This window comes from Schistocerca gregaria, chromosome 2, assembly GCF_023897955.1.
Source record: "Schistocerca gregaria isolate iqSchGreg1 chromosome 2, iqSchGreg1.2, whole genome shotgun sequence".
NCBI classification, from domain to species: domain Eukaryota; kingdom Metazoa; phylum Arthropoda; class Insecta; order Orthoptera; family Acrididae; genus Schistocerca; species Schistocerca gregaria.
In genome coordinates, this window is record NC_064921.1 from 509,745,683 (window position 1) to 509,889,861 (window position 144,179).

A 144,179-nucleotide genomic window follows, 5' to 3' on the forward strand; every position below is an offset into this window, starting at 1 on the left:
TTAGTATAGAATTATACTACTAAATATTTTAATGCAAAACATTTTTATCAGTTTATTATAAATGTTGATTGAACATTAGAGTTTTGTAAAGAGTTGTTTGTTTTGTTTAAACATTAGCCTGTCTTTCTCTCACCACAGCAATTACACTTATTACCAAATGTTGAACAACCTTCATGTGGCCATTTGGAACTAGAAAGACACTGAATCCAATAGTGATTTTTGTATCATTTTTCACCACATGCAGCGCATCACCCTGATCCTATTCATCAAATTATTTTCTTAATATTCAGCAATGTCTGCATATAATGAACATGGTGAGCTATTTGCAGTATTTTTCTTTTTTAGGTTCTTCAGTGTGTTTTTCTCTTGACTAGTACATGATGATCTTTGTGCCTTTTTTCTGTTTCCTTTCTTTTCCTAGCTCTCTTTTTCTTTACAGTTTCAATATTTTTAGCAGAGTTTAGCCCTTTGGATACAGTTGCTAATTTCCTCTTAAAATCAATGGGTTTTCTCAATACAAGCGTCAGATGATACTTCTTCCAAAAGTTTTGATTGTGTTGGCTTAAGAGTAATCAGTTTTGAGGTGGTAACTTCGAAGTTTTAGGTTTAGTAGGAGAGTAGTCTGTAGTTGTGTCAGTGAAGAAATTTGACTTTTGCGAATAACTGTGCTCTTTTGATGTCCTTGCGATCAGTAGGCGTTTTGATGAGTCTTGAAGTGGTTAGTTGAACTGCGTATAAGATTCTGCTCTTCCACCTGTTCACACAGACATATCTTCTGACAAATAAGCGTAGTCTGAGAGTGTGGCCATGTTTAATGAGATTATAGTAGATGCCTTAAGCTAAATTTAACTATGCTTTGTAACACGCCGAGTGGTGGTACCCAAGATCGAACTTATAACGACAATGGATCGTACTGTACCAACGTCACTACGCCGTTAATGTATGGCTTCCTGCTGCGCAAAATACTTGGGCGAACCAATCGACCACTACAGCTTTAATTAGGTACAGTTTTTAATTTCGCAGTCGATGTTATGACTGCGGGTCGCTATCTGATTTTAGAAGATTCTAGTCGTAGTGGAGTGCCTGGCGAGTGCTCGACTTCTAGCTCGTACCGTAATCACACTCTCAAGGAACAAATTGAAGACAGATTACTACTGCCGCAACCTCAACCACTGACTACGCAGCCAGCTCGAATATCGTATAATGAAAGACAGCACCCTAACTTTACACAACGTCGAGATCGAACAATGACACGATTACACTACGAATAGACACAGCCAAACATTCTAATGACAGTGATCACAAATATCAAGCAGTAATTACGAGATAGGCCCATTTAGATAACAACTCCCATTATCTAAATTACTGGTCAAACCACAGCAACAAATCTTTTTAAATACAGTACCTATTTATATTATGTCGAGATAAATGTCACATCTAGTTTGCAATTGTTCTCCCACACAACGAAATTCTCACAACACAGTACATTATCTCTGGAAAAGACTCGTAACTTTTTAATTACTTACAAAATTCCTATTCCATATACCGCCGTGTTATGACAAGTTTGTATTAAGACGCTTCCACCAATATCTATATGGATTGCAATAGGTTATGCTACCACCAAATCTCTTTCCGCTTAGCCCAGCGTAGCTATGTAAATAACACGACGTCATGTACTCCACCGATTTACCAATCCTTGTTATAGGTATAATCTTTGACTGCTCCGTAATAAATTAAGACAACTTCAGTTCTTCTTGCCTTTACTGAGACACTCTTTCCGTCAATGAAATCGTTTTAACTTTTTAGAATATCTACCCTCTGTAGGTTTATCGTGGTTCCACTCAATCAATTCACTTTTGATCAGGCAAACTGACAAATACCAGCGTATACTTGTGTCCTGCAATGTGGTATTAAGATCTCTGGAATTCACTCTTTTCTTTTCTCGTAATATATATATACACACACCAGATACTAATTAAATACACGTAAGGCTTATGTTAGCTCAAGAAAACTTGAATTTATTTTCTCTAGGTATTTCAATACAATTTCATTCGCGTAAGTGAGCGATTACCATCAAAGACTATACCCCACAACATGGAAATTCAGTAATAAAAAAGTTAAACAAAATCCCTAAATCCCACCGCTACTTTAAATCTAAGCTAAAGTGACAAAGTGACAATTTAAAACAATTCTAAACCTCTTCAGGCGTTGACAATACGCGATCCGCTAAGTTCCCTACTTGAATTCGGCCACTCGTCACTTTTTCTAATCAAGTTTTAGTTTAGCTGCGTGCTGCTTGTAAAATGATTCCTTTATTTTCTCGTCGCTCTCCACTCAACTACTGGTGCTCTATATCGCAATATAGTGAAACAGTTCGTATTTATTCGAGCCAATTCTCGGTCCGCTGTAAGATAGTGGTGTTTAAACAACAACTACGAACATGTGTTTGAGGCTTTCCTTCTCGACACACACACACCAACCACTGCTAACAACCCAATTACCTCTGGGCGTCCACGACCACTAATCGTGCAACACGAACAGGATATCGGTTCCACCGATTCCCAAAAATTCAGCACCTACAAATCTACTTTTCTCTCAGGCCCACGCTGGATTTACCACAGCAAACTTTACGACCGAAACTGTCCAAAAGACGACAATCAATTAATCGCTGGAGCACCAAAATTCGCCAAAACCGGTGTATCACCAGCGACTATTCAGAAAATTCCACAGAATCTCTGTATATTCCGTTGCTCACCTTTGGGAGGCAACAACCGTCACAGCCACGTATTTGAGCAGGGGCCTTATAGAGTAAATAGCCACGCTGCCTCAGCGAAGTGTCCCCAAATTAAAGTACTAGTACTACCAATCCAAACTCCTTTCCCTTTCCCAGACCTTAACCGCCAGCTGCGATGCCTCACTACACCACGCAGAGGGTCACTACTATCGGATCTAGACGCACACCGGTACATCCACTTAGTCGGTGAGAGGTCTACATGGAAACTAACTAAGGCTTTATGTCATACCATAGGAACCACTTGAAACGAACAAACACTCAGCGCCACGCCAACTTTTGACAATTAATTAATTATTCGTTGCCGCCGTCGGTTCTCTACGACAGTGACCGGCTACTGCGTGTCGCTCAGGCAGCAACTCTGGACCCAGCGAAGGCGAGTTGCATCGCTGAAGTCGCGCGCGCTCACCACCTGTTTTTTCGTCGACGTTCGCGGCTCATCTACAACATATTTCTTTTTTTTAAATACATCGTGCACGTATATTTATATTTACAGTAACCAGATGTTATTATTAGGTTATCGTGTAGGATTCTCAGCACTAGTAAGGGCGAACGTAACCCTCGCGTTCTATGCACAGGAATTGCATGGCGACGACTTTGAACGTCGTGTACAGTTCTGCCACTGGGCACAAGAGAAATTACGGGACGATGACAGATTTTTTGTACGCGTTCTATTTAGCGACGAAGCGTCATTCACTAACAGCGGTAACGTAAACCGTCATAATATGCACTATTGGGCAAAGGAATATCCGCGATGGCTGCGACAAGTGGAACATCAGCGACCTTGGCTGGTTAGTGTATGGTGAGGCACTATGGGAGGAAGGATAATTAGCCCACATTTTATCGATGACAATCTAAATGGTGCAATGTATGCTGATTTCCTACGTAATATTTTACCGATGTTACTACAAGATGTTTCACTGCATGGCAGAATGGCGATGTACTTCCAACATGATGGATGTCCAGCGCATAGCTCGCGTGCGGTTGAAGCGGTATTGAACAGCATATTTCATGACAGGTGGATTGGTCGTCGAAGCAGCATACCATGGCCCGCACGTTCACAGGATCTGATGTCCCCAGATTTCTTTCTGTGGGGAAAGTTGAAGGATATTTGCTATCAGGATCCATCGACAACGCCAGGCAACATGCGTCAGCACATTGTCAATGCATGTGCGAACATTACGGAAGGCGAACTACTCGCTGTTGAGAGGAAAGTCATTACACGTATTGCCAAATGCACTGAGGTTGACGGACATCATTTTGAGCATTTATTGCATTAATGTGGTATTTACAGGTAATCACGCTGTAACAGCATGCGTTCTCAGAAATAAGTTCACAAAGGTACATGTATCACATTGGAACAACCGAAATAAAATGTTCAACGTTCCTACGTTCTGTATTTTAATTTAAAATACTACTTCTTACCAACTGTTGGTCTAAAATTATGAGCCATATGTTTGTGACTATTACAGCGCCATCTATCACAAAGCGAAAAAAGTGGTCCAACTAAAACATTCATATTTCTTTACGTACTACACGAATATGTAATAAAAATGGGGGTTCCTATTAAAAAAAAAAACTCACTTGATATCGGTTTGACATATGGCATCGCCCTCTAGCGGGCCAACCATAGCGCCATCTGGTTTCCTCCTTCAAGCTAGACAAATTTCGCTCTTTGTAGTTTTTTCGTTTGACGCTTATTTCGTGAGATATCTGGCCCGGTCACGATCAATGGACCACCCTGTATATTTATTGTGAAGACAAGACCAGGGAAAAATATGCAGATTGGGCAAGTATTGACATAGAGCGTTAACTCCTATTCATTAATATGAACTTGCGATCGGTAAAACATCTATGACTTGAAATGAAATCGCTCCCTTGTTTATTTGATGGTAACATTAAGTGACTGATACTGATTTCCATCGAAGTTAAGAAAGCCTCCACCCTGACTGGCACTGATAGTAAAGAGCTCTGCGATGAAATCACTGAAACTTAGCATATTTACTATTAAAAATTGCCTGTCTGCCGAGCCGTGGTGCGAATATCAGCTAATTCCGTGCTGGGAAGGGCAATTCTGCAGTGCCGGTCTGCGCAGTGCTGCCGGCCGTTGTCCAGACGAAGTGAGTTCCGCAGCTGTAAATTCTGACCACACAGAGGACGTCAAAGGCGTCTGAAACTCCTAGGGTTGAAAGTACTTCAATGCAAAGCCGAACGCGAGTGATGAGTTCTGCATGCTCGTAAGCTAGGAGCAGAGACTTCACTCAAGTGCACGTTTGTAAGAAAGCACTTTGTAATGCCTTAGTCTCTCTAGATATATATATACTTTATACTTCCTCAAAACTTATGAAAAATTGTGTATACACAGTGTATCAATCTCATTACTCCTGCAATTGCACAACCTTTTACACCTACATGTTTACTGGTTATTAAGTGTTCAACATAATTTAACATACATGTAAATTTTGTGAAATTCCATTACCTTACCGTCTTGATATAATCGAAAAACTTTTCTTTTTTTTCACTACCTAACTTTTCACAAACTAATGACAGAATAGGAAGAAAAAAAGTTGACGTCGCCACTGAAGTGCCCCAGACAGCTCTTTGGACCCCTTACTTGTCTTCTGCTAATTTTGAAAACTAAGTTTTTTTTCAGGAAATGGTCTACAAAATCATCAGGCCCACAGACTAACCACATTCGAATTCTTTCTCGTAGCCTTCTCTTGAGTACATCTATTTGAGTTAATTCATCAAAACGTTGGTCTAAGTGTGCAAGTTTCATGACCTGGTCTTTGCAAAACTCTTTGATACTCCTTCACTGCTCCCTGCACATTGGATCATTTAAAAACTCACTCTTTATCCTTGCCTGTTCAGTGTCAGACCAAAGCTTTTGCAAGAAACACTTTTCAAATTCATCTAATTTATATAATGCCCTCTGTATTCTCAATCCTTTTCGCCTCCCTAGACAACATTTACGGCCAAACATCACGATACATAAACGTAATCGCTTACCTTAGGTGGAAATATCTTGGCGTATCGTAAGATTTTGGCGAATCTGGTTTGTAATGTGTGACATGGCGGTGAGTAACGTAACCATGTTGCTGCGTGAGAAACAGTGTGCTGCAATCGCGTTTAGAATTTGAAGAGTTCGTCCATAGATGGAGCACCCTTTCCTTCAGTATAACAAGGCCAGACCACACAGCAGCGCTGCAGCATCTGCGACAGTCCAACGCCTTAGGTTCACTGTCATTAATCATCCTCCATACAGCCATTTGTTTCATTGCTTTTCGAACTTTAAGATACCTTTGAGGACATCATTTTGATACTGATGAGGAGGCGCAAGCAGAAGTGGGGTTGCGATTCTGTCAACAAAGTCAAATATTCTAATATGGTCTCCTGCTGGCAGAAATATGTTCGTCGTCAGGGTGACTATGTTGAGAAATAAATATGTAGGTATGAAGAATAAAGACGTAATATGTTAATAACGTTTGTTTCATTTAAGAATCTTCAAAATGTTTCACATTAAAAAGTTGAAGGCATTACTTTCCAACACACGCTCATGTAATGTTTGTTTTATCTGCGTTATGTATGCTGTGTAATTCCATCACGTACAAATCAGATATACCACCATTTGAAATAGTAAGTCTGTTTCTTGCCAGTGTTCTTCTTCATTTGACGAGATGTTCCAAAGTAAGGAAATTCAACTGTCTGAATACTTTTAAAGTGCTCATTATCCATTTTCTATACTTGTTTACGTCCTCAGTCAGTGCTCAAGACTATAAAATTGGGATACTCGGACATAATCGTTTGCATCAATTGGGAATAATTTCATCATCTTGAAAAGTGATGAATATTTACAAATGGTTCAAATGGCTCTGCGCACTATGGGACTTAACTTCTGAGGTCATCAGTCCCTATAACTTAGAACTACTTAAACCTAACTAACCTAAGGACATCACACACATCCATGTCCGACGGAGGATACGAACCTGCGACCGAAGTGGTCGCGAGGTTCCAGACTGTAACGCCTGGAACCGCTCGGCTACCCCGGCTGGCGAATATTTACAGTTTTTGTTTAACTGGCGAAATGAATCCTGTCCATTCACGTCATTGTACAGAATATATGTTGTAAAACATCAAGTCTGTTTGTGGACAGCGCATTTCAATATGTTCAAAGACGCTGCAGACTCGAGAACTTGAAGCATTTATGCACTTGTTTCGACCCATAGTATGTATTTTCAATACTGCTTCGCATCCCTAGATGAATTTAGCTTTCAAAAATCAGGATATGTAACTATGTACTTCAGGTGGCAACAATTTTAGTGTATCGTAAGTTCTTGCTGGCGAAATGTATGCTACATAATTACATGATGTGCATAATAAATATTGTAGCTTCTGAAGCACCAAATTTGTTCGTTTGCCAGCAAACTATTTCATCTGAACAGAAGTCAGAAAATGTTAGAATACTTTTTATACCCACTGTATCTATTTTCTATCTTCGGTTTTGATCTGGGCTTACGACCGGAACTAGGGAAGTTCAATAAATTTTTTAACAATTTATTGATGTGGGTGAGTTAATTTCGGCTATCAGTTTCAGTTCCCAAAGATTAATAATGATTCTTTGTATGATAAGTATAGAAATCGGGTTCTATACACAACGTTAGGTTGAAAGTTTTACATTGCTATCTGATTTCTTGGCCCACTTTCTGTTTCGCACACACTATACGTCTTCTTTTCTGGGAAGAGTAGACGCATTTCGTCCACAACTGGAAAATACATTTGAAATGAACTCAGTAACGACAATAGCTTCTAGTTCATAAACTTTGGGACAAATTTCCAACGGACGGATATACGTAAAAAACTGCGGTATCGCCAGATGCTAAAACAGTTAATCACATATATCACATTGCAACTGACATCAAATCAAAGAACTGGGTGAGGGATATAAGGACAGCACGGGGTCCAAAATGCGCGAGAGACCACTTCCCAGTAAAAAGATGCCTATAAGTATAAACCACAGCCAGAATAAAAACAACCTTAAAGAAGTAGTCCGCTACCATGTCGATGCGCTCGAAGATACTAGAAAGAAAGACGAATTTCAGCTCTGACTCAGCAAACACATTGCAGCTCTGCACGAACAGGATAAAAAAATGAGAAACAGAAGAACTGTGGAAAGAAGTTAAGAATGCAGTAACTGAGGTGGCAAATGCAGTCATCAAGTAGCGGACCGGGAGCAAGAATATTTGGTTTGGGGACGAATGAATTAAAGCATTTACTAGATTTATCAAGGAAGAGAAATGAAGGGCTGCTGGCTAGGAGGACAGATTTTGCGGAAGGCAAAGTACAGTTCGAAAAAATTCAGATAATTACCCAAGCCCCCTGAGGTGAGGATAGATAATGTACGTCAAAGGAATGATAAACGAAGCTCAACTATGTTTCTTGGGAAAAGATATATCGCAAAGTTAACTTTCAGATGGGATACCAAACAGCCAAAAATTTGGCAATGACATTAATGGGACCATATTCTCCAATGATTTCAACATTGCTGAGAGTTAGCAACAGTACGCCAGGGAGTTCCTCAACTGTGATGAACCTAAGGATCTGTTTGAATTTCAACCTCCCGACGTCGTAGATTTAAATCATCCGCCAGCTACACTGGACATCGTCATTTGCTAAGTGGCGCTACCGCACCACTTTGTAAGCATTGCGCCCAAATTTTAACTGTCCGCCACTTCCTGCTGGAATGCCCTTTCTTTAAGAATTTACGTTCCAGATTGTGTTTGCCGTCTGATTTATCAGCCATTTTAGCGAATGAGGCGCGGGATGTCGACCGCGTTTTACTCTTTATCCGCCGAAGCCATATTGCGAAGGCCATTTAATTTTTAGTTTTGGATCTCCATTTCTGCATGGTGTTTTTTTAGCCCTTTTTCCATGTGCCTGTTTTTAGCTGTCTCCTATTCTGTACATTGGGACTGATGTATAGTCGTTTAACTCTGTATTCGTGTTCTATAGTTTTGACTTGGGCGCGATTGACCCCAGTGGTTTTTTCCTCCCTAAAGCAAAACAAAACAAAACAAGACCTACACTGGAGGACATGGAAATTCAAACAATGAAGCTAAAGAAACCAAAAGTGCATGTGAGGATGAAATCCAGGCAGAAGTCATTCAAGCTGGAGGAAAGAAATTCCACAAGAAAATTCACCAACTACTGAAGAGGATCTGAATTTTGGAGGACATTCCAGAGTATTGTAAGACTGCGGTAATCTGCTGCAAACACAAGACAGTGACAAAATGGAGTGCACTAACTGCTGAGGAATCGCGCTCTTAAACATCTGCTATGTTGTGACAGCTCACTGAAAAGATATGGGTATATGGCGAACGCCTGCATGTTTTCTTCGCAGATTTTAAGAACACATACACCACTGGCCATTAAAATTGCTATACGAAGAAGAAATGCAGATGATAAACAGGTTTTCATTCGACAAGTATATTATACTAGAACTGACATGTGATTACATTTTCACACAATTTGGGTGCATAGATCCTGAGAAATCAGTACCCAGAACAACCACCTCTGGCCGTAATAACGACCTTGATATGCCTGGGTATTGAGTCAAACAGAGTATGGATGGCGCGTACAGGTACAGCTGCCCATGCAACTTGAACACGATACCACAGTTCATCAAGAGTAGTGACTGGCGTATTGTGACGAGCCAGCTGCTCGGCCACCATTGATCAGACGTTTTCAATTGGTGAGAGATCTGGAGAATGTGCTGGTCAGGGCAGCAGTCGAACATTTTCTGTTTTCAGAAATGCTCGTACAGGACCTGCATCATGCAGTCGTGCATTATTCTGCTGAAATGTAGGGTTACGCAGGGATCGAATGAAGGGTTGAGCCACGGGTCGCACATCTGAAATTTAATGTCCACTTCAAAGTGCTGTCAATTCAAACAAGAGGTGACCGAGACGTGTAACCAGTGGTACCCCATACCATCACGCCGGGTTATACGCCAGTATGGCGATGAGGAATACATGCTTCCAATGTGCGTTCACCGCAATGTCGGCAAACACGGATGCGATCATCATGATGCTGTAAACAGAACCCGAATTCATCCGAAAAATGATATTTTGCCATTCGTGCACCCAGGTTCGTCGTTGAGTACACCATCGCAGACGCTCCTGTCTGTGATGCAGCGTCGAGGATAACCGCAGGCATGATCTCCGAGCTGATAGTGCTGCTGCAAACGTCGTGGAACTGTTCGTGCAGATGGTTGATGTCTTGCAAACGTCCCCATCTGCTGACTCAGGGAACGAGACGTGGCTGCACGACCCGTTACAGTGATGAGGATAAGATGCCTGTCATATCGACTACTAGTGATACGAGGCCGTTGGGATCCAGCACGGCGTTTCGTATTACCCTGCCGAACGCACCGATTCCATATTCTGCTAACAGTCATTGAATCTCGACCAACGCGAGCAGCAATGTCGCGATACGATAAACCGCAATCGCGATAGGCTACAATCCGACCTTTAGCAAAGTCGGAAACCTGATGGTACGCATTTCTCCTCCTTTCACGAGGAATCACAACAACGTTTCACTAGGCAACCCCGGTCAACTGCTGTTTGTGTATGAGAAATTGGTTGGAAACTTTTCTCATGTCAGCACGTTGTAGGTGTAGCCACCGGCGCCAACCTTGTGTGAATGCTCTGAAAAACTAATCATTTGCATATCACAGCATCTTCTTCCTGTCGGCTAAATTTCGGGTCTGTAGCACGTCATCTTTGTGGTGTAGCAATTTTAATGGCCAGTAGTGTACAAATGCAATCCACCTGAGACCCGTATGAATTGTCTAACTCACTCTGGAATACCCAGGAAACTCGTGGACCTAGTTGAAACTTGTCTTACTGATCCAAAATGTCACAGAGAGCTTTTATGTACACACAGGGATGTGTGAGAGAGGTGGTGTGTCGTTGATATTGTTCATCCTGGCACACGAAAAGATTGTGAGGAACGTTTTCGTCATGAACTTCGAGGGGCTCGAGGCAGAGGCTGAGAAAGTCACACATCTCGCATTTGCCGACGGTGTGGCCCTGTTGTCCACATCTAAGGAGGAACTGATGCGGATGGCGGAGTGGAGGCGGCAGCGAGTAGAATCGGCCCCCTTGTGAATCAATCGAAAACTGAGTATCTGGTGACGAGCAGGAGTCATACCCATCCAAAAGACCCAGTCAAACTGCATAGTTTTAAAAGTCTGGTGGTAATCCTTACAGTGGACGCATCGTGTTAGGCAGAAATAAAAGCGACAATCCAAGAAGCAAACCGATCGTACTTATGCCTGAGTCAGCTTTTTAAATCATGTAGTCTCTCAAGGAATTTCAAATTTCAGCTGTACGAAACACTGATCCAACCCACAGGGCTATATGGTTGCGACACTTGGAGCGTTGGGTAAAAACGACTTCAATAATCTTCAATAATCTTCTTGTTTGCGAGCGAAAGGTCTTAAGAAATATCTGTGGTCCGGTACAAGGCAAGATCATTGAAGAACGGAGGGAGGAGGAGATTAGTGTCTAACGTCCCGTCGACAACGAGGTCATTAGAGACGGAGCACAAGCTCGGATTAGGGAAGGATGGGAAAGGAAATCAGCCGTGCCCCTTCGAAGGAACCATCCCGGCATTTGCCTGAAGTGATCTAGGGAAATCACGGAAAACCTAAATCAGGATGGCCGTACGCGGGATTGAACCGTCGTCCTTCCGAATGCGAGTCCAGTGTGCTAACCATTGCGGAGAACGGAGGGTCAAGCATAATTGTGTGCTGGACGAAATCTGAAATGGACTAAACGTTGTAGGTCTGGTGAGAAGCAAACAGCTAGTATGGGCTGGAAATGTCGCTCGGATGGATAAACACCGATGCCCTTTGAAATCCATGGATTCTCCTCCTCGCAGAAGACCACTAGGGAGACCAAAGACAAGGCGAAGAGATGGAATCCGTGAGGACTTTTCGCAGATTGGCATAGAGGGTAATTGACGATAGAAGGCAGAAAACAGAATCCTGTAGAGGAGGAGCTTTGTAGCTAAGCGCGGTCCTGTGGACGTGATCCCGTAAAGTAAGCACACCATGCATCTGCACATTAGCGTGCTTATTTTTTTTTTTTTTTTAATGCTCACTCACAGCATCATTCAAACAATGCCTCCCTCTCCAAATCGGAGACGGTTATCGCCATCGGAGCGCCTTCCTCTGCCAGTTTTTCACAGTTCTGTTGCATATTTTTCCACGATTTCCCCAACGAGAGATAAGTGAAAGTCTGCAAGTCCCATTTTTCTTCCTGGATCCACGCGGGATTAGCCGAGCGATCTCAGGCTCTGCAATCATGGACTGTGCGGCTGGTCCCGGCGGAGGTTCGAGTCCTCCCTCGAGCATGGGTGTGTGTATTTGTCCTTAGGATAATTTAGGTTATGTACTATGTAAGTTTAGGGACTGATGACCGTAGCACTAAGTCCCATAAGATTTCATACTCATTTGAACATTTTTTCTTCCTGTAACCGAACTGTGGAGAGCACGAGCATTCAGAATGCCCAAATTCAGAATGCGAAAAAAAGTATTCCTTGCCCATTTTACAGTCTCACACACCACTCCCATTGGGATCACAAGCATTTCACAATGATCAGCTGCACTCATACTCGACTTGTAGTGTGCAATACACTGGGGTTTCTTGATTTTCCCCATTATTTCTGTCATTCTTCTCTGTTTCAACCATTTGTATTTTGTTGCATGTGGTCACATCAGTCCCCTAGACTTAGAACTACCTAAACCTAACTAACCTAAGGACATTACACACATCCGTGTCTGAGGGAGGATACGAACCTGCGACCGCAGCAGAAGCACAGTTCCGGGCTGAAGCGCCTAGAACCGCTCTGGCACAGAGGCCGGCGCTTCTGTAGCAGCAATTGATAGCAGGCATCTGCTTAGCTGCCTTAAGATCAGCTTCTTCCCGTTTCAATTTCTTCTGCAGTTTTGGAAAGTTGCTCCTGTTCTAACGTGCAGTTGTTCCCTGGTTTTGAAACAGAGAAATAGGTCTGAGCTGGAATACCACTTGTCGACATATGTAGTATGTCCCTCTTCCAGATATGGTTTCGTAAGTGTTGCCACTGCACCGCCACTTTTATCTAGACTGTGGAACCCAGTTCTGTGGTTGCAGCTTTATATTCCTACAACGAAATCCAAAATGTACCCAGTCTGAAAGTCAAACAGTACAAGCGTCTCCATTCTGAATCTGTTTCGCATCGATGAAATAAAGTGTTTAAAAGATAATCGACCTTTTGACAACAGGACACTTTCGTCAATGCAAAGCTTCTGATATGGACTAAATGCAGTGTAAAGAATCTTACGAACTTCATCACAAAAATTCCTCATTTTAAACATACTGTTAGCTCCAGTATTCACAGAGGTGTCACTAAAGTGCACTATTCTCACAAGAAAAGCAAAACGGTTTCGGGACATAACTTCGCTGAAAACTAGAGTGTTTACAAGTATGTCTCTGGACCAACATCACTTATTTTCAAAATTATAACCTGAGCCATTAGAAGGCAAATAGCAGCAAAACAATAAAGTCCCCCAGATTCAATATCTTTCCATTTTTACAGTAGCGAATACACAGATTCTGGAGGACTCGCTTTGGTTATACCAAAAATCGATTAGTTTCGTCTACCATAAAATGAAACAGGTTTCTAAATCTACATCTACATCCACATGGATACTCTGAAAATCACATTTAAGTGCCTGGAAGAAGGTTCATCGAACCATCTTCACAATAATTCCCTATTATTCCATTCTCGAACAGCACGCGGAAAAGACGAACACCTTATCTTCCCGTGCAAGCTCTTATTTCCCTTATTTTATTACGACGATCGTTTATCTCTGTGTAGTTCGGAGTAAAAAAATATTTTCTTATTCAGAGGAGAAAGATGACTGAAATTTGGTGGGAAATTCACGCCGCAGTTAGAAACGCCTTTGTTTTAATTATGTCAGCCCCAAATCCTGTATCTTATCCGTGACACTCTCTCCCCTATTTCTCGATAACTGAAAACGTGCTGCCCCTGCCACACCGGGCAGCAGTACTCCAAAAGAGGACGGAGAAGCGTTGTGTAGGCAGACTCTTTAGTAGATCTGTTGCATTTTCTACGTGTTTTGGTTTGTGTTCCCCACAATTTTTCTGTGTTCTTTCCAGTTTAAGTTTTTCGTAATTGTAATTCCCAGGCATTTAGTTGAAGTTATATCCTTTAGATTTGATAGATTTGTCATGTAGGGGAAGCCTAGCGGATTCCTTTTAGCACTGATGAGGATGACCTCACACTTTTTCATTATTTATAGTTAACTGTCAATTTTCGCACCATACAGATATCTCTTCCAAAATTTTTGTGATTTGTTTTGACCTTCTGATGACTTTACTACACCATAAACGACATCATCATCTGCAAATAAGCTAAGACGGCTGCTCGGATTGTCTCCCAAATCGTTTACATAGATAAAGAACAGCAGAGGGCCTGTAACACTACCTTGGGGAAAGCCAGAAATCACTTGTTTTACTCGATGACCTTCTGTCAATTACTATGAAATGTGGCCTTTCGGACAGGAAATCACGATATCCCATGAGCACGCAATTTAAATTACCAGTACGGTGTCAAAAGCCTTCCGGAAATATAGAAATACGGAATCCATTTGAAATCCCTTGTCAGTAACACTCAACACTTCGTATGAGTAAAGAGCTAGTTGTGTTTCACAAGGACGACGTTTTCTAAATACGTGTTGATTACGTGTAAATAGACCGTGTAAGCTTGCTCCTTTCTATTGTAAGCAAGACTTTAATAAAAATGGCAAGGTAAATGTTAATCAGAACACAGAGAGGAATTGTGATCCATATAACAACAGTTTTATTCATTCTTAACATCACAAGACAAAAAAATTGGTTAAAGAAACGTCACACAAACATTTTCATTAGATAAACGCTTTCACTAATATGGGGTCTATGGTGGAAAAAGTGATCAGCTGCGGATCGGCACACGACACCAACCAGAACACTAATCGCTCTATCTGACTTCATACATGTGAATCCGGGATATGGCACAAAAACTACCCCACAATCAAGCATCTATATTCTACCATTCCAAAAAGAAAAATATGGTTCGAAAGAACAGAGTGCTGAGAAACATATATTGGAGCCCTACGCCGTCGCAGCGAATACTTTACCCTCCTGCTGGTCAGGGCGGCACACCAAGATACGTTCGGCGACTGAAGTCATGGACGGCAGCCATCTGTTATTAACGGCGCGCGCCCGAAAAATGCAAGTACGCGGTCTCGCGTTCGGGTAATTCGTAACGCAGGTACTTCCCTATGAGCTTCTGAAACTCCGGTGGATTCCAGTTTGCACGTGGACCCGTTTGCTGGTCTACTACATCAATTTGACTCCGTCCCACGACTATGCGTGACGGAACATGTCAAATGTTAAGACGGCCGGCTCAAGACATTTTAAGTAAAACCACGCATCGCTCGTTGTGTGCATGATGCTAAAAGCAGCCCCTCTGACGGTTCAAAAGGTGACTGGCATAGGCTGTAAGTGACACACTATCAAAGAACACAAATCTAACTGTTCTGGTAGAGAGCTGCGGTTTTTTACTAGCGAAGCACCACCACAAGAGTGACCACCTCTCTTTGTTTCCACTTTCCTCCCCAGCTCGGCAGCCAAGCACATTTACATCTTATACTTCTCCCACATTAGCACAAGCCAATCACGAGCTAGAGTGCGGCATTAGAAGCTGAGAGAGCGCCCCTTGCTCTGCATACACCGATTTGACCAATCAGAGACTTTAAAGTTAATTGGGAGAAAAGGAAAAGAAGATTCAGCTTCGTGGCCTCTTTCTCATGCATTTATGCCGTGTCTTTTGCTAACAATATGACCAGGATGGAACTACAGCCCTCCATAAAAAGATCGTTATCTGCCCTGTTGTGTCCATTTCGAAGTTACCAATGAACGGCCATAAACTTCCTGAAAGTTTCGTGCCTTCACAAATATGTTTTGTAACAGAGTCTGGACGTCTGGGCGCCAGTGACCTGTGCCACGGAAATTCGCAGAACGCTCACAGTCGTCTCGTCGACTTCCTGCCTAACAAGGGCCCATCCTTTGCCTTATTGCCGGTCTACAATGCGCTGGCCACTGCAGCGGAGCGACTTGTTGGCGCAAGTCAATCTACCTGAACATGGCTGTCAACCAACGTGTCTGCGCAATGAGACGGCAGAACTCGGCAGTCCGGAAATGTTTCCATCCAGGTCCCACAGAAAAAACTCGCTCCCCTCGGCCCTCAGACGCCGTATGCTTTTACTGCATTCGTTTAAATTGGCACCCTAATCCTTTGAACGCAGGTAAAGCTTTACCACTATTCCTCCACTAGAGCACACAAGCAAGAGCGTTAACTACTGCCCACCATTTCACCAAGATGTATGAAGTCAAATCGTAATAAAGATCATCTCTCTTAAGAACATTAAGTGGCATGACGCCGAATAAGAAGTGAGAGTGCCCTGCAATCTCTCAGTCGTGCTCTTTGAGGTAATTCATAATGTTTAATCACATGTTCCAAATTCCTGCTGCATATCAACGTTAATGTTATGGGACTGTAATTTAGTGGATTACTGCTATTTCTGTTCTTGAATATTGGTGTGACCTGTGCAACTTTCCAGTCTTTGAGTACAGGTTTTCCGTCAAGCGAGCAGTTGTATAGGTTGTTAAGTATGGAACTATTGCATCAGTGTACTCTGAAAGGAACCTAATTGGTATACATTCTGGAATGGAAGACTTGCTTTTATTAATTATTTGAGTTGCTTCACCTCTCTGAGGACATCTGTTTCTAAGTTACTCATGTTGGCAGCTATTCTTTATTCGAATTCTGGAATATTTACTTCGTTTTTTTGTGAATAAATATTCGATGGCTGTGTTTAGTAACTCTGCTTTCGCAGCACTGTCATCGAAAGTAATACCACTGCTAATGCGCAGAGAAGGCTCTGACTGTGTCTTGCCGCTAGCAAACTTTAGGTACATACGACCAGATTCTCTTTGGATTTTCTGCCAGGTTTAGAGATAAAATTTCGTCTTGGAAACTATTATAAGCATCTCGCACTGAAGCCCATGTTAAATTTTGAACTTCAGTAGAAGTTCGCCAATCTTGGGAATTTTGTGTTCTTTTAAATTTGGCATGCTTTTATCATTGTTTCTGCAAAAGTGTTCTGACCTGTTTTGTGTACCAAGGGGGATCAGCTCCGTTGTTTGTTAATTTATATGGATATCTCTCGACTGCTGTCGATGCTACTCGTATTTCTCTGAATTAAAGTCATATCTGATCTACACTTACACTGTTAATTTGGAAGCACTGGAGGTTGTTTCTCAGGAAGGCGCCAAGCGAATTTTTATATGTTTCTTTTTTTTAATAGGTATAGTTTTCGTTTATTTTTGGTGAGTTTGGGAGTTACAGTATTTAGTTTTGCCATGTCAACCCGTTCATTAATCCCTATATCTGTTTTGATGCTCGTTATTAGTTTCAGAGTAATTGTTGCTAGGAGGCCAAGTATGTTTTCACAACTACTTACTATTTGAGTGGACTCATGAACTAACAGCTCGAAATAATTTTCGCGTTTAACACAATTTCTGATGATATTTTATGCTACCTCCGGATTGAAACATGCATATTTCAGAACTGAGATGATATCGCCAGAATTATGTTACTTTAATCAGTGTAATAGTACCCATTGTCTCTGAGTGGAACTTTACACTGTAATGAAACATTTCAGTATACCTACAAACCATAGTGGCATGCAGAAAGGAGCAACCTATGCTCAAGCATCAGTTAATGGGTATAGATCATGGTTGTAAAACAAACTTGGCTGTTAAATCACTACAGTGCAGTCGAAGTCATAGTAATCAACTATTACTTTTCATTAACCGAGCCACTTACAAACTCTCTATCTGGTAGTCCAGTTTTAGGGTTTTTGTGGTTTCTCTAGAGCAATTAAGCAAATAACGGGATGTTTGTTTTGAGTAGATCATCACCAGTCTCCTTCTACATCCTTCCAAATCCAAGCTAGGCTCCATCTTTAAGCGTCTCGTTCTTGATGGGACGTTAGACCCTAATCTTCCTTCCTTCTCTCGTCTGGCATCCTGAAGTTAATCCACTGTACAGAATGTTTAATAAATTTAATAGGTTTGTTCGAATTTACTGCTCTAGGAAGTAAGGCAAATGGGCACACTATCTTACTCAATCTGGAGAGAGGAATACAATGATAGGAAAAAATCGCAACTCCAATAGATACTTAATGGAAAGTAATGAAATTTCGGGAATTCAGTTGTCTAGGTAACTTATTTAACTGACTTACATTGCAAGATCACAAGTTAATATAAGTGCGAGATAAGCCACTGCAAATGTGAAATGCTGGTACATTAATAACCGGTGTGACTGCCAGAATATTGAATGCAAGCTTGCAAACGAACATGCATTGTGTTGTGCAGGTGCCAGATGTCAGTTTATGGGATGGAGTTCCACGCCGATTGCACTTGGTCGGTTCATAAAGGGACAGTTAAAACTGTGTATGACGTTGGAGTTGTCGACCCATGATATCCTATGTGTGCTCGATTGGAGATATATTTGATGATCGAGCACGCCAGGGATACATGTCAAAACACTCAAGGTATGTTGGGATACAACAGCGGTATGTGGACGAGCGTTATCCTGTTCGACAAGATCCGCTGGAATGCTGTTGATGAATGGCAGCACAACCGGTAGAGTCACCAGATTCATGGACAAATTTGCATTCAGGAAACATGAATAAGCACGAGAGTGCTCCTGCTGTCATACGAAATCGCATCGGAGGCCATAACTCAAGGTGTAGGTCCAGTGCGGCTAGCAAGCAGACAGGTTGGTTGCAGCCCCTCAACTGTCCTCCATCTAACCTACACACATCCATCACTGGCACCGAGACAGAACCAGCTTTCATCAGAAAACACAACGGACCTCCACCCTGCCCAATGAGCTCTCGCTTGACACCATAGGTAACAAAAGGTGGTGGTTTGGGGTCAGTGGAATGCACGCTACAAGGCATGTGGCTCAGAACCGTCAATGAAGCAACCAATTTGTAACAGTTCGTTGTGTCACTGTGGTGCCAGCTGCTGGTCAAATTGCTGCTGGAGACGCAATGTCATGCGCTAGAGCCATATACCGAACACGATTGTCGTCCTTCTCAGTAGTGTCACGTGGCCGTCCGGAACCAGTCTTCTTACGACCTTCCATTCTCCAGACCACCTTTACCGGCAACCATGTACAATGGGTACATTCCCGCCAAGTCTTTCTGCAATATCGCAGAAGGGACATCCAGCTTCTCGTAACCCTATTACAGGGCCTCGTTCAAACTTAGTGATATGTCGATAATGGCGTCTTCGTCGTCTTGGCTAACATCAACTCACCACGCCCAATCTGAAAACTAATTAACTTTTACGATAGTTACAGCTTGCATTTAAAACAAAACTGATTTTCATACACACTTAGCGCCATTCTTATGCGTCTGGCGCGAAAATTGAATAGACATCATCTTTCAGAAACACAGTTGGCAACTTTCATTTATGTCACACAAGTCCTTATTGGTGTTACGATTTTTTTCCGTCGGCGAATAACTATGCCTGTCCCACAAGTTTTCATCACCAGACCAGTCACTAATAAAAATATTATCGGGCTTTGTAAGACTCTTGCTGACAGAGACTGGTTTGGCCAATGTTATGCTGAAACACAATACACTTTAAGTAATGATTTGGCAGCAAAGATTATAGTGATCAGTTTTTAAAGCATTTTGGATGCAATTTGATAACAACGTCCTTATAAAGAAATGCAAAGTAATTGACATCTGCTTCAAAACCAAGGTTCTCATGCAGAATATACAGGGTGCACCAAAAAAATGTATACACACTTTGAAGCGTTATAGAAAATTTATTTCCCTTTCTACAATGTTAAATTTCTGGAAATGGAAAGCTTAAAGTCCAATTGGAAAAATAAATGTAGCTTGCAAATGTGATTAATGTTCAAACTGGTGACCTTCAGCATCAATACATTTCTGAGTACGAGTCACCACTGATTCCGTACATTGTACCAAAGTGTCCAATGAGATTTCTGCGCACACTGCCTGAATCTCATTCTAAAGTGTGTCCTGGTTACGTGGTTTACGTTTGTACACCTCCTCTTTTACTGTGCCCCATAAGAAGAAATCCAGCGGCGTGAGATCTAGAGAGCGTGCAGGAAACTCGATTGGTCCCATGCATCCTATCCACTGGCCTGGCACATTGTGATCCAGGTATGCTCGTACGTCCCTATGATAGTGCGGCAGGGCGCCATCTTGTTGGAAATAAAACTCATCATTACCGTATAATGCACAAATTGCAGGGAATATGGAGTCAGCAAGCGGTGTTAGATATGTTTCTCCTATAACAGTACCTTCAAAGCGGAAAGGCCCAATGAGTCCCCCTGCAGACAAACCACACCACACATTTGCACCAGGCAAATTCACAGCCTCCTGAACCCATTCACAAAATTCTGTCCTTCGATCTGGATCGTTGTCACTTAGCTGTTGCACCACCCTTGGAATGAACGCACGAAACTTGCCTTTATTGAGAATGCGTAGCACACTACTAGCACTTACATTACTCTCACGTGCCGCTTGCCTTGAAGATTTTTGAGGCGAACGCTGAAATAGTTCCAAGACTGCAGTTGTGGAATCATCACTTGTAGCTGTACGAGGTCGCTCTGATCGACCTTTATGCACATCACACACTGTTCCATGAATTTCGAATTTGTCTCATAGGCGTGTAATTGTTAACCTTGAGGGTGTTTCTGTACCATACTCAATTCTCCACTGTCTTCAAACAGCAGCTACATTCTCAAACTTCCAGTACCACTTAATTATCTGCTTCCGCACTTCAAAGCTGAAACGCACGTCCGCCATATTGCAGTTACTCCTTGCCACTGCTGCCACCTGTTGAAGAAGCATAACATTACTTTCTCACAGATATTGAACCTTGTATAATGGGAAATAAATTGTCTATGACAGTTCAAAGTCTGTATACATTTTTTTGATGCACCCTGTATTTAATAGTCTGAAGACTGCCCATGCCAAATTAACCTGTGTTCCATGTAAACTAAAAAAGCATGCAGTTGCAACAGTATTGAGAATTCCACCAATAAGTGTAAAGCTGCATAGAAACTAATAAATAACGTTTCCAAAAATGCAAGAGAAAGAAAATTAGTATCAGCTCGCAAAAATGCAATGCTTGTTTTTATTAAATCAGCTAAATAAGTATGAAAAACCTGATATCAGTTCATCAGAATTAGTTTCAAAAAATTGTTGAACATCAACAAGGATGTCTACCCTCTCCAAGGGCTACATCTACACCTTTATATACTCCGCAAACCACTGTGAGATGCCTGGCTGAAGGTACTTCACATGTACCAGTTATTAGCGTTTCTTCTCATTCCATTCACATATGGAGGTCATGAAGAATGATTGTTTGAATTCCTATGTGCATGCAGTAATTATTCTAATCTTATCCCTATGTGACTGAAACATAAGCAGATGTAGCATACTCATAGTGTCATCACTTAAAACTCATTCTTGAAACTTTGTTAATAGATCTAGCCTAGTTTAGTTCTAAGAATAGTAAAACAGTAGAAATAATTAGACAGTGTAGACATATATTACATAGCTTACAACATTCTAAAGAAAGTAATCGATTGAATTGTGTACCCCTTAACATACTGTATAAACAAGTGTATATCTGAGGAATATTTTCCTTATGAACTTCAAGTATCTATGGTAGTTCCAGCACACAAAAAGGGAAATACAGTCTCATCTTCAAGTTACAGGCTATTTTCCATAGACCCAACTATCTCTAAGGAATTTGTATGTATTATTTACCAGCAGTTATATGATTACTTTGAAAATCTAGGAAAAATAGTGTATCACAATAAGGCTCTAGGAAAAATTTATCAATGGTGGATACTGTAGACTTCGTAGTCAAATATTTACTTCGATTATTTGAGAACAAAAGCTTTGATTAAGTCGCTTCTTCGGGTCTAAGCAAAGCTTTTGACTATGGAGGGCATATAAAACTTGTAAAAAAATGGACTAATGTGGCTTCAGAAAGGCAGTCTTAAACCATTAAAATCTTATCGACAGAACTATAAGAAAGTTGACTATGTTAGCAAAGAAATATTCAGTATACAACAAGTTAAAGTAGATGCTCCACAGGGATCTGTACTGGGCCCATAACTGTTCCTAACCGTGATTGATGAATTGCTATCATGAATTAAATACAGTAAAGTGCTGTATGTAGATAATAGTAGTTTCCTTCACAGCAGTAATAATTCTAGTCTCTTAAAACTTTGTAGGAAAAACACAATTGATTAAGCAGTCTCTTGGTTTAAAGCAAATGGATTCTTGTGGAATGAAAACAAAACACAGCAGATGATTATTAGTCTAAAAGACAAGCTTCCTTCAGATGATCCAACTTATGTTAAGTTTTGGGGTGTATGTTAGATGATGAATTATTTTCGTGTCAACATATATGTGCTAAGTTGTCAAAAGTAATTTATTTGTTAAGGCGACTTGTAGGTTGTGCAGCAACCTGAAATATATCTCAAAACATCATAGTTTTCATTTTTCCAAAGCATAATATCATGTGGTATTATTTTATGGAGTAACTCTAGTTGTATGCATGGCATCTTAATACCAAAGAATAGAGTGATAGAATGATTCAGTTAATTACTGGTTCCTCATATAAGTCTCACTGTAAACCTATGTTTAGTGAATAAAAAATGTTGACAGTAATATAGATATATATAAGGTGTAGGGTTTGGAGGGAGCCATGGAATGGTTACTTCGAAACGATCTTGAACCCTGTTCTGAAGGTCAAAACAAGGTTAAGTTCATTTTTGCAAATGGTAACCCCTATTTTTTATTCCATATTCGTATTCTACGTGAAATAATACGCATTTTTTGTAGGACACATTTTTTTCGAAAAAGTAATGGTTTTTCGCCAGGGGGAAACTTCATTCTAACTTTCCAAGGTTATTAGTATCTCGAGAACAAAGCGAGATTGCAAAAATTTTCAGTGACAATCTTGTAAGGTTTCCGAACTCTGCCCACTGACGAAATTTTCGTGAAATTTAGACGGCCTCAGTAGGTATTAACCTGAAAGTAAATACCGTTGGCATCAGTGGAATGCGGTGTGCGTCACTTGGAGGGTACCGTACCAGATACCAGCATTGTGGTTGTGCTGGCACAATCAGAGAAGAATGGAGCTTTTAGACTAACTAATATGCGTCATTGTCGTGGAATTTGAAATCATGACTGGTGGTTCAGAGAAATTTTACCTTTGGAGACTCAGAAAAATTTTCAGCTGTGATCACTTAGAATGATTCTTGACTGGCGTCACTCTAAAAAAATTTTCTCTTATGGACTTAGAAAAAATGTGTGTTAAGGGATATAGGAAAATGCTATTTTGTCGAACTCTGATGAAATTCGCCTCTTGGAACTGAGAACAGTCTCGTCTCGTGACACTCTAATGAGTTCCTGAGAAGTGAAATTTTTCCAAATCCGTATGAGCAAAATTATTCTCAACACGAATGTTTGGAGCCCATAAGAGAAAAATTTGTCTGAATCACCTTGTCTCACAATCGACTTTCTAAGGCCTGTCTTTCGTTTCTGCCTTCTCTCCATATTTGAAAAGGACAGATTACCATGGGATATTTCATTATTTTACTATTTACGTCAATATCGAGATTTGTAAAGGTGCCATCTTGAAATACACACATCCGTTGGACACCTAAGTAATTTTGTGAAAGAGAGCGTTTGAATATTGTATGTTTTGCCTTCACGTTGTGGCGTAAACAACTGCGAGCATGTGTACACAAATAGGTCGCGTTCACTGTAATAAGTCAGTTGTCCCACAACACGCTTCCAGATGTTTCGTTGAAGGAAACACCAAAGGAAACCACTAACAGTAAACGTGATCAGTTCCATTTATTTTTCGACTCTAATCTGTCCGAAATGGCTAATTACACGCCGTTAGAAATAGTGAGAATGATAAAAATTGTTGGCAAGTGTCGCGATAATTATGCAGCTGCGCAAAGATTGTATGCCGAAGGGTATCCCGATGCCCATCATCCCACGAACGTTACAATTAGATCTCTGGTAAGACGTGCTGAAAGAGGGGCCTTGAAAAGGCATTGACAAAAGACTGGCCCCAGAGAAGCGATTGGGGTGGGAGTTCGTATCGTCACTGAAAGTCCACATCTTCCGACTCATCATATTCAGTGAATGCGTGGCGTGTCTCGATCAAGGGTATCTCGTATTTTAAGATACTTTAAATTCCACCCATATCACTTACATATCACCCCAACAATTGAGCCTGGGGATCCTGAGAGAGGCCTGGTATTTTGTCGATGGGCTGATACGCAAATACGTCATGATCCCTTTTACTTCGAACGCACTCTCTGTACAGACGAGCCAGACTTCGACAACGTGGAAGGAGTCAGCCTCCATAGCGCACACTACTGGGCGGAACCAAATCCTGGATGACAACTAGATCACTGAACACAGGGACGGCGGTCAATCAATATCTGTGCGGTCATAGTTGGAGATTACGTGATAGGTCCTGTTTTTTTATGGCGAAACATTGAACGGCCTGCGCTATCTTCGTATTGTCCAGAATCTGGTGCTTCCTTTAATAGAAAATTTCCCCCTAGACAAACGAGCACATATGTGGTTTCAACATGATGGGTCTCCTGCACATCTCGCCTTACCTGTCAGAAGGTAGCTTAGCCGAATCAATGGATTGATATTAGTAATGCAATTCGTGAATACCCGTCAAGATGGCCAGTCTTAACATCATTGGACTTCTTCTTATGGAGGGGTGGGAGTGTGAAGCAGAAGGTGTACTCCACTCCCCCAAGACGCCAGAAGATATAAGAGAAAGGATTGTGGCGGCTTTCCAGGGAATCACCCATCAGACATTGAATGATGCCGAGACCTGTTTCCGGCAGAGAGTGCAGATGTGCATTAGACAAAATGGGCAGATGATCAAGCATCTGAGATCCTAAATTTCCAGTGAGAACGACGTTAATCAGCTACTTTCAGGGCTAATGATGTGTGAAGTCCGCTGGGCATCTTCCACGTGGTGCACATTGGGTTCCGCTAATGACAATGGTATTTGCTTTCAGGTTAATCCCTGCTCAAGAAATTCAGGACCATTTCCAGTTCACCAGAGGACAGATTTCAGAAACCAGAAAATCTTTCCCGATCCGCTTCGTCCGTGAGATACTGATAACCTGGGAAATTGACAATGAAGTGACCCCTGGCGACAAACCATTGGTTTTCCGAAAATATGTTCCCTACAAACATTGCATATTTTTCCACGTAGAATACGAATAACGAATATAAAATAAGGATTACCATTTTCAAAAATGATCTTTACCTTGGTTGGACCTTGAAAACAGGGTTCAAGGTCATTTCGAGGTAACCACTCCATGACCCCTTCAAACCTTTTTTGCAGAATTGTGCCACTCCTGAAATATCGGCCGGTATAGCTTACAAGGGGACACCCTGTCTCTCTCTCTCTCTCTCTCTCTCTCTCTCTCTCTCTCTCTCTCTCTCTCTCTCTCTCTGTGTGTGTGTGTGTGTGTGTGTGTGTGTGTGTGTGTGTACATAAATAGGATGTTTTAATTTATACAAAGAGGAACTCACTGGAAGCATTGTTGCAACACAAGAAGCAATAGATGCATATATACTCCATAAAAAATCACTTAACAGCTATGAACTCATGAGGTGCAAATTGTTTAATACGTTTCCACAAAATGTATAAGATTTACCAGAGCAAGTATTCAAACAAACACTGTATGACTGGTTAGTAGCCCACCCTTTCTGCAATATAAAAGAATTTACTAACCTTTTTAACATAAAAATGTAATGTTAGTAACTACCCTCTTGTTTCTTTTATCAACTTTATTACATTATGTGTGTGAGATTGTCTATTGCTGTTATGACCTAATGACAATGAAATTATTATTATTATTATTATTATTATTATTATTATTATTATTAATAGAGAGACCGTGATTGCAGGAAACGATACTGAATGCAGATGCAGGTTTTTTCTTGCTCTACCAAACGTTTGGGTGTGGTAGCTGATCCTTCCTTTATTTGCAACAATATACACACACAAAACTACATAAGTAATATGTTATTTAACGTTGGGCATTCAGTGCTACTTATTAATTCTCAATAATATACACTCGATTGAAGCACAATTACATCGCATGTTGTTTAAATAACGTACAGGCAATAACTGTCTTTAGCCACTGACAACACACAATACTCGCTGCAGTTGATGTAACTATGTCTCTCGATGCGGTGATACGAAGCAATTGTGTAGCAAGAGTCAGTAAAGTGGAAACCAGCATTGGAAGAGGAAATGTATTTCAAGAAGAACACAACTTCAGATATGGTACCGTTACCACACAATAGCAAGACAGTTTGATGTAAGTGGGTCTATCACACGAAGCAGAACTGTGACGGAAAAACTGGTCAATTTAAAGCTAGATAGGCTGTGGTAACTTATGTTCCCTTGCAGTAGATGAGGGAATAGAGGCACCAACCCATTAATTTATTGAATAAAATTTTATTCGCAAATATTGAATACACAAGAACACAGTATACGAAACAGCCAGCTCACGGAAAGTGTTGTTTAAAACAAAGAGTCTTTTCCTTTCACAGAGATCATCCTGCCCACTCTCCCGGGTTGTGCGGAGCATGGAGGAGGAATTGGACAGGGCATATTAGACACAATCAAGTCCTATACGCATGTATGAGGGTGAAGGTGACGCTTTGCGTGAGAGCGAGGTGTTTCATCGACTGAGATGTGGCCCACGGATGGCAGGCATAGAGGGATGATAATGGAGAGTACACCGTCGCTTGAGATTATGGCCATTATGTGGTCCTCGTCTGTGTCTGCTGGGAGCTGTAAGGCTAGTTTGTGGATGCATCCAGTATCGCTGTCGAAGAAACGAGGAAGATGAAGGCTGTGCCATCTCGTACCCCAAAAGAGAGTTCTGCCACAGACGGCCCCTACCAGGCAGACCACACTAAAGACATCCCTGTGTACCATATAACATACACAAGCACTTGCAGGCGCCACCAAGAGGAAAACAATTCTTCAAAACAACAGAACTTGCTAGAGACTAATGCGAACCTTTTTCTGTAGAGGTCGACTAACAGATACAGGGAAAGTTGGAGTACTCCGCCTTCCTCCGCCGGCTTTATAAGGCCAGCACAGCAGCAGTACAGCCAGTTCCTTACCAAGCTAGGACCAGCTCCGACGGATCTCACCGACGCTCTACAAGTTATTTGTTTTTGTGTGTATATAGTGATTGTTTGAGAAGTGTAGTTCAGTTTCAATAAACGACATTATACAGAGTGTTCTACAATACTGAGTATTCATCAAGGCCCATGACATCGACTGTAAATACTGTTCATGGTGGGGTGGTGAAAGGAAAGAGAGAGAAGTTTCACCTAGGTGCACAAGGTCGTTGCAAACTTCACACACTGTATCTTCAAAGAGGCATCACTTAGACGAGTGGTCGCCAAACCGTTTTGCTTAAAAGTCGACCCTGTAGGGCAAAACCTCAAGGTGCATAAAAGGGCGGGGTGTGGAAGTGGCGACAGAAAGATAAGTTCAATTTTCGCAAAACAATACTTATAGAAGCTTACCTCTTACATATTTTAACCTACATATGCACCACAACTAATATTTTTAGGTGAAAAAGAGAGAAATATATTGGAAGTACAAGAATTTTTCTGAAGACTTACATAGTGACCAATTATCTGCACCAAAACGGATACTGTGGCCAGTACCATATTAACAGGATTCCATGTTTGTTTTTCCTATTTCCGGACACGTTTTCTAAGCCATTCTATCTGAAAGAATACCATGCGGCTGCTGCAGATCACTGTTGCTCCACAAATAAGTACAGTCGTGGATTTGGAGAATTATTGTAAATTTCGCGCAGCTTTGGCTGGAAGGCAGTAGTCAAGGGACTGATTGGCAAGAGCGTGTTGATATTTTATAAACGATTCTGCGAGGCAGGTTTACAATACCATTCGCAGACTAGAAGGCATGGTCCGGTGGGCACTGTATACAAATGTGAAGTAAACAGGGCAGTACAGGGTACCAACGTGCTGTGAAGAACCCATATGCTGCAGTTACAACAGTGCACATGCTGTGGAGAATCCATATGTTGCAGTTACGTCAGCGCCTAGTGACCTGCGTGAAGGGGCCAAAGCGGGCTGAGGAAAGCTGACATTGTAATTGTCAAACAGTACTCCACTTCTCCCCTCCAGAGCAACTACGTCAGAGATCTAAGGAAAAGACATTTAATTACGCGAGCCCAGAGGCTCACATTGGGCAGCTGTAACCCCATTTTGTCAATGTTTAGAACCAGAGAGAATGACGATTGTTTAAGTTGCAGGCCAACCATGATGACCTTTTTGGTGATAGATATCGGAGGTCAATCGACCCGCTGCACGGTCACATGATTGCTGTGGCAGGGTGCGTCGCACCTTAGAGCTGCACTGTTGCGAGAAGCGAGAGGGCAGCTAGCTTCCGCTCTCTGGGTAACATCTCCCGGCGGAATGCAAGCTGCCATCTGCAGGGGCGGGACCGGGGTGCGAACTCGTGGCCTCCTGGGTGTAGAGCTGTCTGCCCTAGGCAAGGGCCGGAGCTGCTAAGGCTCACTACAACGACGGCAGTCAGCTGCTTCCCTTCGGCGCCGTGCGTGGAGTCCACGAGACACGCTTGAAAGAGTAGTTAGCGGTGTTCCGGGCTATCGGGCACAGCTAACGTACGCGGCGGCCACTTAGCCGTGGCAGTAGTGGCTCGCTTCGCCTGCAAGGCTGGGCAACTGGAGGCCGACGCTGCAGATTCTGGCAGTCGAGTTGGCGCTGAACCACGAACTCTGGGCGACGCCATCGTCGAATTCTGCGCAAAGCCCGCTGTGTACCTTCAATGTAATAAAGTCAATGACATATTTGGCTGTGTTTCTCTGCGTGCTTCGGCGCGAGTCATTCCACTCACCCAAACCATACTTCTCAGTCCCTGTGACGTATTACAACCCCTTGGCTTGGAGGGGTTGTTACACCATTATAAATCAGACTTCTGTACTAGGTCAATTATAGAGACGGTTTTAAATAATATAACTTAACTGATTCAATATAGTATCAAAGCGATAGAATGGCAGACGATAGCTTTATATATAAAAGGATTTAGAAATTACTTTTATCCGTTGCATTACGCCTGTTTTTGGGACATAACTAGCTCTTATTCAGGTGAACATCTTGGCTCACATTTGCGGATTGCGTGGCCACTTCCCGGTTGGACGTCATGTCGACATTAGTGATCCACAGAAGAAATTATCAAACTGATATAAATACACTACTGGCCATTTAAATTGCTACATCAAGAAGAAATGCAGGTGATAAACGGGCATTCATTGGACAAATATATTATACTGACACGTGATTACATTTTCACGCAATTTGGGTGCATAGATCCTGAGAGATCAGTACCCAGAACAACCACTTCTGGCCGTAATAACGACCTTGATATGCCTGGGTATTGAGTCAAACAGAGCTTGGATGGCGTGTACATGTACAGCTGCCCCTGCAGCTTCAACACGATACTACAGTTCATCAAGAGTAGTGACTGGCGTATTGTGACGAAACAGTTACTCGGCCACCATTGACCAGACGTTTTCAATTGGTGAGAGATCTAGAGAATGTACTGGCCAGGGCAGCAGTCGAACTTTTTCTGTATCCAGAAAGGCCTGTACAGGACCTGCAACATGCGGTCGTGCATTATCCTGCTGAAATGTAGGGTTTCGCAGGGATCGAATGAATGGTAGAGTCACGGATCGTAACGCATCTGAAATGTAACGTCCACTGTTCAAAGTGCTGTCAGTGCGAACAAGAGGTGACCGAGACGTGTAACCAGCGGCACCCCATACGGTCACTCCGGGTGATACGCCAGTATGGCGATGACGAATACACGCTACCAATGTGCGTTCACCGCGATGTCGCCAAACACGGATGTGACCATCATGTTGCTGTAAAAAATGACTTTTGCAATTCGTGCACCCAAGTTTGTCGTTGAGTACACCATCGCAGGCGCTCCTGTCTGTGATGCAGCGTCAAGGCTAACCGCAGCCATGGTCTCTAAGCTGATAGCTCATGCTGCTGCAAACGTCGGCGAACTGTTCGTGCAGATGGTTGTTATCTTGCAAACGTCCCCAACTGTTGACTCAGGGGTCGAGGCGTGGCTACACGATCCGTTACGGCCATGTGGATCAGATGTCTATTATATCGACTGCTAGAGATAGGAGGCCGTTGGGATCCAACACGGCGTTCCGTATTACCCTGTCGAACCCACCGATTCCATATTCTGCTAACAGTCATTGGATTTCGATCAACGCGAGCAGCAATGTTGCGATACGATAAACCGCAATCGCAATAGGCTACAACCCGACCTTTATCAAAGTCGGAAACGTGATGGTACGCATTTCTCCTCCTTACACGAGGTATCACAACAACGTTTCACCAGGCAACATCGGTCAACTGCTGTTTGTGTATGAGAAATCGGGTGGAAACTTTCCTCGTGTCAGCACGTTGTAGGTGTCGCCACCGGCGCCAACCTTGTGTGAATGCTCTAAAAAGCTAATCATTTGCATATCACAGCATCTTCTTCCTTTCGGTTAAATTTCGCGTCTGTAGCACGTCATCTTCGTGGTGTAGCAATTTTAATGGCCAGTAGTGTATTAACGATGTACACTCCTGGAAATGGAAAAAAGAACACATTGACACCAGTGTGTCAGACCCACCATACTTGCTCCGGACACTGCGAGAGGGCTGTACAAGCAATGATCACACGCACGGCACAGCGGACACACCAGGAACCGCGGTGTTGGCCGTCGAATGGCGCTAGCTGCGCAGCATTTGTGCACCGCCGCCTTCAGTGTCAGCCAGTTTGCTGTGGCATACGGAGCTCCATCACAGTCTTTAACACTGGTAGCATGCCGCGACAGCGTGGACGTGAACCGTATGTGCAGTTGACGGACTTTGAGCGAGGGCGTATAGTGGGCATGCGGGAGGCCGGGTGGATGTACCGCCGAATTGCTCAACACGTGGGGCGTGAGGTCTCCACAGTACATCGATGTTGTCGCCAGTGGTCGGCGGAAGGTGCACGTGCCCGTCGACCTGGGACCGGACCGCAGCGACGCACGGATGCACGCCAAGACCGTGGGATCCTACGCAGTGCCGTAGGGGACCGCACCGCCACTTCCCAGAAAATTAGGGACACTGTTGCTCCTGGGGTATCGGCGAGGACCATTCGCAACCGCCTCCATGAAGCTGCGCTACGGTCCCGCACACCGTTAGGCCGTCTTCCGCTCACGCCCCAACATCGTGCAGCCCGCCTCCAGTGGTGTCGCGACAGGCTTGAATGGAGGGACGAATGGAGACGTGTCGTCTTCAGCGATGAGAGTCGCTTCTGCCTTGGTGCCAATGATGGTCGTATGCGTGTTTGGCGCCGTGCAGGTGAGCGCCACAATCAGGACTGCATACGACCGAGGCACACAGGGCCAACACCCGGCATCATGGTGTGGGGAGCGATCTCCTACACTGGCCGTACACCTCTGGTGATCGTCGAGGGGACACTGAATAGTGCACGGTACATCCAAACCGTCATAGAACCCATCGTTCTACCATTCCTAGACCGGCGAGGGAACTTGCTGTTCCAACAGGACAATGCACGTCCGCATGTATCCCGTGCCACCCAACGTGCTCTAGAAGGTGTAAGTCAACTACCCTGGCCAGCAAGATCTCCGGATCTGTCCCCCATTGAGCATGTTTGGGACTGGATGAAGCGTCGTCTCACGCGGTCTGCACGTCCAGCACGAACGCTGGTCCAACTGAGGCGCCAGGTGGAAATGGCGTGGCAAGCCGTTCCACAGGACTACATCCAGCATCTCTAGGATCGTCTCCATGGGAGAATAGCAGCCTGCATTGCTGCGAAAGGTGGATATACACTGTACTAGTGCCGACATTGTGCATGCTCTGTTGCCTGTGTCTATGTGCCTGTGGTTCTGTCAGTGTGATCATGTGATGTATCTGACACCAGGAATGTGTCAATAAAGTTTCCCCTTCCTGGGACAATGAATTCACGGTGTTCTTATTTCAATTTCCAGGAGTGTATTTTACACAAGACGAATAAAAAGCAAAATAGTTTTTACTAAAAAATAATGTTACACGTTTGCACTGGCAGTCTCGCTGACAACAACAGCGATGCATACTAGTAATTATCTGATCGCTCTTGGACAGGCAGTAGCGCTGTTCAGGGCCAAAAATACGCAATAGTCACTTCTCCCGTCTTGGCTACTTTACCACAACTTACCCTACCGACCTTACTATTAACTGGTCGCCTACATAAAATTAGTATGTTACATTATTTAATATAAGTAATTGCAATATGAGATACAATCACAAAAGTTTACTAAATGTTTTCAGTGTCATTTTTCTTCTGCTCGTTGCATTTCATTACAACAGCCTTAATCTGACTTCATATTAGTGTGCTACAAACATCTACCACATTTGAAGATGACCATCTGTGTAATGTACATTCACAAATCCATTGTGGCGTCGCAACTAGTGCGAGCGCACAGTTTTCTATCAAATATTTACTGTGAAATGTAGACAGACTGTAAAGTAGCCATCAGATTAGCATATGTGCTGTAGCGGGCAGATTACCGGTGTCCGTTCGTCTGACGTCACGACCATATGGCATGTCTGTACCGTGAGAATGTAAGACCTGGGCGCTAACTAGCCGCGTGTATAACGTGGAACTTTCATCTTTAATAACTTCTAACTGAGGAACCTGAGGAAATTAAAAGTTAATATACTAGTTTCTGTTATGAATAAAAATAAGTCATCCAAATTTGAGCTTTGAAACCTGCATATTTTGGAAATTAGAAAAATCTTACAGAAAACGCAAATTTCTACAATTTTCGAGTCTAAATAAATACCATTATGTATAGATCACCTTCAGTGACCATCCAACTATGAAACAAAATCACCTTCCGTGCTTTTGTATTTATTTTGAGAATTTTACTTTTAGAAATTCACCTATAACTTTGTTAAAACCATAAATGTTTTGAATTTTTGTGAACAGTTATTTTATATGAGTAGGTGAGAGTGAATGAGTGTGCCTGAGTGAATGAAAGAGGGACATTCGCCATTCTTTGCAAGTGTATAAAATCTAGGTTGGAGCTCGCAAGTGTTCAGACGATGTAACCGTGGGAACAGAGTCGCCAGTGGTTCCCCATCTTAGTGAATGTCGGATGTCCAAGAGTGTATGGTATTGTACAAGCAGCCAGAACGTTCGCGAGTATTTAAATAATTTCTGGAAATAAAGTAAAGTCTAGTTTTCCTTTCGGTTTGTTAAATTATACAGTAAATTTTGTGTAACAAGAAATCATGACGTAAATGATTCAGAAGTCATGACTGGTGCGTGCTAGATTTTGGCGCGAGGCGCACCCAAAGAGTTAATTCTGATTGGCTGTGTGATGTGTGAGCCAATGAGATGCGAGGACGGTTAGCAGACTAGGAGAGTGAGTCGCGAGTGGATGAGGAGTCGCGAAGGAACTGTGATCGAGAAGAGACATGCTTGATGTGTCCTCGCGAATAATGTGTAAAATGAAGTCATAAAACGGCTTCATCGGTTCGGTACTGTGCGATTTGAGACTGGAAGAGTCCAGTAACGCGTAGTCTGAGTTTGAGCGAGTTGTGACTTTTCGTTCCGCGAAAGACGCGAGTAACTTTAATAATTAAAAGCGTGGCAGTACTTCGTAAACTTTTACTAAGTGCTTATGGCGAGCATTAACGTTAAAAAACGAACTATTATTGAACATCGACTGCAAACGTGTATGTTAGAAAATCGTCTGTGTTGCAGTTAAGTAAATTCCGTAACTTTGAAAGCTAATTCTGGCGGGGTTTGAGTGTGGATAGAATTGTGAACTGAACTTTCTTCAAACGTAGATTAGCGGGCTGATGATCAGGCTTAAAGACAATAAAGAGCTTAAATAGAATTACCAACTTCGCGTTCTCGTTTGAGTAAACAATTACTACCATTCCAATAACTCAATTTATTTAGGAAGATTGCTCATAGATTGTATTTCAGCAAACATGTATCGCGGCCTCCGGTGAGCGGCTATTAAATTGCAGTTTCTTCAACACTGCTTTTCTGCAATTTTTCCAGTAGCTGCTATCAGGAGAGGCGAGTGCAGCAACTACCTAAGAAACGAGGTAGGTGGATTTTCTTTCAGGGAAAGGAAACTGCGCGATAAGAGCCTGACCCGTCGCAAGTGGTGCATCGGCCGGGAAATAAAAATAGTAAATTCCAGTGAATTTCAAAAAAAGCAGTAGTGACAATTACCGGACAATACAGAAGTGCTCGCTATGTGTAGGAACTGTGTAGCGTACAAATTGATATCGCCACGTGAATAGGAAGGACAGTGAAAGTGTCCGTGAACTGTAATGTGTTGTACGGAACGGAAGAATTTTTCGGTGACTACGCGCCGATTGGAATAGCAGTCTACGACGGCGTCTGGCAGACGACGAGCTACGGAGACTACGCAGAGGCGACGACAGCAGTGGCAGTTGGCAGCGCTGATTCGAGCGGGGGCCCGGAAACTGGTACAGCATTGCAGTGTATGGTGAACGGACCCGCAGTTTCATCTAGCAGCAACGCAGCACGCCGAAGCACAAAGTTAAGTACAGTGCTTTTGAAAACTTTGTGTGTTTGTGGAGTCAAACTGAGAAAAATGGCTGAGTTTCAACCAAGTGACAAAAGGGCGGAACTAAGTTGTGATAGTGGGATGGAGACAGGGGAAAATGACCCCATGAATTTTAGTTTAGACGTGTCTCAACCCAATTTCAGTAGTAGTTTGACTGATTCATCCTATGTTAATTATAGTTTAGAGTCAGATCCAAATATGTCAGTGCCCAGTGAGTTACAGTTACCCATGCCGGTAGTTAATGTTAATAGGGACATTGTATCAGCAAATGAGGGGGCGAAGGATAATGTCGCCAGTATGCTGATGAATCTATTAACTAAGATGAACGTGTTGGATTCCAATATGTCAAGTAAGATGGATTCCAGTATGTCAAAAATGGAAACTAATATGTCACAAATGGAAACTAATATGTCAAGTAAAATGGATTCAAAAATGTCTAAATTAGGATCTGATTTAAGTAATGAGATGACTAAAATGGGCGCTGATTTAGATTCCAAAATATCCGATCTCAGAGACTGTTGGAAGCAAGATTTAGCAGTGCTCAGTAGTAAAGTAAATGTTGAAATACAGCAGGTTAAACTAGAATGTACAGAAAATATTGTTCAAGTGCAAAGTGAATTGCGACACGAATCGAACAGGTTACTGAGGATCAACAGCAATTTAAATCCCATGTTGATGCAGAATTAGATAAAGTATGTGAGCACATAAAAGTGGTAGAGAATTCCAATGAAATTAATCATGCCGCCTTAGAATGTAAAGTAAATGATACCAAAATTCGGTGTGAGAAACTTGGAGAGCAAGTTGTAAATAAGGTCAATAATTTAGAGACTCACATAAGCCATTTCAGTGAAAGTGTGAATGAGCAACTTTGTGGGCATGAATGCAGACTAACCAAAGTAGAACAGTGTGTTTCTAACCATAGTGGTAGTATAATTTCCAGTGGAATAATTGAATCTACCGAGGTTGCGTATGTTACCCACAGACAGTTTTTAAAATTTGACCCAAGTAAGAACATGCACCCCAGAGAATTTTGGAACGATTTTGAAGACGTTTTGCCGAAAGTATGGAGCGATAAACAAAAGATAGGCTTTATCACTTCAAATTTGATGGGAGAGGCCAGAGTATGGGGGAATTTAGCCTCTGAAAAATACGCGAAATTGTCAGAATTTAAATTAGCGTTCTTTGAGGAATACTGGGGAAAGAGAAAGCAGATGGATGTTCTTAATCGGTTCTGGTCGGGAGAGAAGTATGACCCCAAGAGAGAGGGCATCAAACGATTTGTTCAAAGGTGGGTAACAACTCTGTCCTACCTTAGTAATAAGTTAGAAACAGAACAGATCATATTAGGGGTAGAAAATAAGCTACCGTGGAACTGGAAAACTAAGATCATATCTGCGCCCCGAGATAACATTGACAAGTTCGTACAGTATTTAGAAAGGGTTGAATCCGTCCAAAAAGAAGAAGAAAACATGAGGAGGGAGCATCGCCCGCCTGCTAGGCAGAATGACAATCGCGCGGATGTAAACATTAATAGGATGGGTGTTCAGAGAGGCGGCGGATACCGTGGCAGTTCACGTGGTAGAGGAAGAACATATGTTAACAGGTTCAATGAACGCGAGCAGTATGACAGCGGCCGACAGATGTCAGGAGGTGAGGCGGTCAGCTGGAGGCATAGTGATGACGCACCGCGCTCGGAAAACCATTAATTGTCTACGAGTGTGCTGGCGATCGTAGGCAACAGCGTTTAAAGTTAAATCCGCTGGCAAAACCATTCATAAGAAAGCAGCCTGAACGACCACCTAACATAAATGTTGTTGCTACAAAATTTAGGGAGGATAACGTAAAACAGACAGAGATAGTAGCTTTAAGTCAAGTGGAGGTTAATGAACCAATTAACTGTAAGAATAATCATAAGAAGCCACTTATTGAAGAACTAAGTACTAGTTATAAGGGTAATAATCAGAAAGACATTATGCACAGTAAAACTAATGAAGAGCTGTTGGATAGGGGTGAGAACAGTAATAATGGCAGGGTTGTGACTGTGCTTGATAAGATAATTGATGTTGTAGATAGTTACGAAGAAGAGGATAGATTAGAGGAGGAGGTAGAGGTTAATGACGACGCCTTGGATAGGGTCGTAGAAAAGGAGGTTAATGAGAAAGAGGGGGAAACATTGGAAAAATGTTTTGACTTAGCAATAGTGGATAGGCTAATAGGAGCTGCCACTAGAATTGAGGGTGATAATAAGCATGAAATAAACCCTGTAAGTGTGAATGTGATTGCCACCCAAAAGACAGGCTTCGAAAGGAGAGAAATTGTGCAAGATTTATTGGAGGAAGCAGAACCCAAAATAAATAAAGAGTACTTAGGGCAACCGATAGTAGAGCTAAGAGTATTAAATGAACCAGTTAAATGTTTGATAGATACTGGATCGGAAGTCTGTGCAGTATCCCAGAACTTGGTAAATGAACTCCCTAACAGTAAACAGATTGTTAAGATGCCAGTAAGTGGCTTGAACATTGTAGTAGCAACCGGTAAGACTAAGAAGACAGTAAAACAGGAAGTGTTTCTACCCATAGCATTTAAGGAAGTAGAAATAAGACAGAACTTCTTAGTTATAAATGGACTGAGTGTAGACATATTGGTGGGGGCTGACTTTTTGAATAAATATGAAGGATGGGTGAATTTTTCTACCAATGATGTTATGGTAAAAATTAAGGGTAAACTAATTACTATACCTTTCATCGGTAAGCAGCTATGTGAGGATCCTGAGCAGAATGATTTTCCTATATGTATTTGTAAAACAGAGAAATTCTTGGAGGGCTATAATGAGTACGGTGGCAAAAAAGTAGAGGATCCGTCTGAGCTTGTGAGTGTCAGAAATAGGATCGAGGAGAAATTACTAGAATTAATTGATATTGATGAAGCAAGGAAAAACGATTTAAGACAAATACTAGTCAAACATGCCGAGGTTTTCTCAGATCAACCAGGGCTAGTAAAGGATTATGAGTGTTTTTTGACAGTGCAGAAAGACGCTCATTTCTTCAAAAAACCATTTGCAATCCCAGAAGTACATAAGGAGGCAGTACGTGACTTAATTCAAAATATGTTAGAGTGGGGAATTATTGAAAGGGCTGTTAGTGTGTACAATAACCCGCTAGTCATAGTTCCTAAGAAGGATGGCTCAATTAGACTAGTGTTGGATGCTCGAGCATTAAACAAAATAGTACTACCTGAGAGTGACCGTCCGGAGAATATTGAAGAACTACGAGTGCTAGTGAAAACTAGGGAAAGATCTAAGAAACTTACGTCAGAAACAAAGAAGTTTACCGATGAGTACGTGGGCCCATTTAGAATCGTAGAGAAGCCTCACCCAAATGCTTATAGACTGGAGTTTGTGAAATCACATAAGGTGTTAGGGCTTAGGAACATTGTGGATTTGAAAAGATATGTTCAAAAGAGAGACGTGGCCAGGAGTGAGTGCATACCTCAGAGAGCTTTGCACTCTTTGCAGAGCTAAGTGCGTGACGAGCACTAGGTCTCGAGTCGTTTGACAATATTTCTTCCACTTTCTTTTCCGTATTGTCAACCTACCTCTTCTTTCATTCAGAACTAAAATTCTATCGTCTTTCCTTCTTCTCTATCGTAGTTTTTAAGTGATAAAGTGTTTAAGTAATGAGTAGGAAAGAACCTCAGTGCAGTATAGGTTAAGCGTAAGGAATGAGTGTAAGAGAAAATCAAAAAGGATTAAGATACCTCAGATAAGTAATAAGTCTCAGTAAAGTAAATGTTTGGCCTAAGGTGTGAGTAATGCCCTTAGAAAGGTAAAATAACTAAGAAATGTAAGAGCCTCAGAAAATATGGTGACGAACATTGAAGCTGTTTGTTAAGTAACAGAACGATATGTTAAGACGTAGCATTAAGCTAATGTTTAGGAAAGGAAATGGAGCAGTACAGCAAAACTGTCTGTTCAATGAAGTCAGAGCCTCAGGAGGTGATTTAGTGGTAAAATGAGTAAAGGTACAGTGCAACAAGGTTGACTGTCAAAGGGGTAAAGGAAGTTAAGTTAAAGGGACAGTGCAGCAGGACTGACTGTCAAATGAAGAGAAATATGTGAGAAAAGGAGAAAGAATGAGCATAGTGTTTGGCTAGCTCGATATTAGGAAAAAGTGAGGCTACGAAGGTGAGTAAATAAAAAGCTTAATGTTGGTAACCAGAGGTGGCGTTTGTTGGTAAACAGAGGAGATGTTTGTAAACAAAAGGAAGTGAGGCTACGAATGTAAACAGAGCTGAGGCGACGTTGGTAACTCAGGAGGTGGATGTATGTTAGAAAGTATGGGTAACGAGGTTTCGCAGATTAGTAGGAAACGCTTTAACAAATACTAACCTGAGTGTGTGAAGTATGAGTATGAGAGTTGTAAATTAAACCCGAATGTGACTAGAGAAAACCTGATGTTGACAAGAAATTGAAGTAACTCCAGATATGTGAGATGAGGAAAGTACCCATGACATCGATTCCATTTTTGACCAGAGACACACAAAGCTCCCCAAGTTTGTCGTAGAGATTAGTATAAGGATTGTAGTGTTGATAAATGAATAAGTAAATATGTATTTTTCAGTGTTTAATTTATGATACAGGACTACAGGAGATTGCCTGGAGACAGAATTGTAATATTGATAATTTTGTGTATATTTTATATTGTTGTGTATTGTACAGGAACTGGAGAGTCACCAGTGCTGGCGGAGATTTATTATGTATTTGTGAACTATTTGTAGGAATTGTTTTTCTTAGTATTTCTTATGTAACCATAACTTGTTTGATTATGAGATGAAGAAGTAATTAAAGAGTAAATGTGCCACTTCGGTACTGCATTAGGAAAGTCAATTCACTTTTCACTTAAAAAAAAAAAAAAAAAAAAATTTTGAAAATTGTACATACTGTAAAGTAAATTTTATCAAAAATATGAGACTTTAGAGTCAAGCAGATAGCGCCATTTATCGCTGCTGTAGGTTAAGACGTAGCAGTTAGAAAGGGAACTGAGGCCAGCTGATGTTTCAGGTGCGCCGAAGTAAACAGAGGTGGTAGCACGAGACTTGAAATGGACCTCCCAAGCAGGACCCGGTCGAACTACGAGTGCTATCAAAATCTTAAGTGTAAGTGGTAAAAAAGTGACGCTCACCATAGCGATAGTAGTGTTAGTGTGCGTGTGACGTACATCAAGATAGTATTTAGGTTTGTTTTCTCTTTCAGGAATTTGTAAATAGAATTTTGTAATCTGAAAAATTTTTTTTGAATGATGATAAAAGTGCATGTTTAGATATAAGATGTTTTGTAGGTCGTCAGCCCTAGGTATAAGTGGATGATTGATGTACAGGAACTATAAATGTTAAATAGCTGTTTGAGTAAATCTTTAATAGAAATTTTTTTAGAAAACTAAAAGTTTGTCATGAATGAAAAAATTTAGTTTCCTCAGGAGGTGTGTGGCGTCGCAACTAGTGCGAGCGCACAGTTTTCTATCAAATATTTACTGTGAAATGTAGACAGACTGTAAAGTAGCCATCAGATTAGCATATGTGCTGTAGCGGGCAGATTACCGGTGTCCGTTCGTCTGACGTCACGACCATATGGCATGTCTGTACCGTGAGAATGTAAGACCTGGGCGCTAACTAGCCGCGTGTATAACGTGGAACTTTCATCTTTAATAACTTCTAACTGAGGAACCTGAGGAAATTAAAAGTTAATATACTAGTTTCTGTTATGAATAAAAATAAGTCATCCAAATTTGAGCTTTGAAACCTGCATATTTTGGAAATTAGAAAAATCTTACAGAAAACGCAAATTTCTACAATTTTCGAGTCTAAATAAATACCATTATGTATAGATCACCTTCAGTGACCATCCAACTATGAAACAAAATCACCTTCCGTGCTTTTGTATTTATTTTGAGAATTTTACTTTTAGAAATTCACCTATAACTTTGTTAAAACCATAAATGTTTTGAATTTTTGTGAACAGTTATTTTATATGAGTAGGTGAGAGTGAATGAGTGTGCCTGAGTGAATGAAAGAGGGACATTCGCCATTCTTTGCAAGTGTATAAAATCTAGGTTGGAGCTCGCAAGTGTTCAGACGATGTAACCGTGGGAACAGAGTCGCCAGTGGTTCCCCATCTTAGTGAATGTCGGATGTCCAAGAGTGTATGGTATTGTACAAGCAGCCAGAACGTTCGCGAGTATTTAAATAATTTCTGGAAATAAAGTAAAGTCTAGTTTTCCTTTCGGTTTGTTAAATTATACAGTAAATTTTGTGTAACAAGAAATCATGACGTAAATGATTCAGAAGTCATGACTGGTGCGTGCTAGATTTTGGCGCGAGGCGCACCCAAAGAGTTAATTCTGATTGGCTGTGTGATGTGTGAGCCAATGAGATGCGAGGACGGTTAGCAGACTAGGAGAGTGAGTCGCGAGTGGATGAGGAGTCGCGAAGGAACTGTGATCGAGAAGAGACATGCTTGATGTGTCCTCGCGAATAATGTGTAAAATGAAGTCATAAAACGGCTTCATCGGTTCGGTACTGTGCGATTTGAGACTGGAAGAGTCCAGTAACGCGTAGTCTGAGTTTGAGCGAGTTGTGACTTTTCGTTCCGCGAAAGACGCGAGTAACTTTAATAATTAAAAGCGTGGCAGTACTTCGTAAACTTTTACTAAGTGCTTATGGCGAGCATTAACGTTAAAAAACGAACTATTATTGAACATCGACTGCAAACGTGTATGTTAGAAAATCGTCTGTGTTGCAGTTAAGTAAATTCCGTAACTTTGAAAGCTAATTCTGGCGGGGTTTGAGTGTGGATAGAATTGTGAACTGAACTTTCTTCAAACGTAGATTAGCGGGCTGATGATCAGGCTTAAAGACAATAAAGAGCTTAAATAGAATTACCAACTTCGCGTTCTCGTTTGAGTAAACAATTACTACCATTCCAATAACTCAATTTATTTAGGAAGATTGCTCATAGATTGTATTTCAGCAAACATGTATCGCGGCCTCCGGTGAGCGGCTATTAAATTGCAGTTTCTTCAACACTGCTTTTCTGCAATTTTTCCAGTAGCTGCTATCAGGAGAGGCGAGTGCAGCAACTACCTAAGAAACGAGGTAGGTGGATTTTCTTTCAGGGAAAGGAAACTGCGCGATAAGAGCCTGACCCGTCGCACCATGTTACTTTATATCATAGCAACTGATTGGCGCTAGCTGTGCATGCTCGTGAATTGTCAGCATCTGAAGGTAAACAATAAAATATTTCCCCTGTCACATCCTCTAACCATGCAGTGGCCGCACAACATACCACTACTCCCCTGACGTAAACGACAAATCATACTTAGCTCATGGCCAAATTCACAAAGATCGAATAAAATTAAGCACATCTTAAAATGTTACTGTCTCTGTAGGTATTTTTGTTTATTACCGAGCAAGAAAAATACCCTATGAAGCAGCTCTTACCGTCAGTTGACGTTTTTTGTATTCTTCTCTTAGTTGCTGGAAGCATTTCATTTTAAAATACGGCTGAGAGCCGTGGGGTGCACGAAAACTTGATTCAGGCCGCATGTGGGCAACCAATGGTTGTTTAGCTGTTGTAGACAGAAACGTCATCTTTCGTGACAAGAACATTGGAGGGTTCAGTTAGCGAGGGGCCATTGGCTAACGTCCAGTTCGGTTTCACCCTATTCACTGAGGCAATTTGACTTTTCCTATTTAACAGTATGTCCACAGCGTTACGTCCTCAGTTAAAAACTTTTGTGAGGAGTCAAGTATGGAGGCAGGAGAGATGCACGAACTGAGTCATTATAAGGCACGACATATTTGCAGCTTCAGAGTTCTTTATGAATGAACATTTGTGGTGGTGTGTGCGGCTTTGGCACGGGAGTACAAATTTGAGAAATATGTGAGCGTACTTGTTCACCTGGAGTGGGGAGCTCTCTTGAGTCATGAGACCGGGCTGCTCTACAAACTCATGGCAGAATGAGTGGATCGCCAAGTAGAAAGTCAGCGAGTGTCACTTGTGGGACATATTTATGTACCGCACGGATGCCAAGAAGGACCCACAGTAGCGCTTAGGGCCAGGAACTGCCGTCGTACTTAAGAGTCACCTTAAGGATGCAGGGTCATCATTTGACAAGTCCACTGCTTTGTGGGTAATAAGTAGAGGTGCAGAACTTGTCGACACTGCAGAACTCAGATACTCTAGCAAAAGGAAGACTGAAAGTGACGACCCTGGTCAGTGATAATGGAGAAAGTGAAACCAAAGCAGGCGTTGAAGAAAGGGCGAGGAACTGAGCCAGCTGTAATATTACATACCAGGACCGCCTCCATCCACATTGTGACTTGGTTGATGATCAAGAGCATGCATCGAAAACTTCAGAAGAAGGGAGAAGGCCGACGCCGTGAATATGTACGTGTCCTAAGCGACCCTCTGTGACATTAAACTGACCGAAAAGGGGTTATGTACGTCACCCGACTTCGCTTTTCTGATCAGGAAAACATGAATACTTCAGAATTGTGGCAATCGGTCTTGACTCTAGACCACATGAAGCATTCAGCGACAACTTGTGTAGTGGCTTTGATCCCTGAGTGAGCAAGGTCATGTCGTGTACTATGGCCTTCCCGTCGGGTAGACCGTTCGCTGGCTGCAAGTCTTTCGATATGACGCCACTTCGGCGACTTGCGCGCCGATGGGGATGAAATGATGATGATTAGGACAACACAACACCCAGTCCCTGAGCGGAGAAAATCTCCGACCCAGCCGGGAATCGAACCCAGGCCCTTAGGATTGACAGTCCGTCGCACTGACCACGAGTTACTGGGGGCAGACAGCAAGGTCATGAAAGGATGGAACGCTGCTCATCAGAGCCAAGGATGTACAACTGGGGAGAGAGTCTCAGTTGACGTATCACATGTGATTGCAGGGAGGAGCCTGGCAGTATGCATGATTAAAAAGTCAGTACGCATTTGAGATCCTTTTGCATGTTTGAAAGTTCATTGTCATCCTCTTGTAAGAGAGACACCTCGTTCATGTCGATGGGAGAGGTGATGATGTTCACTCATGACAAATAATCACCGATGATGTTATCAGCTCTGCATATGCAGTAGACGTCTGTGGAATACTACCTGAGTCGTCTGGGAATCGTCGTAGCCTGGGTTGCGGATGGCGTCCACGAGCGACCAATGATCAGTAAGGATGGTAAACTCATGCCATTCAGTATCGTCAAGGAACTGCCTGACTACCTCATAAACTGCGAGGGGCTCTTCGTCGAATGTTGACCATGAAGTCAATAGCTTTTTGAAGAAAAATGTGAGGGCTTGGTGGTATTGTTGATGTGTTGCTGCAGAAGTGAGCCTATTGGCATATCACTTGCGTTGGAAGTGACTGAGATGAATGCATAATGTACCGGATTTGCCAGCATAACAGCGTGCGCTAGAGCAGTCTTAAGAGCGTAGAAAGAATGGATGATTTCACTCTCCAGGGTACTCTCCTCGTGTCAGAGGCATTTTGTTGTCCAGACTGGTTGAATGGAGGAAGAATGCGGCAGATGTCGACAACAGAAGTTTCTAATGCCACGAAATGACAGTTCACGCTAATCGGTAGGCGATGTGACATTAAGAATTAACTCAAGACAGTCGGATTTCTGTGAGATGCCTTCAGATGAAACTGTATAACCTAGGAAAGTAAGACAGTCACAAGTTATTTCTCGTGATTAATTTTGATGTCATTGTTATGGAGAGGGGTCTGGTCTTAGGTCAGATGCTGTTTACGTTGCTCGTTGGACAAAGGAAAGATAGTATGTCATCAAATAGGTGTACATAAATGGCAGGTTGAACATTAAGGAATCAACAAATTGTTGCCAAGTCTGGTTGCATTCTTAAGGCCATATAGCGTGAAACAGTACTCAAAAAGTCTGAAAGGGGTGACGAGTGCTGTCTTACGTATATCAACTTAAACATGAGAATTTGATGATAAGCTTGGTGGCGGTCAAATATACTGAACACTCACGCCCCACTGAGTGGTTGGTTGAAGTCCTGTATATACGGAATCAGGCAGTTGTCCATAATAGTATGAGCGTTCAGGCTCTGTAGTCCCCATACAAACGAAATGAACCACTCGTCTTTAGTAGCTTTTGGACAACCATCATCATGTGACACAGTTTTTTATGGGTGAGGTGGTGAGCCTTGTGGTGTCCAGGTACCTGCCCATAGTATTTATTTTGTGACGATACCATTAGTAATCAATGCCACATCTTCATCATGCATACTCACAGAAGTAGGGATACAGCTGAGGCAGGACAGGGAAGTGCACTGGGGAGAAACACTGACAAGCAAAGTGCCACTGACCTTAGAGTCCTGTGCAGGTGGTGACACTGAAGGGAGTGAGTGCATGGCTGCAGGTGTGGCGACTGTGAGCGATGGCTATGCATGGGGAAGTTGGCGTAGTGTCTGATGATCCTGCAACAGTTGCTTGGATTCTGTGTCAATGAGCTGACGAAGTTTGACTTTGTGTGCTCATAGAACGGCGGATGTGGAGCGCTTGAATGTAAGCTTGATCAGTGATATGGTGAGATGAGCTGTCAATGTAAGACAATTGTAGGGAGTGTGAAGGAGAGAGTCATATATGTGTAATAGAGGGTTGGCACAGCCGAACAAGCACAGAACAAGAGAGTCAGAGACATGGTGGAACAAAGGGGCGGACTGTATGTTTGATGACAAACTGAAATGTGTAAGAAAGTCCATACTGAGCTCAGGTTCTTCGGTGTCAGCTACACAGAATGTCCAGATGAAGACCAGACGAGAAACGAGGTGCACATGAAGGTCTGCTGCACCAAATACATTGATGTTGGCCTTGTCAGTTGCACATAATGCGAGTTTAGTTGGGGATATGCGAGCAGATGCCAGCTTGATGGAGATAATGCTGGCCTCAACGCCCATATCGATCAGGAATCTTAAATTTGTTGTGTGATCTAATAAGTAGAGGCATCCATTTGGAGTGGACGTCGCATTCACCAACTGTTGCATAATAAGGCGCAATGTTCAATCGTCACAGACTGGGGCGCCTAAACCGGTCCATAGGCAGAGTTTGGATATGCACAGGCTGCGTGGCTATTACATAGCATCCCCAAACATGGTGTGCAACCAACACAGAGAAAATGCTGAGTGAGGAATGCTCTGTACCACTTGCTCTCTATCTGTTGGTTTCCATGTGAAATCAACAGAGTGTTCGGGTGTGCCTTTGGCAGTGGCCAAAGGCGATCAGGTATCTGCTGCTGATACTGCATGGAGGCTGCCTCCAGGTGGCCGTTTGTCTTCCCGTTGTGCTGCACATGCTCTTGCGCGTCTTCCGCGGCCTGAGTGAGCTCGAGGGGGCGGGTGAGGGTGTCACAGTTGCCAACTTTATCCTCCAAGTGGTTGCCGAGGTAAGCAAGAAGATGTCTGTCTTTGCAGGATGCTATAGACTTGATCTGCAAGACGAAGCTTGGTCTCTAAGGTATTTCAAGCATGTGATGGCAGTTGTAGTTGCTATTCATATGGTAGTTTAACCATTCACAGAGTCCATAGTGCAATACCAGACATAAACTCGGCATCTATCAGAGCTCGTAGATAGCACCAGAGTTGAGACAGCATCCTAGAATCGAGGCTTTCGTCGTGAATGATACGATGAATGACCTCAGCCAGTGGACGCAACAGGCTTTCGACGACAGTAGTTTTAATGGCAAAGTACTTACGAAGAGTAAGCGGTCAGAAGTCCAAATCACTGACGAGATCGATTTGGTCGTGCAGGTGACTAACGAGGCAAATGAAACGTGAACCGTCATCCAGCATGCGGTGGATGTCAAGCAGATTGTTGACTAAAGCAAACCGAGTATTGGGATTGTCTTTAAGCGGAGGAGGTATAGTTTTGGAAATCTGCCAGTCAGAATCTATTGCGTAGACATAGGCAGAACCAGTGGACCGTGGTACCTCTGAAGTGATGAGGAGCTGCAATCAGTGAGATCTTGATTGAGTGTCATGCACAGAGGTTGATGTTTCAGAGCGGCATCGGCCAAACTGCTGAGGTCATCGGTCCCTAAGCTAAGGCCAACAGACACACCCATCCCTGAGGGAGGACTCGAATCTCCGACGGGATGAGCCGTGCGAACCGTGACAAGACGCCCTAGAATTAGAAGGAAAATCAGCATTGGCCGTATTTTGTTGCTTTCTTGTCCTCAAAATCGATTTTCGGCCACTTGGTGACGGTCCTCAGCGCTGTGATATACAATCAAAATTGTTAGGCACTGGTATCAAGCTAAAACCACAAGCTAAGACCGATCACATGAATTTATGTGATCGCTCTAAGCTTGTTATTGATACCAATGCCTACCAATTTCAATTGTATATTACAGCACTGAGGATGGTCACTAAGTGACCGAAAATCGATTTTGCGGACAATAAAACAACAAAATATGGCCAATGCTGATTTTCCTTCCAATTCTATCCACTATTTGTAATGTGAACACGCCATTATAAACATATATTTTTATTTTTGAAAAGTGTTATCCAAATATTTCAAAACATCGACACTTACTTGCTATCGAAAATATATACATACACTCACAATAAACAATATTTATAAGGCAATATACAGAGCATTTTTACTTTTTTAAAGTACCAGTTAACTTCATAAACAACTGTACTTTTTGTAATCTATTTGGGAATAAATAAGCATGCTTTTTTTGGAATTTTTGATACAATTTAGTGTACCATTAACATGTTTTTGAACCACTGCAGGTATTATATCATAGGCCAAGTATAGTTCAGTGCTGTGGTGATGGTACTGGCAAAAACTATGGAAATTTATAGTAGGAGCAAAGAACGATGGACGTCGAGTTTAGGCCCACTCTGGGCATCTGATGTGACATCATCCTTCGAGAGCCAATGAACGTTCAGTAGTTTCCTCTGCGCTCTGCTGTGAACGTCTTGGCCAGTGTGAGTGTTAAATGTGGTTGTGTCAGTTATTCAGTGAATTTTAATTCAGTTTGTTGCGATATGCTGTGGCTTATGTTGGTGGTAAAACATAAACAAGTGAGAGACATAATTTATAGGATACACGCTTTCTTCAAGCGCAAAGCAGAAAATGGTGGACCTATCACAAATGTTTCCAGGTCTCAGGAAGACACAACAGAAGCGAGTGGCTTCAGTTTGAGGACTGTTCAGCGGATTGCCAGCGAAAGTAATTCATCTGTCCAAACCAGTGGAAGCCTAATTTTCAGATCGCTAGAGAAACATCACAGTCTGCTTCCCACGAATTTAGACGATTTTGACAAAGATGTTCTAAGGTGAATTGTGCTAAATATGTACAAGACAGTCGAATTCTCTACTGTTGAAAAAAGAACGTTGAAAATGCTTGAAACTGTAAATTTTAAAGGCAGTGTTACCTCAATGCAAAGAATACTGAAAGACACTGGGTTCAAATCTGCAAGTACAAATGACGGACCAAAATTTTTAATGGAACATTATGATACCACTGCTTCAAAGGCACAGGTTTTTAGAAGTATTCTTGAAATAAGAAAATCTGGCAATCAAGATATTTTTTACTTGGACGAAACATGGGTAAACCAGAATCATACAAGGAAAGTGGGTTGGAAAATAAGGATGGTTTGGGTGGTGTGGTGGTGCTTTTATGTTTTGGTACATATGTTATGAAAAGCTACAGTTAGTGTTATCTGGGCTGCTTCATAACTGGAAAATTATTTACGTCAGTGACTCAGTTGTGGTACTTTTCATAGTTAATTTGCCTGACATGTTTTTATATTAGAATACACCACCAACAAACAAAATTCCACATATATGGCTGCATTTTTTGTAATTGAGATTGATTTTTGATAATTACTTTTTTAATTTTATGAAAATCCAAGGCTAAGGAGACTCTCACAGTTTTCGCTAAGTGGGCATCGAAAAAATTTACTGAGGTCACTTTACTCAAATATGATTCAATATTGGAAAAACTGATTACTTTTACTGTTTCAATGGAAGAACCTCTAATCAAGATAATTCTCCTACACTTACATTTATTTTTATTTTTCAAAATTACTACTCTGGGCCGTTATCATTTAGAACAATGGCGCTGACCTCTGTACCAAGGTTCCCCTATAAAATTTGTATAAAAACATTGATTTTACCACTTCATGAATATAAAATTTTACAACACTTTTAAAGTAATATTTGACTATATTTAGACTACATATTACATGGAACTTACACGTTTTCGTGCCACATCACAAAATGGCTTTTTACACCACAAAGAAACAAAAGGGAAGAGAACAGAGATTGCAATTACATTCGCAGTCCATATTATTTGATTACAGTCTTCATTATTTTTCTGCAATAATATTTATTTCGTAACAACATCAGTTTTGGTATATTTGCGAAGCTATTCAATATACTTTTTATCACACTATGTGGCAGACCACCACAGCGGTGTTAAAGTATCAGTTGGTAAAGGGGGATGAATAATTGTGCTTCACACTGGCTCTGCTTCCTGATTCATTCTAGAAAGCAAATTACTGTTCTGGGCAATAGAGAGCAATTCAGGTGATTATCATTCTGAAATCAACTCTGAAACATTTACATTATGGTTTAAAAACGGTTTCTCTCTTACTTACCTGCAAACTCAGTGATTGCTATGGGCACTGCGAATTATCTCTCAATTGTTGTTGACAAGTCTCCCACAACAAGTACAAAAAAGCTGATATCATGTTGTAGCTTTCAAGTAAGACGATACCGCACACTGTCAGTCAAACTTGGGCTGGATTGATAAATCTTGAAAGTCTCGTATAAACGTGTATGAAATTGATTGTACTGCACAGGAACACATACATAGAGTTTTGCTTTTGCCACCACTTCATTTCCAGTACAATGTGATAGAACTCATATGTGTGCAAGTGAAAGGGTATCCCGCAGAAGGAATCACGACATTTAAAATTGTTGCCATAGTGAGGCTTTTGCACAAAGCACTTTACAGTGTACTCAGAATGGGGTGAATGTGTTTGGCACACAGAACAGCTACAGGATGAGGACCTAGACGTGGAAATTTTAATTGATAATCTACTTGATCCCATAGTCATCCCTCTAAGACCACATGAGTCAGACACTGACATGAACTGCAATGCTGTTGATGAGAGATGGTCGCAGTGACTGAAAACAACCAAAGGTAAGCCACACATACAAAATTCATGTTGTTCTTTCTTTTTCTATACCTTCTCTTGTGCAATTGCACTTTTACCAGAAGTACTGAGATATATTCTGTCTTCTGCGACAGTAATAAAAGTCTTAATTATACCAGATGCGTTTTGCTTTATTTTGAAGCATCTCTAATGGACTGGATTTTGGCTTCTACATTGCCACTTGATTACCTGTCGTAGTTTTGTGCATTACAGCAGTTGTAAGATCACATTCAAGGTTTGTCTCGACTGATCTAAATTTTAGCGAATAATTGCTGTTTATATATGACAGACACACTCAAATACTTCACTGGCACTCAATATATTTCAGTCCTTAAGGTTTTAAAAGTCTACAACTCACTTTGTATACTTTATCAACTTTGTTTTAATCGACATGCTTAAAAAAAAGGAAAAAAAAGGAAATGCGTCTGGTAAAAAAAAAAAGTTTATCACAGTCACAAAAGACAGAAAATTTTCCAATACTACATTACAATATTTTTGTTGTATTACAATTATTCCGTTCAGAATATTGTATAACATGTAATTTGTGATAGACTGTGTCCATGTTGGAAGTAGTTAAGCATTGCATATAGCAGCAACATTTTGGTGTTTTACGAAAATAATTATCTGAAAACTTTAATTTTGTCACTGGACACAAGCATTCATACTTCCGTGTATGTAGATGCTCAGGACGAAGTGTCGTAAGTTGCTGTCCCAGATGACATTGAACGTCTTATTCTTTTCGATCCAGCTATCTCATAGTGGTAGTCATGTTGTGGTTGGAGCTCAACTTTTTGATAAATCGCAACAAACTGAATAAAAATTCACCGAATAACTTTCTCTGCTGCCCGCTACCCATTAAACACAAGCTTACGATCTGTTTGGGGCCGGCTTGTGTGGCCCAGCGGTTCTAGGCGTTTCAGTCTGGAACCGAGCGACCGCTACGGCGCAGGTTCGCATCCTGCCTGGGGCATGGATGTGTGTGATGTCCTTAGGTTAGGTTTAAGTAGTTCTAGGGAACTGATGACCTCAGCTGTTAATTCCCATAGCGCTCAGAGTCATTTTAACCACTTGAACGAACTGTTTGGCATCTATATCTCTATGTGCATACCGCAGCTGTTGTTCGCAACCGGCAATGCTGCAATCGCCGTCTGTACATGGGCCGCCATAGTTCATGGATTCAGCTATAACTAACTAACTAAGTAACGAAAGATTTACGAAACGCAAACACTGTTATGTTTTGAGTACTTACAGTTCACTGCATCGTGATATCCATAACAAATCCGTTCCCAAAAGCTATACTATGAGACAATACATACAAATAAACACATAATGGATATACTGTAGCTATTTTCTTTCTTCAACGAATTTAACTTTTCACTGTTTCAAAAAGGTTATTTAATAAAAATAACTTTATAAACATATATTCTTATTTAAACAAAATTTAGGCATTTCCTCTGTCCAGGTATTGTAACAACTAAACCATTTTTTTTTTCCTTTCCGGCATGTCAGTTTTCTTGCGGAAGAAACTCAATGGAAAAGAAATATTCAAATCATCGCGGAATATTTTCAGTTGGTCGCAATTTCTTTGCGAACGAAATAAAGACTATGAAGATTCAAAAGCACGAAATAAAGTACTGAAACACGAGTGAGTGTGGTGAAGACGGGTTAACATCCGATGTCAACCAGTGACGACACCGTTCCACCCACGAATTTCACCATCAAAACGTTCTTCATGAGAAACCTTGAACTCTACGTTCCGTTCCTCTGGTGGTCTGTGTAAATGCCTCCATTTTAAATGCAATGTCGAATGTTAAATGTTCCGTTCTGTCCGTCCGTCCATCCTCCCTCTCCCTCTCTCTCTCTCTCTCTCACACACACACACAGTATTTGTCATGGCAAAGATAACACTCTTGTGCGCAACTGAGATAATAAACCACTGTATTTCTTCCAGATTGTGTTTTGTATTTATCGGAAGGATGGCGGTGACAGTAAATGCTGTACGCCAGCAACTAGCAGCTCTTGCTAATTCAGGAGGTTCGCACAAGGATCAAGCTGACAAGTATGTCACACAGAAACATCTATTAAAATACAGCGTTAGGGTTTTTTTTCTCGTCTTTGTAATATGTGAGAACGGCAAACTTGTCTAGTGTTCAAACGATAACAATTGTTACCCTGAAGTTTTAATCGTGAAACTAATCCTATTAATATGTTATAGTTGCATTTTTAAGTCTGAACGTGTACAAAGGACTAAGTCTTACTTGGACTCTTACCTCCTACGCCATTGGGAAAGGTTTAGTGCCGGCTTTTCGATCATAGTTTGTGTTGGGATGATATGTTAGATTAAGTGAAGAAGTGGTGTACTGCCAATGGATTATAGTTAACCAGATCACGAACAGTTAAGCTTGTCATACGCCCACTTTATTTCCCTATAGAAACTGATGAGCCTTTATGACAAAATGAGTAGTTAAATATTTAAATTATTTTAACGTGAATATACTTTCAAAGCTTTTCTCCCAAGTAACTTCAACACGTAACGCATGAGCGTGGAAATAGTGACCGATTACAAAAAATATTTTTTGGCTTATGATTTTATAATGAGTCGTTTAATTCTCTCGTTGAGGGGTTGGCTGATTTATATTCCGATGGAAATGTATCTGTATTGCTTAGAATTAAAGCATTAGGTCTGTAAATAAACATAGGATGTGGGTAGTGCATCATAAAGTAATATACAGAATATAATACCATCGAGAATATTAGTTGTCGTATCAGAACACAACTTTGCATTCCTATTCTTTACTAAATAATTAATTTATCATATTGTAAAGCAAAAGTGTAGGCCTAATGTGGCTCTCCTTTCCACAACACCTACGTTCAGTTTTTCCCTCTACATAGCTGTTGGCAATTTATGTGTAGATGATGTTTTTATAAGTTGAAATATTTTGTTTTGTTGTTGATTGCCCTTAAGTGAAAACAAAGACAAAGTGTGATGAGATAATGTGTGGTAACACAACTATGCCATTAGCCAGCATAAATTCACCTTTTCTGTGTAATTAACTTTGGTCATGTTTCCATCATGGCATAAAATTGTGCAATAAAATGATTAACTGAAAATAGTAACTGCTACTAGAATATTTTTCATCCCATTCTTAACGAAGAATAATTGTATATAAACATTATGCAGAAAACATTTGGATGCAATGTCAGGTTAATTCCTAGTGCTGTTTTTTTTTTCTTTTTTTTCAATTAGAAGGGAAAAACTTTTACATACATTTTCCTATTTGTGAATAACTTTATAATTACATAGTTAATGAGAACATTAATGTCTTTTATGTATTGTATGACATTTTTAATTGCAAGAATAGGTATGCATACAGAGTTTACTAAACTTCTACATTTTAACACTTAGAACAGTTCTCCAGCATAATACAGTACAAATGGCAAGTTATAGGCAAGGATGATGTTTCACTCCACTCATTGTTTTCAGAAATTCTTTGGAAGGAGCCTTGTTGGCATGTGCACCACATGTTGACACAAGATGAACAACTGTTTCATTCAGCATCACAATCATTATATGATTTCCTCCACTTGGGGAGATTGTCCGCATCTCTCTCCTATCCTGTTTGTATGCAATTCATCAGTCCAAATTGCATGAGGCTGGTCTTGGTTAGGGGGTTTTTCCTGGCTGCAGAACAGTTTCAGGAATAGTGGAAGAGAATTTTTCTGCCAGCAACATTTATATTCATAGATGGCATTGACTTCATCTTCGGCAAGAATCATTTCTGCTGTTAGAGTGGAATGTAATGATCTCGATCTGTTTTGCTTTGTAGAAAAGAATAATTAAATATTGGAAAGTGAGGCTTATCAACTATCTTCAGTAAAATAGGAATGCACACTTCCATTTGATGTCAGGAGGTGGAATGTGACATAAAATAGGTAACCAGTATGTGTGAGTAGATCCACTAATGATATGCATGGATTCGTTAAGTAGTATATTTATATTCACATATGGACTATAAAGCTAGAGAGATAATCGGTACTCTGTTGAATACAGCAGTCCAGTTACTGATACTCAAGCGGAATCTGCTTATAGTTCCTAATCAGTTCCACAGACCTTATAGATACTGTTACTTCTGCTTTTGAACTTAGCAGATGTTTGCATCAGATGTGCTGTTGAAGGTGATCATAAGGTATTTTGGCTGCGTGTCGTAATGAAGTTTTTCTTCTCGAAATAAACATCACCAATCTGTTGGACAGATGAAAATCTGCAACTTCTGTTTTATTGTAGTAACGTTGTAACAACACTTTATGGAAGTATTGGCTTAAAATGAGTAGATCAGAAGTTAGGGCTGTCAGTTGTTTTGCAGGTGTTGTGTTGGCTAGCTATTGCAAAATAATCTGCATAGCCAGTTTACACAGCTAAACAGTGATTGCACATGAACTAGTGCATAACATGGGGACTCAAATGAGTTTGTCCTTTTGCTGATGTCTGAAGAAGTTTGTTTTCCACTGATGACAGTAACGAACAATGCCACTTGGTTGCACAGCCCACACAATATGGCGAGATAATTGGTACAGAAGGTAAAAAGTAATTGCTTAAGACAACAGTGACTATTGCAAGATATGAATTGGGTTAAAATTCCATTGGATGAGCTGGGTGGTGCTTTAATGTGATTGCATTTTCATGTCGGCAACATTACTCCTTAGATTTGATAGTTGAGACACTATATACGATCTATTTGTGGTTTTAGCAACATATTCATGAAGAAAATCTGTGCAAGAATAGAAAAGTTGCTCAAATACGAAGGCAGCAGAGAACTGAGTTTTCAGCAAAGGAAAATTACTAAGAACGCAAAGCTTTGTGATAAAGTGCCAAAATCCCATGTCCAGTGAGTTTCACTCCACTCATTATTTTCAGAAAATCTTCAGAAGGTGCCATGTAGACACGTGTGCGATGTGTGGATACAAGATGAGTTACAGCATTGCAATCACTAGATGATTTCCCCCACTTGTGGAGTGTGTCTGCACATCTTCCATATCCTGTTTGTATCCAATTTAGAATAGTTCAAATTGCATCAGAGTGGTCATATGTAGGGGGTTTCTCCTGGCTGTAGAGCAGTTTAATGTATCAGAGAGGTAACATAGCACACATTGCTATAGTGAAAGTTTTTTCCTATTAAAATTTTCATACAGCAAGTTGTGTAGGTTTGAAGTATTTTTTGCACCTCGGTCGAAATTACTGGTTGCACGTGTTTCGCCCAGTTACATGATGTTATATGTGTTGTCATATGGACTTAACAAAGATAAAATAAAACACTATAGTTGAATCGGCAAAAATTGATCCTTCACAGTTGCAACAGGCTGGGTGCGCAGCTTCATGGGACTGTATCAACCAGTAACATTCCACGACTCTGTAAACATCTCTGTGGCTGTACCTCAATGTTATCAGAGCTCTATAGGTGGCTACTGACAATGCTTCGCAGTTGAAAGCTGGCAACAGCGCTGTGAGCTGTCGGGGATCTTCGTAGACCCTCTAGACAATAACAATGTTTTGGTTCTATATTGTGTAGACTTTGGGATGTGATGTTCTATACTGTAGTCTGAGTAAAAAGTTAAGCTGAAAAATGATGGGTTGTGAATTTGCAATATTGTGGGAATAGCTGTAATTCTTTTTATAACATATTATATGCTGGATTTTCATGAGTGGTTTGTCTGACATTTTGATGACATAGTCAGATTGGACTGCTGGTATTGGTATATTTCATGTTGCCTCGTATGCGATGTTTTTGTTTCTATCAGTTACAGATTATTATTAAAGGGAAATTAAATAAATCGTAATTATTTATTTACTTAATATTATAAATTTTATATAGAATTTTAGAACAGTGTTTTAAATTTTTCAGGTATCGTGCCATTCTTGAGGCGGTGCTCACCCTACAGGGAAGTGATCTTATTGAAGCTCTAAAGGTCTTCATTGAAGCAAGTGAGTTTGTTTGTTAAGCCACTGGCCACTATGTTGCTTTGCACTAAAAGTTTCTAAAGCTGTTATGTTACTTCTGTTTTAGCAAAAGCTTTCTGATTGTGTGTTACGCTTATCTCAACATTAACCCCCGCTCCCTCCCCCCCAAGGGGTTTAGAGCTTGTTTGTGTGTGCGTGGTGATTGTGGGCTCCCAAGCCACTGAAGTACATCTTATTTTCTGAGCCGCAGTTTTATTTTGTCTGTATTCTAATTCAGACTTATTCTGTAGAACAGATTTCCAGCTTACAACCTGCCTCACTCATAGGACGTCAGTTCTGGTTTCTCCCACTTTGTTCCCTTCTGTTACACCACAAATTTTGGTTAATTTGTCTTCCATCCCCATACCTGTGTTTAAATTCCCCTTTTCTCAAAATTTTTTGGAGTGTGTGGGCTGTGTGGGGGTCGGCTGATAGAGGTGGATGTAGATGTCGGATACCTCTATTTGGTAGCCTTCTGACCAAACAGGGATCGATTGTTGGTGCCTGGGTGTCACCTCCCCATGCCAAGGAGTAGGTGCCTGTCCATTTATGGGTACAGGCTTTATAAACGCTGGCCATCATGCCAGGTGGTCTTTAAACTATCTGGTGGCATTCAAAGGGGGTGAACCCTCATTCAGAGTAGGTGACGCCTTGGGGATATTGAAGTCATGAAATGATCAAAGTTATCGGCTGGTGGCCACTAGATGCAATCAGTCTCATCAGACTGCAATTGAGTGCTGCACATCACAACCTAGGAACTTTCTCTTCTTGACTACACCATTGTAGAAAACAAGCAAAGTGACTCGTGAACAGTTATTCCCGTCAGTACCTAGTTTGCACCCAAACAAGTGGAGGGCCCTTTCTACTAAACCAATGTTTTTGTGGAGAATATTGAAAATGTGTTTGACAATTTCTCTTCCCTTAGCAAAATGGTAAGTAATTCCATTTTAATTAGCATAGCAAATCGTACCCAGTCCTGAGTGCTACTCTCCCATAAACAGTTTGGTGAGACACCTGTTACCATCACAGCCTACAAGAACCTCTGCATGGTATAGGGATTAAATTTTCACTTGTATATAATGCTGCAGACAAATAAAAAATTATGCGAGCCCTTTCAGAGGTGAGGGATCTGTTTCATACATCATGTACATTAAGGACCATCAAATGAGGTAGGCATCAGCACATTCATCCTCACTTTTGAGGAGGTTTTGCTTCCAGAAAAGGTCAAAATTGTGTTGCCATTGCAGTTTGAAGCTATATTTCCTGCCCTTGATGGGATGTTTTAATTGCCGGCACTTAGGGTGTATGTCTTCCCAGTGTACATAAAACCTGATTTTGTGGAGACTGCGGCCGAGCACATTGGAACAACTCACCACGTGTGCTCCCACCTGTCTGTGTCAGTTGTTGGAACAATCGCCCTCCCCAACTCCCAAAGTGTACTAATCTACTCAAGGAATGCAAAAGTCCAAGAATTGAAGATCACAGATAATCTCTCATAATTTGGAGCTTGGAAATAATGATTGTTGTTTTCAGTCTGTGACATTGACCTTTACCGTTGCTGTTGCCAGGTAATCAGCAGTGCCTGGTGTACTTCCTTCCTCGACATTGACATCTGGTAGTCACTCAAATAAAATTGACCATGGGGACAATAGGCCTTCCCATTGTAGCTAAAGGAGCCAGAGAGTGTGAATATCAGGGGTGCCCACTTTCTTCTGCCCCTACACAGACAAGAGGTAAGACTTCATAAGAATCTCGACAACCATAAGTTATAAAAGAGAAGAAGGAAAGACCTCGGGAGAAGATTACTCTGGTGATCCCGCAGGCACCAAATCCCCCACCATACCACTGCACTCCCAACCAATGTTCATTGGCATTCTTCCATTCCTCCTAGTTAAAGTGATCCTGGGACATAACCTGCCTTCCTAGCTGCTTTGCGGCTAACAAGGACACCCTCAGCATGATGATCCAGTGGAACTGAACTGGATGTAACTGTCCTCTGCTGGAACTACAGCAACTGAGATCCTCTTTACTGTGATCTTTCTAGCTCTACAAGAATCTTACTTCACTGATGGCTATTCCTTTTAACTGTTCAGGGTTACAGTGCACTCTGCTCAAATCATGGTGACCGCGAAAGAGCATCCGAAAACTTTGTACATTGATTTGCTCTGATATAACATTTATTTGGGTACTTACTTGGCTTGAGATGAGCACCTCAATCTAACAACCACCACCACCACCTTCCTCCTCTCCCACCCCTTTTCTCCTAACTTGGGATTTCAGTGCGCACCAGAACAGTGAGGAAGTACTGCTTCGTCTAATAAGGGCTGCCTAATTGACCAGCTTCTTTCTTAGGTTGTTCTGTCTCTCCTCACTGACAGTACTCCTGTCCACTTCAGACCATGGCACTTTTTCAGCTATTAATCTGTCAGGCTGCATCTATGAGGTCGTGTAGATGTCTCTGATGTGATAACCCATGCTGCTGGAACTGATATTTCCTTCTCTACAGATGGTTAGTGCCACAGTAGCCCTAAGTCATTGCAACAGCTATTTGTGTGTGTATAAGGGCCCTAAATTTCTCAAGTGACATTCTTCACAGTCCACATTCCTCACTTCTAAGTGGTTTCATGCTAAGCCTCCCTACCTAATTAAACACAGTAAAAAGGAATGTCTCCTTCTCGGGAATATATGCTTCTTCATCCTAGGTGTGGATCAAGCTCTGTTGTCGTGGGGTCCTCCAGAGATCAATAACTGTTCAGGTGCTCTTCCTTCTGGATGGTGTGTGTTGTTTCTGATGCATTTATTCTTGCAGAACACTGTGATAGCATCAGCAACCTCTGTTTCACCTAGCAGTATAATAGAAAACTGTTTCAGCAATAACCGCTATCCCTACCCGAACCCTGATAAGGTTCCTAATGAGATGATCCAACATCTGAATGTTACTGAAAGGGTCCACCTACTTGGTCATCAAACTGCATTTGGCTAGGTGTTTGCCTTTGCAATAGTGAGGTAGTACCATCATCCAAATCCTTAAGCCAGACAACAACCCAACATCCATCAACAGCTACTGATTAATTAGATTCACCTAAATGCTCTGCAAACTGCTTAAAAGCATAACAACTTGATCATCACCACTGTTAGTGGGCTAGAGATCTCCTTTGGATGACTGATCACCCCACTACTGTATGTCAATGTGTTTTGCATTTGTCATAGTTCCCAGTCTGTAGTCTTGGTCAAACACCAGCTCCAAGGTGCCATCTGAGGAGCCTTCAATTGCAACCTTTCCCATTGCTCAAAGTTCCCTCCAGCAAAAATGCGAGTTGTAAAAAATTATTATACCATGGCCCATCCTGACCCAGAACTCTGCTTCAGTTCCCTGTCCTTGGACATTGCAGAACAGTCCCAGTTTTTGAGATTCCTCTTTGACAAAAAGATGACATGATTGCTCCATATTCGTCAACTAAAGACTAGCTGCATGCAGAAACTCAATGCTCTCTGCTCCCTTGCGATGCAGATTGTGCTAATCTGGTCCATATTTACTGGGCCCTGGTTTTGCCATGATTGGCCTATGGTTGCCAAGTCCACAGTTCATGGTCTCGTGGTCATGTTCTCGCTTCCTCGGTACGTCATCCTTGTTTAGATTCCCGGTGGGGTCAGTGATGTTCACCTGCCTTGAGATGACTGGGTGTTTGTGCTGTCCTCATTATTTCATCTTCATTCATGAAAGTGGTGAGATTGGACTGAGCAAAGGTTGGGAATTTTACAGGCGCTGATAACCATGCAAGTTGAGTGCCCCACAAACCAAACATCATTATCATCTATGATTGCCAAGTTCGTGGTTCAGCAGCACCTTAAGCTTTGAAATTTTTTGACACAATCAATCATTATAGAAAGACCGGCAATTGGTACCTTCTGGAGTAGTCCTATAAACGTTCTCTTTGCTGAAGCATGATCTTCCCTCTTTCACTTCCAGCAGTACCAATTCTTGTACTCACTTAAGCAATCACTTATGCAGCCATCCAGCAATTTCCTTTTCCTCCAACCACAATAAAATCTTTTGTTTTACAGGCTGCATACTTTTGAATAAAACATTGAAAGTTTGGACAGCTGTCTCCACCATTATCAGGAGTTAAAATCAGCAATTGTTGGGCTGGCTTGATGTGCTGCTTGTATAGATATAATGGTAGCATCCGAAACCTTCCGAAGAGAGAATGGGAGTGATGCACACACAGAAGGAAAATTGGGCAGTTCCTGGTGGCTCTGTCCTGCCACGGAACCAGGTGACGTCACATGACGTGAGAGACCAGTGCAACATTTGCAACTGGCACTCCTGCATCCTTTCAATTGTCAACCCTGTGTCTATGCTTTCGCTTAATGTCCAAAGCTGTCTTCAATGCCCTACTAAGTGTGTATGCTTGGTTTCTGTTAAAACTATTGCTGTTGATTCTAACTTTCACCACTTTGATAACAGAATCTTAGTTAGATGGTGCCTGAGCTAAAACTCTAGTCTGTACAAATTGTACTTATGCCTGTTTCCTAGGCAGTGTTCAGCTATAGCCAACTTCTCAAGTTCCCTTGGTTTGATATGTTGTGAATGCTGTGCACAGTGCTTGCCAGCAGTGCAAATAGTTTGACCTATGTAAATGCTATTACATCCACAGGGAACACGATACACTCCAGGATCTCGAAGATCTAAGTTGTCTGTAACGGACTGAAACATACCTCTTATTTTGGAGATGGGTCAGAACACTGGTTACAGTCAGTGTCCCTTCAGCATGTCTTATCTTGCTAATAGTTGCTCCACATTATGGAAGGAACACAGCTGGCTTGGCCTCTTCACCCATTCACAAGGCGTCTTTTCGTTGGTGGCACGTGAAAAGTTCAGCAGTTCCTCTCTTGCTGTAAACATTTTCTCGAAACACACAGTTCAAATGGTGAAACTGACTCTAGATGGTTGTCACAAGAAATAAACTTTTCCCTCTGTATGTACTTGTTCAGTCCTGCTTTCTTGTTTACAGGGTACCGAAAACCATAGGCATGGCCAGAGGATCCCCACTGCCTCCAGCAGTTAGGAACTTTTTCATGGAGCACTTGGAGGAGCAAGCTCTGAACTCCATGAGGTTGTATTCATCTTGCTTCCTAGAAACGTTGACTCCATCGTGATAAGACCTTGAGGTGAAAATGCACTGCAGCAGTTCATTGACCACATGAATGGTGTCTATCTCAACATTAAATTTACTGTTGAATTGGAGAGGAATGGCAAGCATCCGTTGTTGAATGTTTTGATTGAATGAAAGACAGGATTCTGGCTTGATTGTGCAGTGTACAAGAAACTTAAGCACACTGACTGGTACTCAAGTGCCAGCAGTTTTCACCACCTTGTACACAAGGAAGTGGTCCTGAATATTTTTGTACAAGCTGTACAGATTATTTCTGACAATGATCACGTAGAGTCTGAATTTCAGCATTTGAAGCTTCAGAGAAAATGGTTACAGCAAGGGAGAAATTGAGTGCCACCTATGAGACGCTTCGAGGATCGACAGAAGAGACCAAACCAGCAGCATTGCTTTCATACTATGGCGCAACTACTAGCAAGATAGGCTCCGTGCTAAAAAGGCGTGGGCTGAGACCAGTGTTCCACTCTGCCTCAAAGGTGAGAGATATGTAATGCACTGTTAAAGGCAACATAGATCTTTACAAGTTCTTGATTTGGGTGGTGACCCCTGTGAATGTGGTAGCATTTATATAGATCAAACTATTCACACTGTTACCAAGCATTGTTCAGAGCAATCACAACATATCAAACAAAGCTGGTTGAACGTCACTTGGAAAATGGGCATAAAATATGGTTGGAAAAGGTGGAAGCTTTGGCTCAAACACAATCGTACTGGGACTCTGTTACCAAAGGACTAGCCCAATTCAGAATCAACAGCATCAGTTCTAATAGAGACAAGGGGTACATCCTTTGCCCCTCCACAACCAGTTGTGGGAATGTATGTAAGGAAATGCAAGCATTGTGGATAGTAGTTAGTGTGTTTAATTAAATGTGTGAGATTACATAAGGGTCATTTAAAGTAAATTATTTGGCACAGTGTGCCTCATGTGATCTTAATTTAAAGAAATTATAAATGCGATACTGGAATGTCCTGGGTGGGGTATAAACAACAGGAGGAGTAATAGAAACAACTTATCATGTAGTTTAGGTGATGCATTTTAGATAAATTTTACAGCTCAAAAGTGGTGGCTGAAATTTGAATTGCACATCATGTTACACAGGTTGTATTTGGGAGTGTAATTGAGGCACTTACACTTCATTATTGACATTCAGCACGCACCACCTAAAATAGACAGGGAAATCTGCCCTGTGTCATAAGATATACTAAGACACACATTATCTGCATGCTCATATGTTTGGACATGTGTAGGGTATACAGGGAACTAGTGACCCAACCCAGCACTAGAAACTGCAACAGTCCGTGTCTACCTGCCCGTTAGGGGTATCGTTGTGTAATATATATCTTTTTCGAGACGTGCACACTGTATAACGTATTGGTAGGTTTAGTGGAAATCTGTCTCCACTATTCCGTTCCTCCAATTTGGGGACTCAGTTGCCCACAATACCCTGTGGGGCAAAAACATTTCCAGTAGAAGCTAATCAATAGAGTAATTTCTCAGTAGGAACTCTCCTGTTTGAACCAGGTTTCCAACAACTGTGATGCCTCGTGGACAGGCATAGGGAATTAGTGGCAATCTTCAGAGCAGATCAGACTAGAACTTGAGGCTTCCTGAGTGTATAACCTCTGAGCACCACAATATATTATTCACTTAATAAACCAATTCCTTCACAGAGGCACACTTGAGTACAGATGTGGAAAATTTTACCAAGAGGTACCTAATCAGTTAGTGTTAGCCCCTTTAACAAATATTAGTAAAACTTTAGTTTCTCCATACACACCCACTGTAGGAGACATGATTATTCCAGTGGTAATCTTTACTTAAACATGTGGCATTGCCTCTTCTTAAAAACAAAAAAATCATTGGTACAGTTAAAATTCACAAGAGTTACGTCAGACACAGATAAGATTTACATTTATTCTCAGATCGAAACCATTCTAGTGCAATACTATTAAACTTTGGATTGCTCTACAGAACGACTAACTTAGACCTTGGGTATACTCCCTTTTTAAGAAAATAAGTAGTACAAGCAAAATACACAAGAGGTACAAAAGATGTAAATGTAGTTCACCCTTAATCAACAAGCCTTAGCCCTTTAACAATATTATTTAATCCTTAATCACTCCATAGAATCCCAGAGGTTCCAGTTTCACTTTGATTTAGACCTTGAGCACTGTCTCTTCTTTGTTGTTGTTTTTGTTGTTGTTGTGGTGCTCAGTCCTGAGACTGGTTTGATGCAGCTCTCCATGCTACTCTATCCTGTGCAAGCTTCATCATCTCCCAGTACTTACTGCAACCTACATCGTTCCGAATCTGCTTAGTGTATTCATCTCTTGATCTCCCTCTATGATTTTTACCCTCCACGCTGCCCTCCAATGCTAAATTTGTGATCCCTTGATGCCTCAGAACATGTCCTACCAACAGGTCCCTTCTTGTCAAGTTGTGCCACAAACTCCTCTTATCCCCAATTCTATTCAATACCTCCTCATTAGTTATGTGATCTACCCACATAATCTTCAGCATTCTTCTGTAGCACCACATTTCGAAAGCTTCTAGTCTCTTCTTGTCCAAACTAGTTATCGTCCATGTTTCACTTCCATACATGGCTACACTCCATACAAATACTTTCAGAAATGACTTCCTGACACTTAAATCTATACTCGATGTTAACAAATTTCTCTTCTTCAGAAGCACTTTCCTTGCCATTGCCAGTCTACATTTTATATCCTCTCTACTTCGACCATCATCAGTTATTTTGCTCCCCAAATAGCAAAACTCCTTTACTACTTTAAGTGTCTCATTTACTAATCTAATTCCCTCAGCATCACCTGACTTAATTCTACTACATTCCGTTATCCTTGTTTTGCTTTTGTTTATTTTCCTCTTGTATCTTCCTTTCAAGACACTTTCCATTTCGTTCAACTGCTCTTCCAAGTCCTTTGCTCTCTCTGACAGAATTAGTGTCATCAGCGAACCTCAAAGTTTTTATTTCTTCTCCATGGATTTTAATTTCAACTTTCTTTTGTTTCCTTTACTGCTTGCTCAGTGTACAGATTGAATAACATCGGGGAGAGGTTATAACCTTGTCTCACTCCCTTCCCAACCACTGCTTCCCTTTCATGTCCCTAGACTCTTATTACTGCCATCTGGTTTCTGTACAAATTGTAAATAACCTTTCGCTCCCTGTGTTTTATCCCTTCCACCTTTAGAATTTGAAAGAGATTATTCCAGTCAACATTGTCAAAAGATTTCTCTACGTCTACAAATGCTAGAAACACAGGTTTGCCTTTCCTTAATCTTCCTTCTAAGATAAGTTGTAAGGTCAGTATTGCCTCACGTGTTTCAACATTTCTATGGAATCCAAACTGATCTTCCCCGAGGTTGGCTTCTACCAGTTTTTTCATTCGTCTGTAAAGAATTCGCATTAGTGTTTTGCAGCTGTGATTTATTAAACTGATAGTTTGGTAATTTTCACATTTGTTAACACCTGCTTTCTTTGGGATTGTAATTATTGTATTCTTCTTGAGGTCTTAGGGTATTTCATCTGTCTCATACATATTGCTCACCAGATGGTAGAGTTAAGTCCGGACTGGCTCTTCCAAGGCTGTCAGTAGTTCTAATGGAATGTTGTCTACTCCCAGGGTCTTGTTTCAACTCAGGTCTTTCAGTGCTCTGTCAAACTCTTCACGCACTATCGTATCTCCCATTTCATCTTCATCTACATCCTTTTCCATTTCCGTAATATTGTCCTGAAGTACATTGCCCTTGTATAGACCCTCTATATACTCTTCCACCTTTCTGCTTTCCCTTCTTTGCTTAGAACTGGGTTTCCATCTGAGCTCTTGATATTCATACAAGTGGTACTCTTTTCTCCAAATGTCTCTTTAATTTTCCTGTAGGCAGTATCTATTGTACCCCTTGTGAGATAAGCCTCTATATCCTTACATTTGTCCTCTAGCCATCCCTGCTTAGCCATTTTGCACTTCCTGTCGATATCATTTTTGAGACGTTTGTATTCCTTTTCGCCTGCTTCATTTACTGCATTTTTATATTTTCTCCTTTCATCAATTAAACTCGATATGTCTTCTGTTACCCAAGTATTTCTACTAGCCCTCGTCTTTTTACCTACTTGATCCTATGCTGCCTTCACTACTTCATCCCTCAGAGCTACTCATTCGTCTTCTACTCTATTTCTCTCCCCTATTCCTGTCAATTGTTCCCTTATGCTCTCCCTGAAACTCTGTACAACCTCTGGTTTAGTCAGTTTATACAGGTCCCATCTCCTTAAATTCCCACCTTTTTGCAGTTTCTTCAGTTTTAATCTACAGTTCATACCCAATACATTGTGGTCAGAGTCCACATCTGCCCCTGGATATGTCCTACAATTTAAAACCTGGTTCCTAAATCTTTGTCTTACCATTATATAATCTATCTGATACCTTCTAGTATTTCCAGGGTTCTTCCATGTATACGACCTTCTTACTTGATTCTTGAACCAAGTGTTAGCAATGATTAAGTTATGCTCTGTGCAAAATTCTACCACACGGCTTCCTCTTTCATCTCTCCCCCCCAGTCCATATCCACCCACTATGTTTCCTTCTCTCCCTTTTCCTACTCTTGAATTCCTTCTGGCAAAGTACTGTTAAACCTGGAATTTCTGCACAGGCACATATCCCTATTATCAACCAGTGATAAACCCTACCTCAAGAACGGCTCTTAATTCCAGCACACACACATTGGGCACTAACCCTTGCTTGGCAAACAATCTAATAATTAGAGCTTTTAAAATATATACACACCTAAGGAATGAGCCTACTAATAGTTAACCAAGTTAGCAAGCATCGCCCTTCAAACACAACGAATATGAACTTAGATATTGGGGCACTGTCCCTTCATCCGATAATTATTCAAGCAGTTAAAAATACACAAGAAATACAAGGTCACACACTGAATTAATGGGCCTTATCTTTTTATTGCAAAACAATCTAACATTCAAAATCTCCAGTGCTATGAACCACTGTATAATAAGCAACTCATCAGGTGTCACTCCTTCAAGAACCAAGTATAGCTGGACATAGGGCACTTAAGAAAAAAATAATCAGAGCAGTTGGAATGGACAAGGTATGCTAAGCTACAATCAGTTGAATTCAGCAAATAATTCGCATGTGAATAGATAGGAAGAGAAATTTTATGGGCATAGCCCTGCAGGAAAATTGCTTGCTTGTAGGCAAGAATTCAACAAACAGTTCAACGCTGAGTGAATTAAGCAATCCAAGCATACAGTGGTAGATACTCAAGGTGAGGACAGGATGATACGGTATTTGCTTTGCCAACAAGTCGCTGAGTACATACATTCATACACCTGATTATGAGCTTACTGAAACTGAACAACAATTGAAAGCAACTTTAAAGTAAAATTTCATAATAATCAACCAAATACTGGGCACCCACTAGGCACATAAAACCAAAGGACTTAAGTTCATTTCGTCTCTTTACACCACACACTCACACAGTGCCCACATTTAATGCCACTCGAATTTGTGAAGGTTTGTGCAGCAGAGGAAACATGTAGTTAAATACCATATAACTTTAATGTTGCTCAAGAGCATCACAACACAGCCTCATTCAGCTATGCAAACCACTGCTTATAATCATTCTGCCATATGCATAAGGCACTCGCTCCTTTATAAAAACAGCACAAGCTAGAACAAGCAGTCTTGCAGTACTGCAAGGAAGGACAGTTGTTCATCTCAGTTCCACAACAAACTTTTAAAATTGGAATCTCTTAGCTGAATAGTTGAACAATCTGGAAACTAAAGATACTTAGCCTAAACAGACGGAGAAATAGGTTCACCAAACCCAGAATTGAAGTCTAGCGTGTCACTTCACTTCCCAGGTGGACAGCAACAAAGCAACATACTGATCAAAAAGTCACCCAAACCTGCTGTTGGCAGATACCAAAACACTTCTTTACACATGATAGCGTGGGCCCAGGGATCAACCACATGACCAACCCAATGCCAAAGGCTCAATGCAGAACTAAGACTGTGAACTTCAACCAAATGCTCGCTTGTTCACCAAAGGTGTCTTAAGAACTTGCCGCAAGAGTGCACATGCATACCTACCAACAGGAGTCCAAAAACTTTGCATTTGCATCAGTGATGCACTGTCAGTAAGTATCGATACAGCTGTATCAGCCTGAGCATCTCTGATCCGGTGGAAGGCCTATGAAGATATCTGTGATAAATGACCACTTCTCTCTCTGTCTGTGTGTGTGTCGGGGGGGGGGGGGGGGGGGGGGGTGTACAAACTCCACCCTTGAATGAACATTTAATTGATTCAGTGACCTTAAACTTATGTTAATAAACCTGAGTGACAGCTCTATTGCTGGGGTGTGAACAGTCCGTAACGTCTGTGAGCTCACTCACCATCATCTCAAGTACAAACTAAATTTTACTGCATTTATGGCTGCCAGGGATCCAAGACAGATCTGGCATCTGTATCAATGTCAGTATTCATACCAACCCTCAGTGATTCCCAAACTTCTTGTGGTGTACTTCGTTCAAATGTCTGCATGCAGCAACTACTGTCCGTCTTTCATGGCCTGCGATTGCTTTGCAAAACAAGAAAAACTTATTCTTCCATGCACAGCTCCTAGAGTGGAGTGTTTTGTACAGGTAATGACAGCTCTGCAGTGCTTTAGCAGTGTGTGTACACATTTTCCGTGGACCGAATAAAAGCAGCAACTGACTGCTTACCCACTTGTGGTGGGAGAATATTATTCTTCCTACATGAGACCAGGAAAAACCCCAAATTTTGAGTAATTACTGACTAATCTCTCTTAATGAATATGCTTCGTATAAATCATTTGAAAGAATGTTGAACTGACAATTGTGTTGCTATCTGGAAGTCAGAGGACATCTATCCTAATTTCAAAGTGGCTTTCAGGAACATTGTGGCCTATTAAAGACCATATAATCCATCTGAAATCTCCAATGTGAAATGCTTTTGTGGACTGTTCATATCTGATAGCAGTGTTAGATTTGCAGGATGTGCAGGATACTGAATTGGTTCTGACTCATTCTGTCTCCACTACGTGAGTGGGGTTTTCAGGATTTCTTACTGATTTTTCGGTAAACTTCCTATGCCTCTGACTGTTCTAGATGTGGGTAGGTTCAGTTGTCAGCAATTAATATGTACAACAGAAAGAAGCCCCTCAGGGTTCAGTTTTGAATCTTGTCCTCACCATCGCAATTGATGGTGTATTGGCCACCGTGGGACCCACGTGTTCATCGTTTGTGGTAAGTTGTGCACTGATGGCAGCACAATGTGAACACCGCTCAGGTTAACAATGTAGAACAGTTTCATTAAATATTTGAGAACACAATTCTTCTTGATGGAGCTTTAAGTAACATAGAAATGAGAGTTCACTGATAGTTTGAGTACCAGTAAAGCAGCAGTGAACTTGGTGCTTCTTTTGGCAGTTACTGGAGGCTCTGTGAGCAACAGGTCAACATGTTGTTGTACGGAACATTTGCCACCATATATTACGAGTGCGGATCAGTGCTAGACTACCAGGTGCTTGTGCGTGTTGTGGCACCTGTGGGACAGGGTGTGTCACAGGTTTCTGTCTTGTAGGAAGAACAGAGCAGTTTCTCCATGTGGGTGACTTTGCCAGCAGTACGGTTCCACTTTATTGCTAAGTACCATCTTCAGGGGACTATATTGAATGTACAAAATGTGTGTTGCGTATGAATTGTAATGTAATACAGATGAGCATTTGGGTACTCTACTGGATATTACATAAAGATTTAAACTGATCAGTAGTTGAAAATAAGCATTTTATTTTGGAATTGTTGCGTACGTGGAAAACGATTTATGTGCAATTGAGTAAGGCTGTGAACCCTGCATGAATGAATTGACAGTTTGTTATATTGGACAGTGGCTTCAAATTAATTTCGAAGAAGTGGCATGCCTGCACACACACACACACACACACACACACACACACACACACACACACACACACACATATATAATCAGTTCTTAAATCTTAAACCCATACATATTTTTCCACCATGCAATCAAACATATAACGCCATTCTCATCCCAGAAGTATTCTGATTCCTGGAACAAGCTGTGTCCCTGAAATAATTGGTGTTAATTTACATTAATTTTTTCAGTCTTTGCATTTCTTTTCAGTAAATATTCATTTCCTTGTTCTTTTAATTTTCTATTTTTTTATTTTCTGACCTATCTACTCTCTTCGCCCCATATCTCGTGTCTACCATGTATAATGCATTTTGTTTTCCTCTCTCCACTCTTACGCGATGTTCTGTCAGTAATTTATCTTGGTTATTACCCAGTCTTCCATCTTTAAGCTCTTGGGTTTTCAAATCTCGTCTGGTGTTTTCATCTATCCAATGATATTGTATTTCCAGAACCTGTTTTTTTACATATGTTTATGAACTGATTTTCTTGAACAGAGCATTTCTGTGTGAGTATGTACCAATAAATAAAGCATGAAGGATAGTAACTGGTGAGGATGTGTATGTAAGATATCAAAATATCAGAAATTCGCCTTATTATCTCAAGTTTTGGAATGCATTCACAAAAGCTGTGATCATTCAAATCAACAGGGTATACTTCATAGGCCACCAACACATTTGTGAGAATAATCTGTAGATGTTGTATCTTGAATTTTTCCACTCCTGTTCAGTCAGCCTTGCTGAGTCTGACTGCTGTGGATATGTAAAACTAAATTTTCAAAATTTTATGTTCTTAATTTTGCATTAATGTATGAGAGAAATGAGAAGCATTGCATTTTTCATTAATATAATGTAAATTTTTCATATTTGTGTACAGTTACTAATAAAATCACCCAAGTTGTCCTTTTGTACATTCACAGTAATCCCAGTTGCAATGTACAGTGATGTGATTCTGAAACATTTGTTTTATTTCACCTTGCAGTTGTGAATGAAAATGTAAGTCTGGTAATATCACGCCAAATTCTCACTGATGTCAGCACTCAGTTGGCTGTTGCACCTGACCCCATTTCAAAAGCAGTGTCTCATTACACTCTTGACAAGGTAAGTATGTTTGTTTTTGTTTGACTTTATTATGTACTTGTATCATGTACTTCCCACTGAGGGTTCAGACTTTGGTATAGTAAGATACACCAACTATGGGTAGTTGTTGCTACCCTGCCTGTGGAAGCAGAACTGAAAACGGTTCACCCATTTCTCTCTCACATGAAAGTGTTGAAATTCATGGCCAGACAGTTCATTTTTTCAGATATATCCAGGTGTAACAGTGCACAAGGATTCTGTAAAAAATATTAGTGGTTATCAATGTTAACTAGCAGGACTACAGATCATTTTCTATCTTCTGTTGTAAATTTTTAAATTTTTTGATAAGAAGCTGTTCATTGTTTGTACTGTTTTCTTTCCTTGATACTATAGTGAAAATACCGCTCCGTCAAAAATCCAGAATAAATATTCATGTTTGTTAATCTTTCAATGATAATTGTAATTTTTATTTTATAGAAATGTTTTTGTTCTTCATTGTGTCTGATAGCTTATTATGTATTTTACTCCCTGACAACTGAAGAAACATCTTCATAGTTCATCTCGGTAAATTTAGGTGTCTTCACATGTATTATGCATTTCATTAATACTCATTTATTGTTACTCAGGTGTTTACACAGAAAGTATCTTAGCAGTTTGGAGGTATGACTGATTTGTCTCGTGTAAGCTGTCATCACAAAAATTTGGACTTTTCATATGGCCTTACCATCAAATTACCCATCTCCAGCTGCAACTGATTACCTCTGTCTGTTCAGATTTATCCAGTCTGTAGCCATCACCAACCTAGTTCTGCAAAAATCGGGCTCAAGCTTCCTTGCAATACCTTCTCTCCATCTGTAAAATTCTCCTGCTGTGCAATCTCAAATTACTATATCCCACCTTTCAGACTGAAACTCTTGCCCTCCAGGAACCAGAGTAGCATCCACAATGCCACCTCAAACTCTCCAACCTGTTTGCCTCCTACCCCTACCTTGGATTACCACTATCCATCACCTCAACAGCAACCTCCAAATCTTGTGCAAATCCCCTCATAGTTGACAAACCCTGACTTGCAGACCTACCTTTGCCATACCCTCAAAAATTCCGTCCCAACACATACAGAATCCAGAACATCAACAGCTTAAAGTCATGAAAGTTTCCTCTAGAAGCCTTAATGCCACAGAAGTCATTTCTAAGGCCTTGCCTTTTGCGCAACTCCCAAATTCAATCATGCAGGGCTTGTTAAAGACGTCTCCTCCTTCTGGTCCCTATAGTGGAAACACTTTTTTGCTACCAACCCAACCAATCGCTCAACCCAAAACCATTGTTGAATGCTGCTTTACTCGGTTCACTGCTCAATCCAGTCGTGATCCCCCCCCCCCCCATTGCCCCTCAAATCACCCTCATTAACTTTCCAGAATTTCTTAACCTCAAAAACCTTACCTTGCCACCATTCCCAAATCTCTCAGCAAGCAAACTAATCTTACATCCACAGAAAGAAGAGCAGTCCACCACCTGAAAACTGATTCTAACTTTGCAGCACTATCTGCTGACAAAGGCTCTACAACTATGGTTTTGAATTGTAAAAATTACATGGCAGAGGGACTGTGCCAGCTGTCAGATTCATCCACATACAAAGCCTGTCACATTGACCCCATTGCAAAACTCTAACATTATCTCCAGTCTCTCCTCAAATCAATAGGCCCATTCTAGAACCCTTCCCTGAGTGTCTCTGACCCCTAACATCTCCGCACTTCCATCTTACCCAACCACTTGGGATGCCCCATTGTGGATGGTTGCTGTACCTACCTGAAAGTGTGTCTGCTTTTGCAGACCATCTCCTTCAGCCCGTTAACCACAACCCTCCTATATAAAAGACACCAACCATTTCCTGCACTGAATCCACAAAATTCCTGTTACTTTGCCACAGGATGCTCTGCTAATCATTATTGATGCCACCTCACTTTACACAATCAACCCTAATGACCATGGCCTAGCCACTGTTGAGCACTACCTTTCCCAAGCCCAATGGATTCCCAACCTACAACCTCCTTCCTGGTCACCATGGCCAACTATATCTTCACCCACACTTACTTCTCTGTCGAAGGCATCACCTATAATCAGATCCAGATCCAGGGCACAGCAGTGGGCACCCGCGTGGCACCATCCTATGCCAACCTATTCATAGCCCAGTTAGAGAAAAACTTCCTTCTTTATTAAGGGTGAAGATATTCTATCCACATTCCTCCAGAATCTCATCACCTGCCCCCCCCCCCTCCCCCCCCCCCCCCCGCCCCAATTCAGTTCACCTGGTCCTCCTTGGCCCAACAAGCCACATTCCTCGAGGTTTACCTTCACCTCAAAGATGGCTACATCAGTACCTCAGTCCATGTCAAGCCTCCCAACCACCAGCAATAACTGCACTTCGACAACTGCCCCTCATTCCATACCAAAAAGTTCCTTCCATACAGCCTAGTCACCTGCGGCTATCGCATCTGTGGTGACGAGCAGTCCCGCTCAGAATATACCAAGGGGCTCACTGAGACCTTCACAGACCATAAATTATCCTGCCAACCTTGTATAGAAATAGGTCTCCTACGCCTTACCCCTCCAGTCACCCCCACCTGCCAAAGTCCAACCATCCAGCCACATAGAGGCATTCCCTTTGTGACTCAGTACCACCAGGGCTGGAAAAACTGAATCACATTTTCTGCCAGGGTTTATACTACTGGCATTCATCGAACTTGCACAATATCCCCGTTGATTCCTACTCCATCCCTGCTCCCAACGCATTGCCTCGGGGCTCATATTCCTGTAACAGACCTAGATTCGGATCTCTCATACATTCTCACACAGACACCTACTCCAGTCCAGTCACACACAAGTCATCTATCCCATCAAAGGCAGAGCTCTCTTTGAAAGCAATTGTGTGATCTACAGGCTAAGCTGCAACCACTGTGTATTATACATCGGCAAGATATCCAACCTATCTGTCCACATGAATGGCAGACAAACTGTGGCCAAGAAACAGCTGGACCACCTGGTTGCTGAGCATGCCAATTGGGGAAGGGTGACTTACATGGTGCATCATATCCATTGTGCATTGAGATCTTTATCCCACTTCCTTGTCATCGCATTGCAATCCCGCTCATTCTCCATCTCGTGGGCAAGGACACCTTCCTGGATGACCATGCACTATGCAGTGTCACTTTCTGTGCCAACAATGACCATGGACTTCTTGGCACCTCGTATCCAGCACGGTAGCCAGTCCATTATGGTGGGGCCACCATGTACCCTGTTGGTTGTAGCCTCCTGACAACATAGGGATCCTTTTGCTGATGCCGACACTGCTAACGCCCCACGTATGCCAAGGAGTAGATGCCTGTCACTTTGGGGCATTGGGACTCCTGGCAATGGCCAACCTGCCAGGTGGCCTTTGCTGCGGCTGCGTGGCACACGTGGGGAGGGCTCCTGGTTGGAGTGGGTGGCATCAGGGCAGATGACATGCCATGAAGCGTAGTACATCATCTCTTGCTGGTGGTCTGCTGCCAGCGGTCTCTAAGCGGGCAAAGTCTAACTGCAATTCTAAGAAATATGACACCAAATAGTTCTCATCCCTGGCCAAACCATGGGAGGAATGCCAGGCTAAGGATGGCAGTGAAGCTTATTCACCCCTGTACATCATATGTACCAGAGTTGATGGGGAATCTTTCATGTCCATGAAGCCTCAGTTTTTTGTGGAGCATTTGGAGGACAAGTTTGGCGAGGTGGAGGGTTTGTGCAAAATGCGCTCTGGATCAGTTTTGATAAAATCAGCATCGTCTGCCAGTCACGGGCATTACTTACTTGTGGAAAGTTGGGGGATGTTTCTGTTACCATCATGCCCCATAAGAGCTTAAATATGGTCCAGGGTATTATATTCCACAGGGACCTTCTTTTGCAGTCTGACGACACGCTGCACACCAATTTAGAGCAGCAAGGTGTTCATTTCATATGGTGTGTCCATCGGGGTCCGAGGGACAACCAGGTTTCCACCACTGGTACCTTCATCTTGGCCTTAGAGGGTGACACATTGCATGAGTAGGTCAAGGTGATGGTCTACTGCTGTGACATCAAGCCATATATTCCTCCCCCTCTGCGGTGCTTTAAGTGCTGGAAGTTCGGCCATATGTCTTCCCGCTGTACTTTCAGCCCCGCCTGTCAAGATTGTGGACGTCCATCGCATCCCAATACTCCTGTGCCCCGCCTCCCATCTGTCAACTGTGGAGAGCATCATTCACCTTGCTCGCCAGACTGCAGGATTTTACAGAAAGGGAGGAAAATCATGGAATATAGGACCCTGGACCAACTGACCTACACTGAGGCTAAGAGGAAATTTGAGTGCCTACATCCTGTGGCTAGACCTACTCATATGTTGCCGCCACGAGAACAGTTGTCGCCTCATCAGTTCCTTGAATTCCTGACACCTCTCAGAACCGGGAGACTACACCTGCCCCCATGATGGTGGGGGGCACTTCTCTCCCTGTTGCCCCCGCACCACTTACTTAGGGAGCAACATCCCCTCAACCATTGGGGATTTCAGTCCCCATTTTTGAGCCAGAGAAGCGTAAGTCTTCTTTGGCTCCTCTCGCTAGGAAGGGGTCCCTTGGGTCACTCCCTTCCCAGGTTTCTGCTAGTGTGAAAGATGACACCCACTAGTGGCTGAAGAGCCCAAAAGCAGCTGGTCGTAGGGCTTCATGCTCATCCTCTGTCCCGGAGACTGATTCAGTGAAACCCAAGGAACAGTGCGAAAAATAGATAAGGAGACCCCCCAAGAACAAGGAACTTGCAGTGGCACCCGCGCCACCACTATCCACAAGCTCTGCGTCTGGGATGGGTTGGAGATTCTGGCGTCTGCTGAGGACCTGGATCTCGCCAGATCCTCAGACACTGTGGAAATAGACTGCTCAGGCAAGTAGTTGGTGGCAGCACGTGACCCTGAGGCTTAAACTGCCACATTGAATGTTCCGTACCTTCCCAATCTCACGACGATGTCATCCTCCAATGAAATTGCGGCTAGTTTTTTCCACCACCTGGCTTAACCATGGCAACTGTTAAGCTTTACACCTGCTTTCTGCATTACCCTAGAGGAAACCTGCTTCCCGGCATTGCAGACCCCTGCCCTCCGCAGCTATAAGGGATATTACAGGAACCATAGCGACTATAATTGAGTATCAGTGGAGTTTGCGTTTCTCCTAAACTCAGTCTGTAGTGAAACTGTGCCCCTTCAAACCCCTCTTGAAGCTGTGACTGTCAGAATACAGACGACACAGGAAATAACTGTCTGCAATGTATATCTTGCTCCAGATGGTGTAGCACCCCTGAATGTATTAGCTGCACTGATTGCTCAACTCCCTAAACCTTTCCTACTTCTGGGAGATTTTAATGCCCATAACCCCTTGTGGAGTGACACTGTGCTTACTGGTCGAGGCAGAGGTGTCAGAACTTTACCGTCTCAGTTTGATCTCTGCCTCTTAAATACTGGGGCCGCCACACATTTCAGTGTGGCTCAAAGTAGTTACTTGGCAATTGACTTATTAATTTGCAGCCCAGGACTTCTCCCATCTGTCCACTGGAGAGCACATGACGAACTGTGTGGTAGTGACCACTTCCCCATCTTCCTGTCACTGCCCCAGCATCAGGCCCATGGAATCCTGCCCAAATGGGCTTTAAACAAGGCAGGCTGGGAATCTTTCGCCACTGCTGTCACCGTTGAATCTCCCCACATGGATGTGATGGTTGAGCAGATGCCTACCACAATTGTTCCTGTGGCAGAAAATGCAGTCCCTCACTCTTTAGGGTGCCCGCGGCGAAAGACAGTCCCTTGGGGGTCATCAGAAGTCACTGAGGCAATTACAGTGTGTCGGCAAACACTCTACAGCAACATGAGCGGCACCCTTCCCTAGAGCATCTGATAGCCTTTAAGCTGCTCTATGCCCCTGTACGCCAGCTTATAAAATGACGGAAACAGGAGACAGTGGTGTGTATATATGTGTGTGTGGGGGGGGGGGGGGGGGGGGGGGGGGGCAAAAGCTTACTTGAGCAGTCATTTTGTTGTGCCTGTCTTTGACTCAACCTCTTCATTGGATGAGGAATATCAGTTTGTTCTTATCATAATATTTGTATCATTCCATCCTGAATTTTCATTGCTTGAGCTATCATATTTTTTTTCTTACAAACATTATTGTACTGAGTTCCACTGCTGGCCACTAAAATTGCAACAAAAGTCACATTGGCATGAAATATTATTTCCATTCAATACAACTGCACAAAGTAAGTAGTTGTAATGCCATCTACATTCTATATATAAGGAAAGATTACATAGCAGGTTTCCTTTTCAGAAATCACATTTGAATATGGGTTGTTGTTACACTTAATGTTGAAGGAAAAAGTCCACCAGCACGTGTCAGAATTGAGCGGCAGGATCATAGTGATTTATCATTCTGTGATACTGCTGCTTGTATTGGTTGGGGGCCTGTGACTGTTTTGCAAATATGCAATTGATGGGTTGAGATGGGCCGTACTCGATGTTATGCAAGATCTTGGTGACTAGTTGTTCACTTGACCGTCCAGGATTGTACAACCCGGATAGTGCTAAGACACCTGGAGCAGCATTGTTGTGATTTCTCATGATGTGGGAGCAGAGCGGGTCACTGGCAGTGGTGCACCCAGTCGCTACACTGGTGTGGCACCACTTCACTGTTGCATCTTTTTATGCATCCCTGCGAGGTGTATAGTGATGTCATGGGTTTTCATGCCACTTTGATGAAGCATCAATATAATGGGGATATCTGATGCGCACACCAGTTGTTTTAAAAGACTACACACATGATAATCCCAAGAACTAAGGTCATAGAAATTTGCACAAAATGGAGTTGGTCATCTCCTGCCTATTTCATATGTCTTGGTGGATGTCATTAAGTGCATCTCTTGCAATGTAACTGAAACCTACTGGAGTGTCTTTATACCTGAAACATGTGCCTTTTACAGGGGTACATCCTGTAACAATCTTGAAGCTTCTAGTTTTACTCTTTTTTTTTTTTTTTCACCTCTTAGAGAAGTCTCTTGGAATTTTTTCTTTAATCTCCCGCCTGTGATTCTTGGGCGTGGTGAACAGTTATTGAATAAATGTAATATTTTAGAATCTACTTTTTATTCTCTTTACATTTGTTAACGTCAAATTTGATTTTAATGGTCAGCTTTCTTGTAATAAATCATCAATTTTGTAACACAGGTCAGCAAGCTACATGGATTATGAAAGATTTTACAAAACACAGAAAAGAAATAGAGGTTAAAAAGTTTATTTCTGGGCTCTGACTGATTGGCATGTTGTTTTACAGGATGAGCACCAAACACTGACTGACATAGAAGTATGCGTTTTAGTTACCAGACACTCATAATACCTATTTATAGACATGAATATTACAGAAGTAACAAGATGGTAAAATACAGGATACTTACATTTTTGATAGAAACACTAGACAGAATGATGAAAGGTACAAATATAAAATAGGCGGTGAAGTAAATTGTTTTAACCAAAAGTGGTGAATTAGTGGGAGACATTCCGGGTTGAGTGGTAGAGATGTTCCCACATGACTATCATCTATCTCCACAAAATTTTGTGTGAACCTCTAAATGTGTTCCCAGTGGCCATGACTAAAGTTTTACTTCCACACATTTAATTCTTGCAGAGAAATATTCGTTAGTTTGACCCCAGAGAGCAGCATGCAACAATGCAACCCAGAGTTTTTGGCAACTTTGAGACATATCTGGAGTAACATTTTCTTGAAAGAAGTAAATCGAGGTTATTTTGTAAAATGTTTTGTATTCTATTAAGAGAAATAATTTAAGACTTCATGTCCAGTTGGTTGAAAAAAATACCTGCTTGAAAAATGTGAAGTTGAGCTTTTTGTACCTCTGAGTGAGTGAGTGATAAACCTGAAACATTGCATGTCATGAATTACTAACACAAGGTTTTAGAATATAAAATTTACTTTTCATACTGCTTCCCAATAGTTTATAAACTGAGAGCTTAGATGATGATTTTTTTTTAAATGTCAGTATGGGTATTTGCAGCCCACTTTTACAAAAGTATATTGTGCCAATTCTTTTAAACCTTTTTCAATAGAAAGGCCCTGTTCAAAAACCACCTAAAAATGTGGGTTTGTTTCTTCAGTGCTCGGATATAAGGCCTTGAAAAGCCTCAACAAAGAGGTGGCGTAGTGAAAATGCACCCATACTCTGCTGGTGCTCAAATTAGGTCTGGTATAGTTTGTGTCCTGCAGTTGTTCAATACTCTCCAGGGAAGGTAATCGTAATGAACAGGAAGTGAATTTGAGTCAGAACAATTAAAAAAAAGTACAAAAAAAAGTTTTATTGTCGCTACTCATTATGACATAATTCAGCCAGTTGTCTGCTGTAATAACTAAAAAATCAAACTAGTTACGAACTTTAAATTTTAACTGTGCATTAGCAAGGCATCGGATATCATGGTTGCAGAACAGCTGTAAACGTATTCTATAAGGTGCCTTAAAGTTGTGTATCAAAGTCACATTGTGTAAACTTTCGTTAAGTTTATAGCAGTCTAAAAGATATTTTCTGGAAAACAATTCATGTTAATGGGAATTTTTAATTTGTGTTTTTATTTTGTGATGCTGTTGATATGCTAGTTTAGTTCTGCTCTAAAATGTAGCATAATTTTGCTTGCAAAGTTAGTGATTTGTGGAACATAAGTTTACTAAGGAAAAATTGTTTAAATGTGATAAATGTGCTGCTATTTTTTGTGGTGGGTTAAACAGTGTCTGTTATTTTAAAATGGAAAAAACGGCATCCCCGTTGCCAAAAGGGCCAAGTAGTAGTAGTAGTAGTAAAGAGGTTTTCCTCACCATAGGATCCCCTTTTTCTTCAGAGTCCTAAGCTTGATGATGATACATTTAAACATCCCAGGCTGAAGCTAGAGGTGGTTCCTTTTTAGGATCTTGAACTTACGTTTATTCCAAACTGTTGAATTTTTTTTACAGTTTTGTTTCTTTGCTGAGGAAAACTATACCGCCAGCTGGATGGTGTCACTATTGGGAGCTGGAATAACTGCAATAATGTGCTGGTCCAGAAGCCAGCACTTGTCACACCCTGATGGCTGATAAAATGAATTTGCTGGGCCATTTGTGTGCATAAAGATTATTAAAGTGTCCTTCTGCTCAGTGGAAGTCTTACAGAAATTTCCAATCCACTACTGTTTCTTTATAAATGCATACAGCATATTATCATGTTTAGAGGTCAGATTTTAATATACTTCCATTCTTGTCACTAATTCCTGGTTAGATAGCCATTTGCACACGTCCTTACTGCTAATAATTTTGTGCTTCTGATGTCATTGCAAGATGGCTTTCCATGACGTGTAGAAAAAAAATTCCATTCTACCATCCTTCGGAAGTCTTTTATGATGGCACAAATTGAGAGAATTTTTGACAGTTCGGTGTTGGATGCTGGGGCCATCACTTTAGTAGATTTGGGAAATCTGAGAAAACTGCGTTTGTACATGAATTCCTTGATAAGAACATGGAGTAATTGTCAAGTCACAGTCTGCCATTGACATTACAAAAATTTGTGGATTCCATCTTCTGATTTTGGGGGAAAAAGATGAAAAATGGATAATTGCAAGGCTATTTTCCCAGTGAAAGCCTTGGAATGCATCCTAAATGAAAAATAAGTAATTTTCAGTCAAGTCCATTAAGGTGATACACTTGCTTCCCTTTAAATCAAAATTAAGAGTTTTAAGTTGGAAACTTGGATGTTTGGCAATGGAATGATGGTATGACACTCCAAATATTTGGTCCTCCTTTGTCACTAAATGCATCCACTGCCATTTGCTTAGTGTCCAGAGTATCCAGATTGGTATGGGTCCATAACCAATACAGTTATTTCCTGTGGATTGTGCTGTATGAAATAGCTAGTAACTAAAGATGGTGTAGCTTCTTGTCCAGGACAGTTTACAGCAATGGTAGCATCCATTCTTTAAATTCCAGAGTGCAAACTGTCATCCTAAGGAGCTAGAGTACTCTCTAATTATTAGACACAAAAAAATGAACACTAAGTTAGCATTATGTTCTTCATGCCATCTGTGTCTACATCTACATGGATACTCTGCAAATCACATTTAAGTATCTGACAGGGTGTTCACCGAACCACCTTCACAATTCTCTATTATTTCAATCTCTTATAGCGCATGGAAAAAACAAGCACCTATATCTTTCCATGTGAGCCCTGATTTCCTTTATTTTATTGTGGCGATCATTTCTCCCTATGTAGGTAGGTGTCAACAAAATATTTTCACATTCAGAGGAGAAAGTTGGTGATTGAAATTTTGTGGGAATATTCCGTCGCAACAAAAAATGCCTTTCTTTTAATTATGTCCCGCTCAAAATGTAGGCAGTCTCCTTAGTAGATCTGTTAAATTTTCTAAGTGTCCTGCCAGTAAAACACAGTCTTCGGTTAGCCTTCCTCACAACATTTTCTATGTATTCTTTTCAATTTAAGTTGTTTGTAAGTGTAATTCCTAGGTATTTAGTTGAATTTACGGCCTTTAGGTTTGACTGGTTCATCGTGTAACTGAAGTTTAACAGATTCCTTTCAGCACCCATGTGGATGACTCACACTTTTCGTTATTTAGGGTCAACTGCCAATTTTTGCACCATTCAGATATCTTTTCTAAATTGTTTTGCAATTTGTTTTGATCTTTGATGACTTTATTAGTCAATAAGTGACAGTGTCATCTGCAAACAACCTAAGATGGTTGCTCAGATTGTCTCCCAAATCATTTATATAGAAAAGGAGCAGCAAAGCCCTAATAACACTACCTTGGGAATGCCAGAAACCATTTATGTTTTACTCAACGACTTGCCATCAATTACTACGAACTGTGACCTCTCTGACAGGAAATCACAAATCCAGTCACACAACTGAAACAATATACCATAAGCACTCAGTTTCACTACAAGCCACTTGTGTAGTACAATGTCAAAAGCCTTCTGGAAATCCAGAAATACGGAATTGATCTAAAAACCCTTGTCAATAGCACTCAACATTTCATGCGAATAAAGAGCTAATTCTGTTTCACAAGAATGATGTTTTCTAAACCCATGTTGACGATGTGTCAATACACTGTTTTCTTCAAGGTAATTTGTAATGTTCAAACACAATATATTTTCCCAAATCCTGCTGTGTATTGACATTAATGATATGGGTCTGTAATTAAGTGGATTACTCGTACTACCTTTCTGTGGGCTTTCAGTCTTTGGGTACGGATCTTTCGTTCAGCGAATGGTTGTATATGATTGTCAAGTATGGAGCTAATCCATCAGCATACTCTGAAAGGAACCTAATTGGTATACAGTCTGGACCAGAAGACTTGCTTTTATTAAGTGATTTAGTTGCTTCACTACTCCAAGGATATTTACTTCTATGTTACTCATGTTGGCAGCTGTTCTTCATTCGAATTCTGGAATATTTACCTTGTCTTCTTTTGTGAAGGCATTTCAGAAGGCTGTTTTAGTAACTCTACCTTGGCAGCAGTGTCTTTGATAGTATCTCCATTGATATCGCGCAGAGAAGGCATTCTTCACATACGACAAGAATCTCTTCGGATTTTCAGCCCAATTTAAAGATGAACGTTTCTTTGTGGAAACTATTATAAGCACGTCGCATTGAAGTCTGCGCTAAATTTCAAGCTTCTGTAAAAGATTGCCAATCATGGGGATTTTTCGTCTGTTTAAATTTGGTATATTTGTTTTGTTGTTTGTGTGACAGTGTTCTGACCCGTTTTTTGTACCAAGGAGGATCAGCTCCATTGTTAGTTAATTTATTTGGTAGAAATCTCTCAATTACTGCCAATACTATTTCTTTGAATTCAAGCCACATCTGGTCTACACTTATGTTATTAATTTGGAATGAGTGGAGATTTTCTCTTACGATGGTGTCAAGTGAATTTTTATCTGCTTTTTTAAATACGTATATTTTTTGTTTATTTTTGTAGGATTTGGGGGTTAAGGTATTCAGTTTTGCTACGACAACCCTGCGTTCACTAATCCGTGTCCATTTTGATGCTTGTTATTAACCCAGGATTATTTGTTGGTCAGAAGTTAACTTTGTTTTCTCAACCATTTACTATTCGCATGGCCTCATAAACTAACTTTCAGAGAATGTGTTTAGCACAATTTCGGATGATGTTTTACGCATACCTCTGGAATTAAACTTGTATTTTTGCCAACACATCAAGGGTAAATTAAAGTCACCACCAACTATAATCGTATGAGTCTAGTACATGTTTGAAATCAAACTCAAGTTTTCTTTGAACCTTTCAGCAACTGTATCATCTGAATTGGGAGGCTAATTATTGTTTTATTCTGGTTGCCAACAATAACTTCTGTTCATACTAACTCACAGAAACTATTTACTTCAATTTCGCCACAAGCTAAACTACTTCTAACAGCAGCAAACACGCCACCACCAATCATGTTTAGCCTAGCCTTATCACTGACTTTAGCCAGCTTTCAGTGCCTATAACAATTTGAGCATAAGTGCTTTCTATTAGTGGTTGGAGCTTTGGTACTTACCCCACACAGCTACAACAATTTACAACTGTTATGCCAAAGGTTCCAGTATCCACGATCTTCCTGTGTTCGGCCTGCACCCTTTGTGACTGAAGCCCTTCTTGTGTTTCCTGAGACCCTCTAACCTAGAAAACTGCACAGTCCATGCCACACAGCCCCTGGTACCCATGTAGCCACCTCCTGCGTATAATGGGCACCTAACGTATTCAGTGGAACCCAAAACCCAACCACCCTTTCGGCACAAGTTGAGGAATGTGCAGACTACACGGTCGCAGAACCATATGAGCCTCTGATTCAGATGGTCCAGTCAGACCTTTCATTTTTTGTAAAAAGATGTTCACAGAGCTAAACCATCCAGAGCTTTTTAAGGGAATTTTTTAAATTTTATTATTATTATTATTTTCAAGCTCACTTTTTCATTATCAATGCTGATTTTACTTTCCTCAGACATCACTAAAAATTCTAAAACAAATAAACGTTGACAGAGTTGAGTACCAGCGGAATATGGGGATATTTTCACTACACTTTTACCTTGCCATTGTTTTTTAGGGCCTTATTGCAAAGCCCATTCTGGTATTTCAGGTGGTTTGGAACATGATCTTTCAATTTGAAATGGATCAAAAAAATTTTCAGAAAATACTTTTACGGGAGAGTGAGCTAAAAATATCCATTTTTGATAATTTGTTAAAAAACAAATTTGCCCACAATTTTAAACTATTGGAAAACAGTATGAAAAAGAAATTTTATATGCTAAACCTTGTGTTGGTAAATCATAACATTCAAGGTTTCACTTTGATCACAAACTTACCGGTATTTCTGCAGATATAAAAAACTAAACTTGACAGTTTTTTAAAAGGATAGTTTTTCGGCCAACTTTGCTTCAGATTATCCAAAGGAAAAATGGTCGTGAAAACGTTATTATTTCTATTAAGACAGGACAAAATGGTGTACTAAATAATGTAGATTTATTTCTTTCAACAAAATACTGCCAGAGACGTAACACTAATTTTCCGAAAATTCGGGGCGTACAGTTGAATGCCTTGCTATGGGGTCAAACAGTTGATGATATCTCTGCAAGTATTAAATTTGTGAAAGTAAAACTTGCTCAATGTTCATTGGGATCTTAGTTGAATGTTAACACACAATTTCAAGACCCGTGATGGTTATGTGGGAACTTCTTCCGATGTTAGACCTGTTAGCATGGAACTGCTCACACTAGCAAAAAATAGGTTCTATTTTTATGAGAGGGAAGTTGTAACGTGGAGTATTTGACCCATTTCTGAAAAAACTATTTGATGCAGGACCTTAATATTTTTACTGTATGTTACATGATGCTAATGGTCAGCTGTACTAAAATCTACTTTATCCATTTTATAGTTCTTAAAGTTATTAAAAAAATAATAAGTTTTTTCTGCACGAAATAATTTTTTTGTGAACTTCCTAATAGGGAATATTAATGAATGTAGTACCAAGGGTGGCTTTTTATGCTTTAGAGTCTCTGAAAATTTCATTAATTTATCTATTATAGTTTCTGATATAATGGGGCATATGTACTGAAAATTTTAGTTTGCAGGAAATTGATTTTAAAGAAAAAACTTTTACAATTTGTTACTTACTATTAATTAAAACTGTCCTGCTGCATATGATGACCCTTCTTTGGCCTCTAGCAGGTTTTCCAGCTTCTTTTTCACCTTCCTGGATGTTTGTCTCGCTGCAGACCTGTCTGCATCAGCTATCCTCATTTTATTGCAATGTTGCAGCCCAGTGATCTTATTTTCACCAGGATTAATTCCCAGCTTTTCCAATATCCAACACTTTCCAATATTACCACAATTGAATGTAATAACAGCATCATGAGCTCTTAGTTTCATTGTATGCATGCCAACAAATACAGTTTTAGGAAGGCTGCCCTTGCAGACATTTCCTTGGAAGGTCCGGATGAGCCAAGTCTCTGGAAAATAGGTTTAATTGCTGTTATAACAGCAGCAGGAAACGAATGCTGGTGTGAATTAAGAATCTCCAGTTGCCTGAGCTCTATTGTATTTGCACCACGAATTTTCTCCTTATGGACGCAATCCACGTCATGGATTATCATCAGTAGAGGACTTACGGAAGAATATGTCCCAAACATCTTTCTTCATTGCCTCCAGCTTTTCTTTATTTCTCCTAATGGCCTGCCCATAGTATACCTGCAAGTTTTCTATTTCAGTTTTAGTTAACCGACCCTGTCTGGTCAACTATCTTCCATCTTCTAATTTTTTTCTTCTTCTTAGATCAACAGTTAGTTTTCTCAGCCTTGTTCCCAAACATTTTTGAACATGGCCTACACATTCTATTTTGCTAATAATGGCATCTCCATATAGCTTACAGTTCACCACATTGTTGTATGCCTTACTGTCACCATTGCCCAAATATTTTGTGTAACATACACATCTTGTTTCTACGGAGCGATGAAATATTTGTTGTACTCCATGAACTTCCGTACCACCACTTGTTTCTCTAAAATTGGCCACACAGTTGTGTTCTTTATGTTCATTGACTTTACAACATTTGCAATGTTTAGACATTATCTCCACATCTAACACTTTACCAGTGTCTACACTCGTGGCAGTCACTACTCCATTCAGTGAAGTATGTCCTCTTTTTTGCCAACTTCCATCAAGTGCTACATCCACCATTTTCTTCCACTGCTTTCCTAGCAGCCAGTTCCATGCTTTCCTCAATGATCTCCCATACAGCTGTCACTAATATTGCAGTCAGTTTTTAAAATTTATTTGGTGGTTGCTGTAAGTTCATCACTGAACAAAATGTTCCCTCTGCAGCCATGCCCTTGCCAATGGATCGTAAGACATAAACTAATCTAATATAGCTTTCATGAGCTCCACATGCATATGGTTTTGAAGAACTCATAAATGAAATCACAGCTGAGCATTTAGTGCAAATTAAATCTAAAGCAATTGCTAGGCTTTTTCTCCCACTGGCACTCTCACAAATTTTCACACTCTGACTCACCACACTGTCTACATTGTACAAATTTAGAAATTACATCTGATAATATTCTCAAATTTCTAATAATGTTACTGCACCCTTTGTCACTTACAGTAAATTTGTTGTAACTCTCTTGAAATGGTGAGAGTTTCTTTGATGATGCACTTGTTGAAGAATTACTATTAGAAACATCGTTGCCGGGTGACATAACCTCTTGTACAGAAAGCTTTCTAAACTTGTTTCCTTTAAATTTTCATTTCTTGAAAATGCCTTTACATTTCATCATCTTCAATAAACACAACAAAACACACCTGAACAAGCACTGCAAATGTAAGTATAACAACTACTCAGTCATACTGAAAACTAACCACGTGTTTGAAAGCATGTTGTTTACAAACAGCAGAAACAAAAGAATACCGACTGTTGCATTCCAAGGATAGCCAACACATTCCGGAGTAAAAAAAAATCCCTAACGTGCAATGTAGGGGATATCAAGATCTAAAATATATGCAGACAAGTGGGCAACAGAAAAGTGGGCATGGAACATATACAAGTGGTAGGAAAATGCTCTTCAAATGCTCTTCAAATGCTCAAAAAAAGTTTTTTTCAGCAAAATCCTTTTTAGAGTACTTAAATAAAACCTTAATCTATCGAAATATGATGAAAAACGAAAACAAATAATTTTTAGCAAGATTGATTTTTCACATGCACCTGGTTTACAGGTATCATAAATTACATTTCTTTAGATGAAATGTTTTCATATAAATTAAATAATCTGTTGTCATCAGGAGTTGCTAAATTTTGTGGTGAATAGTGGAGTTTAGTGAAATACAGCATGAATAAGAATTTCCCCAATTTTGTATACACTTCGTTTACACGTCATCTTTATGGTGTGGAAGAAATATTTTTTTTTTTTATTTATGAAGTAGAATTGCAGCAAGTAGAGTTATCTCCTGATGCTACTTCTAAGTCCAGGAAACTGTTCTGGACAAAATCCTTGCAGATATCATATGCTAGACTTACAAGAGTTACCAGTCAGTCATTTGCAATGCCAGCAAACACATTACAGTGGAATCTCACTTAACTAACACTTCACATAATGAGCAAATCAAATTGTGAAAAAATGACTCGCTTAGTGAGCAATGTTTTACATAATGAGACATAATGATATAGTGTGACATCACCAGCTGGTAGTGTGTGGTAGGGGAAACATTCAACAATATGAACACATTTCATTGTCTGCAGTGACATATGAACAATATGTTTAGTATGTACTGCAGTCTGGGTTCATTACTCTTTCTGCTACCATCTTAGTGCAGCTTGCAATCACACATTATTTTCTAGTGTGCAAATTTTAATAACCAATGTAGAAATGTCAGTGAAGATAAAGCCGCAAGAAGACAACCATAAGAGAAAGAAAATTACCTTAGAAATGAATTGTAAAATGACTGGAAAAAGCAAATGTGGTGTAAGTGTTGCTAATTTAGTATGCACATACAATCGGTTTTCATCAACTATTTGCACTATCCCCAAGAACAAGGACAAGATAAGGAGATGATGCTTCAAAGGGAGTGATAAGAGTATCTAAATAATGGTTTTGTATTCTGGACGATGTGAGGCACAATGAATCAGCCAGCTCCATCACAAAGGTGGCAGACAACTTCAACAAATTCAAGATGATTGTAGATTCTGAGGATTATCTGCCGCAACAGGTTTTTAATTGTGCCAATGAGATGGGTCTGATGTGGAAAAAAATGCCAAAGTGTGCCTTTATAACAGCAGAGGAGACAGTGTTGCCTGGTCACAAGCCAGTGAAAGACCATCTCACACTGCTGTTCTGTGCCAGTGCAAGCAGCAATTTGAAAATTAAACTGCTGCTTGTTTACCATACAGAAACTCCTCATGAGTCTTCAAGAAATGTTAAGTCTGGAAGAGCAGGTTAAATGTGATGTGGAGGTCCAACAACAAGGCTTCGGTGACACGTGATCTTTTTTGAGATGTGATTAATGAAGTGTTTGGTCCTTAAGTAAAAAAAAAAAAAATTGCTTGATGAATCTGCCACTTTGTCTTGTTATGAACAACACTCCTGCCCGTTCTCCAGGCCTACAAGACCATCTCCTCAAAGAATTTAAATTCATCAAGCTCCAGTTTCTGCTTCCCAACACCACTCCGCCTGTGGACCAGTGTATTATTTCTAACTTTAAGAAGCTATAAACTAAAGCTCTCTTAGAGTATTGCTTTGAGTTGACTGAAGCTACTGATCTCACTCTGAGTTTTTTAAATATCACTTCAACAATGTTGCCTGCGTCAAGATGATCAAAAAGGCATGGGAAGGGATTACCAAGAGAGTTCTCACTTCTGATTGGAAAAAGCTTTGGCCAGAGTGTATTGTAGAAAATGATTAGGGCATCTGAGTCAGTGCCTGTGGAGCCTGTAGTCAATGAGATTGTCTTTGGCCAAGAGCATGGGATTACAAGTGGATAACAGTGATGTTGATGAGCATGTGGAAGATCACAGTCAAGAAATGACCACCAAAGAGCTTATGGGGTTATTGGAGTTGCAGTGTGTTTCACAGCAGGAAGTGGAGGAAAGGTCCTCCTCCTCCTCCTCCTCCTCCTCCTCAGGTGGAGGAAGAGGAGGAGGAGGAGGAGGAGGAGGAGGAGGAAGTGGCAGCAGCATCAACAAAGCAGTAATGTTGCGACAAAATAAGAGAAATGCTGAAAGCATGGTACTTGGTTGCATTGTACATTGAAAATCACCACCCCACTAAAGCAGTGGCTACACATGCTAAAAATTTGACGATAATCCTGTCACATTTTTGCCAAGTGCTTGTGTCGATAGATAGCTTCCTCATAAAAAAAAATAGTTATGTATCATGAATAATAAAGTACATAATACTATATATATATATATATATATATATATATATAATTTTCTTTGAATAAATAGTATGAATATGACAAAACTTTAGTACTTTTCCTGCATGGAAGGCATTACTGTATTTTTCATTAATTTATATGGAATGAAGTGTTTCGCGCTACAAATAGATTCCGGAATGAATTATGCTCATTGTGTGAAGTTCCACTATAATTTTAAACTACTTCTGGTGTCTAACCTGGATGTTTCTGTCCATCCACTCATGAAACTTGGACTGCAAAAGTTGTTTCTCACCTAAAAAGTAAGAAAAATGTGATGTAGTAACTTACCTGTGATTACTATATACACTGCAGTGTCTAGTCATGGGATATTGTCAGACCACCTTTCACTTAGCATAGTGCAGAAACTCGATGTGGCATGCATATTTGAACCCTACCATCAGCTCTTACCAACAGAAGTAGAGACTTTTCTTACCAGGCCATGGTTTTCCAGTCATCGTGAGACCCAGAGAGGCATTGCAACTGATGACGTGCTGTTAGCAAAGGCACTCACATTGTTTGTGTGCTCCCATAGCCCATTAACATCAGATTTTGCTGCACTGATCTAATGGACGCATTCGTTGTATGCCCCACATTTATTTCTATGGCTTTTTTCACCCAGAGTTGCTTGCTTGTTGGCACTTATACCTCTACGGAAATGTCACTGCTCTCGATCATTAAGTGAACGCCATTGGCCACTGCCTTGTCTGTGGTGAGGGGTAGTCCCTAAAATTCTAGCTCCAACTACTATTCCACATTCCGAGTCTGTTAATTCATGTCATGCGACGATTATCATGTTGGATACCTTTCACATGAATCACCTCAGTACAAATGACAGCTCTGCCAATGGTCTGTGCTTTTATACTTTTGTCACATCAGAGTGTATTGCCATTATATGCTTAAAACACGTATTACAGACCACTAAAGATGATTTATAAATAAAAGAAGTTAAATGTGTCTTACACACAGAAAACCCCCTTCCATTTACTTGAAAATATGGAATACATCTTGGTGAGGATAGAAGCATCTACGGAATGGCTGAAACCATATGAAACAATTAATTTTTAAGTGAATATTCCTTTAGTGTGTGTTGCGTTCTATTTGGTGGGTGTATCAGTGAGGGTAAGTGCCCAGCTGGCTTATTGCAAAAACCATCATCTCTAACACACATCCTCAAACAAAAACCCAAAAATTTTCAAATGTCAGCACTCCTGAACCTTCACTGACCTAATCCTACACGACACCATCCAAGCACAAATTGTCTCAAACTGCCTATATTCCTTAAAGATAATTTTGCTCTTTGTCAATAACTTACTGCAGATGATCTCAGAGGTGGACATTTTCATTTGAACAGTTAAGGCATCATCTCATCACCATCTGATCAACCATCCGTATTGTTAAGATACTTCCTTTGTTCACCTATCTTGTTTGGGTACAACTGCTTATCAAAGAATCCTTCCTCTTTCAATCCGTTCCAGCCCTGCCCATATTCCAAAAATAGTTCCTTGTAGTTCGCAGGCTTGTCTTGCTGTGACCTACCCTACCTTTGACAGCCACAGAAACTTTGGTCACATCCTTGAAATCTGCTAGTTTCTCTCAGATGCCCTCTCTAGTCTCCCAGTCCAGTCGTAAACCTATTTTTAAATCTTAACACTGGAGAAGATCCAACCCCAGTCCAACTATGCTGTGCTTGCAAATGACCTGCTTTCTGCTACCTGTTAAGTGACAACATTACTTCATAAGATGAAGATGTGACACTCTATTACCTGCCCCCATGTGTTACTATAACACAACACTATTGCATGCAGACATGGGACATATCGTTAATTTCTTCACCCAGGGTTCCACAGCCTCTACTTTTTTCCCCCCTCCATCAATGCACTTGTGCTCCTAGCTTTGTATTTCTCCTCTAGCTATTTCTGCTTTAGCACTTTGTCACTCATTTTTAGGTGTCTGTATTTCCTTTTACCTACTTCATTAGCTGCAATTTTAAATTTTCTTCTGTCATATACATAATTTAATATCCTATTATCCAAGAATTTCTGTAAGGGCATCTTTTTTATTTAGAGTAAAATGCCAACACCAATTGCGCTTTCATTTTAAAAACTATGAAATTTCCAGTTTTTCTGTTACTGCTTTCACTATTTATTATTTCAGAGCGACAGATTTACCATATATTGTATTCCTTTCATTGAGTTGGCAGTTGTTCGATAGGCTCTTTAAAAGTCAACATGATCTATGGATATTTCAACTTATCTGGGTCCCATTTATTTAATTTTCTGTGTTTCTGTAGTTTTCTTTAATCTTCACAACTAATAAACTGTAGCTCGTGTCCATACCTTCTTCAGAAAATGTTTAACAGTTTAACACATGGTTTGTAAAACTCTGTTGTCATTTGAAGACATGGGTTAGTGCAGCTCTCCATTCAGGCAGTCATATGCAAGTCTATTCACCTGTGCACAGCCGCTGCAACCTACATCTGTTTGAACCTATTTACTGTATTGGTTAATACATTGAAGAATCAAAGAAACTGGTACACCTGTCTAATATTGTGTAGGGCTACCGATGGGACATGGACTCGACTAATGTCTGAAGTAGTGCTGGAGGGAACTGACACCATGAATCTTGCAGAGCTGTCTGTAAATCCATAAGAGTACAATGGGGTGGAGATCTCTTCTGAACAGCAAGTTGCAAGGCATCACAGATATGCTCAATAATGTTCACGTCTGGGGAGTTCGGTGGCCATTGGAAGTGTTTAAACTCAGTGTTCCTATAGCCACTGTGTAGCAATTCTGGATATGTGGGGTGTCACATTATCGTGCTGGAATTGCCTAAGTCTGTTGGAATACACAATGGATTTGAATGGATGCAGGTAATCAGGCAGGATGCTTATGTAGGTGTCACCTGTCAGTCATATCTAGATGTATCAGGGGTTTCATATCACCCCGGTGCACACACCGCACACCAATACAGAGCCTCCACCAGCTTGAATAGTCCCCTGCTGACATGCAGGGTCCGTGGATTCATGAGGTTGTCTCCATACCTGTACATGTCCATCCACTTGATACAGTTTGAAGCAGCATTCCTTCAACTAGGTGACATGTTTCCAGTCATCACCAGTCCAAAGTCAGTGTTGACGGGCCCAGGTGAGGTGTAAAGCTTTGTGTCGTGCAGTCATCAAGGGAACACAACTGAGCCTTCAGCTCCGAAAGTCCACATTGATGATGATTCGTTGACTGGTTCGCACACTGACACTTGTTGATGGCTCAGCTTTGAAATCTGCAGAAATTTGCAGAAGGGTTGCAGCTTTAGTCACGTTGAACAATTCTCTTCAGTTGTCGTTGGTCCCGTTTTTTGCAGGATGTTTCTGGCCACAGCGATGTCAGAAATTTGATGTTTTGCTGGATTCCTGATAGTCACGGTACACTCGTCAAATGGTTGTATGGGAAAATCCCCACTTCATCTCTACCTCAGAAATGAACACCACTTTCAAACTCAGTTAAACCTTGATAATCTGCCATTGTAGCAGCAGTAACTGCCCTAACAACTATGCCATATACTTGGCGGCAATGCTGTATTCTGCCTGTTTAAATATCTCTGTTTTCAAATATGTGTGCCTATACCAGTTTCTTTGCTTTCAGTGTGTTACAAAGCTGGGTCAGTCATCCAGTCTGTTGCTCTCTAGCTCCTGAAAAAGTTGCTGCCCCACTTCACTGTCTGTATGTTAATCTGACCTTGTTGACATATGCCCCTTTAATCAGTTCGTCTGTATCATTCAGGCATGTAAGCCTCCTTACTGATGAAAGGTCCGTGTTTCATATTGATTCGCTGATGTATGCATTAAAATATTAGTTTTAGTTGTAAAATTTTAGTGTTTTGCTGTTAAAGTTTTGTGTAATTACTCAATGGATTCAAAGATCTTAGTTTTTTTGTTTTCTTTTCTGTAGATACTGTATGACAAAACACAATAGGGTAGTTTCACGAGCTCCTGTAATTTCTGCTGTAGTTCCTGTAAATTGTTGTGGTCAAAGACTCATAAATTAAAAATATGTCGTTTTGGAGTAAGTAAGTCCACAAAAAATTAAGTAATTTGAAAAGTTTAAATAAATTAAAAAGATTGTAAATAAAGAATTCGTTGTACTTTACAATTATTTCCAGTAAAAATTAAAGTTTTGACAGATAGCCTAACTCCAGTTACACTTCATGTACAACTGATCACATAACAACTCATGGATGTATCAGTCAGTATTGATAATCACAAAGTAATAGTTACTTTGTCATTTCGATAATTTCTTTTCGGTATTCATTGACTTTGCACTTGTACTAACAGGCACCTTATTGCCTTTCAAAGTGGCACGCTGCGATTGTGAAAACTGATTTGGTATCGGAAAGTTACCAAGATACATGAAAATTTTATAACTGTGTAACGTACTTTTCAACTAATCAAATACCCATTGCACAGCAAATAAAATTCCTGGATGTGCATATAAATTTTTGATGTTATTACTTAGCGCAGACAGCAGAGAATCAGATTTGGCTTGTACAGTGTGTCACAACCAGTATCTGGGCCATGCAGAGAATGCAGTAGACTGGGCCCCACTTACGGTACATTCCCACACGAAGCCAATCCATTACCAAAAAAAAGTGCAACTTATGCGTCATTCTTTGAGGTTTGCACTATGGAGCTGTAACATGAGACCTCAGAGCTTAGCCACTCCATGGTGCAATAGCACTGAAGGAGAGTCCAAAGGCAAGGAGAACTAATGATAACTGAGATACCACTGTGGGTACAAGCCTGCTGACACCTGGATAATGAAGGCAAATTACCACATTGCTGGCTGTGATGACATTGCGTCTGGCCTAAATATGCCCATTTCCAAAACCTCAGTCTGCAACAGGTCATCCTATATGCATCTCACATTGCAATGGGATGACTGCTTCAGTAGTTACAGGTTAACTTTACTGGTGAATCATAATGTGCTGCATGCTGCTGAAAGATAGTCATGTCAGACCACAGCCAGCCATCTGTAGTTGGACTTTGCCACTGCAAGCTGCCACTGCTATTGGCCATTACCTTGTTTGATGATGAGGATGAGTGCGGGCCTTCCCCGGGAGAAGGGCGGTACAAATTGACTGCAAACTATCACATACAACATGTTGGATGCGACATCTAAGTACACCTCTGGCTGAACTGTGTGTTGCGAAGGTGGATGCCCAGGACTCCAATTGGCAACACTTTTCGTCTGTGATGTGCTATTGGCATCTCCTTAAACACGCAGTCGTACAGTGGGGCGAGCCACACTAGCTGCCAGCGAGTCATGGTAGGCTTTCACCTAGACTCCCGTACTGACCACCTGCATGACATCACCACTGGGTCCTGATCAGAATAACAGCTGCAGCTGACAAAGCACTGTATCCTTAATCCTTGTCACACACATGTGCGAATCGGCGCACATTCCACTGTGATGGAGAAGAAAATCCGTACTTTAAATTACTAGTAATAAATAAGGTTCCAGGCAACCCTGTTTCACTGAATCCATATGATGTGCAGCAACCAAGTACGCCAGCTTCCTAGCTAGGCCTCGTGAACCAATTGCATCACCATCTCATCTCCTCAGTTCCACACCCATTAAAAATCCAGACCCGAAAGGTGACCATTGCAGACCATTATCAATAAATTACTATGTTTCCGTCCTCACTATCAGTGCTTATTCTTTGCCCAGGATACTAGGTGAAAGCAACCTTGGTGTTGCCAGCTTTTGAATGACTCTGCTTACAAACTTTTACTACTGTGATCCCATTTCAGAAGACCTGTCTGACCAACAATAATGCTCCTTAATTTATCTCACATCTAACACCAGCTACACCCACATAGCTACCTTATCTGAACACAAAGCTCCATCAGCTCAACTCCACTTGTCTCTTAACTAGCTGTCCTATTGTGGCTAGTTACCAACACTTACATAGAAAGATTACATACCTTTCTTGGCCTGCATCCAACAAATTGTTCAAAGACTCCCTTGCTATTCCTAAGATGTATACAGCTCCTATATTGCCTTTCTACAGTTACAGTCTCATTCCCTCTGGACTTCTTGTTGTGACTGTTGTGTTTGTGTATATCAACTGTTAATGTCCTTATTAAGGAACATTACCATGGAACACTACCCTTCCCTGTCTCCTTCTGATGCCTCAGTTATTTCTTCTTTGAAGGCCAAAACAACAAATAAATCCCCAGAATTTTCTTGAGTACTAAGGACACTATCCTTTGCTACCTATAGGAATCCTTCCTTCCTTCTCAAAACATTAGATTCCATAGCTGATTCAGATAAATCGTTTTTGTAATTTGGACCCGTAAACACAATCTCTATATATTCTACTAAATCTGCTTCACCTAGTCCTCAACTCAATAGGTATCTTAGGTTTATTGATCTTATGCACCAACAAAGCACTAATTTTACTACTGTCAGCTGTTCACATAAAATACCTCCATTACAGACTTTGAATGCAGTGGTTCCACATATGCAACGAAAAGGCACAGTTTTTTTAAATATGCTGAAAACCTTGCCAGAGCCTTTCAGACAATATCCTGACTCTCTAGACCAGAAAAAGATTGTTACATTTCTTTTTCACGACTTCAGCAGAACTGCTGCAGCAAATAAAGTGTCAACCAGTACTCCCTTTATCACCTAGGCTTTTTTAAAACACCCACCACAGACTTTGCCAGGACTAGACTGACTAGACTAGCTCCCAGGGCACCATGATGGCAGATATACCCAATCTAACACACTACTCTTGGCCACCCCACCTCATCCCACTCCTCAGCCCCTACTCCAATTACTGCACCTCTCAGCCAACCTAATGCAATACCCTAGTCCATACCAATGTCACTCCTGCACCCTTTGTTGCATTTCTCCATGGAAAAACCGGGTACATGACCTGGCCAGTAAATGAATAACTTTTCAAGGCAGTTACTCTTCCTATTCACTCTTCCTATTCACCTCCCAGGGAGCTTTCCACTCTTCAGTGGTTTCGTGCTTGGCTACCACAGGGCCCCAGCCTTAGCAGTATCTTTTCCCTTACATGCTGCAAGTTTATCCTCTTGCTGTTCTTTTCCCTCCCCTAGGGAACATGCCTTGGCTGTTTTTGGAACTGTATTCTGCATTTTTGGTAGTCAGTATCAGAATACTGTCCACTGTTCCTCATTCCTTTTTTTTTCTTCCTTCGTTCATCTTCTCCTAGCCTTCCTTTGCTTCAGTGTTTGAGGTTCCTCATTTTCTTCTTCCTTCCTGTGCTCTCCTGAAGGCTGTCAGATGCATAACAAGTGACTGGTTAACACGCAATTCCCAGCTCTGCATGAACAGGTAGGGTTGGCACATACTCCTGGTACAGGCCAGGCCCAGGGAGGGGTGATTGCCTGAGCCGCTGCCTTCCCAAATTGCCAATTGGCCCCTCTGTCAGGTGCTTGGGAGGTATGACCTGAAACGTGAACAGTCACCTAAGGTGGGGGCACCACCTTTTGAAGGGGGACCCCAGTTGGAAGGAGTGTACCATCAAGAGCATGGCAGTCAAGGGGGATTGTCTCACAGTGAGCCAATCATCTTCACAGTCAACGGCTACGAAACATGAACTGAATGAGGCTACCGATTCCAAGACCCTCACAGCTGCACCACAGTTGCTTGTGATTTCATGTACTGAAGACTGTCATTCTTTCGCCATGGTAAATCCATTTATTATTTGGAAATGTGTTGATGCAATTGCTGGTTGTGTGAAATCTTGCTCTCTTTTAAGCAGTGGCACTTTGCTTTTGGAGACTACTTCTGATTCTGTAGCACAACTCCTTGCAGCTTCGCTCCTCCATGGCTATCTTGTTCTTGTCGAGGCCCATTGAATGCTGAATTCCTCCCGTGGTATTATTTACGCTAGGCTGCTCGATGGCCTGACTGAGGCAAATGTGCATCTCTGATCAGGGTGTCATTGCAATCCATCGGGTGATGAAAAAAGTACATGCCTCCTTAATGCCCACCTGCACTCTTCCTCACTTTTGATAGAGTGGTTGTTCCATCAAAGATCAAAGCAGGTTATGAAGTTACCACAGGTGGACAATATATTCTGAACCTAATGCATTTGAGAGTCCTGTCAGCACCCAGCCAAATGTGTAACCCGTGGTAGGGATGCTTACAAGGGCGATTGTCCACTGCCTCCTTCCTGGTGCATCAACTGCGATGGCGACCACGCTGCATCCTACCACAATTGTCCCGTGTATCTTGATGAGTGGACTGTCCAGGAGATCAGGGTGAAGGAAAAGTGCCTTACCCTGTTGCTCACAAATTGTTGGCTTGTTCGGAAACCCTGTGTTCTACAGTACTGTTCTTTCTACATCTCACTCCAAGGACATGGCCACACAGACGTGGGACTTCAAATTTAGCACCACACTTTTGAAATCGCCCAGCCTCATTGTAATGTCCCCATATCCTTCTCCAGCTCAGCAGCACACCACCAAACTTTCGCCTCATGGGGCGAGGCCACCAGCTACATAACCGACAGGTCAGAAAGGACAGAAGGAATACTCCTGTGGAGGCTTCATAAATCCCTCCAGCCAACAAACATCTGGATCTTTGTCTGCCAACCAGAAAGGCTTCAAGAAATCAATCAAAGGCAAACAGTCTTCTTCTTTGCCAACTTGACGGTCCTCTTAGACAGTGTTGCCACGTGATACAATTGCCTGTCCGGCATTCGTGTCGCCGGTGCATAACACCAACCCTTTTTCTGCCCTGAATCTCTAGGATAACAGAAGAATGCCTCTGTGTCCTGTAGCAGCGAATCTGAAGGCTGGCACTTAGCAGCTGCCGAGGTGACACGCCTTCATTTTTTCTTCGTCATGAATCCTCCAATGGAACGTTCGTGGTCGTTGATCTAACAAAGAGGATTTACGGCTGCTCTTAGAATTGCAGGGTTCATTTGTTCTCTTCCTTCAGGAAACAAAATTGCATTCTCACAACCACTTTCAGCTTTTGCATTTCTTCTCGGTCCTTTCTGATCTTCCCCCCAGCAGATGGTGTTCCCTCTCATGGGGAGTCACAGTGCTCATACAGGATGACATTCGTAGTCAACCTATCACCCTGACTAAACGCCTTCAAGCTGTTGCAGTTTGGCTTTTCCTCCCTCACTTGACCTTTCTCCTTTGTACTGTTTATATCCCTCCACTATTTGATGTCACCAGGGCAGACTTGCTCCAGCTTACTGGGCAGCTACCTCACCCCTTTCTGCTGCTCGGTGACTTTAATATGCACCATGCCCTTTGGGGTTCTCCTAGAACCTGTCTGAGAATTGCCCTTTTAGCTGACCTTCTCAATCAACTTAACCTCTTGTGCCTTAACACTGGAGCATCCACATTCCTTCCAGACTCCACTCGTAACTGTTCCAATTTGGACCTATCCTTCTGCACTGCCCAGCTTGCCCATTGTCTCAAGTGGCCAGTTCTCTCTGACACATACTTCAGCAACCATTTCCTGTGTGCTATCCGTTTGCAGACACCTACCCCATCTACGCGCACACCGAAATGGAAGCTTACTATGGCCGACTGGGGGCTTTACTCCTCCCTGACAACTGTTGACGAACAACATTTCCCCAATTGTGATGATCATGTAGAGTATCTTACAAATGTTATCCTTACTGCCGTAGAACGTTCCATTCTTCACACTTCGTCTTTACCACTTCATGTCCCTATCCCTTGGTGGACTGAGGCATGCCACGACGCAATTCATGTGCGGAGATGTGCTCTCTTTATATTTAACCGTCATCTTAAGAGGGCAGACTTCATTTATTAAAAACAGTTGTGTGCACAGTGTCATCACATTCTTTGGGATAGCGAAAAAGATAGCTGGATTTCATTCACTAGCTCTTTCAATAGTTCCACTCCCTCTTCCGTCGTGTGGGCCAACCTCCAACAGCTCTCTGGGACCAAGATCCATTCCCCAATTTCCCACCTGACGGTAGGGACAGTATCATCATGGACCCTATTACTACGTCCAACACCTTAGGTCGCCATTTTGTGGAGATTTCGAGCTCCCCCCACTGTCACCCTGCCTTCCTCCATCGGAAATGAGCGAAAGTGATTTGGATGATACATTTCTCTTCTCAGAATCATGGAGTGCTTCAATGCTGCCGTTACTATGAGGGAGCTAGATGTTGCTCTGACTTCATTCCGATCCTCCACCCCGGGCCCAGATGATGCTAACACTCAGATGTTGCTGCACATTTCTCCTGTGGGCAAGCCCTTTCTGCTTCATAAGTACAACCACATCTGGGCAGAGGGTATGTTTTGCAGATGCTGGCGTGAAGCCACTGTCATACCCATACCTAAGCCAGTAAGGACAAACACCTTCCTTATAGCTACTGCCTCATATCTCTTACCATCTGCGTTTGCAAGGTGATGGAACAATTGATTCATGCCCGGCTGGTTTGGTGACCAGAGTCTCGCAATTCACTGATGAAGGCATAGTATGGAGTTTGAGAATGGTGTTCTGCAGTTGACCATCTCGTTACTTTGTCCACCCATGTCTGAATGGTTTTCTGCGGAAACCCTAGACTGTGGCCTTGTTTTTCGATTTGGTGAAGGCCTATGACAGCAGCTGGAGACCTGGTATCCTCTGTACTCTTTACACATGGGCCTTCTGTGCCGCCTGCCCTGTTTCCTTCAGGCACTTTTAAAAGACCAAGTTTTCAAGGTGCATGGGGGTTCTGTCTTGTCGGACACCTTTATCCAGGAAAACAGTGTGCCTCAGGGCTCTGTCCTGAGCGTCATCCTCTTTACTATCGCCATTAACCCTATAATGGCCTGTCTCGCGCTGGGCATCTTTGACTCCCTTTCTGTTGACAATTTTGCCATCTATTGCAGTTTTCCATAGACCTGTCTCACTGAGCAGCATCTTCAGCGATGTCTTGATCATCTTTACTTCTGGAGCATCGACAGTGGCTTTCGCTTTCCTACTGACAAAACTGACTGTATTAATTTCTGGTGATGTAATTAGTTTCTCCCACCATCTTTACATCTTAGGCCTGTTGTCCCTATGTTCGTTGAAACTACGAAATTCCTGGGGCTCATGCTCGATAGGACACTCTCTTGTTCCTCCCATGTGTCACTACTTGACAGCCCGCTGTGCTTGATTCCTCAATGCCCTGTGTGTCCTCAATGATATTTCCTGGGGTGCCAATTGATCCACCACCCTCAGTTTGTACCAGTCCCTTGTCTGTTCAAAACTCGACTATGGGTGCTTTGTTTATCTGTTTGTGCATCCATCCCTCTCTTTTGCACTGTCTCAACACTATCCACCATCATGGCATCCATTTGGCCATGGGCATCTTTTACAGTATCCCAGTTGAGTGTCTGTATGCTGAAGCTGCTGAACTACCACTGTCCTGCCGCCTTGACTTTCTCCTCAGCAGGAATGCATGCCATTTGCCTGCCGTGCGTGGCCACCATCCTATGCCTCCTTTGATGACTCCTTTGATTGCCAGTATGGGGCATGTCCCTCTTCTCTGTTACCTCCTGGAGTTCGCTTTCGGCGCTTCTAGGATGGCTTAAATTCACACTACCTGCAACTTTCCTGGTGGCTGTGAATCCTTAACCACCTTGGCTTTGTGAAGCAACCCATGTTAACCTTGGCCTTCATTCGTTTCCTAAGGACACTATTCCAGCCTCAGTCTATCACCTTCAGTTTCATGACCTTCGCATTGAACTTTGTGATAGTACCTTTCTATGCACTGACTCTCGCACTGACTATGGGGTTGGGTGTGCCTCCATCATTGGCACCTGTGTCTATCAATATGGGCTTCTGGCACACTGCTCAGTGTTTACAGCTGAGCTCTTCACTCTGTATCAAGCTGTGGAGTACCTCCAGCAACACAGCCTTTTCAGTTGTGTTGTCTGCGCAGACTCACTCAGCACCCTTCAAAACTATGTGCACGGTACACTGCCCATCCCTTAGTGCAGCATGTCCAGGAAAACTGTCACTTGCTCACTCTTGGTGGAGCTAGTGTGATGTTTCTGGGAGTTCCTGGTCATGTCATTCTCCCAGGAAACGAGGCTGCTGCCGAGGCTGTAGTCCTCGTACCTCAGCCCATAAGTTCCTGTATTCCCTCTGATGATCTCTCTGTTGCCATCTGGTAGGAGGTGGTGTCCCTTTGGCATCGCCAATGGTCCTCCCTTCATGGGAATAGTATCCGGCTTCTTAAGTCTCTCCCAGGAACTTGGATGACCACCTCTCGGCCCTCCCGCTGGGAGGAGGTAATTTTAACTAGGCTGCATATTGGGCACTGCCTTTGTAGCCATCGTCTTTTGATAAGTAAACATTGTGCCCTAGTTTTAACTGTCTGCCACTTCCTGATGGAATGCACATTTTTTAACCATTTACATTTCCAATTGGGTTTGCCATCTGAGTTATTGGCCATTGTAGCAAATGCTTTAGTAAGGTATTCATCACCACTCACATTGTAGCCCTAATAGAAATTTGTTGATGTAATAGTCACCTTCGTAACCTATTATGCTAGGTAAAACTGGTTTGGGCATTGTAAAAATAAGGGATATTGTATGTCATAACAGGAAGCTCCAAGAAGTTTACAGCAGAAACATTACTTTTATTTTCAATCTATTGATAAACTTTTGTTTCACATGAAGTTTGTTCTCGGTGAATTACCACTCAGGGCTCAATACTGAAAAATATAATTAGAAACTTCAAAATGTATTTGATATGTGTTGCTAATATGTTGAACATAGGCTTTTCTGATAATTATAACATTTTGTTTTTAATGTTTGGCAATTGTATGAAAGTTGTGAAATGCAAGCCAAACTGTATAAATACTAGAAGTTACCTCCATTTTTCAGGTACAGCCTCGTGTTATCTCCTTTGAAGAGCAGGTGGCTGCCATCCGTCAACATCTTGCTGAGATCTACGAACGTGAGCAAGCATGGAGAGAAGCAGCTAATGTTTTGGTGGGAATTCCATTGGAAACAGGCCAGAAGTAAGTAATTTATTTCTGTGTAAAATCTGCAGCTGGAACAGATAAAAGGGCTGTTACCAAAACATGAGTGAATGAAATGCAAACTGTGTGTGTGAAAGTATATTATTATTTTATCCATGATTGGGGGGAAGGGAGGGGGGGGGGGGAGAATACTGCAGCCCAAAACTAGATAGTGTGTGTTGCTTGTTGTGCTTTTGTCTTCTTAAGTGTTATTAACAGTTTCATTTTGCGTGCATAACATGGGATGTTACGGAATTCCAAGTGCTTACCTTCCATTATGAGCTGTGGGTAGTGTTTAGTACTCCATTATCTAGAATGTGGGTAGTGTTTAGTTCTCCATTATCTAGAACTTCAGAGTTATTGGTTGTAGTCTCTCTCATATTGACTGCTGCTGCCATGAGTGCAGATGCCTAGTAGTAAGTTTGGTTTTTTCTTCTGGCTTACACTAATTTTCTTCAGTATTTTTATTGCATTTTGAAGAACCCAGCCACTCCCTATACTCCCACTGCATGACTATTCTGCCTAGTTGGAATACCAATTGCATGGCATAAAGCTTTAGAACCAAGCATCACTTAATCTGCTTTCTAGATATGTTCGCCTCCACAATTGATGCAATGTGTTCTACATGGTTTCCACTTCCAGAAGCAGTTTTGGTATGCCTCTTGCAGGTGATTTCATTTTCTGAGCAAGAGTCACACGCCAACAGGGATGAATATGCGGGTGTGTTACCGTAATGCAAGAGCCATGAATTGTCTCACTACATTTCACGTTGATTCCTTCTCACATTTTCTTGCAGTGTGCAACATGTCCCAATAGTACATTCAATTAATAGCTTAATGATGGACAAATCCTTCAAAGTCAAAGAAAATTATCAAGATGGCTTTGACATTTGACCTGACCTGATGAGTTTTTTCCTTGGAGAACCTTCCCTGACCCATTGTGAAGACTGAACCTTGGACTCAACATCATAACCATAGACCCATGTCTCATCACCAGTCAAGATTCTCTTAAGGAACATTGCATTCTCATTTGCATGATCCAGAAGCTCTTCACAGATCATTAGGCAAAGGTATTTCTGGTCTTAACTCAAGAGCCCATGGGACAAAATTGTCAGCAACACAATGCGTTCCAGAATTCTGTGTCAGGATTTCATGACATGATCCAGCTGAAATGTTATGTAATTGTGCAATCTCTCTTAGATTGGCATGCACTATTTCGTAGATATTCCTGACATGAGCATTGTCGGTAGATGTCAAAGGGCATCCTGAATGAGGGTCATCTTTAACTTCCATCCACCCATTTTTAACTCGTGTGAACCATTTGTAACACTGAGTACGGCTTAAGTATTCATTACCATAGGCTTCCTGCATCAATTGGTACGTCTCTGTAAAGATTTTGGTGAGATTCACACAAAATTTAATGCAGGCACTTTGCTCCTCTAACTCTGCCATCTTGAAATTTGTGAACTTTGCGACACAACGCTCTACTCAATACAGCACTGAAGAATAACTTACAGATATACAAAAATGAAACTTCCGGCAGTTACACATTAAACACAAGACTACCAACTGCATTTCGCTCCAGCACACCATTGGGGCAAAATTACGAGCGTTCTGCAATTTTTTGAACAGACATTATAAATAACCTGAGTAAAATATGATAACAAAAAGTACTTGGTGAAATATAAAAAATTTAAAAAGTAAAGGTAACAAGTCACTGAACAGTTCCAGCATTGAGTCATTGATTGATTGGTACACAAATGAAACTGTAAACATTGCTTAGCAACCTTTTCATCTCATTGATTTTCCTATCAAATGCCCAGTGCTATTCATCAAGTTATCTGTACTACTCCTTTACATATTTATTTTTCACACAGGATTTTCTGTTATATTTGTTTGCTAAATTGTTCATAGCAGTTGATCTACTTTCATTTTTCATTATTCATTAAAAGGCATACTCCTGTGTAAACACTATGTAATTTTGTATTTTATTCCTAGACTCATCTGACCAGAAATTCTGTTTTTCCAATCTGTGTCTTACGAGGAGCAGTTTGACCATTGTGCCCCATTTTTCTTTAAACTACCCCCAGTCAGTCATTATACTATGTGGACTGCTGCTAGCACTTTGGAATGAGATTGATTCTTTCCAGGTTTTGTGTTGTTTTTTACATCAATCCTTCACAATGCTAGACGGTCACTACCCATCAGTACATGAGGTGTGCCTGATTTGGTTTCGTGTTAAAATGGTGGAAATGTCCCTAATGTTTTTTTACTAAGGTGACATACAGTGAATAGTCCACATTCGAAGTTGCTGAGCTCTCCTTAATGACCCATTCCACTGTGATTGTAATACAGTGCTGCTTGTCACCCCCTCACCCACCACCCCACCCCACCCCACCCCTTCCTTCTCATTTTATAGTGGCAAGTCCACTTCTTGTGACATCTAGTTGTCAGTTATGTATTACATAGAAGTGTCTGGATACTGCTGATCAGGTAATGTGTAAGGTACATGGAATCATACTTGCAGGATATTACTACTTTGCATTGTAGTGCATTGAAGTGCACGTTATCTTTTATGTGTTAACTGCAAAACATTGTACATGTAAACTGGATTCCTGAGACATTGTATCTTGGTTTTTAGGCAGTACACTGTAGACTACAAGCTGGATACATACCTCAAGATAGCAAGGTTGTATCTAGAAGATGATGATCCTGTTCAGGCAGAAGCTTACATAAATAGAGCATCACTGCTGCAGGCAAGTTGCCACATGTGCCATATTTTTGTATTTTTGGGGGCTCTCATTTTATCCTGTGTTCACTAATATTCCTGTTGTAGCTTGTCACAGGCAAGAGTGCTTTTGCATTATTTGAAATCTTTAGGATTAGAGCTATTTCTGTTGGTGCTATTATACAAGGGTAAGTCAATTATTATCTGCAGTTTAGTTACAGTTTTGTTTGTTTTGGTAGTACTGTCGTTCTATGTTGACACGTGCTTTATTTATTTGTTGTTATATCTTTGCAATTTTCAAGCTGCTAGGTTAGTTTCATTATTACTGCCGTGCTGTTAATTGTGGCTGCTTCGCTGTGTATTTGCACCAAAGGGGAGCAGCGTTCAGTGATCCTTTTTTGTGGTCAGAAGGTGTATCAGGGACCAAAATTTATCAAAGGCTTTCAGTACAGTACAGGAACGGTGTTTTGCCACAACGGAGTGTTTACAAATGGATTGAAAAATTCCGAAATGGTCGCGCAAGTGTTACACATGATAAAGGAGCCGGACAACCATTTACCGCCACAAATGAAGAAACTGTTGAGTGTTCACATGAAATGATTATCTTAGACAGGTGATTAACTATTGACGAAGTGGCACATTGTCTGCAATTTGATCACGGTTCTGCCTACGAAATCACCCTTAACAGACTTAGGTATCATAAAGTTTGTGCGAGATGGGTCCCAAAACAACTCACACAGTTGCATAAACAAACACACTTAGACATCTGCAAAAATCATTTGGATCGCTATGGTAATGAAGGGGATAACTTCTTAGACAGGATCATTACTGGTGACGAAACATGGATCCATCATCACGAGCCGAAGAGTAAAATGCAGAGTATGGAATGAAAATATCCAAATTCGCCATGCAAGAAAAAGTTCAAGACCCAACTGTCTGCAGGAAAACTGATGCTTACGGTTTTTTGGGATGCACAAGATCCAGTACTGGAACATTATGGGGAAAGGAGCACAACAATAAACAGTGTATGTTACAGTGAGATGTTTACAGCCAGACTAAAGCCTGCAATTCAAAGCAAATGCTGAGGATTCCTGTCAAATGGTGTTGTGTTGTTGCATGACAATGCCCATCTGCATACTGCTGAAATGCTCCAGAAACTCAAATTTGACGTTCTGGATCATCCTCCGTATAGTCTCAATCATGCCCCTTCTGACTGTCACTTGTTTGGTCCACTCAAACAGGCACTAAGGATCTGTTGATTTGCCTCAAACGAAGCAGTGAAAGAAGCGGTGAATTCCTGGCTCTCCGTTCAACCGAGAACCTTCTTTTATTAGGGCATCAGGAAGCTTGTACAATGACCCAAGTGCATTGAAACACAAGGAGACTGTCGAAAATGATGTTCTTGTAAGTTTCCTATTTGATTACAATAAAATTTTAACTACTTTGCAGATAATAATTGACTTACCCTTGTAAGTAACCTGGCAATTATTTACACAGGGGATGATGCACTTGTCATACAGCTGTGAATGAGAAATAACTTTGTGATAATTTCCAGGTCAGCAAAAATCCTTCGTTGTAAAGTTCATCAAGTAATGCACTCCTACCACAAGAAAAAGACGTAGTAATAGTGTTTCTAAAATGTTACACATGATGCATGATTATTCTAACATATAATATGCTCTAATAAATATTTTGATGATAATTTTTTGTATTTCTGTTTTGATATTTCAGTTACTCTCTCACTAATTTCTGTCTACTATTTCATATACAGGCTGAATCAAGAAATGAACAGTTACAGATTTATTACAAAGTCTGTTATGCTAGAGTACTAGACTACCGCCGAAAATTTATTGAGGCAGCTCAGCGTTATAATGAACTTTCTTACCGAACCATAATTCATGAGGATGAACGTATGACTGCATTAAGAAATGCACTAATATGCACAGTCCTTGCTTCAGCAGGTAGTACATTTTTTAAATAATTATCCACTTATTGTGGATATATCATTATTAAAAATAATAATGTTAAATAATGTTGTGCAGTGTTTGTGTACTGTGTGTACTAGTGTAAAGATACTACTATTTTCTAACTTACTTCAGGTGAATGATGGCGAGATCTCCTCTCCCTCCCTCCTCCCCCCCCCCCCCCCTATTTTCCCTCACACTCCTGCCCCTCTCTTTGTGAGTGGGGGATGGAGGGGTTGGGAATTTTTGTAGTTCCATAATGATATTTTCACTCTGCAGCAATGTGTGTGCTGATATAAAATTTTCTTGCAGATTAAAATTGTGTGCCAGATTAAGCCTCGAACTTGGGACCTCTCTCTTTTGTGTGAAGTGCTATATAGACTGAGTTATCCAAGCATCACTCAAGACCTGTCCTCACAGCTTTACTTCTACCAGTACCTCATCTCCTACCTTCCAAACTTCACAGAAGCTCTCCTGCAAAACTTGCAAGTTTGGCATTCACGGAAGAAAGGATATTGCGGAGACATGGCTTAGCCTGGATGATATTTTCAGAGTGAAATTTTCACCCTGCAGTGGAGTTAGCACTGATATGAAAGATAGAAGATGAAGTACTGGCAGAAGTAAAGCTGTGAGGAAAGGTCACGAGTCGTACTTGGATAGTTCAATTCGTAGAGCACTTGCGCATGAAAGGCAAAGGTCCAGAGTTCGTCTTGGTCCAGCACACAGTTTTAATCTGCCAGGAAGTTCCTGTAGTTGACTGTCTTTAGCTATGTAAGTGTTCATTCTCTAATTCCACCAATGTTGACAGATCACACATTTTAACTTAAATGTCCCAATGCTGTATGGGTGTAGTATACATCATATCAAAAAACTGTGATTAAAGCTTTGATGTAGTTTGTATGGAAATAATGCTGAGGCTTCCGAAACTGGCTTTATGTAGATATAGTGCACACATTAGAAAGTCATATAAAGACCGGTTAAAATCAATCCCTTAGGAGTTCAATGAAATAATATTAGTAAGAGAAAAAGCCACAAAAATACATTTTTGCTAAAAGTGATATATGGTGATATTTCAGAAACATAAGTTTCTTTCTTGGGACCAATAGGCTTGATAATAAAAAGATGAATGGCTCTCAGCAATACCAGAGTGTGAGAACATTCAATCCCACACTTTCAAACCTATGCTCACTGGATAAAACATTAATTACCCATTTAAAATAGCACACTGGCTACTTTGGAGGTGGTGTAGAACTGGTACCAAGCAGTGCTGTGACACTCCACTGCTGACAAATGTCATGACATTGAATTTTTGTTTGTTTGTGTTTGTGGGGTGGGACAGTCAGTTTCATGGAATCAGTGCAGTACAATGTGGAGATAGGATGGAATGGTGGATAGAAGCTTTTGTTTGGAATGGTGTAACAGGGCCTAAGAGAAATAATTGTAAGAAGATCCTAACCTACAGGGACTGGAGATGAGTGTATCACCTTTTTGATGACAGTCAGTTTCAAACCTGGCAGACAGTGCTGTTTTCAGTGAATGCAGGTCCACCTCAACTAATTTCTGAATGAATATTGCAAAAGGAACTGAATGTAATCTAAGTTTTGAGTTGGGTACCTTACAAAAGACCATTACTCACAGTCACACATAAAATGACAAGTCTTCAGTGGGTCAGGCACAGAAACTGGACAATTGCTTACTGCAGGTGATTTTGGTCAATTGCATCTTAACTGACCCTTTTAATCATATGGAAATTTCTGGACTATTTGAAATGGTGCATGAAACATAGCAAGCAACATCCTGTTAGTTAAGCAGCTACGCAGGCTCTAATTATCGATTTGGCACTTTATCTGTACATGGGAGACATGAGCAAACTTGTGGGCTCACATCACTGAATTGGACTGAAGGTGGGGATTTAACATCTCATAAACAGGCATGTCATTGGTGATGAAGCACAAGCTTGGAATGTTCCAAGGATGAGGGAACCATCTTGGCATTTGTGTTGACTGATTTCCATAAATTGCAGAACACACGCATCTGGATGGTCAGACATGGATTTGAATCCTTGTCCAGTCGAACATGAATTGTAATAACTGCTGTCGCCTCGCGTGGTATTACTGGATGAACTCTCAACTTGCGATTATGCTTCCGCATCAGCTGTAGAACATTTCAGAAAAAATGAAAATGTTTGCCAAACTGAGACTTGAACCCGAATTTCCCACTTGCAACAAGCGGTCGTCTAACCAGTTCGGCCCTGCGAGCATGCTGCCAGGTATCACTGAACTGAGATCATTATCAAAGATGGAGACGGTGTTATAAGGTTTAGCTTGATGTGTCATGAGGATGGCTTTTATTGAGATTGCATCAAAAGTTTCATGTTTAAATGTTTGAGGAAAGAGGATGGAATAAAATATAGAAATTTTTGTTTGAAAGGTGTATTGCTATCATAAAATTCTCCACCAAATAAAATAGACATTTGGTTCTGCTGTAACACTTCTCATCACTTCTGAATGTAAGACTACTTATATTTCAGTATTTACAAACTAGTATTCCATGGGTTTTATGGGATTTGTGTTGTTTATAATTAGATACCGGCTTTTACAAACCCCTTTACAATTGTCCCCATTGTAGTCAGTTAATTCGTAGTTAGTATGACACTTTAGTGGCAAATGCACTTAACATTTGTCATCGTTGCTGTGTGCTTTGTCTAAAAACTATTTGCTGCTCCTCCTCCTCCTCCTCCTCCTCCTCCTCTTTTTTATCCCTGTAACTAAAATTCACAGTAACTATGGAACTTGCCGGTGTAAATGATATTTCAATTAAAATGGACAATCTGAAGACATTTCTCAAGTACGAAGTTTATTTAATTCACTTAAGAAATATCATGCAATACAGTTATGAGGTAGTATTTAAATATAGTGTTCAACAGTGATTTGCTATTTGTCTATGTTTAACCATAAAGATAAATAATTTACTGGGAAGGAAGACTTCAAAGATATTTGAACAAACCTAGGAGATGTGTGGATGTCTATTGCACACAGTACTGTTACTGACTGCTTTTTGTAATTGAATTTTATTTATTTCATCTGCATTGCTCCAGAAGAAAATTCCGTGAGACAGCAGAAAGTTGTAAAATAAGACAGTGGGAGATGCTTTTAAGTGCTAAACATGCTTAATTTGCGTGTGACTTCATTTTGATATTTTATCCAAGTAGTATCAAAGGAATTATGCATATACATTTTGTTTGTAACTCACCTCCACAGCAAAAGTTGCTAACGCATGCCTTTGCAGTGGTACTAAAATTGGAGACTTTTGCTTCAGATCCAGATGGAGGTAGTATTTATCGCCACCAATATATGATTGGCATGGGAAAGAGAGGTGGTGGTGTATAGTTTCTGATCACTTGACTTGGCACCAATATCAGGAATTAAATTCCAAACCTTTCTGCAGTGTTTCATGGTCTGGGGTCGCGTGACACTATTGATTGTGGACTTGTCAGTTGGATGGGGGTGTTAAGTGTGCTGGTCCACTTTTATCTGGTTTAAAGGAGTAAGCTATATGACATCTGGTTTCACCCTCACTCTTATCTCATCATACAACACAGTGACTCTCACTCACACACTCTGTAGTCACCTACACCCAGTATATGATGGAGACACAACTCTACACTGCATAAGAGGAGGCCACTGTGTGTAAAGGAAGAAAACTCTTCCTGATTGGGTGCCTGAACTTAAGGTTGGGACCTCCCGGCCAACAATGCCATATCATTTTTCATTTTCTTCATTTGATGTGTGTCCTTCGTCATCTGTATGAGTTATCAGCAGCTTCTTTCTTTCTGTTAAAAGTGCATGAGGTGAGTCTTTGTATCGTAGTATGTTTAACACACATGAAAATTTTAGAACAGAGTTGTCAAGTCATTGGAAGGTCATTTACATTAGTTCATTACAAGACTGGACATAGTAATGAATTTTAGGAGACTCTACCTTTAATGCTTGTCCATTTTGTTCAGTTCTATTTCTCTGGTGTATTTAATCTCTGTGACATTTTGATTTATGTTATCAAGGTAAGACTATACTCAAATCCAATGTGCAATGTAAATATGCACAGTAGTTCAAAGTAGTTAACTTTTTGACAGTCTTCTTTGTCCTCTGTAAAAGCCTCTCCAAAGAAACATATGACAATAGAGAATCCTGATGGAATAAGAATAGGCCTAAAGGAAGAAATCCAATGTTTAGTAAAGGCATTGAGTGATTGAAAGATGCGTACGTGTGCCCCTCCCCTGCCCCCCACCCCCCCAACCCCTCCCACCCCCCCCCCCCCCTCTCTCTCTCTCTCTCTCTCTCTCTCTCTCTCTCTCTCTCTCTCTCTCTCTGTCTCTGTCTCTCTCTCGCGCACATGCACCCACACCTGTGTGACTACATTGTGCTGACTGACAATAGTGTAGCTGTGCAGTATGTATTGTGCTGTAATTAACTTTCATTTCGCATTTTAAGCAAGTGTTCCCACTCTAATTTGTTGGACAGCTGAAATACTTACTGCTAAGCATTAAGTAAAAAATAGGCAGTAGCCTTTAGACACTAATAATATGTTGATGAACTTGTTCTCCCTAAACATTATTATTTATTTGTTCTAATATTATAGGCCAACAGCGAAGTCGTATGCTGGCAACACTGTTCAAGGATGAGAGATGCCAGCAGTTACCAGCATACTCCATTTTAGAAAAAATGTATTTAGACAGGATCATTCGCCGCTCAGAACTGCAAGAATTTGGGAATTTGCTTCAACCACATCAGAAGGCACTTACTCCTGATGGTGAGTTTCCTGTCTAGTAAATATTGTGTAATAAAAGTACTAGAGATAAAGGAAACAGAGACAGAAAATATGCAGTAATTGTAACACATTTTGTGTGTTGAACACTATTTTGTCACAGTCACTGGTATTTTACTGAAACTGGGATGGAGCACACTAGATCGCGTGTTATGGATTTAACAGAAACAAGTGTTGGAATTCACATGCTTAAAGTAGTAGGTATAACAGATGCTGATCAGTAACCAAAAAACTCAAAAAAATTGCACCTGGATCAGCCCCTCTCGCAAGCTAGTGTGCTATGTATTAAACTATATGAGTAGGTTATATGTATTATATAACAGTGGTCTAAAATCTGTGCCCTGAGTATGGGAGAAAAATTTAATACCCATAAGATGCATCTAAAATACTTAAATGTGTGAAGCTAACTGCCACATAGTTTGGTTTGCTATAGCGGCTCTCTACAATCACATCAGTACTTGAATATTACAAGATTTATGCCGGAGAAGCCTACAGTTGACACTGTTCTTTTCAAAAATTCCACCTTCTTAATTTTTTGAGATTTTATGTGCATCAGACAGTAATATTGTTGTTTATTTTACAATTATGAACTTCATGAATTTAGTTATAAAGTATTGCTTAACAATAGTACTGAAAGTGCTACAAAAATAATGAAAATTGTACTTGAAAAAATGAAATTGTCTGTCAGAATTTAAAATTTGTTGGTCGAGACCTCTATTGATAAGCTGCAGTTATGGCTTTGTAAAAGGGAAAAAAAGGCTTTGCTACTTTCATGAAAAGATGCTCTTATTCTACAAATATCTTCAGTATCCTTACAGTTACTCACCCCTCAGTATTAAGTTGCATGCCATAAAGCTTGTTTTGGTATCTCAGACTGTTACTGTTCAGGAAGCACACTGCATCACTATTATGAGTGAAACTGGGTCATTCTTTGTGAGAGACTTTAATTCAGTACCTCATCAGTTTTGTGGTGAGTTGATGTGAATTTTCAATTTTTGTAAATTTTTTGCAGGTTCTACAATCTTAGAGCGAGCAGTCATTGAACACAATCTGCTATCTGCTAGTAAACTCTATAATAATATTACTTTTGAAGAACTTGGGGCCTTGCTGGAAATTCCTCCAATTAAAGCAGAAAAAATTGCTAGTCAAATGATAACAGAGGGCCGTATGAATGGATACATTGATCAGATTGATTCCATTGTTCACTTTGAAAGTTTGTATATTCTGTTATTGTTTTTGAGTGGTGTGAAAAATGATATTTATATCTTAAAACCCTTGTTACTGTTTGTGTCATGGCTTGTAATTTTTAATTTCTTCCATTTCAGCACGTGAAGTTCTGCCAACATGGGACAAACAAATACAGTCACTTTGCTACCAAGTTAATCAGATAATTGAAAAGATAACAAATACTGAACCAGAATGGATTGCTAAGGCTCTGGAAGAACAAATGATTCACTGATAAGCCTTGTAATGGATTATTTGAGTAACGTTGTTCCTTTTGTCACTCTTTTGTTATTAAATATTTTCATGAAAAATATTTGGTTTTACAAATTCCTGCAACTACCTCATTATGTATGTATAAAACATATTTTTGCGTGGACTTTGATAATACCTTCTTAAAACGACATCACAGGTTAGGCAAAATTGGCAGCACCAGTATTAATGTTTCTAAACCTGTATATACTTTTAGGCGACATGCATACATTCTTAAAACGTCTAAATAGAAACAGTTGTACATGGTATCTGTATAATGTCCACACTGTACTCACTGTAAAAGGAATATTGATAAAATTCAGAAGTGTCAAGTTTCACAATGAAATGATATTTGGGCTACTATTTTGACACGCTGTGTTCTAAAGAGATTTAAAAAAATTGCTTTACCTTGTCAGACTGGCTACTTCAATGTGGGAAATGTATGAGTGGATCAAAGAGTGTTAGGCAGTTAAAAATGCCACCAGCAGCAATTATTGACATTTAGTTTGTGCTAAAGCACTAGGCCACAAATCTGAGGTCTAGGATTCAAACCTCATCTGATCAGTTTTTTGTGATACTTATTGCTTCTATCACCTGTATGAAAAATTAAAAGTTCAAAATTTTCAAACCAATTGTTGAGTTAAGAACAGTTTTACCTTACTTATTCTCAGATTTGATACTATTCTAAAATTTATGCTCATTGTATCACTTCGACATCTGGTCTACTGGCAGTGTGAAATTGAAATGAAAGTAAGGTAACAACTACTGACATTTGTTTGAATTGGAATAACTGTAGAAATGTATTGACAATGTATCCTGTTTTTGGCCACACACTATTGATTGGATCTATTGTAACCAAAGCCGACCAGCCCTTTTTCTCCATCCTATACAGTGGATTAGACTTCCGTAAATTTTCTTAATTGTCCGAACAAGCTGCTGTTCTTAAATCCGGGCTGTTGAACTTTTAAAATTCCTACTTGTAGTCAAACAGTAGCGGTTTCTGAACTTTTATTGTAGTTATAATGCTTTTTCATTGACAAAGTTGTTGAGACTGGACTTCTCTTCAGAAGGAGTAAATTCAAATTGCCATTCTGGCAGCCATATTCATATTTTCCTAAATCCTTTCAGGCTAATACCAGAATGCTTCCTTTAGCCTGGTTAGTTTCTTGTCCCATACTTGTCAAGTGAAGCTAATGTTCCACCTCCGAAGTACTTTACAAGAAGGTAAGAGCTAATCTTCCTTTTTGACTGTATTAGAACAGCAATACTTAAATATCAACTTTACATCTGTCTCTAAAACAGATTGCATCCAAATGCTGTATTTATCCTGCGTTTTCATGCTCTATGAACTATTAGTATCATGTATGAAGCGTAAGCTATTCTGCCGTGTATAAATAGACAAACATGAAATTTTCTTATGGAATCAATTGAATTTTGATATAGTTACACATTTATCATTCTAGCTACTGACTACTTACAAAATTGTTCATCATTTCTCATTCTGATGCTAAACAGACATATTTACTTCGTAACTAAAAAAACGCTGTAGTAACCAACAAAGTGAACTGATTACATGGCCAGGATGGCAGCACAATTGTGTTTATGCACAAGAAATAGTTTTGGGAGACTGTATCAGCAAACACTTGGGTATCCTTACAAGTGGAATACTATCAACACACCTGTACACCTGTGTCCTGCATAGTACAACCAATAAATATACACACACACTACTGGTGCAATGGTGAGATAGCCAAGTGTGTATAGTGTCAGACTGGTGCACAATAGGTCATAGGCTCAGTGCTAATAGTATAGTTTTATTTTTGGTGACGTTGAACTATGTTGTGTACATGACCAAAATAAGAGTGAAAACCACAAAGTTTAGATGTTGATTTATGACTGCAAAATTAATATCATAGAGACCAAACTGTAGAATGTTCATGACATAAGTTTCCCCACAAATTTCTTGAAACTTAAATGCTCCTGTGGGTAGATGTCAGTCATAAAATGTTGATGGTGCAGGAGCAATTTATCTTACAGATGTTTGTATGAAGTGTTACTCTATAAATTGTAACAACTTGTATGCACCTTCTGCGTATTGAATATCGAAACAACTGTATTTTTATCTCCCTGCCACCTACTTCGTAACCAGTGCAATGGAAGTGAAAGTGTAGTAAGTATAAAGAAAAAGACAGCAGGAAAAAGCATTCTGTAACTGGGCCAAACCCACAAACTGTAGTGTACTAACTTGTGACATGACACACTGAGCTAGGGTGGTGAACCCAATGGATTAATTGCCAGTAGGGTTACCTTTTTATACCGGAGATTGGTGCTTTGATTCTTGTTGGCAACAAAGTTATGTATCAAGTTGACTTTAAACTTCTGATCACTTGTAATTTGTTTAACCAGGTTTTAGGAACGAGAACTGAACCTGTCTTTTGTCATTGAATTGTGAGGGCAATTTTTAATTTGTCTTAGAATGCTCATACTTCTTTCAAAGAAGCTGTAGTGACAGGGAATGTAAGAATCAGGTTGATAAACTTCATTATAGATTCTTGAAGACAGTTGTCCTTAATGAATTTAAGAATGTCTGTGGATGATAAGTATTTGTCAATGTAAATGTTTCCTAACAATATTAGGCTGTGACTCAACATCTCCACTGTATGATGAGTAGCAATCTATCCTTCCCTCATAGTGTTGTCATTATTCCATACTGGATTTCCTTTTTAAAATCTCGAACCCACCTATACAATTAAAGAATGTAATCTTGTTTGATTTTGTCGAATGGATTTTTTCCCATCTCATAACCCAGTGCTGTGTTCCTTTGTTATCATTTTCTGACACTTTACAATGCTGCTGTCTGTCCTCCTTTCTCTTCTTCCCAGTGTTTAATTTGTCGCCTTCCAAACTGCAACATACACTCTCACTTACGATCACATTTTGTAACTGTCTTGTCCATGTGCATCACAGGGTTACACGCTGATTGTTGATGCAGCATCTCATATGCCACATTACTCCAGCCGATATCATTAATCCTAGACCTCCAAATTGGTCACTCTTCCTGTCTCCATTCCATTTCACAATTATTAGCCTCACTTAGTCTAGTCACATCTGCTGTCACCCCTTCTTCATGCATATCCACCCACAGAACTGCAACCCACATTACAGTCTGCGTATTTATTTTTTCTTTGCTCTCTTTGTGTTTTCACATTGATTTCAGCTGGTTTTTACCTGTTACTGTTGGCTCACTCCCTCGGGTTTCATATTGTTTCCCCATATTTCATCCAGTCCATCCTTCTCATGATTTTTCCCCTGTATTTTAGTTTATTTATTTTTATTTTTTTTTTTTTAATTTTTTGAACATACTTCATTATTTACATACCTGTACATGTTTTTATCCTCCACCATGGGTGTGTGCTCCTTCCATCTGTGCCAATACAGGATAGTTTTCTTATCCCTAGCCAGAAACCTGTCCCACTTAACTGTTCCTGCCTATTTGCTTCGCTTGTGGTCGTCCCCCCCCCCCCCCCCCCCCCCCCCCCAATCAAATTACCTGTTTCTGGCTGCAACCTCTCCTTTCACAAAGACCTCCCCTCTATCTGTTCAGATTCCGCCAATCCTTAACCCTCAACAACATAATCCTCAGGCCCAAATCATCTTCCAGTATCTCCTCTCCATCCATAAAATTCTCCTGCAGTGGTATCCCAAATTCTTGGATCCCATCTCACACATGGAAATTTTTTCCATACAGGAACTAGAACAACATGCACTACACAACCTCAAAAAACACTACAATCTGTTCACCTCCTACTCCCACCTTGGATTACAATTATCCACCACCTCTACAATAACTTCCAAATCTCCCCCACATCCTGTCAAAACTGACAAACCCTGCCTTGCAGACCTACTATACAGGGTGGACCATTGATAGTGACTGGGCCAAATATCTCGCGAAATAAGCATCAAACAGAAAAACTACAAAGAACAAAACTCGTCTAGCTCGGAGGGGGAAACCAGATGGAGGTATGTTTGGCGCACTAGATAGCGCTGCCATAGGTCAAACGGATATCAACCGTGTTTTTTTAAAAATAGGAACCCCCATTTTTTATTACATATTCGTGTAGTACATAAGGAAATGTGAAGGAAATATGAATAGACCACTTCTTTCGCTTTGTGATCAATGGCGCTGCAATAGTCACAAATGTATAAGTACATGGTCCCACGTAACATTCCGCCAGTGCCGATGGTATTTGCTTGGTGATACATTACCCGTGTCAAAATGGACTGTTTACCAATTGCGGAAAAGGTCGATGTCGTGTTGATGTATGACTGTGGTGATCAAAATGCCCAACAGGCGTGTGCTATGTATGCTGCTTGGTATCCTGGATAACATCATCCAAGTGTCAGGACGGTTCGCCTGATAGTTACGTTATTTAAGGAAACAGGAAATGTTCAGCCACATGTGAAACATCAGCCACGACCTGCAAAAAATGATGCCCAAGTAGGTGTTTTAGCTGCTGTCGCGGCTAATCCACACATAAGTAGCAGACAAATTGCACGAGAATCGAGAATCTCAAAAACTACGGTGTTGAGAATGCTACATCAACATCGATTGCACCCTTACCATATTTGTATGCACCAGGAATTGCATGGCAACAACTTTGAATGTCGTGTACAGTTCTGCCACTGGGCACAAGGGAAATTATGGGACGATGACAGATTTTTTGCACGCGTTCTATTTAGCGACAAAGCGTCATTCATAAACAGCAGTAACGTAAACCAGCATAATATGCACTATTCGGCAACGGAAAATCCATGATGGCTTCGACAAGTGGAACATCAGTGACCTTGGCAGGTTAATGTATGGTGTGACATTATGGGAGGAAGGATAATTGGCCCTCATGTTATCAATGGCAATCTAAATGGTGCAATGTATGTTGATTTCCTACGTAATGTTCTACCGATGTTACTACAAAATGTTTCACTGCATGACAGAATAGCGATGTACTTCCAACATGATGGATGTCCGGCACATAGCTCATGTGCAGTTGAAGCGGTATTGAATAGCATATTTCATGACAGGTGGATTGGTCGTCGAAGCACCATTGCCAGATCTGACATCCCTGGATTTCTTTCTGTGGGGAAAGTTGAAGGATATTTGCTATTGTGATCCACAGACAATGCCTGACAACATACATCAGCGCATTGTCAATGCATGTGCGAACATTATCGGAGACGAACTACTTGCTGTTGAGAGGAATGTCGTTACACGTATTTCCAAATGCATTGAGGTTGACGGACATAATTTTGAGCATTTATTGCATTAATGTGGTATTTACAGGTGATAACGCTGTAGCTCCGTGCATTCTCAGAAATGATAAGTACACAAAGGTATCACATCGGAATAACCAAAATAAAATGTTTAAACCTACCTACGTTCTGTATTTTAATTTAAAAAACCTACCTGTTGCCAACTGTTCGTCTGAAATTGTGAGCCATATGTATGTGACTATTACAGCACCATTTATCGCAAAGCGAAAAAAGTGGTCCAATTAAAACAATCATATTTCCTTACGTACTACATGAATATGTAATAAAAAGTGGGGGTTCCTATTTTTAAAAACGCAGTCGATATCTGTTTGACCTGTGGGAGTGCCATCTGGCTTCCCCTTTCAAGCTAGACAAGTTTTGTTCTTTGTAGTTGTTTCGTTTGGTGCTTATTTCATGGGATATTTTGCATGGTCACAATCAATGGACCACCCTGTATATATCCCACCCTCAAAAACTACTTCCCACATCCATACGGAATACAAAACCTACACAGACCAAAAGCACAATCATGGACCTTTCCTGCAAAAGATTTTACCCCATAGAAGAACCAATCCTTTCCAAAGGCCTCATATTTTGCCCCACTCCCAAATTAAATCACGCAGGACTTAATGACCTTCTCTCCTCCTCCCAGTCCCTACAGTGGAAAAAGCTTTTTCGCCACCAACATTACCAATCACACTCAACCAAAGACCAATGTTGGACCCTGCCTGGCTCAGTTCACTCCTCCATCCAAATTCATATTCTTGAGGGAAAAAACCTTGTTTCACAATGCGCCTAGTCTCCAGCGTAAGTTGGTTTATCGATTATTCATATGACTTTGAAGCGCATCCCTGTCGGTTTTTGAACACATTCTAAGTTGATTTCCGAATGATTTGTGGATGCGTGCACAATGCACATGATGTCTGTCAGGGGAATCCTCGTCGCACCTAGAAATAAACTTTCCTGCAGACAAAAGGGGCTATACAAGATGAGCGAAGTAAAGCCGAACGGATGAATGCCAACCGCTGTCTGATTATGTGGTTGCTTAGGTTTGCGAATAATGAGCGTTGTTATAATTACTTGCAAAATCCATAGATTCAGACTACCAGAGTGGAAATAAACGACTAACAGGAATAACAGGTAAGAAATATTACATACGGTATTATCTTCTCGGTGTATCTAAGAAAATGAAATTCTGACAGAAAAGTTTTGACCAGATTGCTATACTAGTAAGGGCCAGTTGTATATTCCCCAGCTAGCAGCCGCTTTAACTTCTATTCTGAAAGTACCGCAGAAAACGCGTTGTACGAACATGTAACAACACCTAACCAGAGAATAATCGCGGGACAGGGTTAGTGAAGTTTATACGGAGAATAAGCTTTGACATTCACAGGAATAGTTACAGAATTAGTGATGACAAGACTTTGTTAGAACGAGGAAGGAGAAGAAATGGGGACATCACACAAATTATGGAAGAATATGACGATCTCATGCTTGAGAAACTGGAGCGTATGAATGAAGTGTGAAACTATTTCCCAACATAAAGCTTTTTGCCTGTAGTAGGCCTAATAGGCATTTGATATTGGTGCTTTCTGAATTATTTTGTTGCGTTATAAAAATGAGCATTTGTGCCAAAACAGTCTCGATTATTTGTGTGTTACACTTGTATTAGAAAGGCCTATTTTGTTCTATCTAGTAGACAGTGACAAAATAGACGTAATCAGATAAAGAAACCACACCAGTATTGGGTCCTTTTTGTATTAACAGCTTTTTCAGTATTAGACAACGACATTTTGATTTTTCATGTAGCAAAGTTTTTGATGAACATTGATGAGACAATAGATTCCTTTCACAGAAAGGAAAGCCCGCCATGTACACCTGTAGTAAGATTAGAAAGAAAAAAACTCTAGGAACTAAGGATTGAAGAAAGTGTACTGTTTTGTGTGTCTCTTGTCTTTGCTGGTTTTATGTATCCTGTATTTAGTTTTATGTCACACAAAGCAGCAAGTTGTTAGCTAATAGGGAATAAAGAGTGCAAATTTTCTGAAGAGTTTTTGTTTATAAATAATCCCATCCAGTATTAACAGGGAGTTTAAAAAAAAAGGGGGTGGAGCAGGATGTCAAACTGGCTGACTGGAAGCAGGAGAGGCATCACAGGACATTTTACTTTCCACTGTTCTGAAAATAGTTTGATGGCATCCATTACAAAATACACACATTTCGATGCCACAGAACTAAATACAGTGATGTGCGATAGAAGAATGCTGTGTGAAGAGGTGGGGCACTGCACTTTGGCACACTTAAGATCAAATAACATGTCTTGCATTTCCTCGAACACAAATGTTTTATGCATCAGACTAAACAGAAAGATGTGCACTACAAAATGAACATAATTTTGAAAATTCAATTTTTTTTAGGAATTTTTGACGTCCTATCTCAAACTAGTTTGGACAAGAAGAGAATAGAAGCTTTCGAAATGTGGTGCTACAGAAGAATACTGAAGATAAGGTGGATAGATCACGTAACTAATGAGGAGGTATTGAATAGGATTGGGGAGAAGAGACGTTTGTGGCACAACTTGACTAGAAGAAGGGATCGGTTGGTAGGACATGTTCTGAGGCATCAAGGGATCACAAATTTAGCATTGGAGGGCAGCGTGGAGGGTAAAAATCGTAGAGGGAGACCGAGAGATGAGTACACTAAGCAGATTCAGAAGGATGTAGGTTGCATTATGTACTGGGAGATGAAGCAGCTTGCACAGGATAGAGTAGCATGGAGAGCTGCATCAAACCAGTCTCAGGACTGAAGACAACAACAACAACAACAACAACAACAACCTCAAACACTTGTGGGATGGGCGAAATATTGCTGCTCCGGGTCGGAAATATCGTAGATCCGGGGCTGATGCGTGGAGCAGTCTGAGTACAGTGGGGAAGTGAGTAGTCTCCATGTGACCTGTGTTTTTGGTGTTTCCTCTTCCTTTACTGCTCTCACGTCAAATGAAAACAAAACGGATTTCTGTGGCCAGGAGCTATCAAGTGAATTAAAATACATTCACATGATTATGGAAGGCAAAAATATGTTATTAGTTTCAGATTTTATTTTATTTCCACCTTTCTGACAGCCAAGCATTAATTGCCTTGTAGAACAATGAAGTAATTTTTGTCGGTTTGCTAAAGAAATTTCCTTTTATTAATATTTTCCACTGAGGCAGTCAATATATTTGAAACGAAATGTAATTCCACACTTGGCTAATTTCAACTATTCGTGGCATTTCAAGTGCATGTTTTCACTTCTAGCATGTATCACATTATGCCATAATAAAGAAACAAACATGAGATAAAGCGGTACTGGTACTCCAAGAAAATTTACATCCGAAAACCACATTGAAAAGCTTAATATCAGATCGAGGCCTACTTCATTGGAAATTTGGACATACGAATTTGGACTTTAAATGTGTACATTTAGTATGGTTCACGAAATTCCGATGCTCTCGGCATATCCTCTGATGTCTTGTTTCTTTTATGACAATGTAAGATCTTTTAATATTTTATACGTATGAACATAAGGGCCTCCTAAGTCGTTATAGCTACGCAAGTGTGGTGGCGCCTCTTATCTGGTACTCTCTGGCAGCTGCCGAAATGAACCTATTTCTAACAGGTTGCAGGAAAACATTGAAAGTAATGCTTTTCAAACCACCATTCGCAAAGAAAATTTCCTTTTACGGCAAGTAGAACTATGTGCGAGATTGTACGATGAATTTCTTAAATGACAGAGTGTTGGACTCTCGCATACAAATCAAGTGATGACAAGCCATTTAGAAGAATTTCGAGCCCAGAAGTTCAGATAGTTATGTCGTTATTAAAAATTTTACTGGCTCATTTGTGTGATATATCTTAGTGTAACACGCGCATAAAAGACCAACATTATACGTGAAAGCTTTTCTTTTCTTGTAGCAACACTATGTATACTAATCTAAACTGTTAACTGTTGCCGTTTCTGTGTTTGCGCTAGTAAACAGTAGTGTTGCCATTGGCTGACTAAACCATGTGTCCTAAGCACTGAATATCTGCTGTCATCAGTTGGCGAGATCATGTGACATGACCCTATGACTGGCTTACAAAGCACATCACAATCTCGATTTCAATGCTTTGGAAAGTAACATGTGGTGAATGGTGGAATTTGAATTTATACTTTTGTAATACGAAAATATGCAGTGTACATTTTGCTGCACATCAAAGATCTTTCCAAAATGTGTTTTCTTCCCTGAGTTTTTGGTATAAAGTGCCAGGAAATTCTAAGCCCGTGTATAAAACTATAAACATTCAAAGGGTTGCTAAGTTATACAGTTCCGAAAGAAAATATTCAGTCAGTTAACAGGGAAAAAGTGCGTCTTCACCCGGGAGAAATTGTATTTTTAACCGTGAAATCTGGGAATTTTTGTTTCCTTGTCCACGTATGCACCTTGTATACAGCCTAGCCATCTTTGGCTGTCACATCTGTATAGTGATGAACAGTTTCTCTTGAAATGTTCTGAGCATCTCACCGAAGTATTCACAGACCATAATTACCCTCCCAGCATTGTATGGAAACGGATCTCCTTTGCCTTATCACTATAGTAACTCCACCCCCCACCCCCCCCCCCCCACCCCCACATCCAAAGTCCCATCATCTAGCCATGGAGAAGCATTCCCCTTATGACTCAGTACCAACCAGGACTGGAGCAACTGAATCATACTCTCTGCCAGGGTTTTGACTACCTCTGGTCATTCCTGAAATCAGGAAAGTCCTACCCCCCCCCCCCCCCCTCCCAAATCCTTCCTACTCCACTCACACTGGTATTTGGCTGCCAACCAAACCTATGCAACATTGTCATCTAACCCTACTCACCCCCTTGCCTCAAGGCTCATATCCCTGTAATAGAAAGAGGGTGAGACCTCTCACATACATCCTTCCTCCACCTCCACCTCATACTGTACTCCGGTCACAAGCATCACTTATCCCTTCAAAGGCAGGGCTACCTATGAAACCAGTCCATGTGATCTACAAGCTAAGCCACAACCACTGTGCTGTGTTGTATGTTGGCACGACAATCGACAAACTATCAGCTTTAGTGGCCACTGATGAATTGTGGCCAGGAAGTAGCTGGACCACCCAGTTGGTGAGCACCCTGCCCAACACAACATCCTTCATTTTAATGACTGTGCCATCTAAAGACTTTCTACCAACACCAGAGCACCAGCTTTTCTGAATTGCACAAGTGGGAACTCTCCCTGCAATATATCTTACATTCCCGTAACTCTCCTGGCCTCAGTCTTCGTGAGTTATTGTCCTTCACCTTCCTATACCCCCATCCCTGCTTCCACTACAGCGCTACACAGTCCCCTATTCCACCAATGCAACCAGTCTTTTTATTTCTCTTTGTGTTTGCTCCCTTCCTCTGCCTCCCCTGCCCACCCCCTGAATCTAACCTCCCAGCTGCAACTAGCTGACCTCCCCTCTCTCCGCCTCGTCCCCGCATGCTCCTACAAGCAGCACTTTACCAGCCCCCACCTTTATCCTGCTGACCCTCCCCCTCTGTGCCCCTGCCTCCTCTTTACCTCCACCATCCGGATTGCTTCCCACATCGCGCACAGCTCTTACTGTGTGGCCTCGGCAGCCAGAGACTGTGTGTGTGTGTGTGTGTGTGTGTGTGTGTGTGTGAGAGAGAGAGAGAGAGAGAGAGAGAGAGAGAGAGAGAGAGAGAGAGAGAGAGAGAGAGAGAGGGGGGGGGGGGGAGATAGCTTGCTGCTTACAATGAAGAGGACATGTTGAGTTGCAGACAAGCATAATGAAAAGACCAGCAGATTGGATTGAAATACTGCTGGAGATGTTCTATCCATTGTTTTAAATGTTTTGTAATTAATTTTCTGTTCATTCTTTGTTGAAGAATGGGTATGCTGTGAGTAGGCCTTTTAGTTTCATTGATGGGAACTTTTATTTATAGTGTCCAAACTCATTTTTATCAAGCAACTGTACAAACTGAATATTCTGAAGATCTAGAAAACAGTTTTGTTTTCGCTATTATGTTATCTGAGATGTCACAAGGTAACATCTTAATGGACGGAAGTCACACTCACTAACATTTACTTCAGTCTGAAATTACTTGTTAGAGTTTTCAGTACAAGTAGTCTGTGGTTTCTCATCTTGCATCATTCACACCAAAATTCACAAGGAGTCCAAGGCTAGATTTTAACATTTCTGACATTGCAGCAGTAGGCAAGATAAAATTAACTCAGTTAACGAAATACAATTACACCAAAATTCAAATACAAGTTAAAATTTTACACACACGGCGACAACTGCCAGCTTACAATAGTTCAAAACATTATTCAATCTCATAGGTGCGCAGACGTCATTAACAAGGGGAGTGTGCGAACCAACTTGAAGCAGCTGTAACATGGCATAGACCAAATTACAGATTCGGCAGTCTACGCAGAGAAGTCGCAAGAAACGGTAAACAAGTAAGGAAATGATCACCGTCGCCCACATACACACTCGCACATGGGCACAGAGGAGACAACCTAAAGCCAGGGAGATAGAACAGGCAGGGTGGGGGGGAAAAAAAAAACAAAAAAACAAAAAAAAAAATAACAATTCTTCAGCGGTCCCCTGGATGTGAACTACCAAAATTCACCAAACTTTACGTACATCGCCCGGGAGAAGAAACGGGAAATCGTACGGGCACAAACCAGCAATAACCCCAGACAAACACACAGAATCCCATAAATTCCAAAACACAATTTAATCAATTATCCCCCAAAACCTTGGAACTAGGCACAAGCGAAATTACAGGCCACAGGTTCCAAAGGCACTCTGCAGAAGAGTAAGGAGGGAAAAGGTTAAACAAAGCACTGCAACGGCACAATAAAACGCCAAGAAAAACACACTAAGTAAAGTACATCAACCCACAGAATGCCGAGAAAGACGAACATTGGGGTTTGCCCATGATTCCGACACAATCATAACAATGAAGATAATCTTCTTAGCCATAGCACGCTGAAACACGCAAACAGCACCAAACTTCTGAGGACGGAAAAGTACTCCCCTGTAAACGATACCAGGGAGCAGCACAGCCACAAGCTCCTGCCAAGGTGTGGTCCAGGGAAATCGCCGTGAGAAAAATGATCCAGCACGAGTATTGTCACCCAGACCTCAGCAAGGCACTATCAGATAGGGCAGGAAAACTGGTAATCAGGCAACGACTCCAACCACCGACCCGGGGAGCAACAAGTAACACCAGCCCCGGCCAGTGACAGCGCAGAGGGACCCACCATCTGATGCAAAAGGCAATGCTTGTGCCGCATGGGCCCATACTTCACTGCCTGCGCACACGCCACTGGATCCACCGCCAGGAGGCGTCCCGCAACGGAGAAAGAAACACCACTCGGAGGCCCAATGATGGAGAATTGAGTGGGAATACTGCCACCATGGCACAAAACTGATGCTCCTCTTGGTTTCAAAATTGCACCTACTGTTAAAACATGTAGTTTTGTGTTGGGTAAGAGCTTAGAATTAGTTGTAAAGGCAAAGCAGGAAAAAGAAATGATAAGAATGCTAAGCAGGCCGGAAGCACTATTGAATGACTGAATCCCAATCAGTGGCATGGTGAAGATAACTATCCTCCTCCTCCACATTAAGGGTATGACAGCGCATTTCATTGCCTGTCCACCACCCTCCCCCATCCACTATAACATATAGTAATTACATAGAATTTACTCAATAATAATATATTTTTTGGAAAATTTGGTTTCTCTTGGAGATCATTTGGTGCCCAGGGCATGTAGAGCCCCTTGCTGCCCCCCCCCCCTCCCCCCCCCCCTCCCATTCGCCATTCAGCCCTCTATTCATCATCTGTGGTGATGTTTTGGAAAAGTCTTTTAACTCATTGTATTTATGATATATTATCTTAAGAACTTGTAAACTGAAATTCCAGTGTGTAGTAAAAGTTTGACGCAGTCTGAAACCTTAATCTTCCTTTAACTGGAGTCTGGATGTATATAGTCATGTGACCAAGACAGTTCCTCTTATTTGCTTTTCCAAGTACTGTTGCATGCCCAGTGTATTATTTGTCCACAGAATCTTACTGGTGGGAGCAACAAAAATAGTGTGAGGAACAAGTGCTGGGAAATGGAGGTCAAGGGGAGAGGATCTCGTGTAGTAGTAGTAGTAGTAGTAGTAGAAGAAGAAGAAGATACAATTAGAAGAGTGCAGGTTTTCTGTAGTACTGTTCATGAATGAATAATGCTTGTAATAATCGTTTAAAAAGTTGGTAATAAACTGATGTCAGTGGCATTAATGTGCTGTATGTATGTATGTATGTATGTGTATGTATTTCACTTACTGTCAACAATGAAATAAGGTTTATATATGACAGGCTACCCAAGATATCAGAGAATTACATTGTACCAACCAGTCTATCTTTTACCTCAACTCTGGCCATTTGCACCATACATTTTTCCTCAATTGCATCAAAACCTTGCAGTAAAACTGTCCATTTACAGTTTGAATAGCAGGAAAAACTCCTTATGCCCCCCTCCTCCCCCCCGCCCACACGGTGGGACATCTGTGGCATTCCTCTAGATCCCAGGGCACGTTGGTATCCACAGAAACAAGGCAGCTGATATAGCAGCAAGGGTGCAGTCTCTCTTCTTCAGCCTGCTGTTCGCATGGTTCCCTTAGCCCATCTACAGAGTGTTTCATGTTGTCACGTTGCTCTTTTATGGCACACATATTAGTCTACCCTTACTGATAATAAATTACAGGATGTAAAACTTCTTCCCTGTGCATTGACCTCTTCCTCACGGCCTCATCATTGGGAGGAGGTAATTTTAACTAGACTCCAGATAGGGCACTGTCTTATTAGCCATCGACATCTTTTAAATGACGAACCTCTCCCACTTTGTCCTCACTGCTCTCAACCATGGATGGTGAGACACCTTTTACTTCAGTACCCCTATTTTAATCCGCTATGTGCCCGTTTACAGTTGTTACCTGATGTATCTTCCCTTTTAGCAGATGACATGCGCTCAGCCGATCGCATCCTTTAGTTTCAGTGTCAGTGAGATGACATCGGTTACTTGAAGCTCTTTTTTGGGGGAAACACTCCCCCTTTCAGTAGTTGTTTATAAGATTTCCTTCCGTTTATAGTTTCCCTCCTTTTGAGTTTTGCTCCCATTGCTGCTGATTTAACATTTGGTTTTTTACTCTTCCCCAAGCCACAGAATGGGTGCTTATTACGGAACCAGTTTTGCACCCTAAAACCATACCAAATATAATCCTTATGACCTATTCCCCGAATACAAAAAAAATTTGTTGACATCGTGTGGCTGCAAACTTGTCGAGCTTTTTTCAGCCTTGGAGAAGATGGCATTTTTCCATTGTGATGATTGCCGCTTCATTTCAAGGTTATAATTGTAGACCCAAGAGTCATCTCCTGCCTTTACTTTGGATAAGAATTTTGGACATACTTGAACTCTTTGTTGCAACGCGGTGCACATCTGACGCCTGAAGGTTTCGCTGGTTGTTGCTGGGAAGGCAAGGGACAAAATTCACTGCAATTAAGACTCATGTTCAGTTAATCAGCTGGAATTCATTGACATGTACGGTACAACAGCCCAAATCTGTTACAATCATTGTGAATTGTTTGCCTGCAGTCTTCACAAATCGCATCATGCACTGTCATGAACATTTCTAGTGGTGTACAAGTTGACGGTCGACAGCAATGTTTGTCACCTTCCACAGATTCTCGGCCCCTTGAAGTGCTTGGACCACTCAAATGTTCTTGCTGGCCTAAGTACACCCTCACCGAATGCTTCTGTCAACATGGGGTGGGTTTCAGCTACAGTTCTCTTCAACTTGAAAGAGAATTTGATGCAAATCCATTGCTCCTTCACATTATGCGTTTCACAATTTGCAGAAGCAGTGAAACACATCCTGACAAGCACCATTACTCTCACAACTGCATGTGGCAAAGATGACACAACTTTGTGCCGCACCAACTAAGATCTTCATGGATACTCTGCAAATCACATTTGTGCCTAGCAGAGGGTTCATTGAACCACCTTCACAATTCTCTATTATTCCAATCTTGTATAGCACGCAGAAAGAATGAACACCTATATATTTCCGTATGACAACTCATTTTCTTTATTTTATGATGATCATTTCTCCGTATGTAAGTTTGTGTCAACAAAATATTTTCGCACTCGGAGGAAAAAGTTGGTGACTGGAATTTTGTGAGAAGATTCCGTCACAACGAAAAATGCCTTTCTTTTAATTATGTCCAGCCCAAAATGTAGGCAGTCTCCTTAGCAGATCTGTTACATTTTCTAAGTGTCCTGCCAATAAAACACAGTCTGCGGTTAGCGTTCCTCACAACATTTTCTGTGTGTTCTTTCCAATTTAAGTTGTTCGGCAATTGTAATTCCTAGGTATTTAGTTGAATTTACGGCCTTAAGATTTGACTGATTTATCGTGTAACTGAAGTTCAACAGATTCCTTAGATTCCTTTTAGCAGAACAACGAGGGCGAGGGAATGTGAATTGGCAGGAGGAGATAGGGCAGGGGGTGAAACTGTTGGATGGAAGATTCGGATATGTATGTAACTGTAGGTCAAGGCCAGGATAATTTAGAGAGTGGTGAATATGTTGTAAGGATAAATCCCATTTGTGCATTTCAGAAAAGGCGGTGGTAGAGGGGAGGATCTAGATGGCTTGGGTTGTGAAGCAGCCATTGAAATCAAGCATGTTATGTTCAGGTGCATGTTGTACCATAGAGTGGTCCACTTTGCACCCACCATAGTTTGACGATGACCATTTATCCTGATAGACATCAGGTTGATATTTGTACCACCATAAAAAGCTGTGAAGCGTTTGCAGTAGAGTTGGTATATGATATGGTTGCTTTCAAAGGTGGATTGAAACCTCTGATGGTGTAGTATAAGCCTGTGACAGGACTACAGTAGGACATGCTGGATGGGTGTGTTGGGAAGGTTTTGTACCTCAGTCTGCCATAGGGATATGAACCCTATGGCCAGGGGTTGCGAGTGGGATTGGCTAAGATGTTATAGAGGTTGCGTAGGAAATGGACTACCACTTTAGGTGGCGTAGGGAGAGTTTTGGATAACATGCCCCTCACTTCAAGGCAAGGTCATAGATGAAACCCTGACACGGTATGTGGTTTAGTTGTTCCAGTGCAGGAATGTGTTGGTTTACAAAGGGGGTGTTCCTCTGTAGCTCTCTCTCTTTGGGGTGGTGTGAGGACTGGGAGTGTTTGGGGGTATGGCACATGAAATCTGTTTGCAGGCTAGGTCTGGGAGATAGTGCCTTTCTGTGAAGGCTTATGTGAGACCTTCAGCATACTATGCAAGGAGTTCTTGTCATTGCAGATATGTCATCCCCAGATGACTAGGCTATATGGGAGGTATTTGTTGGGAGTGGAGGGGATGTTAGCTGTTAAAATGCTGGTACTGTTTGTGGTTGGTGGATTTAATGTGAAAGGAGGTATGGATGGAGCCATCAGTGGTCAAAGTCCAGGAAGATGGCACTCTGGATCAAGTAGTGGGTCAGAGAGAAGGTATTGAGTCTGTGAAGGAATGAAGGCTAGGGCATCTTGGCCCCGAGTCCAGATCATGAAAACATCAAAAAATATGAACCAGACCAGCGATTTACAGTTTTGTGAGGCCAGGAAGTTTTCCTTTAGATGTCAGATTACCTTCCACCCAACCGTTTCCTTCTCCCCCACCCACAACCTCTCCCCTCCTCCCAATTCACGGTCTCCTCCGCTTCATTGTGCCCGTCTGCCAATGGACCAACAGGACTTTTCCCCTTGTGTGCTGCTCTGCCAGTGCACCCGCAGGGCTTTTCTCCATTGTGTGTTGATCTGTCGCTGCACCCACACGATTTTTCCCCTTGTGCATGACTCTGCCAATTCACCCACAGAGCTTTGCCCTTCTCTGCTGCTCAACAAAGGTATTCATTTTGCACATACCAAAACTGGATGATTCGCATTGTAGGGCATAACATTGTTGGTGGGAATCATTTTGCATTGTTTAACCAGCAATAGCCATGTGTCATGTGCTTGTTTCCAAAATGTGTGGATATTTGTCTGATGTCTATTGATAATAGAAAAACACTGGGGGCCCATAGAGCACCACCCACTTATTTTGGAGGTCCAAGATTATCTTAATACATCATGCAACTGAGTATTTCACAAAGTAATTATGTCAAATAAACTGAAGAAGATTAAGTTGAATTCCTAAATAAAACCATTGAAATGGATGTGTATACCAGTGACAACAAATTTTAGTGATCCTTTGTGCAGATTGTATGTGAAATTCTATAAAATAGAGCTGAACTCCAGTTACTTCGTTTATCCGTCATGTATTTTGTGATTTCACCAACAGTTGGAAAAATGTTTGAAATTAAAGCACGAATAAACAGTTTCCAGGCAATGAAGAGCTACTGCCAACCTTAATTTCTGTAGAAATGTACTATACATAAACTTACCTTGACTAAAGTTCTGTTGGTCTTTTTAAGCAGATCATCAGGATCTTGCTGTGAATTTGATTGCAAGGCAGCATTTACATACCATACAATCATATTTGCTGGAATATACTGGTATCAATACAGAGTAGAGCATATGAGTGCACCAAGTTTTGACAAGTACACTTGTTTCCATGCATCTTCATTAGTACATGAGAAAGAAGTTATGATGTGGATGAACAGAAATAGAACTTCTTAATGTCAGTTTGAATTTCTGATGTTCATATCCTGGTTCACTGTTCTTGAACTTGTTCTGCATTACCCATTGCTGAAAATAAACTAGCGGAAAATGGGGGTAATATATTTTAATGCCTGCTCTGCCAAATAGGGAAATAAGGTGGTTGTTGTTTGTTGTTGTTGTGGCCTTGAGTCCTGAGACTGGTTTGATGCAGCTCTCCATGCTATTCTATCCTGTGCAAGCTTCATCATCTCCCAGTACCTACTGCAACCTATGTCCTTCTGAATCTATTTAGTGTATTCATCTCTTGGTCTCCCTCTACGATTTTTACTCTCAATGCTGCCCTCCAATACTAAATTGGTGATCCCTTGAAGCTTCAGAACATGTCCTACCAACCGATTCCTTCTTCTACTCACGTTGTGCCACAAACTCCTCTTCTCCCCAATCCTATTCAATACCTCCTCATTAGTTATATGATCTATCCATCTAATCTTCAGCATTCTTCTGTAGCACCACATTTCAAAATATTCTATTCTCTTCTTGTCAAACTAGTTGTCGTCCATGTTTCACTTCCATACATGGCTACACTCCATACAAATACTTTCAGAAACGACTTCCTGACGCTTAAATCTATACTCGATGCTAACAAATTTTTCTTCTTCAGAAACGCTTTCCTTGCCAATGCCAGCCTAAATCTGATATCCTCTCTACTTCGACCATCATCAGTTATTTTGTTCCCCAAATAGCAAAACTCCTTTACTACTTTTAGTGTCTCATTTCCTAACTTAATTCCCTCAGCATCACCCAACTTAATTCGACTATATTCCATTATCCTCACTTTGCTTTTGTTGATGTTCATCTTATACCCTCCTTTCATGACACTGTCCATTCCGTTCAAGTGCTCTTCCAAGTCCATTGCTGTCTCTGACAGTATTACAATGTCATCGGCGAACCTCAAAGTTTTTATTTCTTCTCCATGGACTTTAATACCTACTCCAAATTTTTCTTTTGTTTCCTTCACTGCTTGCTCAATATACAGATTGAATAACATCATGGAGAGGCTACAACCTTATCTCATTCCCTTCCCAACCACTGCCTCCCTTCATGCCCCTCGACTCTTATAATCGCCATCTGGTTTCTGTACAAATTGTAAATAGCCTTTCGCTCCCTGTATTTTACCCCTGCTACCTTCAGAATTTGAAAGAGAGTATTCCACTCAACATTGTCAAAAGCTTTCTCTAAGTCTACAAATGCTAGAAACGTAGGGTTGCCTTTCCTTAATCTATCTTCTAAGATAAGTTGTAGGGTCAGTATTGCCTCACGCGTTCCAGTATTTCTACGGAATCCAAACTGATCTTCCCCGAGGTCGGCTTCTACCAGTTTTTCCACTCGTCTGTAAAGAATTCGTGTTAGAATTGTGCAACAGTGACTTATTAAACAGATTGTTCGGTAATTTTCACATCTGTCAGCACCTGCTTTCTTTGGGATTGGAATTATTATATTCTTCTTGAAGTCTGAGGGTATTTCGCCTGTCTCATGCATCTTGCTCACCAGATGGTAGAGTTTTGTCAGGACTGGCTCTCCCAATGCCGTCAGTAGTTCTAATGGAATGTTGTCTACTCCCAGGGCCTTGTTTCGACTTAGGTCTTTCAGTGCTCAGTCAAACTCTTCACGCAGTATCGTATCTTCCATTTCTATAATATTGTCCTCAAGTACATTGCCCTTGTATAGACCCTATATATACTTCTCCACCTTTCTGCTTTCCCTTCTTTGCTTAGAACTGGGTTTCCTGAGCTCCTGATATTCATACGTAAATGATAAAGCCCAAAAATTCAAATAATTTGAATTTTTGCTTTACAGTTTAGTCTGTCAACAGTACTAGCTGTCCTGTTCTACAGAAGACAATTAATTCTCTTTCCTCATATTGACAGAAAATGGACTCTTTTATACGAATTTGACGAATTTTTTGTCGTAAATTTTGTAGATGCTGTGCAGTATGCCTTGTAATAAGAGTTGACAGTGGTATTGTAGGCACAAGGAAGTTGTGAATACTGGAAAATACATCGATACATCGTAGAATACATTTGAGGAATGTCATTCTTATTTCACTCATGTACACTTCAAAAATTGTAATTTCTCGTTGTCAGTGCAGAATTTGTGTGAAAAATATATGAGAACATGTGAGAAAAGTAAAGGATTTAACAGACGCATGAAGTCATTCAGATGATGCATTTTTAAATTTTTATTTTTTCCTTGTGCGAAAGGTTTCTCTCTTCTCAAGGGTAATGGAAATACGTATGCAGTTTGCTTCATAGTCAGCTAACTTCAGAATGCAGCAACAATTATTGTGATCTGCGTGTGTTGTTAAAAATATTCAAATAATATAGAAACCAGAGCTCAGTTTTATTAAACTTTGCTATCTTGTTTACTGAATAGTTCTTCTTCTAATATTCTTTAGCTACACGAATTTATGTTTTGAGCATAGTGATTGCAAGTAAATTATGGTACTGGTACTTCAGTTTCTTTGTTCAGTGGAGCACATTCACAGAACTTGGGTTTAGAACAAACCCTTCAAGAGAAGGAGAAATTACAAGTAATGCTGTAGTATTACAAGCAACATATTTAGTTGACAGCAGCTCAGACTAGACATTTGAATATATTTGTTCAAAAACTTGTAATTGTTATTCCAGTTCAACATGTTGACTACTGCATGCATAGTGATGGATATTTCACTGGTAGGCCATGTCCCAGCTCCAGGTGTGAGGTTCTGCTTTGGCTGCCAGTGGACACACAGCATTAAAATAATGCTCTGCTGTGGCTGCCAACAGCCTTGTCATAGTCAACATATTAAGAGCAATATAGTTCTTGATTAACTAAAATCCCCTTGCAAAATTCTTGTCGCATCCAGCAAGTGGTCTAGATGCTCAGTGCCATTGGAGACTGGAGAAGACCCGTCCAGTCAGGTAATGTGGAGATGGCTAACTCGAAGTCTGAAAGAGTTGTGGAATTTGGTCAGGAACTAATCAAACAAACGCAAGACTTGAATAACTACAATATTTAACTGCTTGTCTTCGTCAGAATTGGATAATGACTTGAAAGTACATTAATCCTGATTGCAAAATCCCATGTAAGGAGGTACATGGCTAAGTAAGAATGCAAGCAAAGCTAGAGTGAATACTCTGACCTACATAAGGGTCTCTCTTGGACCACTGTCTGTACTGAACTACCTCAAGGGCTATGCCACTTCTGCCTTTATACAGTGAGGCAGGCCACACAGCCCTTTCCATGTCTGGACACAATACCTGCAGGATCTCAAGTATGACCCTATGTGGTCACCATCAATACACTGTGACCCCTCACAGGTTGGCATGTAAGCTCATGTGGCACTTTGTGAGTCTGCGTGACATTTCCAGCCAACACCCAAACCAGCACCATTCCTGTGGCATCTCCTTAGTACTCTGAGTACTTTTCTAGAAAACTTGTTCATTCTGGCTGCTTTTCTGTTGCCTTTGAGGCGTTGCATTCCTTAAATGTGTGACAAAATGAAGAAATGGTGCTATGAGTGCGTCAAGAGATGCAGTTTGGAAGAGAATTTCTGATAACAGGGACTTTCTCAGCTGAGAATAGATTCTACATCATTAATGGCACAGCATCACTGTGTGTACATTTAACAGCGCAGAAAACAGTGGTGGAGGAAATTTTAATTGCATGCCATGTAATACAGGAGCCAATCACATTACAGTGTGTACAGTGCTGCATATAAAAGTAAGTCATTTGTAATTGAAGGAGCTATGCTGTACTGACACGCAGTATAAACCCTCTAAAAATAGACAAGAAAATCTGCTGTCATTCCAGGATTACAGTGTATTAATTTGCATAATTTGTTAAAAGAATGAACAATACACAGTTGTTAACACATTTTTGGATCTCAGAACAGCACAACATATGGTTTCTTTTGCACTTATATCTTGTCCAACAGAGCTATACATCAGTGACCTGCATCCTGCTAAGAAGGGAGTCAATAAGATCATTGATAAATCTTTTTGCCACCTCCTCCGAGGCAGCTAGGAAATGTTCCTAAATTTATCAGAGACTCTTGGGATGGGGTCAGGCTGGTTTCCTTGCATAATCTGTTTGCAGGGGGTCAGTCAAAAAGAGCAATCTCATTCTGTTCTGCAAACTATTCCTGCACCACGTCTGATGTATATTGGAGACTGGCCCTGCTGGGAACAAATGAATCTCTGAGGGTATAGTTGTCACATTGTTGGGATCATAATGTTACCTATGAGTATGTCTTGACTATCAAGAGTCTGCCTAAATTGTTGCAACTCTGTTTTCTCGCACCATTGTGATGGTTAGTTAATTAAGACTTTGCATCAGTGTATCTTATAAATGTTTTGTTACGGACAGTGGTTGCATGGCATTGTATTCACAAAATGTAGTGCCTTGGTCTCATATTGATGATCCTGATTTGTTTCTTTCATTTGTGAGATACATGTTGTGCATTACCAGTTTCGCACAAAGACCTGTAGACATTACTGCTTACCGCATGACTCGAACTTTACATTTCCAGCTCCTACAGTGAACCCCGATGTGAAGTGCAAGATTTGCCTTCATCACATTTCCCACATTCATGTGCACATGTACACACATCAAAAAAAGTTTTGCCTCACCTTGGTTCCAAGAGTTCCGGAAACTGTATAGAAAATTGGAATAAAGATCAACATAAACATCATTTCCGCCCTTTTTATTGCTCACAAAAACCACACATTATATGTTGTACCACCATACAGCGAGACATTCAGAAGTGGTGGTCCAGATTGCTGTACACACTGGTACCTCTAATACCCAGTAACACTTCCTCTTGCATTGGTGCATGCCTGTATTCGGCGTGGCATACTATCCACAAGTTCAGAAAGGCACTGTTGGTCCAGATTGTCCCATTCCTCAATGGCAATTAAGCGTAGATCTCTCAGAGTGGTTGGTGGGTCACGTTGTCCATAAACAGCCCTTTTCAGTCTGTCTCAGGCATATTCAATAGGGTTAATGTCTGGACAACAGGCTGGCCACTCTAGTCGAGCAATGGCTTTATCCTGAAGGAAGTCATTCACAAGATGTGCACAATGAGGATGCGAAATGTCATCCACGAAGACAAATGCCTTGCCAATATGCTGCCGATATGGTTGCACTATCAGTCGGAGGATGGTATTCACATATTGTACAGCCATTACGGCACCTTCCATGACCACCAGCGGCATACGTCAGCCCCACGTAATGCCACCCCAAAACAGCATGGAACCTCCTTCTTGCTGCACTCACTGAACAGTGTCTCTAAGTGTTCAGCCTGACTGGGTTGCCTCTAAACATGTCTCAGATGATTGTCTGGTTGAGGGCATATGCCACAGTTATCAGTGAAGAGAACAGGGTGCCAATTCTGAGCAGTCCATTCGGCATGTTGTTGGGACCATTTGTACCGCACTATGTGGTTTTGTGGTTGCAAAGATGGATGTCAGGAGGGAAGCTACGCATCATGCAGCCTATTGCACTTAGTTTGAGTTGTACCATGACATCCTGTAGCTGCACGAAAAGCATTATTCAACATGATGGCGTTGCTGTCAGGGTTCCCCTGAGCCATAATCTGTAGGTAGCGGTCATCCACTACAGTGGCAGCCCTTGGGCGGCCTGAGAGAGGCATGTCATCAACAGTTCCTTTCTCTCTGTATCTCCTCCAAATCTAATCAACATTGTTTTGGTTTACTCAGAGACACCTGGACACTTGCATTGTTATGAGCCCTTTCTGGCACAAAGTAACAATGTGGATATCATCAAACTGCAGAATTGACCGTCTAGGCATGGTTGAACTACAGACAACACAAGCCATGTATCTCCTTCCTGGTGAACTGACTGGAACTGATTGACAGTCAGACCCCCTCTGTCTAATAGGTGCTGCTCATGCATGGTTGTTTAAATCTTTGGGCAGGTTCAGTGAAATGTCTGAACAGTCAAAGGGACAATATCCACAGTCAACGTCTATCTTCCGGAGATTTGTGAACCGGGGTGATGTGAAACTGTTTTTGATGTGTGTACACGAATTTCATACTGGTACTTGTAAACGGACATCCTCTAGCAATACTTTTCCTCAACAGAAGAACTCGATACCAAGAATATTTTTTTTTTTTTGTTTTAGACAGGTCAGTATTACGTCAGCTGTTTTTCTGAAAAATTTCATGTAATTTTATACACAATATATTTAAAGCCAAAATTAATGAAAAGGAATTAATTTATTTTCATTGGTACAGTCAATATATTAGCTCTGAATGTGCAATTAAAACCGTATTCTTTTTTTAAAGAAACATTTGAAATTACAAAATATTTGACACACTTGAAATTCCTATTGTTTATTATGCAATCTGGTACTTATTAGGTTTATTTCTGGATTCATTTATAAAATAATATTATAAATCACTAGAAATTCATTTGTCAAGAAAAACTGTAAAGCCTTTGGAATATTATTACTGCAGAGTGAGGTGGTAATAGAAGTGGGCATGACTCTGAGTGAGATAGAAGTGAGAATTGTTGAATCCATCAGGACATGTCTGAGCTGAATGAAATTGTACTCAGCAAAGAAACAGTAAAAACTGATATTTTGCAGTTAATTTTGGCAAAAATAGAGAAAATGAAGATAGATAACAGTAGTAAATTAGACAAAGTACAAGATGAAATGGACCAACTTAGTAATCAAGTTTCAGAGCTAAACAAATGGATTGTCAGAGGGGTTAATAAGTGTGATTGAAAACGTTTGTTGTAGAAAATAAATTTGTTTTGGAAAATGAGTTCATAGTTGAATCAGTAAGACAATGAAACAATGTTGATGACATCGGGGTTGAACAGATGGCTGTAGCAGAAAAAAATGGAATGAAATATCGCCAGTGTAAAAAAAAAAAAAAAAAAAAAAAAAAAAAAAAAAAAAAAAAAAAAAAAGGGGGGGGGGGGGGGATGTAAGCAAACTAATGTAACTGTTTTAGATCAAATTTCAGCAGTTCAGGAAATTTACATGAACTGAAGTCTGTGTGCAAATAATGGTATTGTGTGGTCTAAAAACTCCTTTCAAAAGTTTCCCATAGGACAATTTACATCCAACGTATTTTCTGCACCACTGTAAAGATACTTTTGTGTCAGGCATGAATGACAATCAAAACATTAAATTTGTTAAAGATGTCTTGAAGACAAAGTTCTAACATTGGTAAATTTAAATTTAAGTCAGTGGGAGACATCTACATCTACATCTACATGACTACTCTGCAATTCACATTTAAGTGTTTGGCAGAGGGTTCATCGAACCACAATCATACTATCTCTCTACTATTCCACTCCCGAACAGCGAGCGGGAAAAACGAACACCTAAACCTTTCTGTTCGAGCTCTGATTTCTCTTATTTTATTTTGATGATCATTCCTACCTATGTAGATTGGGCTCAACAAAATATTTTCGCATTCGGAAGAGAAAGTTGGTGACTGAAATTTCGTAAAAAGGTCTCGCCGTGATGAAAAACGTCTATGCTGTAATGACTTCCATCGCAACTCGTGTATCATATCTGCCACACTCTCTCCCCTATAACGTGATAATACAAAACGAGCTGCCCTTTTTTGCACCCTTTCGATGTCCTCCGTCAATCCCACCTGGTAAGGATCCCACATCGCGCAGCAATATTCTAACAGAGGACGAACGAGTGTAGTGTAAGCTGTCTCTTTAGTGGACTTGTTGCATCTTCTAAGTGTCCTGCCAATGAAACGCAACCTTTGGCTCGCCTTCCCGACAATATTATCTATGTGGTCCTTCCAACTGAAGTTGTTCGTAATTTTAACACCCAGGTGCTTAGTTGAATTGACAGCCTTGAGAATTGTACTATTTATCGAGTAATCGAATTCCAATGGATTTCTTTTGGAACTCATGTGGATCATCTCACACTTTTCGTTATTTAGCGTCAACTGCCACCTGACACACCATACAGCAATCTTTTCTAAATCGCTTTGCAGCTGATACTGGTCTTCGGATGACCTTACTAGACGGTAAATTACAGCATCATCTGCGAACAGTCTAAGAGAACTGCTCAGATTGTCACCCAGGTCATTTATATAGATCAGGAACAGTAGAGGTCCCAGGACACTTCCCTGGGGAACACCTGATATCACTTCAGTTTTACTTGATGATTTGCCGTCTATTACTACGAACTGCGACCTTCCTGACAGGAAATCACGAATCCAGTCGCACAACTGAGACGATACCCCATAGCTCCGCAGCTTGATTAGAAGTCGCTTGTGAGGAACGGTGTCAAAAGCTTTCCGGAAATCTAGAAATACGGAATCAACTTGAGATCCCCTGTCGATAGCGGCCATTACTTCGTGCGAATAAAGAGCTAGCTGCGTTGCACAAAAGCGATGTTTTCTGAAGCCATGCTGATTACGTGTCAATAGATCATTCCCTTCGAGGTGGTTCATAATGTTTGAATACAGTATATGCTCCAAAACCCTACTGCAAACCGACGTCAATGATATAGGTCTGTAGTTAAATGGATTACTCCTACTACCCTTCTTGAACACTGGTGCGACCTGCGCAATTTTCCAATCTGTAGGTACAGATCTATCGGTGAGCGAGTTTCGAGAAAAGTTTTTTTAAATAAATTTTGGTCAGAAGCTGAATGTGGGAGAATCAAAAGTTAATTTTTGAATGATCATTATTATAGGAATAGGTAGAGTACTTTGTAAGAAACAACTTTAAAAATTAACACAACTTGACAAACCACTTGACTAAATGACCTTGATTGATGCGTTTAAAAGGAGATTACCAGGAAGGTTGCAATGGGGTTTAGTACAAGGACCTGATGATTGTCTTGAAAAACTTTTACAATATGTTGATGGACTGGATAGGGCAGTAGAAAGAAGTATGTACCATATTAATTGAAATGATAGAAATCACAATGGGAGCAATTACAGAAACAGAGATAATGGTAACTTCTATCAGGAACAAAAGTGTCAGTAGAGAGAGAAATTCTGAACATCAGCAGGATAGGAATAACCATGGGCATTTTACTAGAAGAAACAATGATAGAAGTAACTACTCGGGAAACGGCAGTTCGCCTCAATGAATGTCTGCAGTTTTGGAGTGAGGAAACATAACAAACACAGGACCCCCAAGTTACACTTGCAATTAGACAATAATAACAGTGTTAATGATAGGGCACATCTATCTGAAATTGAACAGAAGGAGTATCAGGTTTCTCAGTTACATTTTCATCAACTGTTTTTGGAGACTAAGTTTAGTTATGGTGATGCAGGTGCTAGTCACAAACCACAATGTGAGAGTAACGAGAATTTTTATATAGTATGTACTAATGATTATTTCTCTTGGTCAGAAAACCATGTTATTGATGTATGTAAATCAGGTGATGACTGTATTGGATCTGAACTAAGTGATATTTTTGATGTAGATGTGAATGAGAGCTATGAAATAACTGAGGTTGTTAAGCCTGAGACTGATGGCTTATTGTAAATGAATGTAGGTGAGTGAGTTTGATGGAGATAGGACTTGTATTGTTAGTGATGTTGATGAGGTAATTTTTGAGGATTATTATTATTATTATTATTATTATTATTATTATGTTGTTGTTGTTGTCTTCAGTCCAGAGACTGGTTTGATGCAGCTCTCCATGCTACTCTATCCTGTGCAAGGTCCTTCATCTCCCAGTACCTATTGCAACCTACATCCTTATGAATCTGTTTAGTGTATACATCTCTTGGTCTCCCTCTACGATTTTTACTAATGAGTTAGTTATGTGATCTATCCATCTAATCTTCAACATTCTTCTGTAGCACCACATTGTGAAAGCTTCTATTCCCTTCTTGTCTAAACTATTTATTGTCAACATTTCACTTCCATACATGGCTATGCTCCATACAAATACTTTCAGAAACGACTTCCTGACACTTAAATCTATACTCGATGTTAACAAATTACCCTTCTTCAGAAATGCTTTCCTCGCCATTGCCAGTCTACATTTGATATCCTCTCTACTTCAACCATCATCAGTTATTTTGCTCCCCAAATAGCAAAACTCGTTTACTACTTTAATCGTCTCATTTTCTAATCTAATTCCCGCAGCATCACTCGATTTAATTCCACTACATTCCATTATCCTTGTTTTGCTTTTGTTGATGTTCATCTTGTATCTTCCTTTCAAGATACTGTCCATTCCGTTCAGCTGCTCTTCCAGGTCCATTGTTGTCTCTGACAGAATTAAAATGTCATAGGCAAACCTCAAAGTTTTTATTTCTTTTCCATGGATTTTAATTCCAACTCCAAATTTTTCCTTGGGTTCCTTTACTGCTTGCTTGTGTGGAGGGTAAAAATCGTAAAGGGAGACCAAGAGATGAATACACTAAGCAGATTCAGAAAGATGTAGGTTGCAGTAAGTACTGGGAGATAAAGAGGCTTGCACAGGATACTTCATGCACCTCTCCATGCTACTCAGCATGGAGAGCTGCATGAAACCAGTCTCAGGACTGAAGACGACAACAACAACAACAACAACAACAACAACAACTCAACAACTGCTTGCTCAATATACAGATTGAATAACATCGGGGATAGGCTACAACCCTGTCTCACTCCCTTCCCAACCACTAATTCCCTTTCATGCCCCTCGACTATTACAACAGGGTGCCTACGAGCCAGGACAACCGGGAGATCCAGGAAAAACCCGGCAATTTTTTCATCCGAGAGGAAACCGGGAAAAACCCGGGAATCTTTTTGTGTTCCAGGAATTTTTCATTGTTTTAGTTTTCAGTTAAATTTTTGTGATTTTGACTGGTAACACCCAATACTCTAACAAAAAAATTTACTGTATCCCGCTTCTGCAGAATAATACTGCAGCAACAAAACATGAACGAGAGAAAAAAACTAAAATAAAACTTAAGTCGCAAAGAAAATGCGACATATACAACAGCAAAACACAGTGCTCATACAAGCGTCTGCCAGCAGCAAAGTGTGTCAAAGGCTTTAGGAAGACTGTGCAGTGCTTCTTAACAACAAATTACCTCCAATGAGTGTGAAGTGACAGTTTTTACATTAGATTAGTTTTAATGCAAGGTCTTTTAATGTTTCACACGTACGAACATGCGGGCTTCCTGTGTCATCGTAGCTACACAAGAGCAGTGACGCCTGTTATCTGGCGCTCTCTGGCAACTGCTGAAATGTACCTTTCTAATAGGTCACGGAAAAAGATTGCGAATATTGCTTTGAAAAGCGTTACTTACAAAGTAAATTTCCTTTTATGTAAGATAAACTATGTGAGAGAGTGTACGATGAATTTCTTAAATCACAAAGCATTTGACTCTGATTTAAAAATCAACTCTTTGGGGACGACCATATGAAGAATTTCGAGCCCAGAAGATCAGACATTTATGTCGTTATTAAAAAATTTTACTGACACGTTTATGTGATGTATGATGTGCAAAAAAGATCAACAATATATGTGGAAGCTTAGCTTCTCTTGCAGCTTATTAATCTTAGAGACCAATATTATATGTGATAGCTTTTCTTTTCTTGTAGCAACAATTATACATTAATTTAAGCTATTAATTTTTCTTATTTGTGTGTTCGCGCTACTTAAGAGCGATCTTGCTATTGGCTGACTACATCATGTGTCAAATGCTGTCATCAGCTGGCGAGATCAGGTAACATGAGCTGTGACTGGCTTACAAATGCGCGTCGCAAATCTCAATTTTAATGCTTCGGAAAGTAACATGCGGTGTTTGGTGGAATTCGAATTTATACCTTCGTAACATGGAAATATGCAATGTATATGTTGCTGCACATCTTTCCAAAACGTGTTTTTTCCCCTGAGTTTCATCTTCTGAAGCGCCGGGAAATTCTACGCCGGTGTATAAAACCATAAAACATAAAAGGATTGATAAGTGCCGAGAAAAAGTATACTGTCACTTAACACGGAAAAAGTGTATTTTCACCCGGGAGAAAGTGTATTTTCAACTGGGAAATCTGGGGAAAATCCGGGAATTATTTTTCCTTGTCCATGTAGACACCCTGTATAACTGCCATCTGGTTTATGTACAATTTGTAAATAGCCTTTCGCTCCCTGTGTTTTACCCCTGCCACCTTCCGAATTTGAAAGAGAGTATTCCAGTCAACATTGTCAAAAGCTTTCTCTAAGTCTACAAATGCTAGAAACATAGGTTTGCCTTTCCTTAATCTATTTTGTAAGATAAGTCATAGGGGCAGTATTGCTTTACGTGTTCCAACATTTCTACGGAATCCAAACTGATCTTCCCTGGGGTCAGCTTCTACCACTTTTTCCATTCGCCTGTAAAGAATTTGTGTTATTATGTTGCAGCTGTGGCTTATTTAACTAACAGTTCAATAATTTTCACATCTGTCAACACCTGCTTTCTTTGGGATTGGAATTGTTATATTCTTCTTGAAGTCTGAGGGTATTTCACCTGTCTCATACATCTTGCTCACCAGATGGTACAGTTTTGTCAGGACTGGCTCTCCCAAGGCCGCCAGTAGTTCCAATGGAATATTGTCTACTCCTGGGGCCTTGTTTCGACTCAGGTCTTTCAGTGCTCTGTCACACTCTTCACCCAGTATCATGTCTCCCATTTCATCTTCATCTAAATCCTCTTCCATTTCCATAATATTGTCCTCAAGAACATTGTCCTTGTATAGACCCTTTATATACTTCTTCCACCTTTCTGCTTTCCCTTCTTTGCTTAGAACTGGGTTTCCATCTGAGCTCTTGATATTCGTACAAGTGGTTCTCTTTTCTCCAAAGGTCTCTTTAATTTTCCTGTACACAGTATCTATCTTACCCCTAGCAATATGTGCCTCTACATTTGTCCTCTAGCCATCCCTGTTTAGCCATTTTGCACTTCCTGTCTTTCTCCTTTTTGCCTGCTTCATTTACTGCATTTTTATATTTTCTCCTTTCATTGATTACATTCAATATCTCTTCTGTTATCCAAGGATTTCTATTAGCCCTCGTCTTTTTACCTACTTGATCCTCTGCTACCTTCACTATTTCGTCTCTCAAAGCTACCCCATTCTTCTTCTACAGTATTTCTTTCACCTATTCTTGTCAATTGTTCCCTAATGCTCTCTACAACCACTGGTTCTTTCAGCTTATCCAGGTCCCATCTCCTTAAATTCCCACCTTTTTGCAGTTTTCAGTTTTAATCTGCAGCTCATAACCAATAGATTGTGGTCAGAGTCCGCATCTGCCCCTGGAAATGTCTTAAAATTTA

General features: G+C 40.9%; 1 protein-coding gene across 1 annotated transcript; it reads left to right on the forward strand.

Moving 5' to 3' along the window:
- The first annotated feature begins 51,836 nt into the window (after positions 1 to 51,836).
- Positions 51,837 to 112,858, forward strand: LOC126329165 (COP9 signalosome complex subunit 4). The gene is made up of 9 exons (XM_049996130.1): positions 51,837 to 52,063; positions 55,905 to 55,984; positions 70,142 to 70,260; positions 101,670 to 101,806; positions 104,447 to 104,561; positions 106,305 to 106,494; positions 111,136 to 111,306; positions 112,334 to 112,534; positions 112,647 to 112,858. Exons 1-9 carry the CDS (start codon positions 51,897 to 51,899, stop codon positions 112,778 to 112,780), a joined length of 1,314 nt encoding a protein of 437 aa, XP_049852087.1. The 5' UTR covers positions 51,837 to 51,896; the 3' UTR covers positions 112,781 to 112,858.
- Positions 112,859 to 144,179: the final 31,321 nt, after the last annotated feature.

Excerpts from the sequence above, each read along its gene's own strand:
- LOC126329165 (XM_049996130.1), top strand. The coding sequence starts at position 51,897 with ATGGCAAAGATAACACTCTTGTGCGCAACTGAGATAATAAACCACTGT. Across the intron at positions 52,064-55,904 it reads CACAAGGATCAAGCTGACAA|GTATCGTGCCATTCTTGAGG; the intron begins GTATGTCACACA and ends TAAATTTTTCAG. Across the intron at positions 101,807-104,446 it reads CCATTGGAAACAGGCCAGAA|GCAGTACACTGTAGACTACA; the intron begins GTAAGTAATTTA and ends CTTGGTTTTTAG.